This window comes from Hyperoodon ampullatus (assembly GCF_949752795.1).
Source record: "Hyperoodon ampullatus genome assembly, chromosome: 4".
NCBI classification, from domain to species: domain Eukaryota; kingdom Metazoa; phylum Chordata; class Mammalia; order Artiodactyla; family Ziphiidae; genus Hyperoodon; species Hyperoodon ampullatus.
This window is the reverse complement of record NC_136917.1, coordinates 8,146,103-8,290,281: the sequence shown is the minus strand read 5'-3', so window position 1 is coordinate 8,290,281 and position 144,179 is coordinate 8,146,103. Positions and strand designations below refer to the sequence as shown.

The 144,179-nt window shown below is 38.5% G+C and overlaps 4 protein-coding genes and 1 pseudogene across 7 annotated transcripts; 2 read left to right on the top strand and 3 right to left on the bottom strand.

The window, feature by feature from the left end:
* Nucleotides 1-31,546: 31,546 nt before the first annotated feature.
* On the top strand, nt 31,547-33,432 carry LOC307051937 (afadin- and alpha-actinin-binding protein-like; annotated as a pseudogene). The gene has a single exon. The product of its transcript is annotated as an afadin- and alpha-actinin-binding protein-like (transcript).
* An 8,755-nt stretch (nt 33,433-42,187) lies between these two features.
* On the bottom strand, nt 42,188-57,676 carry MAT2B (methionine adenosyltransferase 2 non-catalytic beta subunit; the record flags this gene model as incomplete). 2 transcript variants are annotated; one of them, XM_079702248.1, is made up of 7 exons in its annotated part: nt 42,188-43,291; nt 43,809-43,922; nt 45,135-45,328; nt 47,961-48,113; nt 48,305-48,419; nt 49,761-49,955; nt 57,647-57,676. In XM_079702248.1, 7 exons carry the CDS (start codon nt 57,674-57,676, stop codon nt 43,121-43,123), a joined length of 972 nt encoding a protein of 323 aa, XP_079558374.1. In that variant the 3' UTR covers nt 42,188-43,120. The 2 variants fall into 2 exon arrangements, with proteins under 2 accessions (XP_079558374.1, XP_079558373.1); XM_079702247.1 differs by lacking the exon at nt 57,647-57,676 and adding an exon at nt 55,280-55,342.
* A 6,189-nt stretch (nt 57,677-63,865) lies between these two features.
* Nucleotides 63,866-107,569, bottom strand: HMMR (hyaluronan mediated motility receptor; the record flags this gene model as incomplete). The annotated part of the gene is made up of 18 exons (XM_079702212.1): nt 63,866-63,951; nt 79,737-79,899; nt 82,353-82,529; nt 83,844-83,943; nt 84,030-84,182; nt 84,429-84,575; nt 89,302-89,418; nt 92,532-92,746; nt 94,228-94,376; nt 94,847-95,025; nt 95,160-95,234; nt 97,182-97,282; nt 97,373-97,459; nt 98,490-98,678; nt 101,684-101,731; nt 103,641-103,723; nt 104,163-104,261; nt 107,524-107,569. 18 exons carry the CDS (start codon nt 107,567-107,569, stop codon nt 63,866-63,868), a joined length of 2,214 nt encoding a protein of 737 aa, XP_079558338.1.
* A 634-nt stretch (nt 107,570-108,203) lies between these two features.
* NUDCD2 (NudC domain containing 2) lies at nt 108,204-114,074 on the top strand (the record flags this gene model as incomplete). Of its 2 annotated transcripts, none has more annotated exons than XM_079702607.1 (4): nt 108,204-108,431; nt 110,963-111,011; nt 111,222-111,373; nt 113,588-114,074. In XM_079702607.1, the coding sequence occupies 4 exons, from the start codon at nt 108,243-108,245 to the stop codon at nt 113,669-113,671; spliced, it is 474 nt and encodes a 157-aa protein (XP_079558733.1). In that variant the 3' UTR covers nt 113,672-114,074. The 2 variants fall into 2 exon arrangements, with proteins under 2 accessions (XP_079558733.1, XP_079558732.1); XM_079702606.1 differs by having other exon boundaries at nt 108,243-108,431; nt 111,297-111,373.
* A 5,185-nt stretch (nt 114,075-119,259) lies between these two features.
* CCNG1 (cyclin G1) lies at nt 119,260-123,662 on the bottom strand (the record flags this gene model as incomplete). Its single annotated transcript, XM_079703132.1, has 6 exons — nt 119,260-119,417; nt 120,257-120,451; nt 120,676-120,774; nt 120,855-120,933; nt 121,516-121,769; nt 123,399-123,662. 5 exons carry the CDS (start codon nt 123,660-123,662, stop codon nt 120,260-120,262), a joined length of 888 nt encoding a protein of 295 aa, XP_079559258.1. The 3' UTR covers nt 119,260-119,417; nt 120,257-120,259.
* Between the last annotated feature and the right edge of the window lie 20,517 nt (nt 123,663-144,179).

The following is a 144,179-nucleotide window of genomic DNA, read 5'->3' as shown; positions in this document are numbered from 1 at the left end:
TTGTTTTTGCTAAAAGTAAGACATGGTATTCTATGCAATCCCAGTTGCCTTTTCTGCAGAAGCTGACAAACTGATCCTAGAACTCATACGGAAATGCAAAGCACCGCAAATAGCCAAAACAATCTTGAAAAATAAGACCAATGTTTTTTCCTAATTTCAAAACTTACTACAAAGCTACAGCAATTAAGACAGTGTGGTACTAGCGTAAGGATAGGCATATCGATCAACAGAATAGAATTGAGAGTCCAGAAAAAAAATAGACATTTATGGTCTACTGATTTTTGGCAAGGGTGCTAAGATAATTCATTAGGGAAAAGAATAATCTTTTCAGCAAACGATGCTGGGACAACTGAGTATCCACATGTAAAAATTAGCTCAAAATAGATTAAAAACCTAAATCTAAGAGTTAAAACTATAAAAATCTTAAAAGAAAACATATGTAAATCTTTGTGACCTTGAATTAGGGAATGAATTCTGAGATATGACAACAAAAATATGAGTAACAATAAAAAACAGATTAGACTTCATCAAAATTGAAAACTTTTGCACAGCAAAGCACATTATCAAGAAAATAAAAAGACAACCTATACAATGGGAGAAAATATTTGCAAATCATATATCTGATAAGGGGTTAATATCCAAAATATATAAAGAACTCTTACAACTCAACAACAAAAAAACAATCCAATTAAAAATGGGTAGGACTTCCCTGGTGGTGCAGTGGTTAAGAATCCACCTGCCAATGCAGGCGACACAGGTTTGAGTCCTGGTCCAGGAAGATCTCACATGTCGTGGAGCAACTAAGCCCGGGCACCACAACTACTGAGCCTGCGCTCCACAGCCCACATGCCACAACTACTGAAGCGCCCGTGCTCCGCAACAAGAGAAGCCACCGCAACGAGAAGCCCGCGCACCGCAACGAAGAGTAGCCCCCGCTCACTGCAACTAGAGAAAGCCCATGCGCAGCAACAAAGACCCAACACAGCCAAAACTTAATTAATTAATTTTTTAAAAAAATCATTTACACTTCAAAAAAAATGGGCAAAGGACTTGAATAGACATTCTCTAAAGAATTTATACAAATTGTTAACAAGCACATGAAAAGATGCTAGGGTTATTAATAAAGTATAATTTCATTTTAGAGAAAAAATCACATGAGATATCATTTCACATCCATTAGGATGGCCTTGATCAGAAAGACAGACAATAACAAGTCTTGATACGATGTATAGAACTGAAACCTGCATACATTGCTGGTAGGAATGTAAAATGGTGCAGCTGCTATGGAAAACAGTTAAATAGTTCCTCAAAATGTTAAATACAGAGTTACCATATGACTCAGCAATTCTACTATTTAGTATATACCAAATAGAATTGAAAACATATAGCCACACAAAAACTTGTATACAAATGTTCATAGCAGCGATATTCATAATAGCCAAAAATGTAGCAACAATACAAATATCCATCCACTGATGAAGGATAAACAATATGTGGTATATCCATGTAATGGAGTATTAGTCAGCTGTAAGAAGCAGTGAAGTACTGATAACACACTACAACATGGATGAACCTTGAAAAGTTTGCTGAGTGAAAGAAGTAAAATAAAGAAGACCACAAATTACGTGATTCTGTTTATATGAAATGTTCAGAATAGGCAAATCCACAGAGACAGAAAGTAGATTAATGGTTGCCTAGGGCTGAGGAGAGGGATGGGGGTGTAGGGGATGGGAGGTGATAGCTAAAGGGTACAAGATTTCTTTTGAGCTGATGAACATAGTCTGGAATTAGATAGTGGTGATAATTGTACAACTTTATGAATATACTAAAAAATACTGAATTGTATACTTTAAAGGGGCACATGAAATATATCTCAATAAAAAAATAAGTAAGGCTTGGTCACCATAAGCCAATTCAAACAAAGCAGAAGAACATATAACGTGAGAGTAAGTGTCTGCATTCCCTTTTCCCCACATGACTGTCATTAAGCTCCTGTCTCTGGGCTCCAAGCCTACTTTTCCATAACCTGCTGTGTGATGCTTTGACTGGGACTCAGCATGTCACATTTCTCACAAGAGGGACATTGTCAGGCAGCAATGTCCCTTGACCCCAGGAGTGCAGTTTGTTCCGGTTCCAGTCTCCAGCTTCTTTCAGCCCTCCTAGCATCATCCCTGTGGCCCCCTTTGGAAGGGTACCAGCAAAAGCCAGGAAGTGCTCCCTTCTCGCAGGTCTGAGCCCTCCTCTGAGGTTCTAATAACACTCAGCCTCATCCTATTTCTCATTCTTAGTTGTGGTAGCTGCTTCCCACAGTTACTGTCTTTGTGATATCTCAATATTCCCTTCTTACTTTTTCAGCACTCCAACCTTGTATATATTTCTTTATACCAAATCCCTTTTGTTGAAATATTTTGTATGGTGTCTGTTTGCTTAATTGCATCTTGACTGACAAAGCCCATTATATATCTATACATTCCTCTAAGTTGCTTCTAATTCATATTGAAATATTACCTCCCATTGTTCTTTATATAATGGGATACTATATTATGCCATAAGTTGCTTTACATTGTTTCATCAATGTACTTCCACATCATTTTGTATACAGTTAATGTATCCTTTTTATGGTACTTGGATCCATTTCATCTTCTCCCATGATGTTCATTGTTCTAAATGTGTCTAAAGTATATTGTTCTTTTGAGAAACTTTGATTGCACTGAATTCTAATTATATTCACTGATTTATGAAGCACCTACTCTGTGAAAACATTATACTGAGTGTTTGAGAACATAAGGATAAATTAGACATGGTCTTGCACTGGAGGAGATATGAGATATAGCTGAGACTATAAAATTGAATTTTTCAAGACATTTCCAGTTTTAAGTAATCTGTCCTTTTCCTTCAATATACTAATTCTCATACCCAAATTTTTATTTTCAGTCAAACACAAATCTCCATTCAGTCACTACTACGCAACTCTTTATCCTGATGTTCATCTGCTCCATAAAAAGAGGGGTTCTGGGCTTCCCTGGTGGCGCAGTGGTTGAGAGTCCTCCTGCCGATGCAGGGGACACGGGTTTGTGTCCCGGTCTGGGAGGATCCCACATGCCGCAGAGCGGCTGCACCCGTGAGCCATGGCCACTGAACCTGCGCGTCCAGAGCCTGTGCTCTGCAACGGGAGAGGCCACAACAGTGAGAGGCCTGCATACCGCCAAAAAAAAAAAAAAAAAAAAAAACAGGAGGAATAAGAGAAAAGTTACATACCAAAACTTGAGACTCCCAGACTTCTTCCCCCACCTGAGCCTAGAATGTTGATACCTTAAATTATATCCTCTGGGCAGGATGTAAAAGACCTCACTATGGAATCTGACCAGCCAGAGAGGAAATACCTAACAATCCTGGTATTTGGGGTACCCTAATGAAATAGCCAGTGAAGTCACCTTACAGTGAAGCTCACAGTTGACAACCCCTATTCTCACTCCAGCTTTTTGTGCCCTATTCTTAAAAATGATCAGGACTTCCCTGGTGGTGCAGTGGTTAAGAATCCACCTGCCAATGCAGGGGACACGGGTTCGATCACTGGTCCTGGAAGATCCCACATGCTGCGGAGCAACTAAGCCCGTGCGCCACAACTACTTAGCCTGCGCTTTAGAGCCTGAGAGCCACAACTACTGAGCCCATGCACCACAACTACTGAAGCCCACGCGCCCTAGAGCCCACGTGCCGCAACTACTGAGCCCACATACTGCAACTACTGAAGCCCATACACCTAGAGCCCGTGCCCCACAACAAGAGAAGCCACTGCAATGAGAAGCCCCTGCACTGCAATGAAGAGTAGCCACCACTTGCAGCAACTAGAGAAAGCCCACATGCAGCAACGGAGACCCAACGCAGCCAAAAAAACAAATAAATAAATAAATTTTTTAAAAGATCAGACTTCTATGATTCCAACTATATGACATTCCGGAAAAGGCAAAAACCATGGAGAGAGTGAAAAAAATCAGTGGTTGCCCAGGGTTGGAGGGAGAAGGAATGAAAGGCAGAGCACAGAGGATTTTTAGAGCAGTGAAACTACTCTGTGTGGTACTGTAATGATGAATACATGTCATTATACATTTGTCCAAACCCATAGGATATAAAACACCAAGAGTGAACCCTAAATAAACTATGGTCTTTGGGTGATTATGTATGTTCATCAATTGTAACGAGTGCACCTCTCTGGAGGGAGACGTTGATAACAGAAGAAGCTGTAAATGTGTGGGTTCAGGGGGTATATGGGAACTCTCTGAACCCTCCCTTCAATTTTGCTGTGAACCTAAAACTTCTCAAAAAAATTTTTAAAGGAGCTCTTTATATTATTCTTACAAGTATTTTGAAAACTTATAATTTCATCAAAATAAAAAGTTACCCACCTCATGGCTCCCTCCCCCCAAAAAAAGATGTATATGAAATTGATGGAAGGGGTCAGGAGACAGAAGGTGTTGTGGAATAAAGGGACTGAGAATTCTGAGATGTGCTTTCAACTTTTTAGAGTTGTTTTAATGCCTCTTCCCTCTTTCTGGAAATAATCATATCAAAAGTCTGCTCGTTTATAACCCCACATAAGAGACAATTTTCAGATAGAAAAAAAAATTGCCCAATACCCATTGTAAATACCCAAGTCTCAGAAAATAGACATTTTGGTTCTAATTTGGTGGAACATACAAGTGTGCAGAAAGTAACATCAAAAAAGGGGGAGCAATAGTCTAAAAAGCCAACAGCAGGGAAGTGATTAAATACATGGTGTTACATTTGCAACCTGAAATAGTATGACATAGATATATTAAAAGATTGCTTATTGTCATGGTTAAATGTCTATGATAGCACATTGAGCAAAATAAGGTACAGAGAAACCCATACAGAGGAATCCATGCAAAGGGGTGTGTAGATGGGGGAGTAGCCCTCTTGTATTGCATGTGGCATAGTAGTTTCTAAGAACCTAGCATAATAAGATCTATCTCTTAATGAATGCAAAGTATTTGCATATGGCAAATACTCCATAAACACTGTTAAAACAAAAACCAGATGAAAACAAGTCAAAATGTTAGCAATGATGAATTCTGTGTGGTAAGATTGTGAGCTATCTTTCTTATAGGTGTGGTTTGCTTTTTTTTTTTTTCCTGTTTTTGATAATGAACATCCACGATCTTTTTTTTTTAATCAGGAAAAATATAAATTGTCTTCTCCTGGCCACACTACTTTCACCTGGAAGTTAAAGGACCCAAAACTGACCAGACATAATGTTCAATTGTAGGCATCCAGAGAGAGTCCTGCAATTGAAAAAACAGACCTGCGCTCACTGACAGCAAGAGCATTTATGTCCAAAGAAGGTACAATTGTTCCCTTACGAAGGCTGAGGCTTGACATATATAAGCTCTACTGTATACTATACCATACAGTATAGTACAGTATATAATACTAGACTATACTGTATGCTATGCTGTATACTATTATATACAGTAGAGTGAGACAGGTTAAAAAAAATTGTTTGCACTTGTCCAAGTTTCTCAGAAAGCATAAGACTGAACAAATCCTTGACAAAAGTGATCATTAGATAGGCATTAAATCCAGAGTTCCCAAGTATGTGTTTAGCTTGGTTGTTAATAAACATATTTCTTACTTAACCTGCTGAAGGACACTTTGGGAGGCTAAAGCATCACACTACCCTGTGGACATTCTCCAAGCTTGAATGTGGACACCCTCATGTATCTAGATTGAAAAGTATCAACAAGCTCCTAACAGGGACCCCGTGGATAGTCAGGTCTGAGGCTCTGTCACCAATTCTGAAAGGTCTCATTCCCCTCCCTACCCACTGCAACAACAGAACTTACAAGGGTTTTCACAGTTGAGAAGATCTCTTCCAGAAAGATCCCACACAAAGTTCCTCAGAATTGATCCATCTGTTATGAACTGAATTGTGTCCCCCCAAATTCATATGTTGAAGCCCTGACCCATGATATGACTATTTAAGAAGATAATTAAGGTTAAATGAGGTCATAGGGGTAGGGCCCTAATCTAAGAGAACTGGTGTCCTTCTAGGAAGAGGAAGAGATACCAGAGTACAATCTCTGTGCACACACAGAGAAAAGGTCATGTAAGCACACAGCAAGAAGGCACCCACTGTCTGCCAGCCAGGAAGAGATCTCACCAGAAACCCACCCTGACAGCACCTTGATGTGGAAAGCCCAGCCTCCAGAACTGTGAGAAAATCAATGCCTGTTTAAGCCACCCAGTTTGTGATAACTTATTATGGTGGCCTTAAGTCAACTAACTCAGCACCCTTTCTTTTTAACACAAAAATTTAACCATGCCACATTGAAGAATCTAAGGAAACATTTTACAATGGTCAGACTGACTGAGGTTTGAACTTCCACTTCCTAATTCCCTTTTCATAAAGATCAGGCTAAAGGGGAATTTCCCTCTAACATTCATAATGCTTGATGTTTCGCTTTATTCTGACTTGACTGTCTGAAGAACTGGATATATAAGAATCAAAATAACTTCCTCTGATTACCAAATAAATGCATAATGAAAATATGAAAAAGCCATCTGGGGCTACACAAGTCAATCCTAGATATCATGATTATTCCCTTTAAGCCTGCTTTGGTTTGAATTGTAGAAAACTGATGGGAAAATTCTTTGAGTTTTTCAGCTATGATGCTGAGAAACACAGAAGGGATCATGGAGATTTTATCTTTCACACTAACAGAAAAGAACTTCTATAGGAAAGCAAACTGCTTTTATGCTTCAATGCTCTCAAAAATGACCAGAAAGTCACTCTAAAATTTACTTCTGAAAAGGTGTCAGATTTGTATTGACCTCATGGGAGCCAGATTTTGGTTAATTAGAAGCTCATCTGTGAACAGACATCTGAAAGTTCAATGAAGAACCATTAACAACTTTTTGGACAGGTTTCTCTTCATCTGTTGTCTCACAGAGCAGTCAGTATTGGGATCTGTCCCTTTCTCTTAAGATATAAAAGTCCAGTTTTTGCCAAAACATACGTTCAGTGAGCTGGTGCCTTCTGGAGGGCAGGCTTTTGTTGGCCTCTTTTATTGATTTTCTTGACCCCAGAAATACGCAGTAAATAGAATTCTGTTCAACTTGAAAAGAGAAACTAGACTCCCAACACTGTCCATACCAATCTAAACCCTTCATTGATTAAAAAGGAAAAAAAAAAGGAAAGGCAACAACAAATGAAAAACCACAAAAACAACAGGCAGCAAGCCAAAGGCAAGACCATTATAAATAAAATGATCTGCTTTAGAAAAGAGGCCCAGTGTTCTCCATCTAATTTAAAAATTATAATGCATTGAGCTAAAAATCAGATAGTCTCTTTTTATGGTAGATAAAAGGGGGAACCAGAAAGACCATCAGGGACTGAGCAAGAATCGTGGTTATGCTGGGGGAAGGGGTCCATGATACCCCTCCTTGACCTACCATAACCTCATCCTGCTACCCTGACTTTGCTGATAATAGTGTTTGTAATATGACAGATGACCTTCCAATTAAGAGTAATAAATCCAGACCTATTTAAGTGATTCTTCTCACTACCTGGTATTAAATTATACATTTATTTTCCCTTATATATTGCCCTTGAGCACCACCAGAATCAAACCCATAAAGTCACCTCCACTTCCTCAATATTTGATGAATAAAGGAATTAATGAATGAAACATAGGGGTTGAGATTGTTGCATTTGCTTGCAGCAAGCCCCTGAAGATGAAATGAGAACTCAGCTGATCTGGAGGAAGGGAAATGGAACTACTGTATTCAGAACATTACCCCTTGATTGTTAGGCAAAAGCTAGGAAAAGTCATTTGATATAAAATAGAGAAATCTTGTTGGGAAGGATCAAAGGATACTACTATCATCAATGACTACATATATAAACCATAACATCAATACAATGGGAAGGTACACAGCCATTTAAAAAATCAGATCACAGAATATATTTCAAGGGGGAAAAACAGTGACTGCATGTATATTAGGTGGAAATGGCAGGTATCAAAAGCATAACGTAGTTCCATTTATTTAATAATCTGAACTCCCATACCACTAAATACTCAGTAATCATCATTAGATTAATTCAGTGTGATTAGATTTCTTTGCACTTATTGCTGCTTTTAGGAGGTGTCTGTATTGGATATGTATTCATTCATAATTAGAAACTGCTCCATGGAGTTCAAGAAGAAAGACTTTCCTTCAGCCTGACGCTCACAACTGGATCACAGGACTACATTTACTGCCCTCATAGTCATATCATCTACCCTTTGGAGACAGTAGGGGTGAACGAAGGCAATTCTCTTGTTAGAAATAGGACTCTCTAAGAAAACAAACAAAAATAAATCTACCTCTTAACCTAGTCTGTCAAGCTCCCTGGACCCAACCAACAGCAACATGGCTCTTCTGACTGTCCTCAGACCCTGATCCTTTTCTCTCCCTTTGGATACCTTTGGTTATGTATGGTTTAGAGTCTTGCCTCCCATTTGTCCATCACAGATCTCTGTGCTTCTTGCAGGTGCAAAGGGAAGGCTCCTATCCCAGGGAGGATCAAGAGCCTGCTAGGACGTTATATCCACCCAGAAACTGTCTCAAACTGAAACTCCTTACAGCTGCAAGTTTACTAATACCTGACACATAGAGTTGTTGCAAGGACAAGCGGTAATCCCAAAGTTAGACGCATGGGGTGGGGTGGGGGAGAAGTTCCTGGAGGGTGTCCTCTCAAAGTAAACAAACATCAGATTCACCTGAGGAGCTAGTTAAATGAGAAGTTTCCATGACCTCGCTCCCAAGATTCCTTTTCAGTAGGTCATTTTTAATGTGTACATTGAATAGCTTTCTAAGGCAATTCTGCTGCAGACAGCCCACAGATCACACTCAGAAACAGTGCTTCCAAACCTTATCTAATGACACAGGGTGGACAGTGAGGCCAACGGAAGTGCCTCAATATTTTATCCCAACTCTGGTTGAACTGAAGTCAAAAGGTTTGCCTCTAGCTAGCTGTAAAAAAAAAAAAAAAAAAAAAAAAAGCTGAAGTAATAAAGTAGAATTTCTGAGCATTTGACATTTACATCTCAATTTCTCCTTTTAGGAATGTGACAGCGTTCTCACCTGGGAACTTTAGGCAATGCTGTTTTGCATTTAGAGTTTATTTTGCTTGGTAATTATTCACAAAATGTTTTACAGGGTATATTTGGTCTCCCCAGCTTGACTCTAAACTCCTGGCGTAGTTGGAAGGCTTTAAAAACACTTTTTTAATGACATGGAAAGAGAGAAAATGTGCTTAGTTCAGCACTGTTGACAAAAGTGCACCCAAGGTCACTAGACGTATATTTTATGCTGCCTCATTCAGCTCTAAATCTGGAGTATGATTCCTTTTAAATTGGAGACCAGGAGTAGGAATATCAGGTGGAGAGTATTATCATTCTAAATTTAAAAAAGCTTTTACTTCATAATCAGGGCAAGTTTCGCTTTAACGCAATGGTCCTCAAAATGCGGTCTACAACCAGCCAAATTAAAGTGACCTTATGGAAAATGCACATTCTCAGGCTCCGCCCAGACCCAATGAATCAGAAACTCTGGCAGTGCACCCAGACATATGAGTTTTAACAAGTTCTCCAGGGATTGCTTCTGTCTTAGTCAGCTAAGGCTGCTATAACAAAATACCACAGACTGGTGCGGGTGGGATGGGGGGAATTAAACAAGAAACATTTATCGCTCACAGTTCTGGGGGCTGGGAAGTCCAAGATCAAGGTGCCGGCAGATTCAGTCCTTGGTGAGGGCTTTCTTCCTGGTTTGTAAATGGCCGCCTTCTTGATGTATACTCACGTGGCCTTTCCTAGATGCTCTCTCTCTCTCCCTCTTATAGGGGCATTAAATTCCACTGTGGGACTTCCTTGGTGGTCCAGTGGTTAAGACTCAGTGCTTCCACTGCAGGGGGTACGGGTTCCATCCCTGGTCGGGGAAATTCCGCATGCCGCGAGGTGCGGCAAAAAAAAAAAAAAAAAAAAAAAAATCCTGTTATGGAAGGCCCCACCCTCAAGGCATAGTTTAAATCTAATTACCTCCCAAAGGCCTTACCTCCAAACACCGTCACACTGGGGGTCAAGGTTTCAACATGTGAATCTGAGGACACATTCCCTCTGTAACATGTTCAAATGCACACTTAAATCTAAGACTGGGGTTGGAAGGGATGGAGGAAATCTGTCTTATTATGCATATTAAAAACAAATAAACAAAAAACACGAAGGCAATAAAATAGTAAAGCTAGCATGTAATCAAAGTGTACAATCTGCTTGCTAGAAAACACTATTCATAAAATAAATGTGCACGAAAAGAGATCCCCCCACATACATGTATACAATAAATGCACAGAAACAAATGAAAATATTTCTGTTGCATTTTACAAAGTGCCTTGTCTCACTTGATCTCAGTGGAGTCTCCTAACTTCCCTGAGTTGAAAATTAAGTCCTATTACTTTCCTGTTTTACAGGTAACAACACGAAGTTCAGAGATGACCTGGGGCAAGTCACATTGGTACCCAAGCTGCCTAAATTCTGTATTCACTTCCCTCCACCAAAAAGCATTTCCTTCTTTTATTATAACAAATGAATTCCCCTGTTCCTTCACCCTGTTTCACAAGGATTGGGGTAAATGTTATCTTCCACAGCTCCTAGCTAGTTTGTTTGTTGTCTGCAGACCTTTTCTTCGTTCACAAATTAACAGCTTGTCCTCATATTAACCAGATGGATGGCTGCACCTGGTTAATTGGAGTTGTAAGATGGATAAGTGGATTAAAGAGCACAGCAGCTGGAATGCTCACTGCTGGCCGGACATAATTAAGAAAGGAGGAGTGAGCAAGTTCTACTGGGGCTTCAGTGAGGGAAAGGCTCAGTGGACTGATTTCCTGGAACTGCTTCAATTACTAAATTATGAGAAGCGCTTGCTGCCGCATCGGGAGAATGTTGCAATTCTGCTGCTGAGAGAGCACAAATTTTGCTCTCTCCCTAAGATGTTCAGCATTGAAATCAATGTTTCACAGAGTGCGTCTATTGACCACCTGTCTCAGAATCATCTGGATGTTTATTAAAAATGCAGATTTCTGGACCTCATCCAAGACCCACTAATTTAGGGGGTGGGGGTTGATGGTGAGGACCAGGAATCTGTATTGTTAATAATCTCCCTCTAAAATTGTGAACCACTGACTTATTGCTATCCTCAAATATGTAGAATTTCTAGAATCACCTAAAAAAGACTGCACAATCCACACTTTGGGAACAGTAACTCTGGTAGAGCCCTTGGCTACCAAAACCTCCAGCAACTGAATCTCCAAAAGCCCAAAAGTCCTTGAGAAAGCAAAGAATCTATTGCCAGAATCCAAGTAGGTTTTGTCTCAGAAGCCTCCTGAGACACTTGTTAGAAATTCTCCACCTCAGCCCAGAAGTGGTGAATCAGAAACTCTGGGGATGGGGTACCCTCAGGATGAGTCTGAGGCATGCTGAAATTTGAGGACCACTGCTCTAGACCTGTTCTGCTCAACTCTCAGTGCACATATGAATTCCCTGGAGATCTTGTTAAAAATGCAAATTGTTTCAGTAGGTATGGGGACTAAAAATCTCCCAAGGGACGTTGATGCCGCTGGTTCATAGACCACACTTTGAGGAACAAAACTTTAGGTTATTTTTTATCTAATGGTATGAGATAAAATTCATATGTTAAAAAAAAAAAAAGCGGGTTCCTAGGCCTAGGCTGAAATGGTTATGTAATCAGCACACTCCAAGCACAGAAAGTGAGGCTGCTAAAATACCATCAGTTGGATTTGAGCTCTGAATATGAGGGATGAATTTGTACTGACTGGCCCACAGGCCATCCTCCAAAACCGTGATAACTAAGATCACAATTTTTTTTTTTTTTTTTTTTTTTTTTTGTATTTTGGCTATGCTGTGCAGCATGCAGGATGGTTCCCTGACCAGGGATCGAATGCAGGCCTCTGCAGTGAAAGCACCAAGTCCTAACCACTAGACCACCAAGGGAACTCCCCTAAGATCACAGATTTTTATGTGGCTAGAAAAGGAAGCCAAAACTGGCTTCGCAAGGATCAAACTCTGATGCAATTTACAAACACTGTCACCAGTCAGCTAATAGGCCCTGATAAATTATACTAACTCTCTCTAGAGCAGACTCTGCTGTATAGACAGCTCTGGTCAGAGACTTGGGGACTTCTAGTTCTGACTCATGTCCCTTCACTGGGCCTTGATTTCCTCACATATTGAGTGATAGGTTTAGGGCCTTTGCCTACCCTTAAAAGTCTGTAGTTCTCAGGGCTTCCCTGGTGGCGCAGTGGTTGAGAGTCCACCTGCTGATGCAGGGAACCACGGGTTCGTGCCCCGGTCCGGGAAGATCCCACATGCCGCGGAGTGGCTGGGCCCGTGAGCCATGGCCGCTGAGCCTGTGCGTCCGGAGCCTGTGCTCCACAACGGGAGAGGCCACAACAGTGAGAGGCCCGCGTACCGCAAAAAAAAAAAAAAAAAAGTCTGTAGTTCTATGACCCATTCAGTCCAATTGTTATACTTGCTATATTGCCTCTGGAGCTGAAGATTGCCACTGCCTACCCTTTGCACTTGAGTTCAGCGAAAGCACAGTTTTGTTCCTCTGAGTCAGCCTCTATTGCTGGTCCAGGGATCACAAACTTCTGCAACATGCGTATGATTTCAGACCCTATGTGCTTCTTGCGCTTGTACTTTTCACCTTTACCTTGGTATGTTTTCAATTATTCAGCCTTGATGTTCCATCACACTAAAACTCCTATTGGAATATTGTCACATAGAAGACTAGTTTGCCTGGCTGTCAAGGGTTTACTAAGTAGCCCATGTCTGTTGAGATGAGGTACGTACAAATTAGAGAGTGAGGATTTGCTTCTAATAGGGACCTACCAGAATAATTTGTGCAATAAAGACTTTGAATAGCTAGTAGGTTTATAGAATTTCTCTAGTGTAATTAGGAGAGGCATTGTTGTGTAATGAAGAAAATTAATTAGAACTAAGTGTTTAGGGAATGTCTGGTTAGGTAACCAAAGGCATATTCGCAGCCTAATTGTTTTTTGGCAGCTGGAGGCATGTTATACCCTTTCAGAGTGTTTAGTTAATGGATATTTTAACATGCCCCACTGTTTGCTTTTCCTTAAATTTAAACTACTTCCCCATAAAAAAAAAAAAAAACAGTTCATCAAAGGTTTGAACCAAGTATCTATCCCATTGGAAAAATGCCTCAGTTATCTGATTTATTTGATCATACTGTCTGCCAAATGTTCATTGTTTTCAGATGAAGTCCATACTGAGAATAATTTGCATGCCCTCCTGCACCAAGTGTAATTATAGAGTTCTACTGTATATGCTTATAAAGCACAAACACCAAAACATTTTCTAATGTTTTTCCAATATTTCTTCTAACCTGCACCCAAGTTGCAAGTATTCTGTTTCAAGTCTTCTCTGGGACAAGGTAGAGTTTTGAAAATACAGTATGTTTTAAAATAAGATGGGGGCTTCCCTGGTGGTGCAGTGGTTAAGAATCTGCCTGCCAATGCAGGGGACACGGGATCGAGCCCTGGTCCAGGAAGATCCCACATGCCGTGAAGCAACTAAGCCTGTGAGCCACAACTACTGAGCCTGTGCTCTGGAGCCTGCGAGCCACAGCTACAGAGTCTGCATGCTGCTGCTACTGAAGCCTGCACACTTAGAGCCTGTGCTCCGCAACATGAGAAGCCACCGCAATGAGAAGCCCGAGCACCACAACAAAGAGTATCCCCTGCTCACCGCAACTAGAGAAGGCCCGTGCGCAGCAATGAAGACCCAACGCAGCCAAAAATAAAAAATTTTTAAAAAAAGGATCAGTTATCCAGTTGGTTGATTATTTTTCTAATATGCATAAAAATTTGAAGTCAAATAGACATAGGTTCAAATCCTGGCTCTGTCACTTGCTATGAGATCTTTAGAAAATTATTTAAACTACCTAAGGCTTAGTTTCATGATCTGTAAATGAAGATAATAACTCTGGCATTATAGGGTTGAAGTGAAAATTAGACAAAATAGTATATTTTATTAAATTAGGACATTTTTGGTTTCAGATGAGAGAAACCTGACATAAAATAACTTAAAATAGTAAGAGGGAAATAAGGTTTATTTAGAATAATTTTATATTTCCAAAAGAATTACAAAAATATTAGTTTCCCTTGAGCCAGCTTCCCCAAATATAAACAAGGTCACTGCCATAAAATTATTAAAACCAGAAAATTAACATCGACAAAAATACCTTAATCCACAAACCTGATTCAGATTTTGGCAATCATCTCTTTTCTGGTTCAGGATCCCACATTGTACTTAGGCTTCATATCTCGTTGGTCTCCACCGCCTAGGAAAATTCCTCAACTTTCTTTATTTTCTTTACCTTGACAAGTTTGAAGAATATTAGCCAGTTATTTTATAGAAGTCTCTCAATTTGAGTTCGTCTGATATTGTCTCATGATTTGGATTGAAGTTATTCATTTTTAGTAAGAATACCACAGAAGTGATGTTGTACTCTTCTCAGTGCATCAAGAGTCAATACGTTCCATTGCTATGATGTTAACTTTGATCACCTGGTCCAGGTGGTGTCTGTAAGTTTTCTTCACTATAGGGTTACTAATTTTTCCTTTGTAAATAACTATTTTGTGAGATGATACCTTGTAACTGTACAAATATGCTTTTTCTCATCATAGTTTTGTCCACTCATAGTATCCATCAACGATTATTGCCTGCAACAATTATTACCACGGTGTTTGGCAAATGGTTTCTATTTCCACCATGCATTCTGCATTTATTAATTGGAATTTTACTGTAAGGAAGAGTTGTCCCATCTCCCTGACTCATTTATTCAATTATTTATTTACTGATGTATGGACTCACAAATATTTTATTCTATAGGATATAATCCATTACTACCTTTATTTTATTTTTATTTTATTTTATTGCTAAAATTGCCTTAGATTTGGTCATTGGGCGATCCTTCAAGTTGGGTTCCTGTGTCTTTTTTTTTTTTTTTGCGGTACACGGGCCTCTCACTGCTGTGGCCGCTCCCGTTGCGGAGCACAGGCTCCGGACGCGCAGGCTCAGCGGCCATGGCTCACGGGCCTAGCCGCTTTGCGGCATGCAGGATCTTCCCAGACTGGGGCACGAACCCGTGTCCCCTGCATCGGCAGGCGGACTCTCAACCACTGCACCACCAGGGAAGCCCCCTGTGTCTTTTTAACTTGCCTCTGTTATTCTTTGGGCCCTTCCTCACTTTCTGGCACCTATGCACATCTCATAATTCCAGCCCTGGAATGAGCCATTTCTCTAAGAAAACTTACATCATTGGGAAGTTCAAGGCAATGAAGCTGGCTTTAAGCACAGCTGAATCAAAGGGTTCAACTGATGTCACTAGGAATTCAAAGCTTTCTCTCAAACTTTTGGTTCTGCTTTTCTCAGTTTCATTCTTAGGTAAATGCTTACACATGGTGGATAAGATAGCTGCTGACGCTTACCCTCACAACTGTTCTTCCTAAGAAAAAAGAGAAAACTACTGACAGTCACAGTGAAAGTCCCATGGAGAGGTCATATTAGCACAACTTGGGTGATATGCCCATCTTGGATCCAATCTCTTTGGCCAGGGAAATGCGGTATTCTGCCCAGGTATGTATCATATGGCCACAGGCAGAGAGGAGGGGGGTTCAGTCCCATGAGACCACATGGAACAGCTTTTCCTCAAGAAAAGGGGGCTTCAATAAGATGTGGATGGGCTCCCACCATGCACAACATCTACAAGGCTCTTTGCTGAGTGAAGCACATAGTGAATATTACACAGTGACTTTTCCATCAACTCACTCTTCTGCCTCACTTCATCACTTCCGTCTGAAAGCAGGCACATCTGAGATGAGATAAAATTCACATGAATCAAGTTGGTTACTTGTTGGCACTGCTGGCCAAAGGTTTTTTTAAGTAAAAAGATGAGTATAATGTTACAATGTGGAGGTCTCAACCTCCTATCTACAACAAAAGGCTACCTGGAATGGCTGAGGACTACTATTCTGGTTAACATTGTGGATGGTGTGCACATATATGTTTGCACGTGTGTGTATAACATTCAGAGTCACAGTTTTCAAAGATTTAGAGGTAGTGTGGCAGAACAGAAATAATAGGGCTTTAGATAAAAGTAGATCTCAGTTCCAGTTCTGCCCCTTGCTGTGCCTTGGGTGAGTTACTTAGTCTCCCTGAGCTTGTTTCATCTGTAAAATAGAATAATTCGTACCTCACAGGATGTGAGGAATCAATGACATAATGCACGTAGAGCACCTAGCACAAGAGTAAGTGCACGAGAAAACTTTCAAATAAAATACAGGTAAAAATAAAGGAGATATATAGAAAAAATAAACTAGAACGGATGTCATCTTCCTTCAACAATAATACAGGCAGCTCAGCATGTCCAAAACATCATTATAAGCATCAGCTATTGTTGAATTAAAAATATGAATGTTACCAGTTAACAAAATCTGCAGTGTGTATTTCTCTTTTTATGTTGCCTGAAAACAAACAAGCAAACAATAACAACAGCAAAACCTAGAGTGTGGAAAAGTAAACAATAGAGCAAGAAGGCAACCTAACGAATGGTAGAAAATATTTGTAAACCACGTATCAGATAAGGAGTTAATTTCCAAAATATATAAGGAGCTCATAGAACTTATTATCAAAAGACTAATAACCCAACGTTAATATTGGCTAAAGACTTGAATAGACATTTCTCCAAAGAAGACATACAAATGGCTAACAGGTATATGAAAAGATGCTCAATGTCATTAATCATCAGGGAAATGTAAATCAAAACCACATGAGATCATCTCACACCTGTTAGGATGGTCATTATCAGAAAAACAAAAGATAAGTGTTGGCAAGGACGTGGAGAAATTAAAACACTGTTGGTGGGAATTTAGTAATGGTGCAGCCACTATGGAAAACTGTGTGGAGATTCCTCAATAAAACTATGTGCAATCCATCAATTCCACTTCCAAGTATTTATCCAAAATAACTGAAATGAGGATCTCAAAGAGATATCTGTACTCTCATGTTCACTTCAGCATTATTCACAACAGCCAAGATGCAGAAACAACCTAAATATTCATCAACAGGTAATGGATAAAGAAAATGTGGTATATCATACAATGGAATATTATTTGGTCTTTAAAAAGAAGGAAATCTTGCAATGTGACATAGGAGAATCTAAAGGATATTATGCTAAATCAAATAAGCCAGTCACAGAGGACAAATACCGCATGATTCCACTTAAATGAGGTACCTAAAATAGTCGAGCTCACAGAAGCAGAGAATAGAATAGTGCTTGCCAGGGGCTAAGAGGAGGGGGAAATGGGGAATTGCTACTCAATGGGCATAAAGTCTCAGTTATGCAAAATAAGTTCTAGAGATCTGCTGTACAACATTGTCCCCATGATTAACAATATTCTATTGTACAATTAAATATTTATTAAGAGGGTAAATCCCATGCTAAGTGTTCTTACCAAAAACAAAACAAACAAACAAAACCTAAGAGTGAAGAAGCCAAAGCCACAGGTCTAAATGTAGGTAGAGGGACTTCCCTGGTGGTCCAGTGGCTAAGACTCCACACTCCCAATGCAGGAGGCCCAGGTATGATCCCTGGTCAGGAAACTAGATCCCACATGCGACGAAAACCCCACATGCCACAACTAAGACCTGGTGCAGCCAAATAAATAAATATTTTTTTTTAAATGTGGGTAGAGCAATGGGGCAGGGGTTACATCTGTGTTGAGGGCTATGACACATGAGGGTTCCACTTTGTTAAATGTGGCTCCAACAGTCTCTCCATACTCAAAACCCCTTTAATACTTTCCTGGCATTTGTTTGTTAATGTTGATATGACGGTGGTTTAACGAGGCGGCTCTTTTAACATACAAGACGGAATATAAATCCAAATAAACGTCATCTCCTTCAAAATAGCTTCAGAGAAAAGATATATACTTGTTTCAGTGATGTTCCAAACTTCTGTGCCTAAAATTTTTCCCAAGACAAGATACTCAAAAATCAATTAAAATTTATTTAAATCCGAGACTAAATAGAGTGATCAAGTTTAATGTATCTGTTTGGCATTAAAACACTAAGGTAGGGCTTCAGGGGAAGATGGCGGAAGAGTAAGACGCGTAGGTCACCTTCCTCCCCACAGATACATCAGAAATACATCTACACGTGGAACAACTCCTACAGAACGCCTACTGAACGCTGGCAGAAGACCTCAGACCTCCCAAAAGGCAAGAAACTCCCCACGTACCTGGGTAGGACAAAAGAAACAAGAATAAACAGAGACAAAAGAATAGGGACAGGACCTGCACCCGTGGGAGGGAGCCGTGAAGGAGGAAAGGTTTCCACACACTAGGAAGCCCCTTCGCGGGCGGAGACTGTGGGTGGCGCAGGGGGGAAGCTTCGGAGTAGCGGAGGAGAGCGAAGCCACAGGGGTGCGGAGGGCAAAGCGGAGAGATTTCCACACAGAGGATCGGTGCCGACCAGCACTCACCGGCCTGAGAGGCTTGTCTGCTCACCCGCCGGGGCTGCCGGGGCTGGGAGCTGAGGCTCGGGCTTCGGTCGGAGCGTAGGGAGAGGACTGGCGGCGTGAACACAGCCTGAAGGGGTTAGTGCGCCACGGCTAGCCGGGAGGGAATCCGGGAAAAAGTCTAGACCTGCCGAAGAGGCAAGAGACTTTTTCTTCCCTCTTTCTTTCCGGAGACGGGCGCGAGCTGCGGCTAACAGCTCGGACACCAGAGACGGGCATGAGACGCTAAGGCTGCTGCTGCCGCCACCAAGAAGCCTGTGTGCGAGCACAGGTCACTCTCCACACCTCCCTTCAGTGGAGCCTGTGCAGCCCGCCACTGCCGGGGTCCCGGGATCCAGGGATCCAGGGACAACTTTCCCGGGAGAACGCACGGCTTGCCTCGGGCTGGTGCTACGTCACGCCGGCCTCTGCCGCCGCACGCTTGCCCCGCACTCCATGCCCCTCCCTCCCCACGGCCTGAGTGAGCCGGAGCCCCTGAATCAGCGGCTCCTTTAACCCTGTCCTGTCTGAGCGAAGAACAGACGCCCTCCGGCGACCTACACGCAGAGGCGGGGCCAAATTCAAAGCTGAACCCCAGGAGCTGTGTGAACAAAGAAGAGAAAGGGAAATCTCTCCCAGCAGCCTCAGGAGCAGCGGATTAAGTCTCCACAAACAACTTGATGTACCCTGCATCTGTGGAATACCTGAATAGACAACGAATCATCCCAAATTGAGGAGGTGGACTTTGAGAGCAAGATTTATTATTTTTTCCCCTTTTCCTCTTTTTGTGAGTGTGTATGTGTATACTTCTGTGTGAGATTTTGTCTGTATAGCTTTGCTTTCACCATTTGTCATAGGGTTCTATCCGTCCTTTTTTTTTTTTTTTTTTTTGGTTTGTTTTTTACTTAAAAATTTTTTTTTCTTAATAATTATTTTTTTATTTTAATAACTTTATTTTATTTTACCTTACTTTATTTTATTTTATTTTATCCTCTTTCTTTCTTTCTTTCTTTCTAATTTTTCTCTCTTTTATTCTGAGCCATGTGGATGAAAGGCTCTTGGTGCTGCAGCCAGGAGTCAGGGCTGTGCCTCTGAGGTGGGAGAGCCAACTTCAGGACACTGGTCCACAAGAGACCTCCCAGCTCCACGTAATATCAAACAGCGAAAATCTCCCAGAGATCTCCATCTCAACACCAACACCCAGGTTCACTCAACGACCAGCAAGCTACAGTGCTGGACACCCTATGCCAAACAACTACCAAGACAGGAACACAACCCGATCCATTAGCACAGAGGCTGCCTAAAATCATAATAAGGCACAGACACACCAAAACACACCACCAGACGTGGACCTGCCCACCAGAAAGACAAGATCCAGCCTCATCCACCAGAACACAGGCACTAGTCCCCTCCACCAGGAAGCCTACACAACCCACTGAACCAACTTTAGCCACTGGGGACAGACACCAAAAACATCAGGAACTACGAACCTGCAGCCTGCAAAAAGGAGATCCCAAACACAGTAAGATAAGCAAAATGAGAAGACAGAAAAACACACAGCAGGAGAAGGAGCAAGATAAAAACCCACCAGACCTAACAAATGAAGAGGAAATAGGCAGTCTACCTGAAAAAGAATTCAGAATAATGATAGTAAAGATGATCCAAAATCTTGGAAATAGAATAGAGAAAATGCAAGAAACATTTAACAAGGACCCAGAAGAACTAAAGATGAAACAAGTAACAATGAACAATACAATAAATGAAATTAAAAATACTCCAGAAGGGATCAATAGCAGAATAACTGAGGCAGAAGAACGGATAAGTGACCTGGAAGATAAAATAGTGGAAATAACTACTGGAGAGCAGAATAAAGAAAAAAGAATGAAAAGAACTGAGGACAGTATCAGAGACCTCTGGGACAACATTAAACTCACCAACATTCGAATTATAGGGGTCCCAGAAGAAGAAGAGAAAAAGAAAGGGACTGAGAAAATATTTGAAGAGATTATAGTTGAAAACATCCCTGATATGGGAAAGGAAATAGTTAATCAAGTTCAGGAGGCACAGAGAGTCCCATTCAGGATAAACTGAAGGAGACACATGCCAAGACACATATTAATCAAACTGCCAAAAATTAAATACAAACAAAATATATTAAAAGCAGCAAGGGAAAAACAACAAATAACATACAAGGGAATCCCCATAAGGTTAACAGCTGATCTTTCAGCAGAAACTCTGCAAGCCAGAAGGGACTGGCAGGACACATTTAAAGGGATAAAGGAGAAAAACCTACAACCAAGATTACTCTACCCAGCAAGGATCTCATTCAGATTTCATGGAGAAATTAAAACCTTTATAGACAAGCAAAAGCTGAGAGAGTTCAGCACCACAAAACCAGCTTTACAACAAATGCTAAAGGATCTTCTCTAGGCAAGAAACACAACAGAAGGAAAAGACCTACAATAACAAACCCAAACCAATTAAGAAAATGGGAATAGGAACATACATATCGATAATTACCTTAAATGTAAATGGATTAAATGCTCCCACCAAAAGACACAGACTGGCTGAATGAATATAAAAACAAGACCCATATATATGCTGTCTATAAGAGACCCACTTCAGACCTAGAGACACATACAGACTGAAAGTGAGGGTATGGAAAAAGATATTCCATGCAAATGGAAACCAAAAGAAAGCTGGAGTAGCAATTCTCATATCAGACAAAATAGACTTAAAATAAAGACTATTAGAAGAGACAGAGAAGGACACTACATAATGATCAAGGGATCGATCCAAGAAGAATATATAACAACTGTAAATATTTATGCACCCAACATAGGAGCACCTCAATACATAAGGTAAATACTAACAGCCATAAAAGGGGAAATCGACAGTAACACATTCATAGCAGGGAACTTTAACACCCCACTTTCACCAATGGACAGATCATCCAAAATGAAAATAAACAAGGAAACACAAGCTTTAAATGATACATTAAACAAGATGGACTTAATTGATATTTATAGGACATTCCATCCAAAAACAACAAAATACACATTCTTCTCAAGTGCTCATGGAACATTCTCCAGGACAGATCATATCTTGGGTTACAAATCAAGCCTTGGTAAATTTAAGAAAATTGAAATCATATCAAGTATCTTTTCTGACCACAACGCTATGAGACTAGCTATCAATTACAGGAAAAGATCTGTAAAAAATACAAACACATGGAGGCTAAACAATACACTACTTTATAACGAAGTGATCACTGAAGAAATCAAAGAGGAAATCAAAAAATACCTAGAAACAAATGACAATGGAGAAACGACAACCCAAAACTTATGGGATGCAGCAAAAGCAGTTCTAAGAGGGAAGTTTATAGAAATACAATCCTACCTTAAGAAACAGGAAGCATCTCGAACAAACAACCTAACCTTGCACCTAAAGCAATTAGAGAAAGAAGGACAAAAAAACCCCAAAGTTAGCAGAAGGAAAGAAATCATAAAGATCCGATCAGAAATAAATGAAAAAGAAATGAAGGAAACGATAGCAAAGATCAATAAAACTAAAAGCTGGTTCTTTGAGAAGATAAATAAAATTGACAAACCATTAGCCAGACTCATCAAGAAACAAAGGGAGAAGACTAAAATCAATAGAATTAGAAATGAAAAAGGAGAAGTCACAACTGACACTGCAGAAATACAAAAGATCATGAGAGATTACTACAAGCAACTCTACGCCAATAAAATGGACAACCTGGAAGAAATGGACAAATTCTTAGAAATGCACAACCTGCCAAGACTGAATCAGGAAGAAATAGAAAATATGAACAGACCAATCACAAACACTGAAATTGAAACTGTGATTAAAAATCTTCCAACAAACAAAAGCCCAGGACCAGGTGGCTTCACAGGCAAATTCTATCAAACATTTAGAGAAGAGCTAACACCTATCCTTCTCAAACTCTTCCAAAATATAGCAGAGGGAGGAACACTCCCAAACTCATTCTACGAGGCCAACATCACCCTGATACCAAAACCAGACAAGGATGTCACAAAGAAAGAAAACTACAGGCCAATATCACTGATGAACAGAGATGCAAAAATCCTCAACAAAATACTAGCAAACAGAATCCAACAGCACATTAAAAGGATCATACACCATGATCAAGTGGGGTTTATTCCAGGAATGCAAGGATTCTTCAATATATGCAAATCAATCAATGTGATACACCATGTTAACAAATTGAAGGAGAAAAACCATATGGTCATCTCAATAGATGCAGAGAAAGCTTTTGACAAAATTCAACACCCATTTATGATAAAACCCTCCAGAAAGTAGGCATAGAGGGAACTTTCCTCAACATAATAAAGGCCATATCTGACAAACCCACAGCCAACATTGTCCTCAATGGTGAAAAACTGAAACCATTTCCACTAAGATCAGGAACAAGACAAGGTTGTCCACTCTCACCAGTCTTATTCAACATAGTTTTGGAAGTTTTAGCCACAGCAATCAGAGAAGAAAAGGAAATAAAAGGAATCCAAATCGGAAAGGAAGAAGTAAAGCTGTCACTGTTTGCAGATGACATGATACTATACATAGAGAATCCTAAAGATGCTACCAGAAAACTACTAGAGCTAATCAATGAATTTGGTAAAGTAGCAGGATACAAAATTAATGCACAGAAATCTCTGGCATGCCTATACACTAATGATGAAAAATCTGAAAATGAAATCAAGAAAACACTCCCATTTACCACTGCAACAAAAGGAATAAAATATCTTGGAATAAACCTAGATATTTTAGACAGAAGACCTGTATGCAGAAAATTATAAGACACTGATGAAAGAAATTAAAGATGATACAAATAGATGGAGAGATATACCATGTTCTTGGATTGAAAGAATCAACATTGTGAAAATGACTCTACTACCCAAAGCAATCTACAGATTCAATGCAATCCCTATCAAACTACCACTGGCATTTTTCACAGAACTAGAACAAAAACTTTCACAATTTGTATGGAAACACAAAAGACCCCGAATAGCCAAAGCAATCTTGAGAACGAAAAACAGAGCTGGAGGAATCAGGCTCCCTGACTGAGACTATACTACAAAGCTACAATAATCAAGACAGTATGGTACTGGCACAAAAACAGAAATATAGATCAAAGGAACAGGATAGATAGCCCAGAGATAAACCGACGCACATATGGTCACCTTATCTTTGATAAAGGAGGCAGGAATGTACAGTGGAGAAAGGACAGCCTCTTCAATAAGTGGTGCTGGGAAAACTGGACAGGTACATGTAAAAGTATGAGATAAGATAACTCCTTAACACCATACACAAAAATAAGCTCAAAATGGATTAAAGACCTAAATGTAAGGCCAGAAACTATCAAACCCTTAGAGGAAAACATAGGCAGAACACTCTATGACATAAATCACAGCAAGATCCTTTTGGACCCACCTCCTAAAGAAATGGAAATAAAAACAAAGATAAACACATGGGACCTAATGAAACTTAAAATCTTTTGCACAGCAAAGGAAACCATAAACTAGACCAAAAGACAACCCTCAGAATGGGAGAAAATATTTGCAAATGAAGCAACTGACAAAGGATTAATCTCCAAAATTTGCAAGCAGCTCTTGCAGTTCAATAACAAAAAAACAAACAACCCAATCCAAAAATGGGCAGAAGACCTAAATAGACATTTCTCCAAAGAAGATATACAGGCTGCCAACAAACACATGAAAGGATGCTCAACATCACTAATCATTAGAGAAATGCAAATCAAAACTACAATGAGATATCTCACACCAGTCAGAATGGCCACCATCAAAAAATCTAGAAACAATAAATGCTGGAGAGGGTGTGGAGAAAAGGGAACACTCTTGCACTGCTGGTGGGAATGTGAATTGGTACAGCCACTATGGAGAACAGTATGGAGGTTCCTTAAAAAACTACAAATAGAACTACCATATGACCCATCAATCCCACTACTGGGCATATACCCTGAGAAAACCATAATTCAAAAAGAGTCATGTACCAAAATGTTCATTGCAGCTCTATTTACAATAGCCAGGAGATGGAAACAACCTAAGTGTCCATCATCAGATGAATGGATAAAGATGTGGCACATATATACAATGGACTATTACTCAGCCATAAAAAGAAATGAAATTGAGCTATTCGTAATGAGGTGGATGGACCTAGGGTCTGTCATACAGAGTTAAGTAAGTCAGAAAGAGAAAGACAAATACCGTATGCACATATATATGGAATTAAAGAAAATAAAATGTCATGAAGAACCTAGGGGTAAGACAGGAATAAAGACACAGACCTACTAGAGAATGGACTTGAGGATATGGAGAGGGGGAAGGGTAAGCTGTGACAAAGTGAGAGAGTGGCATGGACATATATTAACTACGAAACGTAAAATAGATAGCTAGTGGGAAGCAGCCGCATAGCACAGGGAGATGAGCTCGGTGCCTTGTGACCACCTAGAGCGGTGGGATAGGGAGGGTGGGAGGGAGGGAGACACAAGAGGGAAGAGATATGGGAACATATATATATGTATAACTGATTCACTTTGTTATAAAGCAGAAACTAACACACCATTGTAAAGCAATTATACTCCAATAAAGATGTAAAAAAAAACCCAATAAGGTAATAATAGAAAATAACTGGTTTCCATATAGTGGGAGCCTATGAAGTTATTAAAAATAATGGAGCAGATATATATGCACAGCTATGAAATGACTTATAAGACATATTATCCAGTGGAAAAGAACAAGGACCATAACAGTACATATGGTATGCTTTTTACTGTTACTTTTTAAAAAGAGTATGTGTATATATATATGCTCAATCTATACACAGGCTATCTCTGAGAGGATATGTAAATAATTGGTAGTTTGCAAGTAGCTGTTGTTCCAAAAATATTAATATGTTTATGTAGCATTTTTACATGTTTGATTCTTAGCTCTTATTAGATTTCAAGATCCCTCAGGACAGGGATCATGCTCTGTTCCTGTTTATATTCCCATGTGTACAGGAAATTACACTTAGTAGATACTCAATAAAAGGCTGTGGATTAACATGCTCAGAGTTACATATGGTAAAGCTAAGTAAAGATGGGGCATAGAGACAAAGATTCATCAAAATGAAGATGAAAGTAATGTGAGGGCTTATTTGAGGAGATATTCAAATACAATACAATGAACATTTCATATTCTTCTTATCTCATATAAATAAGTGTGACTAAAACTTGGCAAAGGCCTGTGCATTCTACTGGCTATTGTGATTAAGTGTAACAAAAAAGATAACTTTCCATTTCATCCTCAGAAAGTGTATAATTCGTCATGTTTATCCTGCAACCCAGTCTTGCACACAGACACCTGCAGTTATATTTACTGTCATAAAATTAATAGCCCGTGTGGTTCCCAGAACTTGGAAAGGGAACTTCCCACCACGTAGTGTGTAGTGTAACTACACAGTGTGTAGTTAGAAACAGCTGGTCCCATGGCCAGGGAATATGCTGACTTCTGCCAAAGCATTTTCCATGGGTCATTGCCATTTTTGGAGGACAAGACCAGCCCACCAGCTCTTCATGATATGATACAAACCCACAAGCAGGTGGTTGCCGCTCTACTTCATTTCCTGCTTCAAAACATTCCCTGAAGGGCTTCCCTGGTGGCGCAGTGGTTGAGAGTCCGCCTGCCAATGCAGGGGACACAGGTTCGTGCCCCGGTCTGGGAGGATCCCACATGCCGCGGAGCGGCTGAGCCCGTGAGCCATGGCCACTGAGCCTGCGCGTCCGGAGCCTGTGCTCCGCAACGGGAGAGGCCACAACGGTGAGAGGCCTGCGTATCGCAAAAAAAAAAAAAAAAATTTTCCCGAAGACATAGCAGTGAGCACATGGTACGTGAAATATAAAATTTCCAGATCGAGAACAAGTACATCTAAGACTATGTGACTTGGTGCAACTTCAGAGAAGATGTAGTCCTTGCCTAAATGAAGTGTTGAAAAGTCTGCCAATCTGAAAAGTCACAATGCTTGATGTTACCACAAGAGAGAGGCAACATGGTAAACCACTTTCCCCATCAACATCAGAAATCAGCTAATTTCATCTGCAAATTATATCATTAAGGAGAGAACATTAAGGAAAGGAAAGGGTTAGCTAACACTAAATTTTCTCAAGGACCTACTATAGCCATGAATGTTTATGGGGGTTATCTCTGTTTTCTTCACACAAATATCCCTATTTTACTGCTGAGGAAACTAAAGCTCAGAGAAGTTAGTTAACTTGCGCTAGATCAAACAGCCATTGAAATGTCAGAATCTACATTTAGGATCTAACCTAAAGCAACAATTAGTTCTCCCAGTTCTGACAGCCAATGAAAAGCAGAGGTGAAGAGCAGGGGCTCTGGGGCCAGATCACCTGGGCATGAATCCCGACTCCATCACTTGCCAGCTGTGAGACTTAAACAACATGCTTATCATTTTTCATCACTGTCTCCCTTACCTCCATTTGTAAAATGAGCACAAGACTAGTAACTACCCAAGAGGGTTATTTTGAGGATAATTACAAATAAAGCACTTAGAAATGTACTTAGTAAGCAATACTATTATTATGTTGGCTGCTGACTCTGGAGAGAATCAGGACAAACATACTTTGATGAGAAGTAGAAAGGAGTATGATAAAGCTGTAAATCAGAGGAAGGTAGATCAAGGCAAGAGAAATAATGCAGAGGTCTCAGTTTCGACCTGCGATGGTATTTGAGGATGGGAGCGGGAAACAGCTCACCAAGAGAGAACATGGACGAATGTCAATGGATAGAACATTAACGAAGACAAACTTAGAAATCAGAGTTGTTCTGTGGATAGCAATACCCTGCAGTTTGTTTTTCACTAGCTTTGCTGTTGTTATTGTTCCCTATTCTTTAAACAGAAAAGACATCACTTTGTTGAACCATCTTAAAAAGCAACTGTGTAAAAAGTAAAGTCTATACAATCTGAACTCCTATGAGAGGTTTAGTCTACTTTCCTCAGCTCAGACAAAGGCTTCTGGAAACAAAGCACCAACTTTGATTCCTAAATGAGCATCAGTCCCTGTGGTTCAGTTACTCAAAGCTTCCAGCAGCACAGAACCTAATAGTTCATGCTCCACAGCTGGGTTCTGAGCCTGGGGCTTCCAGTGACTTTTCAGAGAGCTTCATGATTGGTTTGCTTCCATGGGATTTGGATCAAGATGAAAAATGAGCCCAAGGTTATTTGGAAACAGTTCATATTTAAGAGACCTTCAAACACTTTCACAAATAAAAGCGGTCTATGAATATTGTATAATAACCCTCTAATAACTTCCCACTTGCTAATGTTTATCACGGGAGGAAAATTAGCAACGAGTGCACCCATACTTCAAAAGTTAGGAAATGGGAGATAAAATCCAAGTAGTTTGGAAGAGTTGAAATCACTTTACTCAGAAGGGAATAGCAGTTCATAAGGGAAGGAAATTGCTTTGAATTTCCTAGCACTGTGATAATAAAAGTATTCTAACTAGATACCTATTTCTGACAGAGTATCCCCAGGCTCCAGCACCTAACCCACCAATCCCTGTCCCCACCAACTCATTATGGGCCATCCATGGAGCCTGTATTGTTCTGGAGTCACAGGGATGGGGTTATGCAGATTGAAGATCACCTGTCTATCTTTAATGCATAAAGTAGAAACCAAACGCAATAATCTCATGGACACTCAACAAATCAATGTCTTTCCAATCACCATCCATCACCATCCTTTTGTGGCACTGGTGCTAACCCTCACCCTTCATTCTGGAACACAGCTGCCCTTTAGGACCATTAGTGAGTCAAATCGGCCATTTTTTCATTGCAGACCCCCTGGCTTAAAAATCAGCGTTTACAAAGAAGCCTGTGATGCCGTAAAGAGCCAGGACAGAAATGTAATAAACAATGTTTTGAATTACATTTTGGACATTTAAAAATGCTCTGGGCTCAATTTCATAAGGCATTTGCATTTGTAATGAGAAAAAAAAAAAAAAACATCTCTGAGCGTCCAGTCTCAGGTTAACAGCCTCTTTTATGCTGTAAATTTTTTGTAGGAGCAATTACAAATTGTACACAGATTCATTATTTCTCGAGTACTTTATCAGGACATTTCCCCATACATCTAATTTATCCTGTCTGAAATGTAACTTGACATAAGGGATTTTCTTAATTGCTTTTGAAGCCCTTCCAAGATAATCAACTGCTTTTGGGAGGATGATAAAAGACAGTAGACAATATTGCCAGTCTGTCTACAGATCACACGCTGAAGTTTATGGGTAAGAGACAGCAAAAAAAGGCAACATTTGCCTCTTAAACTATCTAGTATCTCTATTTTAATTTGGTTTCCACTTAAATGGCAGTGTCTTGCTATACGAATAGCAAGAAGAAAATCTCCCATTTTTATCTGCCCCATTGCAATGGCTGTCACTTTGCGCGGGGTGGGGAGGGGTAGATGCAGTCATTATTTACAAATGGACAAAAGTACAGTCTTTGTTATTCTGAAGAATCCTAACCAAAGATTAAATAAAGCTTAAAGCAAAAATAAAATAACCAAATTTGGGGAGGAGAAGAAATGCTGTCAAAAGCTGGTTGTGTTTCTCCAACCCACCATTTAACAATTTAAGCAAATGATGGAACACTTTTTTAGAACCTTTTTACCTTGAGTTTTCAAGCTGCCACTTCTAAATAATTCCATTTTTTAGTTACAGAACTGTTATCTAATGTACATGGTAGGCAGGATTATGGTTGCCCACAGATGTCCATACCTTGACACCCAGAACCTTACATGGCAAAATAGACTTTGTAGATATGATTAAGACTATTGACCTTAAGATGGGGAGATCATCCTGGATCATTGGGAGATACCCAATCTACTCAGGTGCGTCCTTAAAATTGGAGACCGTTTCCCGACTGTGGTCAGAGAGCAATGAAACGGAAGCATTGGAGAGATTCAACGTAAGGGCTCGACCCACTGCTGCTGGCTTTGAAAATGGAAGGAGGGGGCCACATGCCAAGGAATGTGGTGGCCTCTAGAAGTTGGGAACAGCCTTCAGTTTATAACTAGCAACAAAATGGGGACTTCATTCCCTCAGATGCAAGAAACTGAATTCTATCAACAATCCTAATGAGCAGGAAATTATTCTTCTCTAAAGCAATACTATGCTCTGCAAAGGAATGCGGCCTGGAGACACTTTGATTTTAGCCCATTGAAGCCTGTGTCAAACTTCTGACCTACAGGACTGTGAGATAATACATTTGAGTTGTTTAAGCCACTATGTTGGTGGTTATTTGTTAAAGGTACCCAGAAACCCAATATGCTGTCTAAAGGATAATATCCTATTTTGGTACCCAGATAATCTTCCTAATGCCCAAATACAAGAGATTTAATATGACTTGTATTATCATTTAGCATTTAGTTAGTACCACCCTGTGCAATGGAAATTCAAATACTGCTTGCTAAAATCAAATTAAATTATATCTCACAAATGGAAAATATAAAGACTCTAGTGTCCTTTCAGGAAGCTGACATTATTAACTTAAGAACACTGACTGGGACATTGGGTAAAGGAAGAAAATTATTAGCTTTGTTTTAGATCAACAATGTTAATATGCCATGCTGACCCTTAATCATCTCCTAAGAATTGCTCTTGGCAGGAATTGGAAAATTGATTGTTCTCAATTTTAAAGCTTAGCCTTGGCAGTCTGTAATAACAAGTCCACAGGAGTTCAAGGAATATATAGATCTTTTCAACTAAAAGATACTCCAAAATGATAGGAATCATAACTAATAACAGAATCACTTTTTCCAGGTAATGCAGGCAATATTAATAGCCAAAAATAAAATGGTTAGTTTAGTGCTTCACTTGTATTAAACCATGGATGACCTTATCCTAGATATCATGTTCCAGTTGTAGTTAATTAACTTTCCCAGACACAATAGCAAAGAATATCAATTCAAGTGAGGCAGGAGATCACAAAAACTGCTATGGAAGGCATCAAACTAAAGAAAACTGGGAGCATTCAGCTCATAAAGCAGGTCAGGAGGAGATCCATGATCTAACTTTATAAATCAATAAAAGTATGGTGTCCCATTTTAAGATGGTGGATGGAATACATGTATCAAATTTTGTTTCCTCCCAAAACCCCAGTGAAAAATACTTTTTTTTAAAAAAAAGACATAAAATAACAAGGACAGGAAGAACAGGAAAGGAGACAACAGTAACAAAATTTTGGAAGCTGGAAAGCAAAGGGAACTATGGTAAAGGATTTAACCAACCCCCAAAAGCTGAGTTTTAGCCAGTGGTTGTGAGAGCTGAGAACCAAAGTAGTTTACTCTGAAAATCCTTAAAAGACTCAGGACCAGATACCTCCAAATCTTGGGTGAAAGGGAAGGAAGAGCATAAAGAGAAATGAGTGAAATTAGATTCCCAGATCCTCTCCCCAACACCTCCAGATTTCTGAACATCTATCCTCTGGATAGTCTTTTAACACAGATGATTTCTGGAGTGGAGTACAGGAGGTGAGATGGGCAGGTTGAGGATGGAGGTACTACACTGAAGACAGGAGGAATAAGTGAATGTATGAAAGCTGAATGCTAACTTCAGGACTTTGAGCTGTGTGGGAGCACTAACATAATCTAGCAAGGAGTTCAATATCTTGGGTCAAGGTCTCTACTGGATGAATTGCACACCTTAAGAAAGCCTATTATGTAGGCTGCCTGTGCGGGCCCTCGGGGGCTGTGCGAGCAGGTCTAGGACAGCCGAGCGGTGCGTCTCCGCCGCACCCAGGGTCCATGATGCCTACATAGTAGAGTGACAGCAGCTGGGCTGAATGTTTCACCGCTGAACTGGTTCCTCAGGTATCCTGGCTCTGGCGGTTGCTATGGGAGATTGGATGACTGTTACAGATCGAGGTCTGTCTTCAGAAAGCAAAAATATCTCTCAATATACGTCAGAAACAAAGATGTCTCCATCAAGTTTATACTCACAGCAAGTGCTATGTTCTTCAATACCTTTATCAAAAAATGTGCACGGTTTTTTTAGTGCCTTCTGCACAGAAGAGAATATTGAACAAAGTATTTCATATCTTGATCAGGAATTGACTACTTTCGGTTTTCCTTCATTATATGAAGAATCCAAAGGTAAAGAGACAAAGAGAGAATTAAATATACTTGCTGTTTTAAATTGTATGAATGAGCTACTTGTACTCAGCGGAAGAACCTTCTAGCCCAGGAAAATGTGGAAACACAGAATCTCAAACTGGGAAGTGATATGGACCATCTGCAGAACTGCTATGCAAAACTTAAGGAACAACTGGAAACCTCCAGGACAGAAATGATTGGTCTTCAGGAGAGAGACAGACAGTTACAATGCAAGAATAGGAATTTGCATCAGCTACTGAAAAATGAGAAGGATGAGGTGCAGAAATTACAAAATATCATTGTAAGTCAAGCTACTCAATATAATCATGATATGAAGAGAAAAGACTGTGAATATAATAAACTAAAGGAACGTCTACATCAACTTGTTATGAACAAGAAGGATAAAAAACTAGCTATGGAAGTTTTAAATTACGTGGGGAGAGCTGATGGAAAAAGAGACTCCTGGAGGACGGGTAAAACTGAAGCCAGGAATGAAGATGAAATGTAAAAAATTCTCTTGAATATTGTCAGAAACAAATCTTAATGGAAAATGCTGAACTCTAGAAGGTTTTTCAGCAAATGAAAAAGGAAATAATTTCTCTTCTTTCTCCCCAAAAGCAGAAACCTAGAGAAAGAGCAGATGATAGTACAAGAACTGTTATCCTTGATATTGAAGATGCTGGGAAACTGAAAAGAGAGAGTACGTTTCACCTTTCCTGTGAAACTGTGACAGAGCAGCTTACCAACAGCATCAGAAAACAGTGGAGAATTTTGAAAAGTCACGTAGAAAAACTTGATAACCAAGTTTCAAAGGTACACCTAGAAGGTTTTAATGATGAAGATGTAATCTCATGACAAGACCATGAACAAGAAACTGAAAAAAACTTGAGTTAGAAATTCAACAGTGTAAAGAAGTGATTAAAACTCAGCAGCAACTTTTACAGCAGCAGCTCGCTACTGCATGTGATGATGACACCACTTCACTGCTACAAGACTGTTACTTGTTGGAAGAAAAGGAATGCCTCAAAGAAGAATGGTCCCTATTTAAAGAGCAAAAGAAGAATTTCGAGAAAGAAAGACTAAGCTATTCGCCTAGGATTGGAGAGAAAGGCATTTGAAGAAGAGCGAGCCAGTTGGTTAAACCAACAGTTTTTAAATATGACTACCTATGACCACCAGAACTCAAAAAATGTGAAACTTTCCAGTGCGTTCTCAGGAAGTTCTGATCGGGACAACCCTACAGTACACTGGAGTCCACGGCAAAAGAAACCTCACGGTGTGCCTACTGGGTCTCCAGTTTGCAAGTCTAAACTTATTAAATCTCTTCCTGCTTCTGCTTCTACTTCCAACCTTTGCCAGACACGTTCCTGTGTATCTGAACATAGTTCAATCAATGTACTAAATATAAGCCCTGAAGAATCTAAGCCAAATCAGGTTGGAAGAGAACGTACAGATCAGAAGTGGAGCGTGGTATCAAGGTCTGGATCACAGGAAGGTTGCTATAGTGGATCCTCCTCGACCTACACAAATTCTCACGTAGAGAAGGATGACTTACCTTAGACACGTGAACTGGGATTTTTTTGTTTTTCATTAGCATGTTCATCAAATTTCACATCTGAGTTGAAACAGGGTGTGTTATAAAGTCAATCATCTCTAATAATTTAAGATGGTCTGTGTTGTTTGGACTTCCCCGTTCCTCCCCCCAAGAGCTAAAATGTTAAATCTATTTAAAAGGGTATAAAAGCTTTGGATATGTATCTTTAGTAACAGAAGCACCTGGTTCTGTGAATAAAGGAATGTATAGACGTTTCGATGGAAACAAAGCACTAGAATGAGTTTCCTCTTAGAGGTATTAAAAATAGCACTTTTAGGAAACTGATTATTGTAAATATTTCATTTTGTCTCATATACAGTTGGCATTGGAAGTTTAGCCTTTCCTTGAAGGTATACTGCAGAGTTTTAACAAAGCAAGTTATATATTTATTATGTTTAGTGTGATTTGAAATACCCTCATTCATATGTTTTAAATAAAGTGAAATTTATGTTAAAAAAAAAGCCTATTATGTAAAAGATAAACTTGGCTCTCTAACAGTGGCCCTCTACATTACTAATTATGGAATCGCTAAACGGTATTAATCTCAGTAGGAAAAGGATGGTATGAGAGAGTCCCTGGAGGCTATGAGTACCGCCTGCGGGTCCCCCTTTTGGCCCTTCTATCTCCAGCATCTCAAGGGAGCTTAAAGGCAGTAATGTGCTGATGTACTTAGTGCTCTAATCCCTCTGGCAACACTTCTTTTGTGATAAAACTTTCTCTCTGATTCACTCTCCCTGAAACGGCTTAATAATACAGATCTCAGGCTTCTTCTCCAACCAGTCACCAGACCACTGGCAGTCAAACCTTTGCCCTCCAAGCAGGGGACTGGAAGACCCTTTTCTGAGGAATCTGACCTGCCCAGAAGGAAAAACCTGAAAATAATGACACTGGGAGCTCCCCCAGCTGCCGGGAAGCACTGACATTGTCCTAGAATAGTTGTTCTCCTTTGGGATGACTTTGCTCCCAGGGAATACCTGGCGATGTCTGGAAACATTTTTGATTGTCAAGACTGGAGGGGTGTGGCTGGTGTCTAGTAAGGAGAGGCCAAGGGTGCTGTTAATCATCCTACAATACACAGGACAATCTTCCTACACACAGATACTCAGCAGTTCCAATTAGCCTTTCAGTGTCTCGTTCTCAATCATGATCAGACAGCCAAGGATTACCAGACAGCTTAGCAAAGCCTCTAACAGAGAAGAAAACAGACTAAGCACAATCAGTCAAATAAAAGCAGTTTGGAGGAAACATACCTTGCAGCCCAAAAAAACTAAAACAAAACTATCATTAATAAAAAAGAGATAACACAGTCCATACATCCATGAAACATAACAATGATGCTTTTTTAAAAAGGAAACATTGAGAGAACACAGGTTCTTGGAAACTAAGATGATAACAAAAAGAATAATTTAGTAGAAGTGGGGAAAATTTTTTTTAAAGTTAACGTAATCTCCCAGAATGAGAATACTAAAAAGACAAAGAATTAAAAAATATAGATGAAAATCAGAGGATCAGTTATTGGTTTCCTATTGCTGCTGTAACATATTACCACAAACTTGGTGGCTTAAACAACATTCATTTATTATCTTTCAGTTCTGGAGGTCAGTAGTCTGAAATGAGTTTCACTAGGCCGAAACCAAGGTGTTGGCAGGGTCATGCTTCTTCCTGAGGTGCTAGAGGCAAATCTGTTTCCATACCTTTTTCTGGCTTCTGGAGGCTGCCTACGTTCCTTGGCCTGTGACCTCTTCCTTGCATCATTCCCATCTCTTGCTTCCATTATCACATCTACTACTTAATTTCCTGCTTCCTTCTTAAAAGGACCCTGTGATTACACTGAACCCACCAGGATAATTCAGGATAATCTCCTCATCTCATTATTCTTAATCACATTTGCAAAGTTTCTTTTGCCACATAAAGTAACATTCACAGATTCTGGGGATTAGGACATGGGCAAGTTGGGCAGGGGGCATTTTTTGGCCTACCACAATCGGATTATGAGGCGTGATATCCATAAAGTACAATGAAAAAGAAGATGGAGAGGAGGAGATAGTAATGAAATATTGAAGGCTTTAAGTTTAAAGACTGAATGGGCTAAGGGCTAAGCAAAATGAATGAAAATAGACCTACAACAAGGGGCACCACTGTAAAATTTCAGAATAGCAAAGATAAAAAGAAGATTCAATAAGCTTCTAGCGAGGGGGAAAAGAAACATATGAAGGACAAAAAATTACTGGCTCTGGACTTTCCAATACCAACATTGGAAGCACAAACAATGGAACAATGTCTCCAACATTCTGGGGGGAAATGTTTCCCCTGTTAACATTTTATACCCAGGTGGTCAAGTTTCAACATTTTTATCCCTTATAGACCCTTTCTCAGGAAGCCACTGAAGGATGTGCGACCACAGCTAGAAAGCACAATAAAGTGACAGAAATGAAATGCAGGAAACAGGAGACTCAACACAGGAGAGACAAAGGAAATTCCAGGACAATAGAGAAGGAAGATCAGAAAACACAGGGCAGTAAGTCCAGACGGGAGCAACGTGACTAAAGAGAGTAAGCTGAGAGCTATCTCCAAGATGGTGTTTGCAATCCTATCATCTTTGTTTTAAACCTGAGGCTGTCAGATGAGTCTGTCCCAGTTTGTTCTGTTTCTGCTCTGCCCTTTATGCTGTGAAGCCTGGAATTGGTGGGTATCTTCATCTTAACCCCAAAGAATAAGAGCTACCTACCTCTGGCAGCTAGACGGTAGGCCACAGCAAGCTTAGAAGCAGAAAACACAGAGCAAGCCAGTCCCTGTTACCACATTCTTACTGGTCTTCCAGACCTACACAACAGTCGTTGGTCCACTTTTCCCAAGACTCATTCGCGCCATTGCCCACTGTACACTTGCAGGAAAGCTGAAGCCAGAGACATTCAGTAAATCATCTCCTGGGAGCTGTCACTTTGCAGTAGCAATATTATCCTTTTCTTCCCTGGCTGTGTGCTTATTATCCGTTTTTCAGAACTAAATAATATACAGTTGGAGATGCATACATAAATTGTAAATAAAGACAATCAAGACAGTGACTAATTCAAGAGTCACGACACTACCGCACACCCATTAGGATCACTACTATCAGAAAAACAGAAAATATCAAGTGTTGGCAAGGCTGTGGAGAAACTGGAACCCTTGCCCTGTTGGTGGGAATGTAAAATGGTGCAGCCACTATGGAAAACAATACGGTGACTCCTCAAAAAATTGAAAAATTGAACTACTGTATGATTCAGCAATGCCACTTCTGAGGATGCACCTCAAAGAATTGAAAGCAGGGAGTTCAAGCGCTATTTGACACCCATAATCACTGCAGCATTACTCACAATAGCCAGGAAATGGAAGCAACCCAAGCATCCATGAATGGATGAACAGATAAACAAAATGTGTACATACAAACATGGAATATTATTCAGCCTTAAAAATGAAAGAAACTCTGACACATGTTTCAGCATGGATGAATCTTGAGAATATCACACTAAGTAAAATAAGCCAGTCACAAAAAGACAAATACTGTACGGTTACATTTATATTAGGTACCTAGAATAGTCCAATTCACAGAGAAAGTAGAATGGTGGCTGCCCAGGGCTGGAGGAGAAGGGGATGAGTTGTTGTTTAATGTGTATAGTTTGTTGTGCAAGATGAAAAGTTTTGGAAATTTCTTGATGAATGTACTTAATACTACTGAACTGTACACTTTAGAATGGTTAAGATGGTAACTTTTATGTGTATTTTATCACAATATAAAAAAATTTTTTTTAAGTGAAGATAATGGTTACCTCTGGAGGGAGAACCGGCACTGTGTATAATTTTGTAATTTTGTGTGTCAATTTGGCTAGGCCACAGGGTACCCAGATATTTGGGCAAACATTATTCTAGGTATTTCTGTGAGGCCGTTTGGATGAGATTAACATTTAAATCAGTGGACACTGAGTAAAGCCCTCCATAATGTGGGTGGGCCTTATTTAACCAGTTGAAGGCCCGAATAGAACAAAAAGACCAGCCTCCCCTGAGCAAGAGAGGGACTGCCTTCACACTTCATGTGCAACATCAGCTCTTCCTCATTCTACCACAGACCTCCTACGGACTCAAACTGCAACACCGGTTCTCCTGAGTCTCCGACCTGCAGGCCTACCATGCAGATTTTGAATTTGCCAGCCTTCACCATCACATAAGCCAATTCCTTACAAAAATCTCTCTTTACATATATATACATCATATTGGTTCTGTGTCCCTGGAGAGCCCTAATTAATACAGGCACAATAGGAGAAAGACATACAGAGAGCTTTTAAGATACCTGCAGGGCTTCCCTGGTGGTGCAGTGGTTAAGAGTCCACCTGCCGATGCAGGGGTCACAGGTTCGTGCCCTGGTCTGGGAAGATCCCACATGCCGTGGAGCGGCTGGGCCCATGAGCCATGGCCGCTGAGCCTGCGCGTCCGGAGCCTGTGCTCTGCAATGGGAGAGGCCGCAACAGTGAGAGGCCCGCGTACCGCAAAAAAAAAAAAGATACCTGCAGTGTTCAATTTCTTAACCTGGGTGGTAGTACGTAAGTGTTTATCCCTATTCTTTAAACTGTATATACATTTTATGCACCCTCTGCATGTAAGATTTTTTTCACCATTAAAAATACTTTTTAAAAAAAAATCTAAGATTGGGATGAAACCCAATCTATTCACCGAAGTTCACATCTAGATTTCTTAACCCTTCAAGATTTTAAATAAATAACCTGGGCCTGATAAACCTCTCTGTAGCTGAAAATGATTAAATTGGCTTGGCAGAGTTAAGTGGATCATGAATGATGGATCTGAAATTAGTCATTAAAAACTTAAGAATGTTTAGAGGTTGACATTATGAAAGATGACTATCCCTCAGGCTGCTGAGAGACATGTTATCAAACCAGAGAGAAACTGGTGCCATCTCATATGGTCTTAGCTCATATAGCACATATTTTTTTCCATCATCCATCCTCGTCCTTTAGTTTCAGTGTGAATTCTAACTACAGAAGAACATTGGTTCTGAATGCAAGAACCCTCATCCCTCTTTCAACTATCCAATGACTTATTATGTACCAAGCACATAAAGTCTGGCATGAGACAGTATAAGGAGAAAAAGAAACTATTCCCCACCCTTCAACATACCCAAGTGTTTGTCCTCTCCTGAATAAGTTTAGCATCTCATATTAAGATGTTTTGAAGCCTCTAAGTCAAGTTTACATTTTAAAGGTAACTTTTTTTTTTTTTTTTTAGGTAAGAAGTGGATTTATTTAGAGAGAAACACATTCCACAGACAGAGTGTAGGCCATCTCAGAAGGCAAGAACGGCCTCAAAGGTAACATTTTTTGAGTTCTATAACAAAGTACGGAAAAATTGGAATTGCCCGGTAACATGTACTATGTTTTTCAAAAATTAGATTGGAGATGGGGACCACGGAAAGCAAACAATCATGAGTGTGAGCTGAGCAATTTCACGGCCATCTTTTGATATAAATCATCTGCAAGTAAATATATGAATTTTAATTTATCCAATTTCCAGATATATAAGTACATGCATATAAATTCACATTATCGTGTCATCTGTGTGGCAAAATATAGAAATTTCAGAAGTTGTTAGGCTAAACAGGTTATAAAAATAATTTACATTATTTTCAATTTTCCAAAATTTTATTTCTAAATATAAAAGTATGTTCATTGTAGCAAAGTACTACTAATGATATGGTTTTCAAAGAGATAGGATTTAATTTAGACTCCAACAGTAATTTATTCCAAAGGTTTTGCAACATTGGCAAGTTGGATGCTTCCTTCCTTCCTTCTGAAAGTAGCTAAAATGATTATTTCGTATTAAAACCCATGCAAAATAAGCAAGTACTTTAAGGTAGGACAGTGTTAGTTTAAGCATGTAACATAAAAACAGTCTGATTAGGATGCATTCTTTTCCTCACACATTCAGGTCCATATCTCAAGGAGTATTCCTATTTTGGTAATGAATTTTTTCTGAATTCATTCCTACTTCACAGACTGATACACATTCAGGACCTGTAGCATATACTTGTCAGCTTACAGGTATAATCTGTCGACATTCAATAGAATAAAAAGTCCCACAAACTTGAAAGTTTTAGACAATGAGCTCACAAAAAGCATGCTCTAAAGATTCCACACAAATAACTGAGTCACTTCACTGTACAGCAAAGACTGGCACAACACTGCAAATCCAACTATACTTCAATTAAAAAAAAAAAAGGCACAAGACTAAAGATTCCATACATTCAAAAGCACATCAGTAAGGGGGCTTCCTTGGTGGCACAGTGGTTAAGAATCTGCCTGCCAATGCAGGAGACACAGGTTCGAGCCCTGCTCCAGGAAGATCCCACATGCCGCGGAGCAACTAAGCCCATGAGCCACAACTACTGAAGCCCGCGTGCCTAGAGCCCGTGCTCCACAAGAGAAGCCACTGCAATGGGAAGCCCACACACCACAACGAAGAGTAGCCCCCGCTCGCCGCAACTAGAGAAAGCCCACATGCAGCAACGAAGACCCTACGCAGCCAACAATGAATAAATAAAAATTTTGAAAAAGCACATCAGTAAGAAACTGATTAAAGAAACTGTGATTCATTCACTTGATACAAGGGAATAAATGCAGCCATTAAAGAATACCTAGCTGCTTCTCTTTGGTGCTCTCCTGGTACATGGTGGACTGCAGGGCTGCTGATGCAGTGCCTTGTGGGCTGGGAGAAGGTCCTCGACCAGGTGCAGTGGCCCACATGGTCACTGGCATCAGGGCCATGGCCCAGGGGTCAGGAATGCTGAACTGGCTCACAGAAGCCTGTGGGGTAAGGGGGGCAGCAGGGGGGACTTGGTGTGATCGGAAGAATGGCTCTTATAGATGACTTGAATGTTGAAAATAATGGGAGCTAGGTTTCTCATTGTCAGAGAAAAGGAACTACAAATACAAGAAGAGGGAAGCTAAAATAAACCCTGTGGAGCAACACTAGAATTGGAGGCATTGATGTGAATCCATGATGTCAAAAATGTCAAGTCATGAAAGAGAAAAAAAGACTAAGGAACTATTCTAGACTGAAGCCGAAGCAAGATGGTAACAAATGCCATGAGCAATCTTGGATTGGACAGACTTACAAAGGACATCACTAGGACAACTGATGAAATGTGAATAGGGTCTATGAATTAGAGGATGATATTGTATCAATGTTAACTTCTTGACTTTGATGGTTACATTATGGGATATGTGGACATGTATTCTTACTTTTAAAAAACATACCTTAAGTTTATATACTAAGTAGGTGATTAGGCATCATGACTCCAACTTACGCTTAAATGGTTCAGGGAGGAACTTCCCTGGTGGCGCAGTGGATAAGACTCCATGCTCCCGATGCAGGAGGCCCGGGTTTGATCCCTGGTCAGGGAACTAGATCCCACATGCACACCGCAACTAAGAGTTCACATGCCGCAACTAAGGAGCCAGCGAGCTGCAACTAAGGAGCCCACCTGCTGCAAATAAGACTCAGCACAACCGAATAAATAAATAAATTTTTTTAACATAAAATAAAATAAAATAAATGGTTCAGGGGAAAACACATGTATCCTGTGTGTATATGTAAAAAAGAGAAAGAGAAAATGATAGGAAAAATACAGCTAAATGCTGACAATTGCGCAAACCGGAAAAAGGGATTACAGGCATTCTGTATGGTATTATGACAACTTTTCTGAATGACTGAAATTTCAAAATGAATAGGAAAAAGAAGACATGCTTTGTAACTATATAACTTCTAAGACATAGTAAATGAAAAACAAAAAAAACCACTAAGTGCAGAAAAATATATTATGTTACGCTATGTAAATAAAGAAAGTATGGTGAGAGTATGAACACGAATACGTATGTCAGGAGACTATATTCTGATATAGGTAGAATGCCTCCGAAAACATGCCAGAATCTTATCTACACTGGTTTCTTCCACAGATGAAAGATAAGTGGCTAGAGAAGGATGAGAAAGAAGTATTTTTACTCTGAAAATTTGAATTCTGTACTATGTGAAATGAAGTAACTTAAAAAGACAAGCCAGAATGCTTCAGTGGTTGCCAAATACAGGTGCCAGGCTGGCTACCTTAGAAGAACCTGGGGAACATTTAAAACTACATTAGCAGGCATCAATTCCAGAAATTCTATTTCAGTGGGTCCAGGATAGGGCTCAGGTAGCGGTAAAACTTCCCTAGTTAATAATAAAACATAGCATGGTTTGGGAACTGCTGTTTTAATCAAATCACCCAGACTTGATGCTCTCTAAATCCCAAATTCTAAGTAAATTAGGAAATTAGAAACAAATACTTTTTGTCTAATGAGAAAATAAGATCATAATATCTAGGGAAAGAATACTCCACAAGTGAAATTGGAAAATCTGAAACCAGGATTTGCACTGAACTCCAAATAGAAGCCAAGTCTCACTAATTACTCTATCTTTCTGCTCCCTTATTAAGGACCAAAATTATTGTGGAGGCTAAGGTAACCTGAGTATCACTTGGTATAGAAAACACATTCAAATACTCTGCATGCTTCAAAAGGAACATTCTATGTAAATCTATTACAAGAGTATATATTTACTTTCCATTTAAAAAAAGTCAGTGGGCACAACAAGTAAACACAATATCTATAACATTCTAGATTTCAAGTGGTATGTTCATCAGGGTTCATTTTATTATTGTGTTTTACATCTTAATGTATATTAACTATATTCTCTTGTATGCATCAGATGTTACATGATAAGAAGGTAATTGTAAAAAATTAGAGCAACAAAACAACAGTTCAGATATCTGGTCCTTACATTTAAAAAAGAGAAGTAAATACAAGAAAACTAAGCATTACCATGCCAGCAGTACATATTTATTATTATTCATGAATGGTCAAAAGACTTACAAGGCCCATTACTATTAGTATAACCACACATATGAAATATCACTTAGTGACATGGAGTGAAAAGGACAGTTTCATATATATTAAAAAAATACATACACATACACACGTTCTCTCTCTCAAAGGCTCACCATTCACTGCTACAAAAGCAGGAGGCATCAAGCTGCAGGAGTTCCAATATACATAACAAGTTGAAACATCTCAAGCATAAAAACTACACTTAAGTTGCAAAAATAAAGTTTCTTTCTTCAAACGTTTTGATCTGAGCTCAAGCGAAGCAAATAATGAACACCACTGGTTTTTATACTATTTAACATACTTTAAAACATAAAAGGATCAACAGATGCAAAAGTCCTGAAAATGTAGAAGTTATTTATAGGAATGAACAATGCATTTCATCCAAAAAAAAGTCTACAGCAGATGTGTTTCATCCTGGCTCTCAAATATTTGAGAATCATAATTTACTATATTCAAACAGCAAGTTAAGCCAGAACAAAATGATAAACAGAAAACTCATTACTTCAAACAAGGCATTACTGCCCTTGGTTTCCTTAGACAGTTTCACTAGTGCAAGAGCATCGTTTACCTGAAAGGTCATGAGTCACAATTAAAGAGCACTCGTACAAAACTATTTCCTTTTTTCTTTAAAAAGTGCCATATACTTGACTTCTCCTTTAAAAAAAACAACAACAACACACATACACTAATGAAAGACCGTTTGTCTCCATCTCTTGTCAATGAGGAAAGGCCAGAGTGATTCTTTGATTCCAATTCGAAATGGTGTTCGCTGGCCAATGCCTAAGGTCTCCAATTTGGAGCAGTCAAGCTGAGCGTTTCTCGGACGTTGTGCTCCTAAGACAGGACTGTCAGTTATCTTTAAAACAAAAACAAATAATCAAAAATAAGAAGCCTCAGGCTGAAGTTTTATATTCTCTACTTCCCTCTGCCCTCTTGCCCTCGGTGCAAGAAATCAGATTTGATCCCTGGAAAAATAAATAAAATGTCTGCCACAATCAAGACAATACTTTTTCTATAAACTTCACCAATACTCATGGGCTTCTTTATACATGGTAATTGAGAGAAAATTAACAATAGAAACTGCCAAAATACAAGCAAAGTTCACTTTGATTAGTACCAGAAAATAAAGTTATCCAAAACTTCCAAACAACAAGAAAAATGTTATCCATAGTACACACTGTAGTGATAGACCTGGACTTCCAAACAGTAAGGTTAGCTTGGATTTTTTTTCTTGCCCACGCCTCAAGGCTTGCAGGATCTTAGTTCCCCTACCAAGGATTGAACCTGTGCCCCCTGCAGTGGAAGCGCCAAGTCCTAACCACTGGACAGCCAGGGAATTCCCAGTAAGAAGGTTTTAAATGCCATGTACTTACCGGTCTTAAGTGGCTGCTGGGGAGGTTGAAGGTGTCTGCAATTGCACACGCCATTTCATACTTAGTCATCTGTTCATTGCCAGACCAGTGAAAGGTTCCCTTAATTGATGGATCCTGACAAGGACACAAAAAATTCAAAATGGTTTCAAACTTTTTGAGTTGAGTGGGATGGCAACTTTGACAAGAAGACTAACTTAAGCAGGTTCAGGAAATAAAATGCGTCGCTCCTTTCTGGAATGCTACACACAAGGTATCTAAAATCAAATTCCTATAAATATCCCCAGCTAAACCAGAAAAGCAATTTCTAGAATTCAGCCTTAAGAATTTTTTTAAATAAAAATGTAAGTAGCTCCCATTTTATTTAGTGGGAATCCTAAAATGATTACAGATTTTTATGAAACGGAGGCCAATTTAACAAGTATTTCCAACTACCCTAAGAAGCTAAAACCAAAACTTAACAGAACCATTTTTCAAGATGAGCTAATTGGTCATAGCATCCTTAAAAATTGTCATGGTACATATTTTTTTAATATATATATAAATTTTGATGTATTAAAAAAAGTCATGCTACTATTAATATTCTAAAATAAATCAGTCTCTAATCTTTCTTCCTGTGGATATTCTATTTTTTCAAATGCTTAAAATGAACTACTATTCAAATATCCAAAAACAATGACAAATTATTCTTACACTGGCTGAAATGATAAATCCCTATGTAGGTTCTTCTTTGCCACTACCTAAATCTTAAATAGACATTATTTAAGACAGTCTTCTTAAAAGACATTAGGAGATTATTTTGTTACTCGAAGAAAAATACCAGTTTTCAGTTATCTTGCAATAAGAGAATGACAGATGGGGTCTACGGTATTTGAGAAATAAAATCAAACGTAAGAGCAGAATACTTTTATTATTCATAAATACAGCCTACTATCTGAACTACTTTTGTTTGGTGTCCTTGTTAAGTTTTTAAAAAGCACTTAGAGGGCTTCCCTGGTGGCTCAGTGGTTAGGAATCCACCTGCCAATACAGGGGACACGGGTTCAAGCCCTGGTCCGGGAAGATCCCACATGCTGCAGAGCAACTAAGCCCGTGAGCCACAACTACTGAGCCTGAGCTCTAGAGCCCACAAGCCACAACTACTGGAGCCCATGCACCTAGAGCCCATACTCTGCAATGAGAAGCCACTGCAATGAGAAGCCCACGCACCGCAACAAAGAGTAGCCCCTGCTCACCACAACTAGAGAAAGCCCGCACGCAGCAACGAAGACAAAACACAGCCAAAAATAAAAATAAATTTATTTTAAAAAAAAGCACTTAGATTCTCACCAGCATCCTCTTCTCTGCTAACTGACGACACACAGTGGCCACATCTTTGACGTGTGTGGGGAACCGCTGTTGCCAGTGGTCCATGTTCGCAGACTTGTTGCTGAACTGCACTTTATCAAACATAACAGTCACGGCGCTTTCCTCAAGCTTTTCAACTTCTCCATACAGAACAGGAATTCTCAAAACAGCAGCTCCTAGAGAGTTATAAAAGCAGGTAATACTTCAAAGCTGACTGGTTCTTAAGTCTTGCTATAAGATCAAAGTGTGCAGATTTAAACAACATCATCGTAGAAAACTTGCAATATACCAAAATGACACAGCTCACCTATTTAACAAATGTGATCCTGAATATTTTTAAGTGTCTCTGTCATGTGGGGTATTTTTTATAATTATATTAATTAAATAATTTCTTCAATATTGTGGCCATTAAAAATAAAACTGATCATGACAACTAAACGCAACAAGTGATCCTTGATTGTACCTAAAAAATAAATGCGATAAAGGACATTACTGGGACAAAATTCCTATACAGACTGTACTGTATTAATGTTAAATTTTCTAAGTGTGATAACTGCATTGTAATTATGTGAAGAACATCCTTGTTGAAGATACACAGTGAAGTATTTCAGGGTGAAACTCAACTAATTCTCTATGAGTTCAGGAAGAAAAGAGTGTACATATAAAACACATGGCAAAACATTAACAACTGGTGAATCTATATAAAGGGTATATGAGTGTTCACCACATAGTCCTTGAAAACACTGGCTAAGGAATTATGAAGTATTTCGATTTTATGTTGGTCAATACTGAGGGGTTACAACAGATTAAATAATTAACGCTTTAACTGAAATTTTAAAAAAACTATTTAAAATTAAATTAACTTATTGTGCAGATGCAGACGACCTTTGAACAACACAGATTTGAACTGTGTGCATCCATTTATATGTGGATTTTTTTCATGTAGCACATCATGTACAAGACTTGAAGTGGACAGCCTATCCTTACATAGGCATAAGGTGAGTGACCTTTAATATAAAATTAATAACGTGTTAGTTTTCTTATTGTTTTATAACTTTGTTTTCAAAGAGTTACATTACCATACAGCATGCCTCTCTTCTCTCTCATAATTGGAGAAACTCTGTATTAGTCTACCACACAGATAAGTGGTTTTAGCAAAAAATATACCAGCATTTCTAACACTGTATTATGAGTATGACTGTAACACTGTATGCCATTTAAATTTTACAAAGATTAATTCATTAGTGTATAGGCTAGGCTACCATGAAACAATCATATCGATTACACTAGGCTACCATAAAGCAATCATATTACTGCTTCTTCCTTATCAACGCCTGAATCATACCTGTAAATAAATACAAATTTCTTCTCACACTGTCTTTTCATTTTTGATGTGTAGTGTTAGTAATATGTGTAACATCTCTAGTGTTTTGTATCATATAAGACAAGAATGGGAGTTCCCTGGTGGCACAGTGGTTAAGATTCCGCCTACCAGTGCAGGGGACACAGGTTGGATCCCTGGTCCAGGAAGATCCCACATGCCACGGAGCAACTAAACCCATGCACCACAACTACTGAGCCTGCACTCCAGAGCCCGCAAGCCACAACTACTGAGCCCACGTGCCACAACTACTGAAGCCCACACGCCTAGAGCCTGTGCTCCGCAACAAGAGAAGCCACCGCAATAAGCCTGCGCACCGTAAAGAGTAGTAGCCCCCGCTCACCGCAACTAGAGACAGCCCGCGTGCAGCAACGAAGACCCAACACAGCCAAGAAAAAAAGAGAGAGAGAGAGAGAGAGAGAGAGAGAGAGAGAGGGAGAAGAAAGGAAAGGTTAAAGATGTGACTATCCTGGGAATTATATTTTTAAAAAATACATGTAACACACAAAATATGTGTAAATCGACTGTTTATGTTTTAGTAAGGCTTCAGTCAATAGTAGGCTGTGAGTAAGTCTTTGGGGAGTAAATGGACTTCCCACTATGCAGGGATTGGCAACCCTAATCCCTGCACTGTCCAAGGGTCAGCTATATATTGATAATATATTCAAGGATGATTTCCAAAGGATAATTTATAATACCAAAAAAAAAAACCCTAAATGTGTTAGTATGGTATATATATTAGGGGATGCTTCTCAGGGATGTAGTAAAGTCTGAGGCAGGAGTTTTAGTGCAGGGAATCATTAAGTCAAATATTATGCAGCTACTGATATGAAAAAGATATTCCAGAGATGGCTCCTTAAGAACTGAAATGCATGTATGTGGGGGGAGAAAAACCAGGTTACAAAACAACGTGCACACAGGTTTAAAAATTCAAAAAAATACTTCCATACATAAGCACAGTTGGTGCTTCTCTCTCTGAGGGAGTATTGAGAGAACTCTTTTTATAATCTTTTATAATCTTTATATAATCTTTATATACTTTTTATAATCAGCACATTTATGTGTGCGTATATATACACAAACACACACAGGAAAAAAGAAAAAACATACAAATAACAGAATACCGCAATCCAAGAAAAATGATATTGACCTGTTTTTTGAAAGATTACAAAAATTTGTACTGTATGATTTGTTTTAACAATATTCCTGTACCCACTGATACTGGAAAAAGTCTGGAAAGATTCATAAATTCTTCAGGATTTCAAAAATTCTTGTTTTTCTTTTTTATTAACTGCATTCCCTAGTTTTTCTCCAATGATTTATGTTCCTTGACTAATTTTTTTTTAATTAGAAACATATATATACATCATAAACAAAAAGGAATCCTCAAAAGCAGTCACGTACGGGGCTAAAGAGATGTGTCTTACCTAAATTGTTCTCCAGGACAGCCCTTTCTCCTTCTAATTTTGTTTTGCCATATAGATTTAGGGGACTTGGTATGTCTTCCTCTCTATAAGGTGGGTTTGTTCCATCAAAAACATAATCGGAGCTAATGTAGATTAGAAATGCTCCAACTGCAGCTACAAAAGAAAAAAGACAGAAAGAAAAGAATCTACTAAATTACTACATGACATTACTCTTTACTGGAATTTGTAACAGCTTATTCATCATATATATAACAAATCTTTTATAAACCGTCTACAAAAGTTTAATCTTTACAAACTCAGTGATCACTCAATATGTTATGAAGACTTTATAAAGACATCATTACCTGCTTCCTTTGCTAAGTTCCCAGAAGCATCCACATTAAGTTGAGAAGCAGCATCCGGCTGATTTTCGACAACATCTGGCCTTCTCTCTGCTGCACAATGTACTATGACATGGGGCTGGGAGTTCAGCATTGATGTGTTTTTAACCCAAAAAAGGAATAAAACAGAAGAACTGTAGCCTTCCAACAGTAAAGTAATTCATAGAAAATGTTTATTAAATCGACATTCCTTCAACTAAAGAATCATTGTAATTTTTAATGTAGTTTTGTCACACTTCCCTTTTTCAACGTTCAAACTTCCTGAAAGGGAAAGAGCAATTTAGCAATCCCGAGGCAACATCAGACACAACTCTTGTTGACAACCATGCTTTTAAATCAAAAGAAGCTTCATCCCCCTAACCTGGGTGGGAGAAAAGAGCGATCATTTATGTAATTAACATGACCTAAATACTTAATAAGTCTATGGTAAAGGGAGAGGAATATCAATTGCAAATTAAATTCATAAATTCCAATCTCTTAAACCAGTCATTTAAAGAAGATTAACCATCCATAAAAATTGTATTCCCAGTTGAGCATTTAAGTATGCCACCTATACGCTAAGCACCGTGTGAGAAGCAAGGATTTCACAATCTAATGCAAAAGACAGATATGTAAAGTGACTGTTTCAATATCCGTATGACCTACATCAGGACAGAGGAATGCAGAGGGTCCTTTGTAGAGAAGGGGCACCTACTTCCCAGAGGAGTTGAGTAAGAGCTAAGATTTGGGAAGATCAGTGACATGCAGGGCTCGTGTACCCACTCACCCAACTTCCTCCTTCTCAGCAATTGCTTGAGGAAGCATGATCTGAGAGCTGTTTTTAAACTTAAATGTGCATAAGCTGGGATGGTTCTTAAAATGTAGAGTCCTAGGCCCCACCACACACTTATTGAATGAAAATCTCTGAGAGTGAAACCTAAGAACAAGTTTCCCAAGTGATTCTGATGCAGGTTTTCCTTCCATCATATTTTTAGAAAGAACCTGAACTTCTGATTTGATCAGAGGTGTAACAGAATCTAAATTTTTCTGTAAGTCTTCTGTGACCATCGCCAACAAATGGTTTAACCACTCTTGCCTTTGTGATCTCTAAAATGCAAATGAGAATATTTTGCAGTGTTGTAAGGTTTACAGATAATATTAAGAAAGGATTTGCATAGAAAGTAGTACTTAGAAGAATACTTCACAAACATAAGCATTTTACAAAATGCTTCATTTTCTGCCTTTTGTCAACCTATGTCTCAACCTAATCTTTTTAAGGATGACATATTCTTATCCATACCAAAAAAAAAAGTGCACTATATATTATTGTTGCTTAATATGTTAGAGCTTTAAGTACAGTAACTTCCTTGAGAACAAGAGCATTTTTCAAGTCATCCAGACAATTATTAATAGTTAACTTATGTGTTAAAATAAACCATACCTGAAAATCATAAATGATGTGATGAACTGCATTAGAATCCAAGAGATTAACCTGCTCAAATTTTGGTCTTGCTCTTCTAAAACCACAGCCAACGGCATGCCAATTATTCTGTTGAAATTCTTTGTAAACAGCTCTGCCAAGAAGCCCAGTGGCACCAGTAATCAGAACCCGCCTGTTGGGGATGTTAACTTCCTCCTAAACGTGAAGGGGGCAGAAAAGGATTGTTTAATTTGAAAATAGTCTCTCAACGAAATCAGCCACCATCTTAATTCACTAAATACTTCAAGTCTTAATTGTATGCTTCCTTTCCCATATCTATAAGCCAATTCTTAAGTTAGAACAAAGATTAACCAAATGCATGGGTAAGTGTGTCACTTAAGAAAAAGTTTTGCCAGGGAGTAACTAAGCTCGTGTGCCACAACTACTGAAGCCTGTGCACCTAGAGCCTGTGCTCCGCAACAAGAGAAGCCACTGCAATGAGAAGCCCGCGCACTGCAATGGAGAGCAGCCCCCGCTCACCACAGCTAGAGAAAGCCCGCTCGCAGCAACGAAGACCCAATGCAGCCAAAAATAAAAAATAAAATAAATTTATTTTTAAAAAGTTTTAATAATCTTACGCAAGAAAAAGAACCTAAGATGATACTGTAAGGAATCACCTAGTCAACTAGATTTAGATTTCCTGTGGTAATAATGGAAAAGCTTATTTTTACGATCAATGATGTCCAAATTAGTAAAAAACAGCAACTACATTCTTACGTTTATAAAAATGCAGTTAGTTCTAAGCTTATTTACTTTATGGCCTGATTAAATACTGGGGCTATGTTCTGCTGATATGTTTCCAAATTGACATTTTTGGTCTTCAGTTTTTAATCTTAAGTTTTTTTTCAAATCTCATTGACTTTATCATACTGTGATAGGTCCAAATTCGAGAATTCACATTTCACAGGAATTTATGTAGAAGAAAAATAAATTTGGTCCTTATAGCACTAACATTCTTTCTAAGTTTAACCAAACTGGTAAATATTCCTGCATTAACTCTTTTTTTTTGTAAATACTTTCATTTGTATCATTTTTTTAGGTTCCACATCATATAACATTCTTTTTTAAAATTTTATTTATTTTTTATACAGCATGTTCTTATGAGTTATACATGTTATACATGTATACATTTTATACATGTTAGTGTATATATGTCAATCCCAATCTCCCAATTCATGTCACCACCACCATCCATATTCCTGCATTAACTCTTAATTTACCTATTTAGACCAGTTAAAACAAATAAACAAAGATAGAGGATAAGAAAATAATAAATATTTTAAACTGGTCTGTGCTGCTATTGTGAAAGGAAAAATTCCTCACACACTGAAATTAAAAAGGAACTACTATTTAAGAAACAATTTAAGTTCTATGTTTACAAAGAACTTTCTCTTCTTCCGAAGATAGGTAACACCGAATTTCCTCAGACTCTTGAATTAAGTCAACATTTACTATCAAAAAACAAAAAAAAGTTTTATTAAATTTTATCAACTTGAGGCCTTTTAAATTTCAAATGTTGTTATAGTCACCTAATTCTGAGCTGTCAAAAATCTTAAATATGCACACAATAACCTTTTTTGTACACACAAAAAGACTTTTTTTCCCTAGCCCTCAATTCAGCTAACTTAGAAGACTATACAGTTTTTTAAAAAAGGCCACCCAAATCAAGTATTTCTATCATACGAAAAACCTGAAATGAAAGGGCTGACAGAGATAGTACAAAGGTAAGTTCTTAAAGATATTTTTTCCTTAGTTCAACCAATTTCAAGGCATTTTAGAAGTTAGAGAAAAATTCATCTATGCTCTCTGTTGCAAAACTTGGCTCTAAGCCAAATGATCTATAAAAACAAGGATTTCAGCCAGCAAAATATTTTCTTTGAATTTCTGGCAAGAAAACAACTCTACAAAGATTCTAATTGTAAAGAGGTTAAAACATGCCAAGTCTAGTAGAAATACAATCAGAAAACAATTTACACAGGATAAATACCATAAAGATCCCTGGGAAAATACTATTAACAGAGCTATGATCTGGTTTCTTCTGAGTTTCTCACTTCACTCTGAAGAAGGAAAGGAATAGACAAGAGTTCTTAGATCAGTGGTTCACAGGCTTTACTCGCTGAGGATAGGAATCGACTGGAAGGCTTTCAGATCAAATAGATTTGGAATGAGGCCTGATAATTCGCCTTTGTAACAAGTTTCCAGGTGCTGATGCTGGTGATTTGGAAACTGAACTTTGAGAACTCCAGGAAAGTCCAAGACCTTCTTAAAGATAGCTCGTAATCAAAGAAGTCAAAAAACTGCCATCTACCTTTCTAGCAGCGACAACATCTTTCCCATTTTCCCCCTTAAAAAGGAAAACTAGAAGAAGTAGTTAAAGAACAAGCATCATGCTTGCAGTAACCACAAAATTCTTAAAACAGTAAAATAAGATCTCTAGGTACTTCACTGATTCTGTGAAGCACATGTTTTCCTCATTTATCATCTCTGTTAAATGAATGAAATAAAGATGGTTTGGCAGTGTTTTTTGCTTTTTAGTGCATCTTAAAATAAGAGCCCAGATAATCTTATAATCGAGAGCCTCTTAGATTTGATGAAATACAGTATTAAGTTACAAGCACAGCAAGGCTCTTTAGGGAATATAATACCACTTAACTTTAGAAAAGGATGGGAGTTGCATGGAAAAAATACAACCTTACATCCTTATACCCTGGGATAATATGTAAGGTCCCTGGAAGAAAATATGAAACAGTCCGTGTTACCTAGTGGTCAGATGTCAACGCTCAAGAATTTTCCACATTAAAAGAGCAGGGATCTAAAGTACAAGCATTTTCTGAAACAAATGATTCTGCACAATCATATTTGAAAACCATCATGTGTTATATAAACCTACATCATACCTTTTGACCACAGGAGAAGTCCTATTAGACAGGCAGGGCAGATATCACTTCTGAAGTGAGGAACCTTGTCTACAGATGTTAAAGGTTTTGCCCACAGTAAAAGGGAAAAGGTTGGAAACAGATCTTGGGCCCTTTTGCTTCTATCATCCAGCCAAATACATACTGAGTTCTGTCTCAATCCTTTGAACTTATACTCGGTTTCATGATGATTAACCACACTCTGTAGCATTGAGAAGTGACTCCATCTCTATTGATCTAACTCCTCACTGGTGAAATGAGGCATTTGGACAAGATGCCTAAGGCTCTTCCAGCTTTACAGTCCTACAATTCCATATTATCCTTACCACAGAGGGATCTGAATAGAGTGAAAGAACGTTCATTTACTTAAAGTAACTTATCCTCTTTTCATACAGTTCTCTCTAGAGACTCAATGAGCACCTTTTGTCACCAGTATACGAACCCAACAAGATGTTTTCATTTGGACTGCAAGTTTATTGGTGGTTAGCAAATAAAATATGCATCACTCTGAAATTAAAAGAGGCCAAACAAAACTATCTCTTCTATATTTGACTTTGTATAAACAAAACTCTACCTGAAGCTTCTTAAAGCACACTATTTTGATTTTTTTCTTTTTAAAAGTGGAGAAATAGCCCTCTAAAAATTATTTTGGACCATGACTCTGTAAATTACTTTAGTTCTGCAAAACACAGGAATGCCCAAACACTTCAAGGAACTCTGAATAGAGGAACAAAAAGCTGTCTAGTTAACCCAAAGAATAATTAAGAGTTGAAGATACTTTGTCTGCCTGAAAAGTCTATTTCGCAATTTTTATTCTTATAGGTCAGGAATATTAAACACGACTTTAAGTTGCCCTGAACATATGTGCCTCTTATCCTATAAACTCTTAGATGTACAGAATTCAGTAACTTCAGGTGACCAGATTTACAGACACCCCACCCCCCCAAAAAAAAACTTGAAAAAGTAAATGCATATAAATAAACGAAGAGCTATAGCTCTTATTATGCCATCCAATCAAATAATACCAAACTGTACAGGTAATGGAAGATAAATGGCTCTTTCAAAATGGTCTACTCAGTACTCTGGAAAAGAGGTTTCTACTTTAGCACACTTGGATTAACTTCTACTAAAAAATGTCCTAGAAAAAGTCAAGAGTGAAACAAAACAAATATCTAAAAAGAGATCTTCTTAAATGTTAGTGGTAAATGTAATTATACTTTGCTATTTTTAGAACCTCCTCAATTTGGCAAAGCTTCACACTGATTTATATGATTCCTACAACATTCCCCTTGAGGCAGATGTTTGAGGAGATACTCCTGGACTTTAAAAAACTTTAGATACCTAGGTGACACTTGTCTAACTCCTACTGGCACCCTATTGTACCCCACAGTCAGTATTATTAACAGGAACCACTACAGTCTATTTCTCAGACATAAACTATAAGACACGAGCAAGTTTTAATTCCGGTTTTGAGAGCAGCAAACATGTGCCAAGCTTTTGGTTGTGCAATTTTACTGAAGGAAAATCCATTTTTATTAGTCTACTGAACTCCTACTGTGAAAACTGATTAAGCTGTATATACATACATGTGCGCATATACACTGACATAAACAATATGTAACATTACAGCACTCAGCATTGTTTGGGGTACACAGGAACAAAAGAGAGGTTTAAATTGCCCATTATTCTAAACTTACCCCCCAAATACCAAAACGATTTGAAAACACTAAATATGCTATATTTTGAAGGCGTAAAAATCCTGCATAATCAAAAATAGCCATCACCTATGTCCTCTCTTATATCCTTAAGATATGTTGGCCTGGACATTAAAATTCTTCTTATCCCCAGTGCTACATATATTCTGTGGACTGATGAATGCTGGGGGGCCTGGAATGAAACAGGAGAGAATGGAGGCTCTCCAAACACAGTAGTAGCTTTCGTTTATGCAACCTCCGTAGTGGTTCAAATAGATCTGTATTTGAATCCCGCCTGTAACCTTACTGTATGAACTTGGGCCAAGGACTCGCCCTCTAAGCCTCAATTTTCTTATCTGTAAAATGGAACAAAACCAGTATCTTATAAATATGAGAACTAAAGTAAATAATTCATGTAAAGTGCATAACACAGTGACGAGTTCAGTAACTTTTCAACTCCAATCCTGTTATTATTTCTGAAAAGCCACCTGGCCCCTTCTTTCTTAGGGATACGAACTGTTAAGACCGAAGGATACGAACAAAGGATGAAAAAGAAATTTAGAAATAATCAAAACTGAAACAGCTCTGAAAACCCCTCTTCGTTCCCGGGAGGGGAGACAGGAGGCTCGAAACTGAAACCCCACCTACTCTTTTCCCGTCACAGCGGCTGAAAAAGAAAACACAGAAGGGTGTGCACCGAAGTAAACAAACTCGGCGGCGCCGCCCTCGCCGCCCGGGGCCTCCGACTCCGGCAGGAGGCGTCTGGAAAACCACTCGAGCGCCCGCTGCAAGACTCGTCCCCCTCAGTACACTCAGTTCCTACGAGACGCACCTCCCCTCCCCGCCCCAAGACCCGGGCCGACTCCCTCACCTCCACCAAACGGCAGTTCCCGGGAACAAAGTGGATAGAGAGCTCCTTCTCCCGCCCCACCATGCCCGCCGTCTTGGCGCCGCCGCCACCGCAGCAGCAGCCGCCACTTCCCCTAGCCCAGGATCGCCGCGGTCCGCAGCTCTAACGCCCTCGGCCCGCCTCCCCTAGGTCCGGGCCAGCCCCCGCTCACCGCTTCCGGCTTCCGCCGCCAAGACCGCGCCCCTTGATTGGCCACGCTCCGCCGACGCCCCAGAAAGGGGACTGGCGCGCTCGGGACGCTCCCAGCCCACGCGCCAACTCTTAAAGGGAAACAAAGGCGCTGGTCTTAAGCAAGGAATGCGAGTTTTGTTTTGGGGCCGGGGGCGCGGGGGAAGGAGGAGTTGTTTATTTTGTGTGTTTTTCCTTCTCGACTAGGTAAGGATTGAATTGGATCGCCTAGACTTGCGCAGTGCATAAGAATCTACTGCATAAGAATCTACTGGGCACGTAATACATAAAGTGGGATAAAATAGTTTAAAGTCATGGTGGGAGGGGGGAGGCGGGGGGTGAGGGGGAAGGGAGGAAGCACAATGGACCTGTGTCTCTAGAGCATTAAGAGTGTTTTTTGAGAGATTTAGAAAGACACTGGAATAAAAATAAAAGTGTTGGTATCTGAGTCATTAACACCTCAAGAACCCATTTGTCTTTCCGGGATGCTAAAAAGTAGTACGTGTGAAATTCCAAAGATGTCGAACTAATTTTGACTAGTTAAAAATAAAAAGATGTGGGAGGCTGGGGGATGAATTATTTGGGTGCCTCTTCAAAACGCAGATTCTCGGACTTTACCAGTAATTGCAGAATGAGCTGTGGTAGTAGAGCCTGGGACTTCTGGTGGATTTAACGGGAGTCCAGATCACTTGAGAAGCACCGCCTTCAGGCTGCAGCGTCGGGCTACACGAGCCGAAACTCCGCTACCAAGGAAAATTAAAGGAACCAGGGGAATATAGTAATACTGAACCTTCTACCACCTGGATCGCGCTTTTTTAAAGTGACAAAGACAGCTCTAAGCGTTGAGGCTGACCTAGCACTTAATTACAACTGATTTCTCTTCCAGTTCAAATCCGAAAAGCCACCGGCCAGCCGAGATGCTTATGAAATTTACTCGGGGGGGCGGGGACCAGAGCATGGACCGCATAGGTTTCGCCAACTTTCCACCTTACAGTCTTGAGTGTTCTTGTCCAGACATACAGGATACCAAGACCTTAAAAGTCGCCCGCAAACGTGATTACTGTTTGGATCTTTCTAAAACATTATTTTCGTAAACCTTGTTTTGGTTTAATCTTAGAGCTCAACGCTAAGCAGCCTTTAAAATTTTTTTTCCACATCTGAGTCCCGTGACTTTCCTTCCTACCCAAACCCCAACAAGAACTCATTTCCTTATTTGCATAAGCATAAAGTTTCTTTGGAACAGTAACAGAAGACAGCCTGAGACACCCCCCCCCATGTTTTAATCCAGAATGTTAATCTATTTAGCATTATTTAGAGTCCTTGAGAAGAATGCCCCAACACTAAACCATGCATAATCTGCAAACAACAAAGAAAATGTGTGGGTGGATTTTGGGAGAGCGGATTCAAGATCCTCTTGATCCTCCTCTCTTTAAGGAGCGGGATTTTTTGTGAAGTTTCTAGTTGCAACGTGTGATGCAGTCTGATCTTTCCAGGAAAAAAAAAAATGTGTTCAACGCGAAGACGGTTTAAGGTCATGCATATGCAATTAGCATTTTGAGTCTCAGAGCAGCCCTATCTAGAGTGAGGAACAAATAGAGTTTACTTGCCTGCGTTTGAGGATCTGGTTTCATGTTTGCCAGATAAAACGTGGGTATGGTTCCAGGGGCACATGTTCGTGTATGGGTTTTAATCATTCTTTTTAAAAATGAAAGTTTCTTTGTGAATAAAAACGCCACTGTTACACAGACAATATCCAAGTTCCTGTGGTGGCTAAGTCTATAAATTTAACGACAGCAATCTGGAGATAAAAGTTAGGTTAGCAGATTCATTTCATGCCAAGACAAAGAAAAGCTGGAGCACACAACTATAGATAAAAATCGTTATTTATATAGGACCTTCACCTACATCACTGCATTTAAACTGCTGTTCTGTTTTGGATTTTATTTTTGTCAATTGAGACTTAGCTGAGCTCTCCATACAGCGTCAATAATTAAAGTTGCTTTATTATTCTAAGTCCCAAAGTTACACGTTTTAAAGAAATGAATGACACTTATTTGTTTTTTTACACACCCTTTCGGCTTTTACCAGACCTTCATTGGGATTCTTTTAAAGAAACTCTTAACTCCAGAATGCTTATTTTCTTGAATAGCTAACTCTTACCTGTTCCATGTTCTCCGGCATTTCAGGCATGATTCCAAAATTATCTCAGGAAAAAGATTTAAGATGGGTCTCTGCCTCTGCCTCCTCGGGCTGGGTCTTTGTTCTGCCTGCAGAGAGCGCAGGCACGCGAAAACGTGAGCCACAGCTTCACTCGACCTTTGAAATTAGCATTTTGAGTCCAATCCCAGAATCTCGTGCAGTTTTCCACATTGCAGTAAACTGGCAGCTGATTCCCCGTGGCAATCTTGAAAATACCCAATGAGAAGTTTCATGTTTTATTGCCAGCCAAATGAAGGTCCATTATCAAAACCATTAGGAAAACCAACTTTTTTTTTAAGAAATAAAGATGTAACAACAAAAACTTCCTGTGAAAACTTGTTGCAGTTTTCTCTTGCAAAAGAAAAGCAAGAGCCAGCAGTTGGAAAGCACACAGACTATGCAATTGATTTCTGTTCTGAAATATTTTATTGAGTTATGCCTTATTACAACAGAATCCGTTTGGTAAAGTTCGCCAGTGCTTTCCCAACCAGTGCTTTCTAATTAACTATTTCAAAGGACGGTAAAAGGCACTGGTGGTAACAATACGAGGAAATTAAAACGCAACAGGTTATTTCCATGAACAGTGTCCTGCCCTCTGTTTGAGGAAGTGGTAGGTGGAGTAGCCTTAAGTTTGGCCGAGCTTTAAGGACTACTAGATCAGTGATTCCCAGACCTGCCAACATCGGAGAACTCATGAAACACGATCAAGTGGAGCCCAGCAATCCTATTTTTAACAATTTCAAGGGTGATGAATATGCTCAGTTAAATTTTGAACCACTGTTCTGGATTAAGGCTCTGTAACAATTTAAGAACAACCAAAAAAAATTGCCATTCAGATAGAGCTTTAAAAAAAGTCACTTAACTCTTTATATTCTACTCAGAGTACACAGCATGTGGTAAACTGTATGAGGCATGTAGAGGGTCTGTAAGTGATGAAGAATATACAATTTTTTAATTGATAAATTAAAATTCATCAAAATTTAAAACTTCTGTTCATCAAAAGACAATATTAAGAAAAATAAAACAGACTGGGAAAAATAATCTTGATACATATATCTGAAAAGGATATATTCAGAATACTTAAAAAACTCCTACAACTCAATAGTTTTCTAAAAATCATTTCTAAAATGGACATAAGTTTTGAACAGACACTTTACAAAGTAAAGACATCATGGCCAATAATCGCATAAAAAGATGCTCAAAATCAGAGAAATGAACATTAAAATCACACTGAGATACATACCTAACAGAATGGCTAAAATAAAGACTGATAACATTATATGCTAACAAGCATTTTAAGCAATTAGAATGCCATTCATTGTTAGTGGGATTCATTGTTAGTTAGTTTCACTTTAGAAAACTGTTTGGCAGTTTATTATAAAGTCAAATATACACCTACCCCATGACCCAAAATTCCACTTCTAGGTGCTTACCCAAGAGAAATGAAAGCATATATTCACAAAGTCTTGCACAAGAATATTCACAGCAGATTAATTCAAAATAACTTAGGGAATTCCCTGGCTGTCCTGTGGTTAGGACTACGCCCTTCCCCTGCAGGGGTCACAGGTTCAGTCCCTGGTTGGGGAACTAAGATACTGCATGTGGCCAAAATAAAACAAAACAAAAAAAACAAAATAACCTAAAACTGGAAACAACCCAAACATCCATCAATAGATGAATGGATAGATAAACTGTGGTAGAACCATACCTTGGAATATTACTCAACTATGCGAAGTAATGAACTATATGAATGTAATGAAATAAAATTTTATATTTTAAGGCAAGGCAAGGAAAATTAAACATAAAATTCTCTCTGTGTGTCCACTTTGGCCTCCTCCCTCCCTCCCTAATATGCACTGTGCATCTGTATTACACATTAACCAGAGCTCATCAAAGATGGGAGTGCTTGCTCGACTGTAAAGATCAATACTTTTTTCCTTTCTTCTGATGCTAGCAATGTGACTTTTTAAAAGAATAAAGTTCCCTCCCAGCTCTGTAAGAGGTCTAGTGACTTACTGCTCGCTTTGTATGTGCTTACGTGGACTACGTACCTTTGGTGAACTTTATGTAAACATTAGTATGTCATTTGATGTATGAGCCTTTGTCTCAAAAATGTATATGACTGTGCTTTCAACTTGTAACTGGAGGAACAGTTCTCAGAGCTTTATGAGAATCTGTTTCCCAGGTTATAACCCTCAGTTTGGCTCAAATGAAGTTCCCTTTTATTGCTTAAGTTGACTGTTAAATGAATTTTTGTTGACAAAGGAATCTCAAAATCATTATACTATGTGGGAAACCAGACACAAAACAGTATAATTTGATTTATGTGAAACTCTAAAACAGGTGAAACTAACCTATGGTCAAAGAAATTATCTTGCCTTAGGGAAAGGTAGGGATTGACTGTTGCAGCCATAAATGAACTTTCTGAGGTTATGGAGATGATTTATATCCTGATAGGGGTGTGGGTAACATGAGTATACATGTTTATCAGAACTCATCGAACTATATCAATTAAGATCTGTTTATCTCACTGTCTGTATTGCTGTTTGTAGTTTATACATCAATTTAAAAACAATAATACAGTCATATTTTGGATCATTTGGGTCACAGCCTTAGACATAGGCAACAACTTCCAGGGTACTAGTTTGAGGTAGTGTTAACCATTGCATTGGTACCAAGTGATGAAATAAATGGACAGTTTTTAAATTTCTAAACTCATTAGGATTTTAAAAATCAAAAAAATTTTCCTTGACATGGTACGCATACATATTTCAAGTTTGAGAAATCCATCTCTAAGTTATCGTGATACCAAAGGACAAGAACAAAGAGTTCTCTGTTTCTTCCTTTTTACAGCCTCCTGTGTCCCTGTGTAAATTACCCTCTGCTTCCCCCATCCCAGCTGTTCCCATTTCTGTGACTCTGACGCCCACACATATGGCTTTGACCAGTACTCTCTCCCAAACCATAGTTTCCACATTCTAGTTGCCTAAAAGGCATTTATACCTGATATTCCACTGACATATCAAACTCACAGATACAAGAAACTGAAAGTAAATTTAATATTAATTCCTCATCTTGCCCCCCAACCTGCTCTTTCTCTTAACCTCCCAGGTTTATGTGAAAGATACTATTACACTAATTAATTCAGCTAGACTCAAATATGCATACGGGAATTTATTAGGGGATAAAGATAAATTAAAAATGAATCATTAAAAACAATAAGGCTGGGGGACTTCCCAGGTGGCGCAGTGGATAGGACTCTGAGCTCCCAATGCAGGGGGACCAGGTTTGATCCCTGGTCCGGGAGCTAGATACTACATGCATGCCGCAACTAAGAGTTTGTATGGCGCAACTAAGACCCAACGCAACCAAATAAATAAATAAATAAATATTAATTAAAAAAAAATAAGGCTGGATTCCTACTTCACTTATACTAAAGTAAGTTCTTGACAGATTAAAAAAGTTTAACCAAAATATGGAACAAAAGTACTAGAGGAAAATGTGTAGAATAATCTTAGAGTGAGGAAGTCTTTTATAAGCATATCATGAAATTCAGAGACCAAAAGTGAAAATATCAAGAAAATAGACTACATAGATTTTTGTAAATATCTGCATAACAACAACAATAATGATAATTAACATAATCAGAAGAGAGACTGGGAGAAAATATACGTGATGCATGAGAGACAAAGAGTTAATTGCCATGCTACATAAGGAACTTTTGAAAATCAATAGGGAAAAAGCCAATAAACAGAAATTGAATATTGGACTTCCCTGGTGGCACAGTGGTTAAGAACCTGCCTGCCAATGCAGGGGACATGGGTTTGAGCCGTGGTCTGGGAAGATCCCACATGCCGCAAAACAGCTAAGCCCATGTGCCACAACTACTGAGCCTGAGCTCTAGAGCCCATGAGCCAGAAATACTTGAAGCCCGCGTGCCTAGAGCCCCTGCTCCGCAACAAGAGAAGCCACCGCAATGAGAAGCCCGCACACTGCAATGAAGAGTAGCCCCCGCTCGCCACAACTAAAGAAAGCCCGCGCGCAGCAACGAAAACCCAATGCAGCCATAAATAAATAAATAAGAAATTGAATATTGATATTAAAAAGCAATTCAGTTGGGAGTTTGGGGTTAGTAGATGCAAACTATTGTATATAGAATAGGTAAACAACAAGGTCCTGCTGTATAGCACAGGGAACTATTTTCACTATCCTGTGATAAACCATAATGGAAAAGAATATGAGAAAGAATGTATATATGTTTAACTGAATCACTTTGCTGTAGAGCAGAAGTTAACAGAACATTGTAAATCAATTATACTTGAATATATGTTTTTTAAAAAAGCAATTCAAGATGACAAAATGTGAATGGCCAAAACACGTGACAAAATACTCAACCTCACCATTAGTCAACAAAATGAAATTGACACTATTTTAAGTTCTCTAACAGATTGAAAAATCTTTAAAGATTTTTTTTAATTAATAATTTTTGTCTGTTATGTTAACTGTTGTATTTACTAGTCAAGATAGGCTAGTTTACACTAAGTTAACACATTAAATCCAAGATCTCAGTGGCTTCACTTTAAGAAGTTTTACTTCCCTCTCCTACAGGTCAACCAGCCAGGGCTCTGCTTTACAGTTACCCCAGAAAGCCAGGTAAAAGAGGTTCCTCCATTCTGTAACTCCAAGAATATCTAATAAAAGAACATTCCAGGCAGAGGAAACACCAAGTGCACAGAACACATGCCTAGGCAGCCTGATGGGCTCAAGCATCTGCAAGAAGTCTAGTGTGCCTGAAAAGAATAAAATAGGGAAGTGGGAGGTAGGAGGTGAAGCCAGAGAGGGGAGGGGTGGGCATGTGGGGATGGAGATCTGTTAGGGCCATTTAGGCCACTGTGATAACTTTGGTTTTTATTCTTGGCATCTCTGCACATTGCACTACACCACCACCCACTGAATAACCTTTTTAAGACATAGATCAGATTGTTTTCCTACTTTCTTACAACCTGTCACTAACTTCCGGTCTACATGACCATACATGATCTTTGTCCCACCTTTGACTCCACTCACATTGTCAGCCTCTCTCCTCAAATAGACATACAGACAGACACACGTAGACACACAGACACACACACACAATCTTAATTAGGCCTCCATGTTTTCCTTTCTCACAGCATTTTATACCTTTATTTTTTTAGCGTTTTTTATGTGTGATTACCATCATTTACTTCAAGTCTGTCTCCTTCCACTCAACTATAAACTTGTTTTTCACCTCTTTGTATCAGCTCCAGACACAGCACCTGGCACAGAATGGATATTTTGTAAATATTTTTTGAATATATGAATCAATGAGTAAATGAATGGATTAAAATCAATATCAAAAGCAGAATTTGGGCTTCCCTGGTGGCGCAGTGGTTGGGAGTCCGCCTTGCCGATGCAGGGAACGCGGGTTCGTGCCCTGGTTCAGGAAGATCCCACATGCTGCAGAGCAGCTGGGCCCGTGAGCCGTGGCCGCTGAGCCTGCGCGTCCGGAGCCTGTGCTCCGCAACGGGAGAGGCCACAACAGTGAGAGGCCCGTGTACCGCAAAGAAAAAAAAAAAAGCAGAATTTATTGGTGAACTTATTTCATTCTTACTAAATTCTCCGTTGTGTAAGTACATGAATATTTTTTGATTGTTTTTTCCCCCAAAATAGACTTTATTCTAAACAACCCAAATTAATAAGGTATGTGTTTGTCATTATTCTGTTGCTAAAGATAACTGGTTTGCTCTTCTAAGCACCAGTGATTGAAGAGACAGCACATCTTAACTGTGAAAAGAAATCACTACAGGAAAAGGCAGAATAGTAGAAAAAGTGTAGAGAGAGTCTATTTCTGTTGATGATTGCTAATAGTGAAATTGAAGTATGTATATTTAAAGAACAAATATTCAAAATATTTATTGTTGAAGATGAAAACACCGACCAAAACTAGCCTTTGTTTGTGTCAGACTATTTTTATGTTGTACAGGCAAGAAAATTTGCATTCTAGGAGGTAACATATTTCTAAGCAACTTAAGATGGCACTCTGTTTAAGGATTTTTAAAAAAATAGCTTTATTTATATATAATTCACATACCATAAAACTCAGCCTTCTAAATTGTACAATTTAATGGTTTTCAGTAGATTCACAGAGCTGTGCAGCCATCACCACCATTCAGTGACCATTGCCAAATTCTCTGAAGTGACCATTGGAATTGTCAGGTTGGTGGAGTGAGGGTACAGAAGTTCAACTGAAGGGTGAGGAGAGAGAATGGAAAATAAAGACATGGATGCCAATACTGTAGAAAATTCTTCCAAGTACTTTTCCTGTGAAGGGGTTAAGTAAAGGCATGGAAGCTGGAGAGTGATAGAAGATCCCAGGAGAATTGTAAGTTTGGGTTTTAGGTTTTGTTTTGTTTTAGCAGGTCCAATATTAGATCATGTTTATATGATAGTGGGCATGATCCATTAACCAGTGGGAGGTGCTATGGGTTGATATGTTGAAGTCCTAAGCTGCAACACCTCAGAATGTGATCTTTTTTGGAAGCAGGGCCATTGACCAACTCACATTTACCAGGGCAGGGATGTATAATTCTCCTAAAGGGAGGTACACTGCGAGTTTCATGGCCCAGCCTAACATCAATGGAGGTGAGAAGCATAATCCTCCCCTTGGAATTACTGTATTTGAAGAATAATACAAGGTGCTGCACCTTGTAAGGAGTAAAGGCAGGGGATATGAGTATGTACGTATTTATGTTGGAAAATTTAATAGAGGAAGGATGAGGAAGTCCCTGTCTGACTGCTTCAATTTTCAGTGAAGTATGTGGTAATGCCATCAGCTGAGGGTGATAAGGAACGAGGGATACATGAGTCAGGACTTTGAGGAGAGGCCTGAGCTAAAATTGTATGTTATCACTTCTTAGCTAATGTGGGGAAATTTTTTAAACTTTTTAAAAAAAATATTAATTTATTTATTTTTGGCTGCATTGGGTCTTTGCTGTGGCACACAGGCTCTTCTCTAGTTGTGGCACGCAGGTCTCTCTCTAGTTATGGCACACAGGCTTAGTTGCCCCGTGGCATGTGGGATCTTAGTTCCCTGACCAAGGATCAAACCTGCATCCCCTGCATTGGAAGGCGGATTCTTTACCACTGGACCACCAGGGAAGTCCCCTTTAAAACTTTTTATTTTAAAAATTTTCAAACTTACAGAAAAGTTTAGAGAATAGCTTAATGGATACCATTATACTTTCTACCCAAATTTTGTTTGGTTATTATGTCTTATTAGTTTTATTTTCATCTAAATCAACACTTCTACTTTTTTAAAAGAATTAAACCTTTATTTTTTTTTTTAAGAGCAGTTTTAGGTTCATAGCAAAACTGAGGGGAAGTTACAGAGGTTTCCCAAATACTCACTGCCCTCACACATGCACAGCATCCCCATTATCAACATCCCCCATCAGAGTGGTACATTTGTCACAACTGATGGATCTACACTGACAAATCATAATCACCCAAATCCCATAGTTTACATTATGGATCACTTGTGCTGTTGTACAGTCTATGGGTTTAGACAAATGTATAATGACATGTATCTATCACTGTGGTATCATACAGAGTATTTTCACTGTCCTAAAAATCTTGTGCTCTGCCTATTTATTCCACCCCACCCTTCATCCCCTGGCAACCACTGATCGTTTTACTGCCTCCATAGTTTTTCCCTTTCCAGAATGTTATATATTTGGAATCATACAGTGCGTAGTCTTTGCAGATTGGCTTCTTTCACTTAGAAATATGCATCTAAGATTCCTCCTGTAGGACTTCTCCGGTGGCGCAGTGGTTAAGAATCTGCCTGCCAATGCAGGGGACACGGGTTTGAGCCCTGGTCCGGGAAGATCCCACATGCTGCGGAGCAACTAAGCCCATGCGCCACAACTACTGAGCCCTCATGCCACAACTACTGAAGCCCGCGTGCCTAGAGCCTGTGCTCCGCAACAAAGAGAAGCCACTACAATGAGAAGCCCATGCACTGCAACCAAGAGTAGCCCCCGCTTGCCGCAACTCGAGAAAGCCTGTGTGTAGCAAGACCCAAGTCAGCCAAAAAATAATTAATTAATTAATTTAAAAAAAAAAAGATTCCTGCTTTATGTCTCCTCATGGTTTGACAGCTAGTAATTTTTAGTGCTGAATGAGTTTCCATTGTCTGGAGGTCTGGATGTACCACAGTTTATTTATCCATTCACCTACAGAAGGATATCTTGGTTGCTTCCATGTTTGGACAATTATGAATAAAGCTGCTATAAACATATGTGTGCAGGTTTTTGTGCAGACATTCCTACTTTTTTTTCCGTCGCTTTGGCTTTTTGAAGATACCAATGATGATACCAATTATCTGATTATTTTCTTCAGGGAGTCATTTAATATTCCACTAAGCTTTGTGTTTTCTGTAAAGTGAATTTTTTTTGAGACTTGATTAGATTGACGATGCTGTGTATTCCATATTGTATCACATTAGATGACAAAAGGTCATCTCAATATTAGTGATTTTATGTTTTCCCATTTGTTAGAGTGGTACATTTTTTTACCCTTTGCAATAGTAAGTAATCTTTGGGGTCCTACTTTGGAATCTGTAAAATCCTGAAACCTAACAACTTTTACCTAATTGTCTCCATTGATGTTCCTCATCTAAATCAATTATCACATCGGATGCGGCAAAGTGGTAAAGATGGTGTTTGAATTCATGAAATTCAGTGAGCTCATGTAGGAAGAGAGTGTAGATAAAGAAGAAACGGTTAATCCCTTACTCACTCCAACAGTTACAAGTCTAGTGCAGGATGGTCCAGCAAAGGAGTGAGGAAAGAAACAGGTGAAAGGAAAACCAAGGAAATGGCCTCAGCGGTCTAGAGATGAGAGCTTTCAAGAAAGAGGAAGTTGTGGATTAGAGTAAGGTGGAACTAGAGATTTGGCAAGATAGAATTCACTGGAGAAATTAGCAGGAGACTTCACAGAGGACTGGGGACAGAAACCAAACTACAGTGGGTTAGAGTAAATGAGAACTAACAAAGGAGAAAGAGCCATACTATGTACCTTTTTCAGAGGTGGCTTTAAGTATCTCTAGCTTAGGCATGTCAATAAACATTTACTGGCTTTCACAAATTTTACGTTTATTTCTCTTCCTTTGGTCATTTCTCTCATCGTGAGCTTTTTTTTTTTTTTTTAATGTCCTAATGTCAGTGGATTATTTTTTTTAATTTATTTAATTAATTTATTTTATTATTTTTGGCTACGTTGGGTCCCCATTGCTGCACAAGGGCTTTCTCCAGTTGCCTCGAGCGGGGGGCTACTCTTCGTTGCGGTGTGTGGGCTTTTCATTGCAGTGGTCTCCCCTGTTTCAGAGCATGGCCTCCAGGCGTGCGTATCCCAGCAGTTGCGGCTCGTGGGGTCCAGAGTGCAGGCTCAGCAGCTGTGGCGCACAGGCCCAGTTGCTCCACAGCATGTGGGATCTTCCCGGACCAGGGCCTGAACCCATGTCCCCTGCATTGGCAGGCAGATTCTTAACAACTGCGCCACCAGGGAAGCCCCTCAACGTGAGCTTTGAAGTGTAGCATGGTGGGATAAGATCTTGAAATACTAACCTTCATGGTTTTTACATTTCTTAACTGCACTTCCTTAATTTTTCCTACCCAGATGGCAAGCATCCGTAGAGCCAGGAGGAGAATTAGGATGATTCAAGTGAAAGTACACAGAAACAGCAAATATTTTTTCGGCTGTTGTTATTCTCTTGAATCTAGAGCTAACAGGGATTGTGAAGTGAATGGGGGAGGGAGAGAATCAATCAATTCCGGCTCAGGGAGAATGGATGAACGTTACTGTGACTGAGCTGGAGATAGAAGGTATTAAAGCCACCCTCTCTGTTGGAACAGTCTCCAGAAAATCTAGTCGACAAAATTTGATTTGTGATTGAGGTTCAGATGACTTCTAAGTTCAAGGACTATTGAATGAGCTAGACTTGGAGTCCTAACTAAAACCTTTGTAATGAGAGTAGATGTCTCAATGTCTTTAGACTCTGGGACCTTATCTTTTACACAGCCTCCACCCTCCTGGGCCCCACCTTGTATAATGTGGTGTTCATGTAGAAGTCATGAATAGCAGCAAGAAGAGAGGATGTGGTAGAAGGGTTCCAGGATAGTGGGGAAGGTGGCAGGGCATCCCAAACTGCAGACAATCCCCTCTTGTCAGTAGTGTGGAGCATGGATGGGTATTCACGGTTAAGGGCTATTATGGAGAGATAGGGCCTGAGTGGAACTAGACATGGCCCAAGCTTCTCATCACTTGGATTTTTACCTGTCAGTCCAACACACACAGGCCAGGCCCTGCATGTTCCTTGGCAGGCAACATGGCAAAAACCTTAAGGCAAAAGTTTGGAGGCTTCATAAACAGACCGAGGTTTAGCTCATTCCTCCCAAAGAGACCTCACCCGCACCTTCAATACACTCTAGCCTGGCACTCCCTCAGGAATGCAGTCCACTCATACCAGAGCTGAATTCTGAAAGATCTAAAATCTCCCCTTAGATAGCATCTTCTTTTGCAGAAAGCCAGGACTATTACTACTACTACTGCTGCTGCTACTACTACTACTATTATTAGGAACTTTATGGAAAGCTAACCTCATTGGCCACTCACTCATGTAGTTGGTGTAAACCCTTGCTGGTCATTTATTAGCATCTGTACCCTTATCCCCATAACACTATTAAAGCTGCGCTCCTTTTTCTTCAGAGTAGTTAAATGAGTTTGTAATGTTACATTTATAAGGATGACTGATTGTCTTTCTCGCTATACTGTAAACTCTGAAGATAGGAATTGTCTTGGTTCTTTCTATCGCCTCTAGCACAGTGGTTATTTAAAAAATCTTGATAGTTGCTAAATGACTCTAACATTCTGGCAGATCTCACTGATCCTAAAGATCAATTACCATCTGCACACTCATCATTTCCAGATGTGTGTCTCTAGCTCAGATCCTTTTCCTGAGGACGTATGTATGCAAGATTCTACCTGACATCTCCACTTCCTCAAATTCAGTGTGTATCAAACCGAAAGTGTCAATTTGCCTCTGCAAATGTGCTTTTTTTACCCAAGTTCTTTATCTCAAGGAATAGTATGGTCTTTCCTCCAACTGCCCAAGCCAGAAAGCCTTGAATTCTTCCTCAGGCCAGGGGCCATATTTTACCCTTACATGGAGTGTGGTCTTTTTTTTTTTTAAGCAACTAGACAGTGTCTAACTATATGCGAGGTATTCATAAATAGTATTGGATGAATAGTCTGACTTCAGGTTTATTCCCATTCAATGAATTTCCTACTCAGCAGTCAGAGTGATGTTCTGAAACACATACCTGTTGCTGCTCTAATACCCTTTAATGGCTCACCATTTTCCACAGGTTAAAGATCAAACTCTTATTGCATGTTTTGCTCTTTATGATTCACACAATCAGATCTACTTACCCTTGCAGTTTAACTCCTCACCACTTTTCTGCTGGTGATACTGAAAGTTCAGTTTCTCAAATATGCCAAACTCTCCTACCTTCCCATGTCATGTAATTTACATTTGCACTGAATCCTCATATCCCCAGCCCCCTTCATCTGACTCACTCCTACTAATTCTTGAGGTTCTACCTTAGCACTCACCTCCTGACCTGACCTGGACGAGGTTAGAGACTCCTGGCTAGATCACTAACACTTAGCTAATCAAGCACGTACTTAATCAGGCACTTAGTTAATCAAGGACTTCATTGTCTTTTGCTACCAAACAGTTTTGTAGAGAATATTCTTATACTGGATTCTATCCATATTTGTATGGATATCTGAAAGATTAAGTCCTAGAAGAGGAATTTTTGGATCAAAGAGCACATGATTTTTGACTTTAACAGATACTGTCAAGATGATTTTTATGGGAACTTCCTTGGTGGCACAGTGGTTAAGAATCCACCTGCCAATGCAGGGGTTATGGGTTCGAGCCCTGGTCCGGGAAGATCCCACGTGCCATGAAGCAACTAAGCCTGTGCACCACAACTACTGAGCCTGCACTCTAGAGCCTGTGAGCCACAACTACTGAGCCCATGTGCCACAACTACTGAAGCCCTCGAGCCTAGAGCCCATGCTCCACAACAAGAGAAGACACTGCAATGAGAAGTCCGCGCACCGCAACGAGGAGTAGCCCCCACTCACCACAACTAGAGAAAGCCCACACGAAGCGACAAAGACCCAACACAGCCAAAAATAAATGAATAAATTAGTTAATTTTAAAAAATGATGATTTTTATGATTAAGTTGTATGATATGCCATTTCCTCCTACCTTCACCTTAGTGTATCATCAAAGTTTTGATCATTGTTAATCTGATATGGAAAGATTAACATTTCATCTTACTTTGCATAACTTGGATGATGAGTAAGATTATCTTCTCAAAAATAAAGAACATTTGCATTTCTTCTTTTAAGTTATATCTGTATGGATCTGGTTTACTTATTGATTTAAAAAAGCCTCTAATCAGAGGAAATTTGCATTGCATGACTTTGTCATTTTATTATGGAATTTTTCTACATCCAGATTCTTTTACTTTTTAAGAAATCACAGCTATCTTTTCTGGCTTCATAATCTTCTTTAGAAAGCCTCTCCATTTTGAAATTATAAAGACATTCTCCCACATTATCTTGTAATTTTTTTTTTTTTTTTTTTTGCGGTACGCGGGCCTCTCACTGTTATGGCCTCTCCCGTTGTGGAGCACAGGCTCCGGACGCGCAGGCTCAGCAGCCATGGCTCACGGGCCCAGCCGCTCTGCGGCATGTGGGATCTTCCTGGAGCGGGGCACGAGCCCGTGTCCCCTGCATCGGCAGGAGGACTCTCAACCACTGCTCCACCAGGGAAGCCCCTATCTTGTAATATTTTTCTTTTTTAATTAAAAAAATTTTTTATTAGAGTATAGTTGACTTACAATGTTTTCTTAGCTTCTGCTGTACAACGAAACAGAAATAGAGTCACAGATGTAGAAAAACAAACTTATGGTTGCCAGAGGGTGGGGTGGGGGTGGGAGTGGGGGTGGGGAAGCATAGCATGGTGAGGAGGGATAAATTGGGAGACTGGGATTGACAAATACACACTACTATATATCAAATAGATAACTAACAAGGACCTACTATATAGCACAGGGAACTCTTTTCAATACACTGTGATGACCTATATGGGAAAAGAATCTAAAAGAGAGGAGATATTTGTATATAGTTGTTTTTTTTTTTAATTTAAATCTGGAGTTTATTTTTGGTTCGAGAGTGAGGTAAAAGATGAAACTTCTTTCCAACATGTGGAAAGCCAGTTATCTCAAAATCATTTGTTGAATAACCTACATTTTTAGGAAATTCCACCATTGTTATTTTAATTTTCTTTGTGAAGTAGAAGTTGCTATCATCAGCTGAGGGGAGGTGGTAAAGTCTGAGGTTTGAGAAAAATTAAAAATGGGAAAGAAAAAGAAACAATGTTAGATGACATTAAGAGCCTAGTTAAGGTGGAAAGCAGGACCTTGCCATGGCCACCAACTCTGAAATTAGACGATTTTCTTTAGTAGTGCTTGACGGCCTGGGTACAAAAGTGTAAGATACAGACATTTGAATTTGTGAAGTGTTGAATTTAATAGGAAAGTGAGAGGAAAAAGAATGGAAAGATAGAGGGTAGAGTGATGGAACATTGAGTCTAAGATAAGCAGTAAAGGGAATTAAATAGAAGGTAGTCTGGTAACAACTCACTCTAAAACCTTGTGGCTTAAATGGCAACATCTATTTTGTCCACAAATCTGTAATTTGGGTAGGGTTCAGCCCAGGCCATTCATTGCTGCTTCACACCTGGGGCAGCTAACTCCAAGGATGGGAATCAACTGAAGGTGAATGGCTTCCAAGAATGAGTATCCGAGAACACCAGGGAGACACTGTATCATCTTTGATGAATATGGTAGACAAGCTAATGACTCCACCACATATGTCCACATCCTAATCTCTGGAACCTGTTAATAGGGTACTTTACATGGCAAAAGGGACTTTGCAGATGTTACTAAATTAAAGACTTTGAGATTGGGGGATTATACTTGATTATCTATGTGGGTCCAGGGTAATCAAAAGAGTCCCTATAAGAAGGAAGAAGGAGGGTCAGAATCAGAAAAGATGTGACAGTGGAAGCAGAGATTTGAGTGATATGCTTTGAAGAGGGAGGAAGGGGCTATGGACCAAGGAATGCAGGTGACCACCAGAATCTGCGAAAGACAAGGAAACTGATTTGTCCCGGGAGCCTCCAGAAAGAATGCAGCCCTGCCAACACCTTGATTTCAGCCCCATAAGATGCATTTTAGACTTCTCACCTCCAGAATTTTTAGATAATAAATTTGTGATGTTTTAAACCACTAATTTTGGGGTCAATTTGTTACAGCAGCAATATGAAACTAATATAGATGACTTAGCTACTGAAGTTACATAGTGCCACTTCCACTATAGTTAATGGGCCTTCCCAATTCACGGGGTGGGGAGGAAACAGACCACTGTCTCCCAGTGGAAGAGAATGTCACTTCAAATAAGAGCATGTTGGTTAGGAGATATTATTGTGGCCATCTCCGGAAAATATTATCTGCAGTAGGAGGAAAATTGAGATCAACCTGATTAGTTAAGACCTATATGTTCAGAAGCCCAGTCTTCAGGAGCTGAGTACTTGTAAATCTTTATTAGGGCTTAACCATGAACACTTTCCAATATGTGGCTTTTCAAGATTGGGTGCTTCTCAGAAATTATAGGCACTCTGGAGTGGTGTTAGCAAAAATATGGGAATATATTTTGAAGCTGTTCCAAATATCTATTAAAACTGCTAATAAATGGAATTTAGTACTTTATATAATGAGATAAGGGGGTTGTTTATCATTTCATACTCGAAGGATTGTATAATGCTGGGGATGAGAGGGGTTAGGTGGGGACAAGAAAATAAGTTTTGGGATTTGACATTCTCAATCTGAAACCACCATACATGTGGTACCAAAAATTCTTCCTAACAACTGTCCCATTTTCCTCATAATCTCAAAAGGGAAGAAATCATTAGCATCTACAAAAAAGGGCATATTTTTTTCCCTTAAGGGATTTTCTTCTGTTAATAATTAAAAAACAAACACATTCTGAAACCCTCCCCCCAAAACAAAGCTCAAAATTTTCTAAGAATGAAAACTATTTTCCTTTGAACAAATCTTAACTAAAAATAATGCATGTAAAAATGAACAGGTCTTACTAGTCTGTCATACAGAGTGAAGTAAGTCAGAAAGAGAAAAACAAATACCTTATGCTAACACATATATATGGAATCTAAAAAAAAAAAAAGTTCTGATGAACCTAGGGGAGGACAGGAATAAAGATGCAGATGTAGAGAATGGACTTGAGGGCTGGGACAAAGAGAGTAGCACTGACATATATACACTACCAAATGTAAAATAGATAGCTAGTGGGAAGCAGCCGCATAGCAGAGGGAGATCAGCTCAGTGCTTTGTGACTACCTAGAGTGGTGGGATAGGGAGGGTGGGAGGGAGACGCAAGAGGAAGGGGATATGGGGATATATGTATACACTGTGCTGATTCACTTTGTTATTCAGCAGAAACTAACACAACATTGTAAAGCAATTATACTCTAATAAAGATGTTAAAAAAAAAAAGAATTACACACACACACACACACACACACACACACACACACACAAATGAACAGGTCTTAGGTCAATAAAAAATAAATCTAAAAAAAAAATCCCCAAAGACCCCAAAAAGTTCTTCAGAAATAAAGCCATTTAAAACCAGTAGCCCAAGAGACAAGAATAGTTGCAATATTAAAACTTTAGTTTCAGAATGAACTACTTTTTAAGAGCTTTACTGAAGTATAACTGACATAATAAACTGTATGAATTTAAAGTGTACAATTTGAACAATTTGGTATGTTTGATATACATACCCATAAAATTGTCACCATAATCAAGATAGTGAATATATCCATCACACACAAAAGTAATAATGTCACCTTTCTTATTCCTGATATTGCTAGTTTATGTATTTTTATATTCTCTATCAGTCTAGCTAGAGGTTTATCAATTTTATTGGCTTTTCTCAATGAATTATTTTCATTGATTTTTCTCTATTGTTTTTCCATTTTCTAGTTTACTGATTTCTGCTCTGACCTTTATTATTCCTTTTCCTCTACTTACTTTGGATTTAAATTGCTCTTTTCTTTCTTATTTCTAAGGTAAAAGCTTAGGTCATTGATTTGAAACCTTTCTTTTTTTGAAATATAGGCCATCAGTGAAGTAATTTTGTGCTAAATCTGCTTTAGCAGCATTCCACGTGTTTTGATATGTTGCGTCTTCACTTTCATTCTGTTCAAAATAGTTTCTAATTTCTCTTTTGATTTATTCTTTGACCAGTGGCTCACTTAAAAGTGTGATAATTGACTTCCAACCATTTATGGGTTTTCCAGAGATTTTTGTTATTGATTTCTAATTCAATTCTATTGTGGACAGAGAACATACTTGGTTTGACTGGAATCCATTTAAATTTATTGAGACAGTTTTCATGGCCCAGTGTATAACCAATCTTGGTAAATTTTGTGTGCTCACTTAAAAAGTATTCTGCTGGTGTTAGGTGATGTCTATAAATGTCAATTTGATCAAGTTGGTTCAGAGTATTTTTTAAATCTTCTCTGTTCTTTCTCATTTTCTATTTATTTGTTCTACAATTTAATGAGGAAGGCTATTGATATCTCTGACTATAATTACAGATTTTTCTATTTCTCCTTGTAAATCTATCAATTAAAAAATATTTATTTATTTTTGGCTGCGTTGGGTCTTTGTTGCTGCGTGAGGGCTTTCTCTAGTTGCGGCGAGCAGGGGCTGCTCTTCCCTGCCGTGCGCGGGCTGCTCATTGTGGTGGCTTCTCTTGTTGCGGAGCATGGGATCTAGGCGCGCGGGCTCAGTAGTTGTGGCACACGGGTTTAGTTGCTCCGTGGCATGTGGGATCTTCGCGGACCAGAGCTCAAACCCGTGTCCCCTGCATTGGCAGGCAGATTCTTAACCACTGTGCCACCAGGGAAGCCCAAATCTATCAATTTTTGATTCACGTATTTTGAGACCATGACTGGGTACATAAATGTTTAGATTTTGGCCTCCTGATGAACTGACTCATTTATCATTATGAAATGAACTTCTTTATATTCCCGGTAATATTCTTTGCTCTGAAATCTATTTTGTCTGATATTAATACAGCTACTCTAGTTTTTGTTTTCAACTGGTCAACATTATCATGGCATATCCTTTTTTTTTTTTTTTTTGTGGTAAGAATATTTAACAGATCTGCCCTCTAAGAAAATTTTAAGTGTAAAATACAGTATTTTAGTTATAGGCATGATGTTGTACAGCAGATCTCTAGAACTTACCTTGCATAACTGAAATTTTATGCCTGTTGATTAGCAACTCCCCATTTCCCCCGCCACACAGGTCCTGGCAACCACCACTGTACTCTCTGCTTCTATGATTCTATTTTAGATACCTCATATAAGTGGAATAATGCAGTTTTTGTCCTTTGGTGATTAATTTAGTTTACTTGGCATAATGTCCTCAAGATTCATCCATTTCTTGCATATGGCAGGATTTCCTTCTTTTTAAAGGATGAATATTCCATTGCAGGTATGTATCACATTCTCCTCATCCATTCCCACATCTTGGCTATTGTGAATACCAATGCAATGAACGTGGAAGTGTAAATATCTCTTTCAGATCCCGATTTCAATTATTTAGGATAAATATCCATAAGTGGGATTGCTGGATCATACGGTAGTTCTATTTTTAATTTTTTGAGGAAGCTCCATCCTATTTTCCATATCGTCACACCATATTAAATTTCCACCAACAGTGTGTAAGAGTTCTAATTTTTCTACATCCTTGCCAACACTTACTTTGCTTCTTTTGTCATGCAGAAAGTTTTTAGTTGCATTTGGTTCCACTTGTCCATTTTTGCTTTGCTTGACTGAACTTCTGGTATCATAACCAAGAAATTGTTGCCAAGACCAATGTCATTAAGTCTTTTCCATGTTTTGTTACAGTAGTTTTAGTTTAAGGTCTTACGTTTAAGCCTTTAATCCTTTTTGAGTTGCCTTTTGTGTAGTGTAAGATAAGGTTCCAATTTCCTTCTTTCCCATTTGGATATCCAATTTTCCCAACACTATTTGTTGGAGAGACTATTCTTTCCCCATTTCCAAAGGGAATTTGTCTCTGTATTGCTGTTAAGTCAGTGTGTTTGTGGGAGGAAGGAGGGACCAGGTCTTCCTATCCCTTCAGCATGGTGTATCTTGTAACACCCTTGTACTTTTCACCTGTTTTTGTCGTTATATTTGAAGTGTATTTTTGTTGGCAACATATAGTCGTCTTGCTTTTTAATCTAATTTGATCATTTCTGCATTTTAATTGAGGCATACAGACCATTTACATTTAATGTGACTATTGATATGGTTAAGTTTAAATTCATCATACTGCTATTTGATTTCTTTTTGACTCCTCTGTTGTTTTCCCTTTCCTCTTTTTCTGCCTTTTTTTGAATTAATTGAATATTTTTTTATGATTCCGTTTTATCTTCTTTGTTGGTTTATTGGCTACAAGTGTTTTATTTTAGTGATTGTGTTAGGGTTTACAGTACACATTGTTAACTTACCAGTCTGTCTTCAAGTAACATTATACCATTTTACATATAGTATAAGGAACTTACAATCATATACTTGCATTTCTCCCCTCCTGGGCTTTGAGCTATTGCTGTCATACTCTAATTTTAAATATGTATAAACTACAGACCACATTGCTATTCTTTTTGTTTAAACAATTATATTTTAAAGACACTAATAAGAAAAAAGTTTTTTATGTCTGAAAGTAAGTTTTCATCTTTGCTTCTGAGAACTATTTTTGTTGAGACAGCTTTAGGTTGAGTTTTTCTTTATCATTGCTTTTCAGCAATTTGTGATGTTTCATATTTACTGTTCCTAGAGTTCTAGTTTTCATCATATTTGGAAATGTTTCCACCAGTATTTCTTCAAATGATTTTTCTGTCCCCTCCTTCTATCTTCAGGGAACTCTGATTACATATATATTAGGCTGCTTGAAGTTGTCCCAGAGCACCTTGGTGTCCTGTTCATTTTTAGAATCTTGTTTTGATTAGATTTTACTTTAAAATTTACTTTTTTGGGTGCTTGATATTTTTATAAGCCTATAAATTTTCTTGAGCTTTGTTCTGGGATGTAATAATTAAGTTTCTTAGAAAGAGTCTGATCCTTCTGGGTCTTCCTTTTAAGATTTGTTAGGTGAGACTAGAGCAGTGCTCATTAGTACTAATTATTCCCCAGTACCAAACACTGCTGTATACCCTACTCAATGCCCTATTAATCATGAGGTTTTCCAGTTTGGCTTGTGGGAACAGGCAGTATTTTCTAGCCTGTGTGAACTTTGAGCACTGTTACTTTTAATTTTGGAGGGTGGCTCTTCCCTAGGCTTCAGGTAGTTTCCTTATATATACGACTAGTCAGTATTCAGGTGATTACTTGAGGGACCCTTTGTGTATCTCCAGAATTCTCTCTCCTTGCAGTGTTCTCCTTTCCAGTACTCTGTCCTGCAATCTCTAGCCTCTTTCATCTCCCCAGGTCTCAGTTCTGTCTTTTCAACTCAGTTAGTTCGGTGGGCTCTGCCTGGGTTCCCCTTCCCTGCATCATAGTTTGGAAACTCTCTCAAGGCTGTAAACAGCGAGCAACTGTAGGGTTCACCTTGATTTTCCTAAACTCTAAGGGATTGTTGTGTTTCTTATCTCATGTCTAGCATCTTTAAAATCATTCTTTTGTATATTTTGTCATTTTGGATAGTTTTAGGGGTGTGTGTGTGTGTCTGTGTGTGCGCGCGCGCGTGTGTGTGGAGGGTAGGAGGAGGAGTAATAAATCTGATCGCTGTTACTCCATCTTGGCTAAAAGCAGAAGTCTTGAACTATTTCATTTTATTAGACAATTTTTCTAATTTCTACATTTCCTCTGAACTTAATTATGCATTAATATCTAATAAAATAATTTATTATGAAAAGTTATTCTTACTGTAATAGTCTCTGTTGGTCCATCAATGGGGAAACATTACAAAAAAGATGGCCTATAATATCATACCAACTGTGTTAATCAGATATTTTAGATAGAGAATGACCACTTTCTAAGTAGTATATTACCATTAGTGATTCTGGAGACAAGTTGGGGAGGGGAGGGCAGAGACCATAAACACACCTTAAATAGAAGGATTAATGTAACTTCATATAATACAAGTTGTATAATTGGGTCAATGACTTAATGTGTGATTTTATTTCATATTACATAAATACAAATCAAACACCCAGGAATCAGGCAGATGCCAAGCAGCATAAGACAAATTCTCTAAAGAGGTTATGAGCAGAGTTTCTAAGAATTAATCGCAGTTTGTTAAAAATGCAGATTTTCAGACCAAATCCCAGATTTTAATTTAGGAGGACTGGGATGGGGTCTAGGAATCCATAAATTATTAACCAACTCAGTGACTTTGGTAAGAGATAAAGAGGTTGCTACAGAATTAAGCATACCTTTATTTCTTACTTGAACTGGATAAATGGATGATGGGTAGGACAGAATGAACATTATTAGGAGAATCAAAATAGAGGCAAGCCCAAGCCAAGGTATTTTAGCCCTTAAGGTTCAGATTAGAAAAGGCCTCCAATATCAAACTAAAAAACCTGGGGATTAGAGGCTTGAAACCACCTAAGGTTTCAGAATACAGAAATAATAGTATGAGAGTCAGCATTTTTAAAAGAATATTGACTTGATGGGATGAGCTGCAAAGCTGGAAAGCCTGTCAGAAGGTTTAGAATGAGGTAATAAGGGTGAGCATCAAGGAGGAAGTACTGGTAATAGAAACTAAAATGTCAGAAACATTTAGTAAATGTAAAAATTCTGAACTTCCTTTCACATATGTAAGGACAGGAAGTTAATATTAAATACGAGATTTAAAAATATTCATTACAAACAATAATAACAACAAAAGTAGCAACAATAACAATAAAAATAATAAGAATGAAATAATCTTCAACAGGCTTTTCAGATGTTTACTTGCGTGATTCTTAAAACTCCAGTAAGAGCTCAGGAGCAGTTCGTATTGCCTGAAAGGAGTATTAAACAGCAGTGTCAGTTTTCTAAATTAAAATGAATTCATCAGTCATTATGAAGTAAAAACAGGCAGCTTCTATCTTCTCTAAGGCAGATGAAGCAATGCGTGTGTTCTTTAGCATAATTTCATTTATATTTCTTCATTCACTATTTCAGCCAATTTCAGTTTATTGTCAAAGATACAGAGATTTGTAGTCAAGAAAGAGGGAAAATCTACTTCTTCAAAATTACAAATTGGACATTTAGGTTAAAAATGCCAAGGGTATGATAGAGGGATTAACTTTGGTAGGGGGTGGGTAGGAGCAAAAAAGTCAGACAAGGTTTCAAGGAAGATATAACTTGAGCTGGGCTTGAAGGACAGATGGGATCTGAACAAATGGAGAATAGAGAGTATGGAAGCAGGAAAGAAAAGGCATTTTTTTTTTTTTTTTTTTTGTGGTATGCGGGCCTCTCATTGTTGTGGCCTCTCCCATTGCGGAGCACAGGCTCTGGACGTGCAGGCCCAGCGGCCATGGCTCACGGGCCCAGCTGCTCCGCGGCATGTGGGATCTTCCTGGACCGAGGCACGAACCTGTGTCCCCTGCATCGGCAGGCGGACTCTCAACCACTGCACCACCAGGGAAGCCCAAGAAAAGGCATTTTATACAAAAATTCTCAGTAAGAATTTCTTTTATATCAGAAACTGTTAACAAATTTTCACAAAGATGGATAACTTGCTCAATGCTGTGAAAGGAAATCCAAAGGAAGGTGAGACTTATGGACATTTATTCATTTCTTACCTTCTTTTAGCGGGGTTTTGAGAACAACATTTTCTTTCCTTTCATGAAGAAAAGCCTTTGAAGGATCAAAGTGTTTGATACCCAGAACTTTATTCAATTCCTCCTGAAGTTTTGTTTCATGTTGTTTTCTTTTAGCAAGTTGAGTGCGGAGTTTTGACACCTCCTATATAAGAAAAAATACAGTCAATAAATAATTATTGAAGATCATGTTGGTGAAATGCATTACCAATGCTACCGACAATCCCAAAGATGTTCATTTTTCGAAACTTAATGGCAAAAGCCTACTAGATATAGGCTTTCAGACTATAAATTACAAAATGACTTTGAACAGCTGTGACAAAGAAGACAAGTCATTTAAATCTTCTTGTCCCTCTACAGGTACAAAGCTATGTTTCTGATAAAAGTTCAACACCAAATTAAATGCTGAGATCCACTACAAGCATGATAGCATGAGAAGCTCTGCTGACCTGTTCCCTAGTGATATAAAAAATTATAAAAAGGCAACCACTTAAAGCCTCTGAAAATGGTCTTAAGGTAAAACAGCAAGTGAAGAAATATTTATTCAAGCAGATCCACAAAAAGGTGGTTAAAAAAGTCAGCGGCCTATTGTGTTTGAACCAGTCCTGTTCCATTTCTCTCCAATCTCTGCTTAGCGAAGCAAAGACTTTACATCAGACCCTTGCAGCCAAGTGCACAGGGCTCCCTCTTTCCCTAGCTCCCAGTCAGAGGCTTTTCCTGCCAGGGAGAGCAGGACATCAGCATCTCTCATCTTGCCCCCCAGCTACCTGTTGCTCTGAACCACAGCAAATGTTGTTGAGAGGTGGGGAGGTCTTTTCTTCCAAGGAATGGAGGCCTTATCTCAGGTGCAGAGTGCTGAAAATACGGAGACCCTGATCACCCTTTCCCTGGCTCATGAGACATGGTTTCAAACCAAGAGAGGCAAGGTGAGAGAACCTCAGGGTGCTTCCCATCTCTCTCTCCCCCAAGTCTACTGAGCATCCAGCTACTGGGACAGAGGTGTCATTCAGAGAAAAGCTTGCCATTGTCCGCAAATCCAGCTCTGAAGCTTGGGCTCAGAAATTTTGCCTGGTAGGAGAAGCAGGCTGTAAAACAAAGAGCTCCTAATTTATTCCCAAAGGAACTGACTTCACTTGCAACAGAGCTTAGAGAAGTTCAAGCTGAAGGGTGCTCTCAAGAACAGTAGAGGGACTTCCCTGGTGGCGCAGTGGTTAAGAATCCACCTGCCAATGCAGGGACAGGGGTTTGAGCCCTGGCCCAGGAAGATCCCACGTGCTGCAGAGCAACTAAGCCCGTGTGCCACAACTACTGAGCCTGTGCTCTAGAGCCCGTGAGCCACAACTACTGAAGCCCATGCGTCTAGAGCCCATGCCCTGCAACAAGAGAAGCCACCACAATAAGAAGCCCATGAACTGCAATGAAGAGTAGCCCCTGCTCGCCGCAACTAGAGAAAGCCTGTGTGCAGCAATGAAGACCCAATGCAGCCAAAAAAAAAAAAAAAAAAAAAAAAAGAATAGTAGAGTTTGTGGTACAAGGGAATTGGAAAGTGATTCAAAATGTAGGGTAAACTGTAGGCTGTCTGCTTTGTAGAGGAGAACTACTGAATGAGACGAGAGGGAGGAGCCCTACTGGAGTACTGACCTAAGACACAATTCCAACAAAGGAGCCAGAATTAGATTGGATTAGTCTGTAGAGCAACTTATTATGCCCCAGGGCACTGTTGAAAATAACAGAGGGATAAGCCAGCAGCTACTGAGTGTTTGGGGAGAGAGGAAGACAGCCTTACCAAAATTAAAGTCATCTCAGGGTGACTGTGGGCACACCCAAAACTGAACTTTCCTCAGTAGCAACATCAGAGGCACAAACTACTGGGGCTGGGGAGGAGGATAGACTTCATTAAACAAGAAATAACAACATACCTGGAAAGGGATAGCAGTACCCAGAGGTGCTACAAAATCTTATCTAAAACATCCATTTTCCAACAAAAAATTACAAAGTATGCAAACAGGAAGGCATGACCTATATACTGGGAGAAAGCAGGCAACAAAAACAGTCCAAGAGAGTAATCAGATATTGAATTTATCCAAAAAAGATTTTAAAGGCATTATAAACATGTTTGCAGAAGTAAAGGAACTAAAAGAAGGGAGTATACTTAAATTACTAGAATCAGAAATGAAAGAGGGGACATTACTACTGATATTACTAAAATAAAAAGGATTGTAAGGGAATATTATGAACAATTGTATACCAACAAATCCAATAACTAAAATGAAATGAACAAATTCCAAGAAATCCAGAAACTCCTGAAACTGTCTCCAAAAGAAATAGTCAATCTGATAGACCTCTAATAAGCAAATAGATTAAACTAGCAATCAAAAACCACCCACAAAGAAAAGCCCAGGTCCAGATGACTTTACCACTGAATTCTACTACACATTCAATAAAGAATTAATACCAGTTATTCACAAACTATTCCAAAGAAACGGAAAGGATGAAACACTTGCCAGCTCATTTTATGAGGTCAGCACTACCCTAATAAAATAAACCCCACCCCACCCCAATATCAATATCAACAGAACTAAATGTGATTTTACAAACCGATTTGAGTTGGCTATTTTCATCTTTCAATTTCACAACATGCTTGATTTTTTGCTTTAGATTCTGATGACCCAATAATTTAGCATACGAATCTCTTAGTTTATTTAGCTGTTCCTGAGCTGCACCATGTTCATTCAACAAAGCCTGTTTCTCTGCTTCAAATGCATCCAGTTGTAGCTGAAAAATATATTTTTTTATAAAGTTAAGATTTAAAACTGTTAAATCTTACTTGACTCATATAAACTATAAGTACAACTAAAGTGAAAGAAAATAAAAAGGCAAAAGACAAAAAAAAGATTATGCTGACTTACTTAGGGTTCTCCATAAATTGACTCTTTTTAAAAAAAGTTGTTTTTCATTTCAAAGATCATTATTAAAACAGAGGGAAAGAAATGAGGAAAGAAGCCCTGCTAGCCAGCCTAATCACCCACATCAGCCACATCACCCCATTATAACTAATACTGTCTTCTGACTCTATTTAACTACCAAGATTAGCATTTATCCTTTTACGATCAGCGTACTAGAGAAACACTGAGAAAAATCATAAAGTAAGTGTCACAAATTTACATAGCTTAATTATCAAAAGTTCACATCAGGAGAGCCTTCTAAGCCATTAACTTTAAGAAGCTTATTAAAAGGTAATTTTTTAATTTTAATTTTTAGTTTTGGCTGCCTTGGGTCTTCGTTGCTACACACGGGCTTTCTCTAGTTGTGGCGAGCGGGGGCTACTCTTCGTTGAGGTGGTTTCTCTTGTTGAGGAGCATGGGCTCTAGGTGCGTGGGCTCAGTAGTTGTGGCACACGGGCTTAGTTGCTCCATGGCATGTGGCATCTTCCCGGACCAGGGCTCGAACCCGTGTCCCCTGCGTTGGCAGGCAGATTCTTAACCACTACACCACCAGGGAAGTCCCTATGCATACATTTTTTAATGTAATCTTTATAGGCTTAAAAATTACCTTTTAGGGACTTCCCTGGTGGCGCAGTGGTTAAGAATCCGCCTGCCAACGCAGGGGACACGGGTTCGAGCCCTGGTCCGGGAAGATCCCACATGCCGTGGAGCAACTAAGCCCGTGCGCCACAACTACTGAGCCCACATGCCACAACTACTGAAGTCTGCGCGCTCTAGGGCCTGCATGCCGCAACTACAGAGCTTGCATGCTGCAACTACTGAAGCCCACTCACCTAGAGCCTGTGGTCCGCAACAAGAGAAGCCACCACAATGAGAAGCATGCATACTGCAATGAAGAGTAGCCCCCGCTCACCACAACTAGAGAAAGCCCACATGCAGCAACGAAGACCCAAGGCAGCCAAAAAAAAAAAAAAAGTATGCATAATAATGCAATAAAATTTATAGGCTTTTTAAAATAGGAAGTTAAATTGGTACTGTAAATGCACAGCAAAATGATCTTTCAGAAGAACCATGTCACTGTCATGACTGACAGGGAACAACATGAATTCTTAAATACAAGTAAGCTAAGTCCTAATTGACAGACCTGAAAAGGTTTTGTTTTATTATATAATTCTTCATAGAGGAGACGCCACTTATTCATTTCCTCAGTTAATTCTACCGTTGATTTTTCTTTTCCAGCTTTTCTGTAAGGGAAAATTAAATTTTAAACTATAGTATACTAGAAAAAATAACTGAGACACATGGCATTTCAGTTCTAAACTTAAATTACCTTGCTTCTCCTTTTTCCAGTTGTTTCTTAAAGTCTTCGCCTTGTTGCTTGAGTTGGTTCTGCAAATCAGTTATTTTTTTAAGAGAAGAAACTGTGATTTCTTTAACTTCTGCTTCTTTAAGTGCTGATTTGGTCTGCAGATCTAGAAGCATCCTTGGGTTTGAGAGAGAAGAGTCCACTAAACAATTTACAGCCATTTTAGTTTTTTTAACTCAAGCAACTATCAAGAATTGTACTTTTTTAACTGTGTAAATTCTTAATTTGCAATTGAAGATCACCCAAAGCAAGCCATGGGACTACAGTTTTCTGCATCACTTAGTAGCTGGCTTTCAACAACATTAAATTGTCTTAATGGTTCTCAGGTCACAGGTGTCGGCAGGTTTTATTTTTCCCCAATACCTTGCGTATTCTTGATTTGCATTTTCAGTTGCCAATATCTCATGCTGAACATCCTCTGCACTTTTCTCAGCCTTGGCTACTTTTTCGTGAAGTGACATGTTCTCCACCTTAAGATCTTCTATCTCACTTGCTGCTGATGCTTTATAGCTTATAAAAAAGAAAAAAAAAGGTTAAAGGATTTTTCTAACTGCTGTATGCATGACAAACCTATAGCTGATTAGCTTATATTTTATGCACTTTTAGGCAGGGGTCCCCAACCCCTGGCCCGTGGACCGGTAGCAGTCTGCAGCCTGTTAGGAACAGGGCCGCACAGCAGGAGGTGAGCTGCGGGCGAGCGAGTGAAGCTTCATCTGCTGCTCCCCATCGCTGGCATTACTGCCTGAACCACAGCCCCACCCCTCCCAGCCCCAACCCCATGGAAAAACTGTCTTCCATGAAACCGGTCCCTGGTGCCCAAAAGGTTGGGGACTGCTGGTTTTAGGTAAAACAAATAAAATCTTATCTATTTTTGCATTTGCATAGGTAAGAATTCAGTGTTTTGAAGTCAGTACTTATATGAACTTATATGACATATGCTGTTCATTTAAAGAGTCAAGTGCCTACTATGTGCGGAAACTAGGCCTAGAGATGAAAAGAGATCAACTACCAAACATCAAAATTATCCCAAAACAAAACGCCCACACATCCTTCCACCTATTGTCACAGACTTTATCATCCTGTGGGTAAGAGAGGGAAAAAAATGCCTCCACAGGTCTTCGCAAAAAAAAAAAAAAAAAAAAAAAATTGTAGTAAGTGTTTTGAAGGAAAACTACAGAACACCTTAGCTGATTAGCTGATAGAAATGGAAAAGGCCTTTCTGAGGAATTTACAGTTAAGCTGAGACATGATGGATAGGAAGGATTTAGCTAGCCAGTTGGGGACAAGTATTTCAGAGGGAAAAGATGCATATGTGCTCAGAGACAGGTAGAACACAGTCAATAAAGAGCTGGGACTGGAGTCTAATGAACAAGAGAGGCAGGAGCAGAAGCAAGAGGCAGGAGGCCAGTCGTCACTGGTGCAGCCCAGTGAGTGGGTTTATCTGAGGGATAGAGGAGAGGCTTCAAAGGTCTCTAAGTAAGTGTGTAGATTATTCTAGAGATACGTGGAGAACTGACGGGGGAAGGGGCAGGAATGCTACACTGGAGGATTAACTAGAAGACAATTATTTTTCAGCCCAGGTGAGCGGTAAAAGAATCTTGAACCAAGGAGTTGGCAATGGTAAGATATGAGCTCTTTTGGAGGCAGAATTGAAAAATTCAAGAAATAGATTGGATGTTGGGAGAAGGGGAGAGAAAATGATCAAGAGGACTCTAAGATTTATGGAACGAGAAGCTCAGAAGATGGAGATATCACTGACTGAGATCAACAAGAATGAGAAACTAGAGGGAGAAAGAGGTAGGAAGGAGATCAAGAGCTGTTTTGGTCAGGTTGATGTTAGACAATAGTGAGATATCTGCTTGCAGAAGTCAAGTAGGCAGCTGGATATATGGGTAGGAAGCTGAAAGGACAGGTCTGGTTTGAAGAAATAAATTTTAATGCTATTAGCATACTGATGGTGAGTGACATCATAGAATGGTTGAAAACTTCTTAAGGCAGTACTTTTTAAAATAGCAAGAAGGGAAATTGCTTTTCAGGGTTGAGAACAGCACTAAAAATTATATATATATATATATATATATATATATATATATATATATATAATTTATACAATTTATATTCATGTTGACATGCATAAATTATAATTAAAATATATATACTCACATACGTTATGTATGTGTGTGTTTGTATATATATATGTATGTCATAATATATCAGATGTAGGAACAGACCACTGGGGAAAGAAGGTACTAGTCAATGAATGGGTACTAGGCAATTGATTATCCATATGGGAAAACAAAAGTAAATTTTATCCCTTTATCACTACACATACAGAAATCAGTTCTAGGTGGAAAAATGAAAAGTGAAACTTTGGAACTTTTAGAAAAAAATTGGTGAATATCTTTATGTTCTTGGGATAGAAAGAAGTTTTGGATGTGAAAGTGTTCACATAAAAATTTGTAAACTTAAGCACATTAAAATCAAGAATTTCTATTCATCAGAAGAAACCATAGGCACTTCCCTGATGGTCCAGTGGTAAAGAATCTGCCTTCCAATGCAGGGGCCTCGGGTTCGATCCCTGGTCAGGGAACTAAGATCCCACATGCTGTGGGGCAACTAAGCCCGAGTGCCACAACTGTTGAGCTCGCATGCCTCAACAAGAGAGCCCGTGTGCCCCAAACTATAGAGCCCACGCAGTCTGCAGCCTGCGCGCCACAACTATAGAGCCCACCCACTCTGCAGCCCGGGCGCCACAACTAGAGAGAGAAAACCTGCACACCAAACTAGAGAGAAGCCCGAGCGCTGCAACAAAGAGACCGCATGCTGCAATGAAAGATCCCACATGCCCCAGTGAAGATCCTGCGTGCTGCACCTAAGACCCGATGCAGCCAAAAAAATAAAGAAAAAAAATAGATAATCAGCAAGGACCTATGTATACCGAGGAGGTCTATCAATACTCTGTAATAACCTATGTGGGAAGAGAATCCAAAGATGAATAGATATATGTATATGTATAACAGAAAAAGATACTGTACACCTACAGCATACACAATATTGTATATAAATGTTACCCCCCCAAAAATAAAAATTAATAAAAAAAGAGGTAGTGAGACACAAGCTTTAAAAAAAAAAGAAGAAACCATAAAGAAAATGAAAAGACAAGCCACACTTTGCGAGAAGATATTTGCAACCCATATCACTGATAAAAACTACAAATCAACGAAGAAAAGAAATGAAATGAGAGAGAAATGAAAAAAAGTCACATACAAGCCTGTTACAGAAAAGGAAAGATAAATCATCCATAAGAAAAAGCTCTTTTACACTTATTACACTGGCAAAATTTATGAAGTCTGACAAGTTTTGGAGGGGAGATAGATCATTGAGAACTCACACAACACTAGTGGGAATGTAGATTTTCACACCCACTTTGTAAAGTGATTGGGCATTAAATTTTAAGGTTGAACATTCACTTAAATATTACTTTAGATAAATTCTTACACGTGTATACTAGGAGACCACAAGAATATTCATAGAGTACTATTAATAAAATGAAAGAAATGGGAAACAACCCAAAAGCCCAAACTGAGAATGGATAAATAGTGGTAGATTGATAAAATCAAATATTCTATAACAGTGACCATGAACGAACACTGGCAACACTGTGATTCAATCCTAGAAACATACATAACGCAGAGTGAAAAGGCAAGTCCTAGGATATGGCATACGCTACATGACATTTTTGGTGAAATTCAGGAAAAAACAAAATTAGATAATATATTATTCATATGGATATATATGCTATAAAATTATACACAGGAAAAAAAGCAAGGAAATAATCAATGTAGACTCTGAGATGGTGTTATCTGTTGGAGGAAAGCATGAAGGCATGAAGATGGGATAGTGGAAGAACTCATATATATACCAAGCAGTTGAAAATCTTTTAGCCTGTAGGTTGTCTTCTATGAGCTCATGCACATTAATTTTACCTTTATGCTTTATAATTTATGTATACATTGTATATCTTTTCTATTTATTGAACATACTAAAATAGATAAAAGAAGAGCCCTTCCCCCCAAATTATATAAAGTATATACAATAAGTAAAAATGTTAACATTAATATACTCTTGGTGTGAGACTGTGTGATGTATTGGTATTTGTTGTATTATCCTTTGCAATTTGTAGTCCCCTCCAAAATAAACTTTAAAAAAAGGGAAAATAACAAGTGAGAAAAATAGGAAGTGAAGAAGTGGATACTGTATATAATCTTCTATCAAGAAGATGGGCTATGAGATGCAAACTATTATATATAGGATGGATCAACAACAAGGTCCTACTGTATAGCACAGGGAACTATATTCAATATCCTGTGATAAGCCATAATGGAAAAGAATATGAAAAGGAATGTATATATAACGAAATCACTTTGTAATACAGCAGAAATTAACACAACACTGTAAATCAACTATATTTCAATAAAATAAATTAAAAGAAAAAAAAAGAAGATGGGGGGAATTAGCTGGTGGTCCAGTGGTTGGTTGGGACTCCACGCTTCCATTGTAGGGGGCATGGGTTCGATCCCTGGTCGGGGGAGCTAAGGTCTCACAAACTGTGCGGCCAAAAAAAAAAAAAAAAGGCTATGAAGAGGAGTAGAATTTTGGGGTAAGAAGGGTGCTGGGAGTGACAGGTGTTATTGAATAACTGCAGAAGGAAGTGGGGGGTAAACAGAGACTTTTTAAAAATGTATTTTAAAGAGGAAGGCATATTAACATGTTTTAATATTGACTGGAAAAGTTCTAGAAGAAAGGCTGAAAGTTATGAGACAAGGGATAAATGATAGCATGAGGTCACTGAAGGTTAAAGGAATTAGATACTTCATCTGTAATAAGTGGGAGGAAGACGGGATGAGCATAGATGCAGGTGCATTTACAGGTTTGATGAAGAGGAAATAAAAGCGTTTGGATTCTTCATGTGGGAAATGATGACATGAGGAGAGTCAGACAGAAGTGCCAAAGGTCTGAGAATGCATGAAGTTTGAAGTGGGTAGTGGGAAAGGGAAATTACTATATATTCTAAGATATGAGGTAACATTAAATGCCCATTTATGATTGGACACTATGGAATTTAAAATGATACTAATTGTTTTATTTTTGTGATTGTTTTGTTGACAGATGTTCCTATGTAAACACCCCTCCTTGCTCATGTATGTTCGAGAGTGCAGTCTCCCCATACAAATACCTTTCAAACTGAGCAGTAACATCTCTCAGGCTCTGCACTGTACTGTTATACCTTTCCTGCAAAAGCAGTGTGGCCTGAGCGTGAGCAGTGTTACTTTTCTCCAGTTCAGCTTCTTTCCTAAGAAAAAGGAACAGTTAAAAGATAAAATGCTAACTGCAAATCATTAGTCTCAGAAAGAGACTAGGATATATCTTTGACACTGTGAATCATATATCCCATATCTTCATGTTTATATCAGATACTGGCAGCTTAGATCTAAATTTATGACCTACATCTAATAGCCTGTTCATTTACATGCAGCTTCATTTTATCTTTCCTGCTTTTATTTTACTTCTGTTTTCATCCTAATTTACTTACTTATCGTTTCATATCATACGTACTTAGGTAGGTAGTTTAAGCACTTTTTTGGAAGAAAGTAGATTAAAAAGACTCTGAAACAGAATCTTGATAGCAGCTAAAACTAAAGAATGTGAAGGATTACCAGTTTAAAAGCACTAGGGATGAATAAAATTTAATTCTCTGCATTTAGACATTTAAGGAACACTAGGTACAGTTAAGTTATATCTTCATTTTAAGAGTTCTTTTGAAAAAAGAGTTACAGAACTATGTAGATTTATTTTGATTATACCAATTACCCACATAATAAATTGTTAATTATCCAGATTCAACAACTTATTTAGTAGACTATTTTGCATAGACAGAATAGCTTTTAAGACATCTTTATAAATATATACTGCAAATCTATAGAGATTTTAAAAAATATTAATATTACATATTACCACAATAGTGATACAACTTTTTTGATAGGCATATGAGCTTATAAGAGATCTTTTAAAGAACTAATAAGAACTGTAGGTAAGAAGCATTATTCACTTACAGACTAAGTTGGACACTGAGACAAGATAGCTGATCAAATTCATTCTGTAATGAGTATAGGGTTTAAAAAATATATACCACAGCTAAAAGCAATCAACTAGTACTAAAGGGTTTATAATAAAAATATTCTCTTTCCTGCCCCCTAGAGGAATCATTGTCAACTTCTAAGTTTTTCTCTTAAGCTTGAAATTTCCAGGCTGGAAAGAACCTTAGAAATGATCTCGTAAAACTCCTTTATTTTATATCTAATGAAAGAGAAAATAAAAGAAATTAAGATTGTCTTGCTCAGAATCACACAACTAGTTAACAGATCTAGGAATAAAATCCTTATCTCCTGACCTCTGGACTGAGTTCTTTGAGTTAGAATAAATGATTACCTCATCTTTCTTTCCTAAACTGACATCATCCACTCAAGTTTCTTAAAGTACCTGTTCCCTGAGGCTGGTTGCAGTATAGAACAATCCCCCTAAGTACACTTTGGTAGTATTCCCCAAAATGCAAGCATAGATAAAACTTTGGTGTTTTTTTAATCAGTGACAACTAAAAGAAAACAGAAAAGGGATTAATAACAAAAGTACCTAATAAGAGATAGATACACACTTGTGAAATAAGTGGCAGCTCTGTAGCTTTATGTCTAGTCCATGGTTCCTTGCTAGAAAATGTTTTACTGCTGAAATCGCAAGGATTCAAATATTTATTCACAAATTAAACTCAAGAATCAACCCAGATATTGTTTTATTTTGTTTTTATACCTTCTGTATTTATTAGCTGACTCTCTTTTTTTTTTTTAACAACTTAAACTTTTTATTTTATTTATTTATTTTGGTCGTGCCGGGTCTTAGTTGCGGCAGGTGGGCTCCTTTGTTGCAGGTTGTTAGTTGTGGCATGCAGATCCTTATTTGTGGCATGTGAATTCTTAGTTGCAGCATGCATGTGGGATCTAATACCCTGACCAGGGATCGAACCCCTGTCCCCTGCATTGGAAGGTGGGTTCTTAACCACTGTGCCACCAGGAAGTCCCTCAACCCATTTAAATAAATGTAGTGGAGAAGGACCTATAATGTGATGAAAATAATATGGAATAAGAGTTTAAAAAAAAAAAAAAGCATGAGATCTTAGGCTTTCTACTTTTTTTTTTTTTTTTTTTTTTTTAAACCCACAAGCTTTGTCTACCTGAAATTGTCCTCCTCCTCTTTCTGGCTTTGGAGACTGAGGTTATTTATTTACTTATTTTTAAATAAATTTATTTATTTTATTTTTGGCTGTATTGGGTCTTCGTTACTACGCATGGGCTTTCTCTGGTTGTGGCAAGCGGGGGCTGCTCTTTGCTGAGGTGCACAGGCTTCTCACTGTGGTGGCTTCTCTTGTTGCAGAGCACAGGCTCTAGGTGCCCGGGCTTCAGTAGTTGTGGCACGTGGGCTCAGTAATTGTGGCTCACGGGCTCTAGAGCGCAGGCTCAGTAGTTGTGGCGCACGGGCTTAGTTGCTCTGTGGCATGTGGGATCTTCCCGGACCACGGCTCGAACCCGTGTCCCCTGCACTGGCAGGTGGATTCCTAACCACTGCGCCACCAGGGAAGCCCCAGGCTTTCTACTTTTAATGAAAAATTTTTTATTTTTGAATGTTTCCCAGTTCTGGCTGTTTTTTTCCCATTGTGCTTTTTTTTTTTTTTTTTTTTTGCGGTACGCGGGCCTCTCACTGTTGTGGCCTCTCCTATTGCGGAGCACAGGCTCTGGAGGCGCAGGCTTAGCGGCCATGGCTCACGGGCCCAGCCGCTCCGCGGCATGTGGGATCTTCCCAGACCGGGGCACGAACCCGCGTCCCCTGCATCGGCAGGCGGACTCTCAACCACTGCGCCACCAGGGAAGCCCCCATTGTGCTTTTTGATTGTTACTTCTGAAGTGTTTGTGCTCCCTCAAAAGAGGTAATTAAAAGTATAACTTACACTATGATGCACACATGGACAAAAAATGGAAATGTTTCTTATTAAAGGGTGGGAATCTTACTATTTTGGGTGTTTTTCTAAATCTGTTATCATTGTAATGCTAATGTCCAATCATTTTTAGAAAATATAAGAGCAGTACAGGAATACAAAATTTTGGTTATTAAAACTCTCTTTAGTTAAACCTTGGGCCTTAAATAAAGAAAGGGCATGGCTTCTGACTTTGGCTGTCATACTTGTTTATATGCACATCCTGTGCATGTACTTTACCTGTCCGTGTTTATCCCTTATTTGTAAAATAATTCCAACCTCACCACTCACATGACTGGTGTGAGAATCCTGAGAGAATGTACTAGAAAACACTTGTTAACATCTGAAGTCATATATAAAAATGAAGTCCTATTAATACAAACCCTTTCAGCCTTTCTTCTACGAGTTTTAGTTCTTCACCTCTAGATTCTGATTCTTCTTCCAGTTGCTTGATCAGGCTTTCAACTTGTTCCTCCTTTTGCTGTAATTTATCTAGCTCATCCAGTGCTTGCTTTAATTCTCCCTCAAAGAGACCCCTCTCTTTAACCACTTCCTCTTGAAAAGAACATAGCTTCTGTTGAAGACTAGAAGATAATTCCTGCATCCAAACAGAAAACCATCAAAATAATTTGAAAGCTTTTGAAAATTTAATAAATAAATTAAATTTAATGATTTGTGAGGTTTTACTAAGGGCAAAAAAGAAGTACAGATGATGAAGTATGGACACTAAATTCAAGAGCCTCCAGGAAACTTGAAAAATAGAGAGATATCATATTCATTTTATCATGGATTATATCCTACACCTTGTTAACATTATGGTAAATGTTATTTCAGCCTTTTTTCCTACGCAACACACACACACACACACACACACACACACTTAGAAAACTAAAATCATATTCTACAACTGACTTTTATCCTTTTTCTCATACGATTTATATAAAAAGAGTACTATGATTTCAATGTTATATAAAATATTTTAATGTTATGTAAGATGAGTAAATATGAATAAATAAATACAAGTAAATCACTTGTGAAAAAATTCTAACATTACAAATAAAATGAAAATTGCCTACTCGTATTCTAACCTTAGTTTTCCCATTCCAGAGATAACCACTAGTTTGGTATTCTATGCCTTATGGTCTTTTTCTATATATTTATATACTTAAAGTGTAAATGATATATACTGTGTATGTAAAGGTCATTTAAAAATCATAAAAATAGTAGTTGAGATCTTTTCAAGTCAATATATACAGATCTACTTAATTCCTTTGTTGTTGCAGATTGCCCAATGATATAATATTTCATGTGCATGTGAATGCCTGCTTGCCCAACTCTCACCAATGTGTCATATGAGTAAATGTTTTAATATGTGCCAATCTTGTAAGTGACAAAAACAAATTATTTCAATTTCTTGGATTACTACTAAGGTAGAGCATCTTCTCATGTTTACAGACTACCTGAATTTCTTTTTCTTTTCTTTTTTTTTTTTTAATTTTTTGGCTGCACCATGCAGCTTGTGGGATCCTAGTTCCCCGACCAGGGATCGAACCTGGGCCCCCTGCAGTGGAAGCATGTAGTCCTAATCACTGGACCGTCAGGGAATTCCCAAAGCTATCTGAATTTCTACTTCTAAGAATGATCTATTTCCATCCTATGCCTATTTTTTTTTTTTTTTTAGCGAATTGTCTTTTTTTCCTCATTGATATGTAAAGTGTTCTTTATGTAATTTGCATTTTAAAAAACTGTCAGTTTCCTTTCTTGTCTAATTAGACACTCTTTAACCATAGAACTGTAAATGCCTATGTAGTAATCTAACACAAGAATGTGCTGAAAAAATTTTTAAAACAATTTCCTTATTTTGCTTCAATTGTTGTTTGAATTTTTTCACATTATGAATAACCCTGTGGTGAACAGCAGTTAAATAAGCGACATAGGCACGATTATTTCCTCAGGATAAGATTCTAGAAGTAGAACTGCTGGATCAAAGGACATATACAATTTAAAGCCTTTCTGATACACAGGGAAATGTATTCCCTAAAAGAAGCACTAGAGTTTTAAAATATTGTAGTAAACTACCTTCTCTTGTTGCAGAAGTGAATCAATTTGCAATACTTTTTGTTGTAGCTCTTCATGTTCTTGTTGTTCAAGAACAGACCTCTCTTTTAAGTTTTGTATCTCAGAGTTTAGATTTTCATCCTGTTCTCTGTCCCTATTGATGAGGTCTTCTAGAAAAGGGAGAACATTAACAATGCTGTAATTAGATACTAATATTAACTTTGAGAAACCCAGATTCCCATAATATTCCACTATACTGCTTTATAGCATGTTACAGAGATCAAGTATTTCCAAAGGGGGGAAAAATAACTCTGAAGTTGGTATGATTACTATATATAAAATAGTATGTATATTATATAATAAAACCCCCAAACCTAGTTCTATGTATCTACCAATTTTAAATGGCCACCCAATGGGGAAGTCAAGAACTGCACAACCACATATATTTCAATCAAGATAAGAAATATATCGAAATAAACAGATAACAAATATCATAAAAGACAAAAATTCCCAAACATAGAACAAAATTTTTGTTGTTTATATAATTATTTTAGAAAGTTGTTATAACATAGCAGTACTTTAAAAAAATATCATCGGTAGTACTTATCTAAAGAAAGTAGTACTATAAACAGTGGAATACCTTTTTCTTTTTCAAGCAGCTGGCATTTAGCATTCATGTCTTCTACTTGTTTAGACAATATAGCAACATTTTCCTCCAGAGACTGCTTAAGGCTTAAAACTTCATGATTCTTCTCTTCCAGATTTTCTTCTAACTGGGCAATATCTAGCTTGTATTTTTCCACTTGATCTGATGCACAACTGCATTAAAACAAATTATGTTGAAGAGCACATCTATTTAAGCATAGGGAACATTAAATGAAAAGAGATGAAAATGATGTATTCATCACAGTTCAACAAAATAAAGTCCAATTTAAAACTACTCTTCATATTACCTTATTTCTTCAATGTACTCTAAAAGTTTTTCTGTTTCAGATTTTTCATCAATCTTTTCTTTCTCTATTGAAATACTAAAAAAAATTGCACATATTAATATACACAATAATCACGCATAATGCTTACTCTGTACCAGATACTGTTATCTCAGGTAGGCTGACTCCAGAGTCCAAACTCCTAACCATTCACTTATGTGACCTCTCAAGTTGACAATTTAATATATGCAAATAGGAGGCTCAAGTTTTTGTTTTTTTTTAAGTAAGAAAGCTTTCCAAATATATTCTGACAAAAGGGTTATGATGATGAGAGTCATCATCTGCAACACTCCAAGTGTAACAGAAATCATCTTTTCTGTAGCTTTCCTAGCTTCCCCACCCCCCACACATATAAAATAGCATTTTGTGTGCCACAAAGCCTTTGTTCCAGGATGCCTTATATTCAATTACTTATGTGTTTACCTCCTCCAAACACCACAATTTAAGAAATGGGCAAGTGACTTAAACAGACACCTTACAAAAGGATATATATGAATGGTCAATAAGCACATCAAAAGATGCTCCACATTAATAACAACAAATTAAAATCACAAATAAGGGACTTCCCTGGTGGTGCAGTGGTTAAGAATCCGCCTGCCAATGCAGGGGACATGGGTTCGAGCTCTGGTCCAGGAAGATCCCACATACCACGGAGCAACTAAGCCCGTGCGCCACAACTACTGAGCTCACGCGCCACAACTACTGAAGCCCGTGCGCCTAGAGCCTGTGCTCTGCAACAAGAGAAGCCACCACGATGAGAAGCCCGTGCACCGCTATGAAGAGTAGCCCCCGCTCACCGCAACTAGAGAAAAGCCTACATGCAGCAACGAAGACCCAATGCAGCTAAGAATAAATAAAATAAATAAATTAAAATAAATAAATAAAATCACAAATGAGATACTACTTCACATCCACTAGAAAGGCCGAAATCAAATAGATGACAACATCAAATGTTGATGAAGGTAAAGAACAGATGAAACTATCACACATTGTTAGGTGGGAGTGTAAAACAGCAAAACCACTTGGAGTGTTTTAAAAAACGTTATATGTATACAACCCTATGACACAGAAATTCCACTCCTAGATATTTACTCAGAGAAATAAAAGCCTGTGTCTACAAAAAGGCATATATAGGAGACTTACTGATAATAGTCAAAAACTGGAAACCCAAGTATTGATCAGTAGGAGAATAATAAACAAATGGAGGTATATTCATATAATGGAATACTACTCAGAAATGAAAGGAGCAAATTATAATACACACAACAGTATGGCTGAATCTCAAAAAATTATCTTAAACAAAAGAAGCCACATATACACACATATGCATGCATGTGGTAATAAATGTCCCCCAAAAGGCCAAACTAATTTATGATGATAGAAGTCAGAAAGTGGTTGCAGGGGTACAGGGGCAGCCATGGGGGAGGAAAGGGGAGCAGGAAGGAGCACGAAGGCACTTTCTGAGGGGACGGCCACACTCTCTGCCTTATCTGGGTGGTGGTTATACAGGCGTGTACAATTGTCAAAAGTCACAAAACTGAATACTTATGATCTGTGCATTGTACTGTATATGAATTACAGCTGAGTAATAAAAAGAAGGCTAGGATTGTGCATTCCTCACAGCTTCCTATACCAATACTTCTCAGTTTTGGTCTCACTACAACCTCCGTAAGATTATGTTGTTAGAAAGACTATGAGTCTTTCCTCATCATTGATATAGAAGATGTACAAAAGTAATACATTCATACATCTTTCGGCATCAAGTGTTTGGGAATGATTAGGGCTCAACTGTCCCTTAGGAAGAGAAATAGGGCAAGTAGAGGCAGGCAATGAGGTAAGTATGAAGGGAAGGTTAAAGTCTCAGTAAACAATAACTAGCCGAGAAAGGTAAATCAAAAATTGGTTACACACACACACACACACACACACACACACACACACACAAATTGGTTATACAAAGGAATCTCTTTCCTTTTAGTCACTCACAGTTTCCCCTCAAGTTGTGCTATTTTCTCCTGAGACTCTTCGAGATTCTTCTGGGTAACCTGCAGCTTCACCTCCATGCCTTCTTGTTTAGCCATCATGCTCTACACAACAGAAATATCTGTTTTAGGAAATGAGAACTTGTTCAGATCCCCCGCTCCAGACACAGCAAACTTACCAAAGGTATCACTCACCCTCATCTTTATTTCTCTTTTGTTTCTAAGTTTCATCAACTCAAGGCTTAGAATTCTCAAATTCTTCTGGTTACTATCATCAGAAAACTAAGTACAACGAACATAAAAAATCGAGAAATATTTTCTATTAAGTCCTGCAAAAAAAATCACTTAAATATTGATTATCTATTATTGGGACTATTATTTGCCTACAACATACTCTGGTAGAGAAGAGCCAGGATTACTGGTTTTACACTACTACTGTTCTTGTCTCTCCTTTTCCTTCATGTGACTTTCTGGTCTACTTTTGAAATCAGCTTCAGTGGTCATTTATCTGTATATGCTAGAAAGTCCACTGTGTGGCTCTAAAACAAGCTTCTTGGAGAGAATTTTGTAAAGTGCGTTTGCTTAACAAAATGCATCCGCATTGTTTGGTCTACTTTGAAATACGCAGACTACAGGGTACATCGCAGGCCTAATAAATCAGAATCTCCCTGAGTGGGGACCAGGAATCTGCTCCCTTCCCCGTGCTTAATTCTTATGCATCCTTACTCCCTTTGTAAGCAAAGAGCCCAGCACATTACAGGCCCTGAATAAATGACTCTTATTAAGCTGAACAGTGATTTACAGCTTCCTTCTACTTCTGTAAAAAAGCAAGACGACCATGTTAAGTCCTTTAAGATCATTAGTATGTTAATATTGATAAATACAATTTATCTATTGAACACATTTAGTCCACACAATTATTCATTTCCCACTATATTTCCAAAAGGATTTGAGATGGAAGCTTGCTATTATGCTATCATTTATTTCAGAGAAAGATCTTTAAAGATACTTCTAGATATAAATTCTGCAACATTTATTAGTGGCCTTATTTATTGGGGGTGACTTTGAAGAAGGTGAGAAAATGTCAGACATTAAAACAAAAGGTAAACTTTTTTGTTTATAACCTCTTATGTGCCAGGCACCAAAATAAAAAAGATGCAATAATAATTCCTACTGGAAGCAGCTTAATACTTAAAGTACACTTAGTGAAGGAAAATGACTAAACTAGGCCTAAAATTCCCAAATAGCTATATGAGAAAAAAAAATGTTTATTATTTATTCAATTGTAAATATTATCATGAGGTTCAAATACCTTAGATTTTAGTAGCTCATTAGTCCTGGTTAATTCAATAAGCTGTTTTTCCAGTGAAGCATTACTTGCAGAGAGAGATGTTTTTTCCCTGATGGCAGCATTTAGCTTTGCTTCCATCTTCTCCAACTCAGCTTCCAGATCCTGGATCCGCTTGTCTTGAGCACCACGTTCCTGCACAAGAACACGAATCTGTACAGAAACAAGGTGATGAATGAATAATTCACTGACTACTGCCAACATAATCACTAAATGCTACTGATAATCAAAATATTAAAGTTCTAGACAAACTTCTCATTGTGACATGATGCTCTTAGATATTCTTAGCTGTTTTAAGCAATCATATTTATTTTATGACACATCTTGTAAAACTGTAAGCATTTTAAGAACAGAGGATTTGAACTGTCATAAACTTCTAGGTGTAATTAAACTGTTTATTCACTTTTAAGGTATTTCTACCTATAAAAAGTCTTCTTTACTCTAGTTCTAATTATAGGAAGTCAAATTATAGCTTGAAAGACGAAATATCTTTTTCATTTCTGGGAAAGCAGCACTGGGCTTCTGAGTAGGATATGGTAGGCATCAGCAAGCCATCATTCCTGCTGCAATTACTAGGGAAAAACCAAAACCTAAATCAAAAACACACACTTGTCAACAGAAAATGTGGAAGCCAGAAGACAATGAAATGTTTAAGAATGTATGCAGAAAATCTGCCAATCAAAAATTCTATTCCTAACGAAAATATCCTTTAAAAATACGAAGGTGACATACAGATGTTTTCAGAGGGGAAAAAAAAAAGGCTGAGAGTATCTGTCAACAGTAGAACTGCATAAGGAATTCCTAAAGGAAGTTCTTCAGGCTGAAGGAAAGTGATCCCACGTGTTTGTAAGATATGCACTTTAAGGACATAGATTGACAATAAAGGGATTGGAAAAGATTTACCATGTAAACATTAAACAAAAGAAAGCTGGTATGGCTATGTTAATATCATACAAAGTAGACTTTAAGGCAAAAAATATTACTAGGAATAAAGAATTTTATGGGTAAAAGATTATTTCAAGAGGAAGACATAACCTTAAATTTGTTGTGCACAACAAAGTAATATCATAACTTCAAAATATACAAAGCAAAAACTGACAGAATTAAAAAGATAAATAGACTAATCCCCAGAGCTACAAATTTAAAAATACCTTTCTCAGTAACTGATAGGATAAGCAGACAAAAATATCAGTAGAGATAAAGACCTGAAGAAAACTGTTAAACAACTTGAACTAATTGTCATATATAGACCACTATAACCAACAAGTGCATGTACATTCTTTTCTAGTGCACATAAAACATTTACCCAAATAGACTATTAGCTGGGTATAAAAGTATCAAGAAAGCACAGCTGCATTAAATCACATGCAAAGTATTTTCTACCCTTATTCATACTAATCTCAGTATTCTAAGCCAATTGCTTTAACTAAAAATATATCAAGCACCACTTATATATACAGCTGTGAACTAGATGCTAGGGACTGAACAAGCTTTAAGATTCCCTACCATAAGATTCTTTATGCCTACATTATTGGTTTAAAACCAATGTTGATAGCACATGATAAAGTAGAAAAAAGGACGCTGAGATTATCTACATCACACATTTTTCAGTTAAAGAAACTTAAGCTCCAAAAAAGGACTGTAAACTCAAATGCCTACATGACCAAGCAGATAATATAAATAAGAGAGCCAGGCAAGGACTGACTGAGCAAATGTGGGGTCTAAAGAAGGCAACGGATGCAGAAACTGTGCTATCAGATCTTCTAATTTTGCAAGAGAAGTCAGAAATCTGAATTTGTTTTGCATGATATTTTACTTTAAATATTGATAATTAATTCAAATTAATCAAACAAACAACAAATACTGTGGGGCTTAAATAAAATAGAGCTGTATTTGTCAAAAATTTCTATTCTAAAAGATTAAGTAACTGATACAAATTACCAGTTCTAATCCTGGCACTGCCACTCACTCACCAGCTATCTCATAGAGACTCGGAGACACTCAGTTGTTATATATCTAAGTATTAACTCCTACATCATAGGCATGTATCCTCAATAAAATGATAGCCAATATTACTAAAATAAATACAAAAAGGATCAGAGCAACAAGGGCAGAGATTTGCAAAGTTATTTTGACATATTCTTGATCTTAAGCCAACATTTAACTGTAATCAATAGTAAATTTTAATACGTCCATCAAAAGAATATGTCTAGGGGACTTCCCTGGTGGTCCAGTGGTTAAGACTCCACGCTTCCAATGCAGTGGGCACAGGTTTGATTCCTGGTTGGGGAACTAAGATCCCACATGCTGTGTGGTGTGGCCAAAAATATAAATAAATAAATAAATAGAAAATTCTTTAAAAAAAAAAGAATATGTCTACTAGAAAGAGTTGCTCAGTAATGGAAACACAGAAAAAAGACTGCCAGAAAAGCAAAGCTGGCAGTGATCAGCCTCACCCTGCTTAGGGAAGTAGGCAGGTTTTTTTAGGTCAGCTTTGCTCAATAGAGATTTCTGCTACGATGGAAATGCACTGTGCAGTATGGTAGCCACTTACCACAAGTGCCTAATGAGCAGGTGAAATGTGACTAGTGGAACTGAAGAACTGAATTCTTAATTTTATTTAAATAGAGACATACGGTGAATGGCTACTATATTGGATAGTACAGGCAGTAGGTCACTTTATCCTTGAGGAAGGCATATACCTATAGTGCAGAGATGCAGTAAGTTAGCACAACTCCATCACAATTCAAATAACCTGCTAGGATTTCATGCTCACCAAGTTTTCTAGCTAGTTACTGTCTTAACACACAGATAACTATATAGGAAGAGTGTATGCTATGAGTAAAGGTCAATATTTGATACACGTATAGTTGTAATAAACTAACATATTGAGTTTTAGTTATCAGTTTTTCATGAAGTAGATTATCTTGAATACGTCCCTTGGTATGCTAACAAATTGCATACCACATTGACAACCAAGCTCTAAAATATGATATCCAAGCCAAGGATTGGTTACCCTGTAGGTACTGGCCTGGATGGTACATATGCCTCCCTATATGACTCCTCAAATAGCAACAGAATCCTTGTCTCTTAACTATGTGTAACTCTTTTTCCATTATATTGCACTTACTTTTCAGTAAGTTGAATGTACTGCTTACCTCTTTTTCCAACATCTTCAAATCTTTTTCATTCTTTTGAGATTCTTTCTATTTGAAAATCAAAGAACAGAGACAATCAAATTTAAGTGCCACAAATACCATAGCCAAATTTGATTTTTAGTTATCAGAAAAGATTGAGGGTTCCAAACATTTCACTGACTCTATAAAATACTTTGTAGGTGATTTACCTAGCAAATGAAGGAAAAGGTTCTTCAAACCTTAAAATATTTTAGGCCTGAACATTTTTACCCCAATAGATGAGGCTTTTGCTAACAAGTCCACTGAAAAGAACAGGTCCTCTTTTCTAATGTTAAACAGCAATACATTTTAAATACTTAAGTATGCTATCTCAGAAAAAAAAAGACTCTTAAAAAGAGAAATCAACTTAAACTTAGATCCCAAATATGAAAAAAAACTACAAGTGCAAAAACATAAAGAAAAACTGAAATAATACAAACTGATTCTAATCTACTCATTGCCTTTATTCTCAATGAGATGTATTTTTACATATCTTTTTATATCCAATAGCCTTTCTGAGATAATGGCCCAAAACAGAATATCTATCTTTTCCATCTAAAGATGGAAGAAAAGTCATAAACACCTTGAATAAAATGTGTTTCATATATTTCTAAGTTGGGGAAGGGCCACCAGTCTCATGTTTATTAATTTCACGCCTGATAGCATTTTCTATCAAGGAAGGCCTATTACATAGGAGTTTTACACAAACTTGTTTGTAATTTAGTTTTAAATTTTGGAACTGTTTCTCCAAGAAATTTGAGTCAAGAAATTTACATCAATTTCCAAGAAAAGGTATCTGTATCAGTGCTGCCCATAAAAATATAATGCAAGGTATGTACATATTTTCAAATTTTCTAGTAGCCATATTTAAAAGGTAAAATTTTTAATAATACATTTTACTTTACCCAAGATATCAAAAACATTATTTCAACATGTCATTAGTATAAAATTATTAACAAGATATTTTATAGTTTTGGTACTAGGTCTTCAAAATTTGCTGTATATTTTACACTTACAGCACGTCTCAATTCAGATGCTAAATTTTCATTAGAAATATCTATCTATATTTAGATTTCACAAAATATACAGATGAAAAAGTAGATTCACATACCCAAGTTATTCCAAAAACATTTAAGTTTTATAACAACAGAATCGAGTATAAGTTTTTAACTACCCATTAATTAAAATTAAATAATACTAAAAATTCAATTCTTCACTTTCAAGTGCTCAGTAGCCACATGTGGCTGATCACTTCCATATTGGACAACAGCTCTTTTTTTATAGAACAAGAGACTTAGGTAATCGCCAAATTAATGAACAAGAATAAGCTTAACTTATAGCTTTGATTTCCCAACTCTGAATCTTTTCACATTAAAATACCAAGTTGTGCAACTCCTTAAGGAAGTACAACTTGCTTTATGAACTAATGGAAACCGTAATAGTAGGCTCTTGCACAAGCTATAACATGAAGTTATTAAGAATTTAATCTCCTACCACTCCTTGGCAGTTTCTGAGTAGCAAACCTCTTTTAGGCATTAGAAAGTTTTTTCCTTTTTCTTCACCAATATTTACTCTTCTGCCAAAACAAATAAAACAAAACCAGAACAACTCAAATTATGGTAACTAACAAATCAAAGCATTGCATAATTTTTAAAGGCTTACTAAGTATTATAAAATTTACCCAGCTATAGAAATGACTGAGAAGTGGAGACCATTTTGTAATTCTGAACTAAGGGCACATTTAAACACAATATATTTAGTAATGACACAGGCAGGTATGTAAAGTTTGCTAGAGTTCCAATGATAATGTTTTACTAATTTACACATTTACCAATAACCTTAATTTCTACACTTAACCCATTCTAGTCAAATACAGTACCTTTCAGAAATATTTTCATATTACAGTTTATAAACCAGCTAGAATATAAGAGCTCCTTACGTTTAATCCCGAAGTCTTAACTCTTCTTGCTGAAGCAGGCAAGGTAGTATCTTTGTCAACATTAAGATTTTGTTGAGATTCTGCTATAAAACAAGTTGTACAGGTCATGGTTTGTGCTTACATATTTGAACCACAGACAAAACACAATTCCCAAATTCCTTATAGCAATATAAAGTTATTCTTTTCTTGATTGTACATTTTCAAATAATTAGTTGCACAATATTTTTTACACATCTTTTTCCTGATTTTCCTAATATTCTTTCTAATATTCTCCAACAGAGAGTTAAAGTAACCAAAAAGGAAAACTACATATCTATGGCATCTTGCTTAATTTTCCTGGTTATACAACAGTGTAATGATGAAAGTTGACCCTTCTGTAAATCTATCAATTAAGAAAAATTAAATATAGGTGTAGCTTCACATTTTTAGAAATACTACAGCATCTTTAAATTTAAATACTGTTTTCTTAACTTCAAAATTTATCAGATCATATAACCATTATTTTATTTTGGGATCAATTACCTTTTTGTTTTTTAAACCTTTGTGACTTCTGAAAGGATACTGGTCCTTTTAATACTTCTGAAGTTTTAACATCATAAGCACCTGGAGATGGTGCACATCCTAGAGGAAACATAAAATATTAAAATCTCATCTAATGTGACTTATGATCTTAAGTTAAAAACATGTCTTACAAATATTATATGATATTTATATGTGGAATCTAAAAATTAATACAAATGAATCTATATGCAAAGCAGACACAGACTCACAGACATGGGAAACAAAAACTTATGTATACCAAAGGGGAGCAAGTGGGGAGGGCAAATTAAGTGTATGGGATTAACACATACAAACTACTACACATAAAACAGATAAGCAACAAGGATCTCCTGTGTAGCACAGGGAATTATATTCAATGTCTTATAATAACCTATAATAGAAAATAATCTGAAAAAAATATAATTGAATCACTTTGCTGTACACCTGAAACTAACACAATATTTTAAATCAGTTATACTTCAGTTAAAAAAAAGTCATAGTAAAGTGAGTAATATAAATGTAAAAATACTATTAATAAATTGCTTCTTTTTCTAATTTAAAAAAATGATATAAGTGAACTTATTTACAAAACAGACTCACAGATTTCAAAAACAAAGTTCTGGTTACCAAAAGGGAAACATGGGGAGGAGGGATAAATTAGGAGCTTGGGATTAACATATACACACATACATATCTATATAAAAATAGATAACCAACAAGACCTACTGTATACCACATGGAACTCTGCTCAATATTCTGTAATAACCTATATGGGAAAAGAATCTAAAAAAGAATGAATATATGTGTATGTATAACTGAATCACTATGCTGTACACCTGAAACTAACACAACACTGTAAATCAACTATACTCCAATAAAATTTAAAAAAATTGCTTCCTTTATTTTCAAATGTAAAAATAGCACCCATTTGATACTAGGCTTCTCTGTGAAGAATAATATCATTATCTTCCCAAATGACCTTTACTTCAATTGGGTCAAAGGAACACAGACAACCAAGCAAAACAACAAAGACAGTTCTGGGATGAAAATTGTGTCAGAACAAGCAATACAGCTTTGTTATTAAGGATTGAATATAAGAAATAAAATATTTGGAATCAACTCTACTCAAGAGAGATTCACTGAGGTAACTATCAGCAGATTTTAGAAATGAAGCAACTAAAATTGTCTAGCCCTCAAGATTTAGCTTGGAATAAAGTGACGATCCATCTCTGTCTAATATCAATACACCAGAAAATTTATAAAGCCATGTTATGCAAAGTACAAACTACTACATTAGACTATATTTCTATGTTCCAGCAATTTATACTGTATAACCTCATGTAACTGGAGTCCCAAATCGAAGGCATTTCAGAGTGCTTATGCAAAGCTGACTTGAGATCCGGCTCTTACTTACTTTAGATCTCAGCCTGGAGGTCGCCTCTTCGTTTTCTCCAAATCCCCAAATCAAGCTAGAAACCTCCATTCCACAGCAGCCTACGCATATTGTTACTATACAGAATTTCTTGCAGTTTTGTAATGGGTTATAATAACATACTTATCTATCTCCCATCTTAGACAAAAAGGCTTGAAGTTAGGGACAGCCTCAATCATGTCCCTTTCCTCAGTATTTAGCTCAGGGTTGAGTTTGGCAGTATATCAAAGAAAACAGAAAGTTACTTGTGATGTGGGATTGGGAATAGAGTTTTGTATAGTAATCAGCTAGATCGATGTTCAAACCCAGCTTTGCCTGCCAATCAATAGATAATACTATATGCCAGGTACTTTGCAGTCATAGGGAGAAGATGATGAATAAGAACATTATACTCTCTCCTTTTCCAGTCTAGCTTTAAGACCCCTGGAAAGTTATTTCTATTTGAGACTGATTCTTCATTCATGAAACAGGAATAAAAAACAGTATCTACCTCATACTTTGGTTGTTAGGATTTCTGGAGTAATACGAGAAATCACTACAGTGCCACACACACACACACACACACACACACACACACACACACACACACACACACACACACACACACACACACACACACACACCATCAAATAAATGGTAACTTATTACTTTTGAAACTGTGAGCCTGAAATTTTGTGTAACTGGCAAAAGCAGTTTAATCTATTATAAAGCAAGCAAACAAACAAATCTCCTAAAAGACACACTGCTGACAGAACTTAGAGTAGGTTCTTTGAATGTCTGGAAAATTATATGGTTCTTGAGTCTTCTAATTAAAAAATATGCTTGTGCTGATCCATTTGCTCCCTTGACCTTCCTTTGTGAGCAGAGGTCTTTTCCATTTGCATTTTAGCTAATAGAGATTGAGGTGTAATGAGTGACTGTTAAAAGTGTACATTATAAAGGAAAAATCATGAGCTTTGATATTAAGCTCTGTCACTTACAGGCTGCTCAGTACAGTTACAAAACCCCTTAGTGTCCTCAGCAGTAAAACGAGGACAATATCAGTACCTGCCTCACCTGGCTGTTGGCAAGAATAAACCAGATCTAATAGGGAAGACCTTAGCATAGTCCCTGCATACAGTTAGTAGCCACTAAATGATGAATGCCTTACCAACCACATGGAAGCCTTCATGGTTATTGTGCTTTTGCACAGCAGTGGTTAGGAGCACAGGATGGGTTCGTGGAGGCCTGGTTTCAAGCCCCAGTTCTGACAGTTTGGATTGTGTAACATTTAGCAAATAGTCTCCATCTCTTTATCAATAAAATAATGAATAATAGGGATTTGGGGGAATTAAAATAGAATAATCTATGTAAAGACTTAGTGTGGTGCCTGGGGTACTGTCAAAATTAGCTCCCATTACTTCATCTATAGTGTTTTCACTAAGTGCTACTGCCATAATTTTACACCCATAAACTGCCTTTACTAATCTTCCTTCTTTTACGCCTGAATGGGATATCCAAAAGAAATCCACAAGTTCAAATCAAAAGCAATAGTAAAAAAAAAATATATATATATATTTTTAACAGTGAGGCCTTCGGACTTGACCAACAAATCTATCAATGCTTCCTAATTCCTATTCCCTTCCCTCTGCTTTAGTTTCTCCACAGCACTGTTTATTGGCTGCATTCTCCAATTGAATGTAAGCTTCATGGAGCAGGGATTTTGCTTCGCTCGCTGTTGTAACCTTATCATTCTGAATAGTGCTTGGCATGTAGTAAAACCTTAGCATGTGTTTCAGGAAAATGAATCAATTAAGTGAGCCCCATCCCAGCCCTAAAAACCGCCTTCTATTTGCCTCTAATGAAGGGAACCAAGAGGGGCAAAGGGCGTGAGAGCATCTTCTGTCCCCCAGATCCTTTCCCCGTACGCACCAGAAGGGTCATTGAATCGTTTCAGGGGCGCCTTAGAAAAGGACATGCTGACGACCAGATGCACAAAACCGAAGGTTTCTAGGGTGCTCCTCGGCAACTTCCTGCGGCTTGCTAGGCCCTATTCGCTTCAAATTCAAAACTCCCCGCTTATTCCCCACCCACCCAACTTTAACCAATCGGAAAGCCAAAGTCTTGGGCACACCAATCCAGGACGGGAACATCCATAGAGCATGCGTACTCGGTTCTAGCAGCGTCCAATTAGGTGATCTGTTTAGGTTACCATCCAGTAGGAGACTATTACTGTCGCCTCTCGCCCCTCCCCCTCCCCCTCCCCACGGGCCCAACCCCTACTGGCGTTACTCAATTTTAATGACGCACCAGCAGCATTTGCGCAAGCGCAGTCCACATCAAAGAATTTTCAGTCGCTTTTGACGTCATATTGGTGGCAATGTAATGAATTCTGACTTTACTGGTTCCAGCTCTCTCCCATCGTTCCTTGGATGTAAACTTTTCCGGATTTCAGTTCGTTAAACCTGGGTCCTGCCAGCGTCCTAAATGGCCCCTGAAAGGGAAAAACGAACACGAGCGGAGACTTCAGGTTACATTCCTGCGCATGTGCAGTGACCCGAGCGGAGAAGCCGGGGCGTGACTCGAACGCGGAGATTCCGTGAGTGCGCTCAGTTCGCTCGGTGCAACCGGGGCCGGGAGGCGACTGGAGTATGTCAGCCCCGTTTGAGGAGCGCAGTGGGGTGGTTCCGTGCGCAACACCGTGGGGCCAGTGGTACCAGACCTTGGAGGAGGTGTTCATTGAAGTTCAGGTGCCGCCAGGCACTCGCGCCCAGGATATTCAGTGCGGCCTGCAGAGCCGGCATGTGGCGCTGGCCGTGGGGGGCCGCGAGATACTCAAGGTAGCGGCAGGTTGGGGCTTGTGCTCAGCTTCTTCCCGGCCCCCTCAAATCTCTGAGTGCTAGAGTTGATAGTTTCCTTGGAAAGACTGGTCTGCGGAGGCCCCACCCTCAGGGCCAGTCCTGAGTTGAGGTGGGAATTTGAGTACGCCACTTTCCCTTGTTTCTAAGCCAAATGAAGCTGTTTCTTTTGTTCCTCTGCGGGTCTTCAGCCGAGAACTGCTTAACTAGATCGTTGAAGGAACAAATACTTATGGTACCTATACTTCTAGGCACTGATCTCGGTGCTAGTAGGACAGCGGATATACCTATATCCCCCTCGTTCGAGCCAGATAATGTTCCCGCACTCAAGAGAGGTTATGCTCTTGTAGGGAGTCATAATTAAACTAATAAATATTTAGGCAGTTATATGAAAATAAAGGATAAAGATGTCAGGATGAGGATTCGAAGGTGATGTCAGGTGATTTATTTTCTCATCTGAAATTAAAAAATTCTCGTTTGTGGAGTGGTTAAGCAGTGTCAAGAAGTTGTGAAGAAAATAAATATCCCTTTTATTCTCATCAGTACCCTTTGGATCTGGTACCCATTTTTTCCTTGTTAAAATGTATAGTTAAATTCAGTTAAGTTGAGGTTAGATTTCTTTCTCAGATTAGATGCCCAAGGTATTTGATGGCAGTGTTGTGTAATGGTGAAGGGATACTACTTGGTAAGATACCTGGCTTTGTCATTTTTCCAGTTTTGTAACCTTGGGCAAGAGATCATTCATTGTTTAAGCCTTCATCCACAAAGTGGGGTAATTATAGTAACTTTCTCAGGATTGTTTTGTGCATAGCATGGTGAGCGAAGAGCTTGGAGTAAGTAGTGACTGGTATGTAATAAGCTCACACTACGTGTTAGTTATTATTATTTTATATGAAAGCGTTTTGAGTGCCTCAGAGAAAAGGAAGATTCATGTGAAAGACGTTGATTTATGTCAGCTTGGATCTTGATGACCTTTCTGAATAACTGTGCAATTTTGTGCGGTTTACTGAACGGTGATTTAATATTACACTTCAAATTTACTTTAGTAAATTTAGTTAATTTGCAGTAGCTTAGGGAATTTAGCAATAACTCTAACTCTAGGATTTTAGACAAGTAGGATTTTTTCCACTGGTATTGACATGAAAATAATGTGTTTTCTTTTTTTAATGTGACGTTTTAATTTCATTTCCTACAACAAATCAAAATGGATTTTAGCAGATGCATTCTCTTTTAAACTTATATTTTGCTTCTTTCTTAAAACGAGTTTCTGAAAAATCAGTGACAACTCATCTGACCTCAGATGTACAGTATGTGCTTTAAATTTTTTTTAATGCTAAATTGCCCTACAAAGAGATTGAACCAGTTTTATTTATTTATTTATTTTATTTTTCTTAACATCTTTATGGCGTATAATTGCTTTACAATGGTGTGTTAGCTTCTGCTTTATAACAAAGTGAATCAGCTACACATATACCTATATCCCCATATCTCCTCCCTCTTGCGGCTCCGTCCCACCTTCCTTATCCCACCTCTCTAGGTGGTCACAAAGCACTGCGCTGATCTCCCTGTGCTGTGCGGCTGCTTCCCACTAGCTAGCTATTTTACATTTGGTAGTGTATATATGTCCATGCCACTCTCTCACTTCGTCCCAGCTTACCCTTCCCCCTCCCCCTGTCCTCAAGTCCATTCTCTATGTCTGTGTCTTTATTCCTGTCCTGCCCCTAGGTTCCTGAGAACCATTTTTTTTTTAAGATTCCATATATATGTGTTAGCATACAGTATTTGTTTTTCTCTTTCTGCCTTACTTCACTCTGTGTGACAGACTCTAGATCCATCCATTTCACTACAAGTAACTCAATTTTGTTTCTTTTTATGGCTGAGTAATATTCCATTGTATATATGTGCCACATCTTCTTTATCCATTCGTCGATGGGCACTTAGGTTGCTTCCATGTCCTGGCTATTGTAAATAGAGTTGCAGTGAACACTGTGGTACATGACTCTTTTTGAATTACAGTTTTCTCCGGGTATATGCCCAGTAGTGGGACTGCTGGGTTGTATGGTAGTTCTGTTTTTAGTTTTTTAAAAGTTTATTTTAAAAGACATCATTTCTTCTTAATATCCACAAGAGAGCTCTTCTTTTAGTTTATTATAGTTGGTAAAGTTAAAGCATTTCAGATATTAACTTCACATTTGGCCAATCAGTGATCAGTAGTATTTCTTCATCTTCTAAAAATTAAGGAGCCCTGATCTTTCTGTAGAGAGCCCTGTGTTCTTTGTCGTAGTATATATTCTGTAGTGTAAACTAGGTTCTGTTTCACTTGTTAGGAGGGAACTTAGGGTTGAGCACCTATCAGTGTGTTGAAATGGTATAAAATTTGATCTCCCTACTCTAAACAAATTAAGTAATTATATGTGGATTAGATGGGAAGTAAGGTAAGTCTTAAATCATGAAAACTTTATGAAAATTAATGGAATTTCTTTATTTTTAGTACTCATATGTTTATTTTTCAGGGCAAACTCTTTGATTCTACAATAGCTGATGAGGGAACGTGGACTCTGGGTAAGGGTAATCTATTATATTTCTTAGAATCTTTTTAAAAATTAATTTTGTCTTGGAAATTAGTATGTTTCTCCCTGCTGTAGATTTGCAGCTTTGCAAGATATAGTAATGTGTTGAAAACAATTGTATGTCAAGATTCCCTAATGATTTTTGAAAATACAAATTAATGATTAACTCTGATTTCTTTGTGATTTTTGTTTGTTTGTTTAGAGGATAGAAAAATGGTCCGTATTGTTCTTACAAAGACAAAGAGAGATGCGGCAAATTGTTGGACTTCTCTTCTAGAATCTGGATATGCAGCTGATCCTTGGGTGCAAGACCAAATGCAGAGAAAACTTACATTAGAGAGATTCCAGAAAGAAGTAAGTCAGATGAATGTATGAATATGTATAGTTAAACATCTTAAACTCATAGAATAATTATTATTTGAAATTAAAACTCAAATGTGGTTTTAAAAAATTACTAAAATTCTTCAAAGAAATTTTTTAAGTTAAATGGTTAGAAAAATGACTGGCCTTTCTATATATGGATTTGCACGCCTCAACTAAGACGTCCTCATGCTACAACTAAGAGCCTGCATGCCGCAACTAAACATGCCGCAACAAAGACGCTGAGTGCTGCAACTAAGACCCAGTGCAGCCAAAAAAAAAAAAAAAAATGTCTTTGGTCTCTTTCCCTACTAGTACATACAGATAAAATTCATTACTTTTAACTGCTTTAGAGTGTTCCCTAGTTTGAGTGTATCGTTATTATTTAGCTGTTTCCTCTTTGATGAGATTTAGATTTTTCTGTTTGTGTCTATTTCAAACAGTTTGTACTTTCATCTCTGAAAATATTCAAATTCTCCTTTAAGATAGATATATGGGAGAATTATTACTGGATCAAACCACTGTTAAAGTTTTGATGGATAATTTCCATCTATATGATGGTGATTCCCAAACGTACGTCTCTGGCCTGGACTTTTCTCCTGAATGTTGGACTTGCATATCCAGCTGCCTATTTAACATCTTCACTTTTCTGTCTAATAGACATGTCAAACTCAACATGTCCAATGTGAACTCCCTAATTTCCCTCCCACATTTGTCCTACCTATGGCCTTCTCATCTCACGTGATGGAAACTGGTTGTTCAGATCAAAAAAATCTGGGGAATCATCCTCCATTCCTCTCTGTCTCACACCCTATCCAATTGTCAGGAAACCTTACTGGCATGGCCTTCTAGATGTATTCAGGATTTGACCACTCATCACCACCAACTCTACTACCACTCTCACCTGGACCACCTCTAACGTCTTGCCTGGGTTACTCTAATGACCTTTTAATTGTTCTCTTTACCTCTACCCTTGCCAAGCTACCGTCTTCTGAAAATAGCAGGTAGAGCAGTCCTTTTAAAATGCATGTCAGATTATATCACTTCTCAGAACTCTTTCACTCAAGTAGAAGACAAAGTCTTTTATAAGGCCCTGGTCCTTGATCTGGTCCTCCATGGTGTCTCTGACCCTCCTCTCCTATTACTGCCCCTCTCATTCATTCTGCTCTAGCCATGCTGGCCTTTTTGCTGTTCATTAAACATGCCTGGCCTTTTGACTGCAATGGTCTTCTCCCAAAGCTTAGCTAATTTCTTTACTGTTTTCAAGTCATTTCTCAATGAAGCATACTTTGATCATTCTATTTAAATACTCTAATCTCCTCATTTTCCTTACTTGCCCTACTTTTCTTCTTTTTTTTTTCCCTATACTATAGCACTTAGGAACTTCTAACACACTGGATCATGGGGTTGGCAAACTATGGCCACTGGTCAAATCCAGCCCACTGCCTGTTTTTGAAGGAAAGTTTTACTGGAACACAGCTATGCTTATTTGTTTGTGTATTGTCTTTCATATAGCCACAGCAGAATTAAGTAGTTATGACAGAGACTACATGACCTTCAAAACCTAAAGTGTTTACTACCTGGCTCTTTATAGAAAAGCTTGCTGACCCCTGCTCTAGGTAATTTAGGGTTTATTTTTTGTCTCCTCCTCTTAGAATGTAATCTCCACCAGAACATGGATCTTTGTCTATTTTTTTCATTCTTAAATTCCACGTGCCTCTCATGGTGTCTTCTAAACAGTAGGAACTCAATAGATGTTTGTTGAATAAATGAAATGCCTCTAAAAATACTGACGCCTGAGGTAGTACTTACTTACTCCATAAGATTGTTGTGAGGACTGAGTATTTTAAAATATATATAGCTCTTAGAACCCTGCCTGGCATGTAATAAGCTCTCAAAAAATGCTAGTTATTAAAAATCTGTTTATACACTGATGGTAAAGTATATGTTTGCCCATACACTTGTCAATATTGTAATATGCATATTGATCTTCTAAATATTTGTAAATATGAAAGTTTAAAAAGTACCTCATAGTTTTAGGTTCCACTTTGGTGATTACAGTGAGGTTTGATATCTTTTCACATGTTTATTGTCCATTTAGATTTCCTTTTTTGTCAATTGCTGGTTTATATCTTTTTACCATTTTCCTTTTGGGTTACTTATATTTTTCCTTATAAGTTTTATAATGTTTTTTTCCATGCTTTTCAGAATCCTGGTTTTGACTTCAGTGGAGCAGAAATCTCAGGAAACTACACTAAAGGTGGACCAGATTTCTCAAGTCTTGAGAAATAACTGCCATCTTGCTGCATTTTGTGGATCCTAGCAGATGTTGCCAACTTAATGAAAGGAACAGATTGTGTGGTGGAAGAAAAATGTGAATGTCTGCAGTTAACAGATTGCAAAATATATTTAAATATGGTTCTAAAAATTGCATTCAAATATGAGTTACATAGGAAACATCTTAAATACTGTACGAACTATTCTGTTGATATACGGTAACTTTTTTTTGGACTTGTTTTTGCTCAGCATGAAGTTTTATATGCTGCATTTTACTAATTTCATATTTAACCTGTATTTTTAATACAAAAGTCTGTAGGGTATAGACCATGTGAAATGACAGGGTGCCATCAGGGAAAATTAAGTTTTTCTTTCAATAAGTGTGATGCAGGAATAATGTTCAATAAACTTTTCTAAATAGGAATTGTGTACCCCTTTGTCTAAGTGTACCAGTTCATACAAGGAAATTGTATTACTGGAAAAAATTTTCAGAAAGGAAAAAACAATCCACAGATATATTCTAAGTTAACTTTAAGAGTTACTGAAAATTTCTGAATTAGTATATTATTTCTTGAGAGATGCCTTTAAATCAAGAAATTGAAAAATAATTAAAAACCTATCAATAAGAATAGATTAGTGCAAAAGAGAATTGGTGAAGTGAATATGGTTATTGGGTGAATCCTTTGTTAGTGACAAAAACAAATTATAGTCAATGGTTATAAGTCAGTGACATCATTTTGATCTCCAGTGATCCAGACATATAGGTAAGAATTATCTTGAAGTTTTACTTCATCCTTTTTATGTCCTTTCTAATTTTAAATATTTTAAAAAGTCTTAAATGTATTGAAAAGTTACAAGTACCCAGAATTTTGTTTTCTTCCTGACTCTTCAGGTGTGTGTGTAAGTTGATAACTTGATTCCCCATCACCTCTGAGTACCTTAGTGTGTATTTCCTTTGAAGGACATGCTGCTACATAGCTACAACACAATCATTAAAATCAGGAAAGTAGCATTGACACATTATGACCACCTAATCCTTGGACCTTCATTCCATTCAAGTTTACTTATTGTCCCAATAACGTTCTTTCTAGCAAAAGGGTCCAGTCAGAATCATGCCTTGCCTTTATTTTATTTTTTTTGCTGTGCCACATGGCTTGTGGGATCTTAGTTCCCTGACCAGGGATTGAACTTGGGCCGCCGTCAGTGAAAATGTGCTAGGTCCTAACCACTGGACCGCTAGGGAATTCCCCATGCCTCGCCTTTAATATCAGGGTCTTTAGTCTGCTTCAAACTGGAACAAGTCTTCATTTTAACCTTGACTTTTACAGCCTTGGCTATTTTGAAGATTACAGGCTAGTTTTGTACACCTCTGTCATTGTGAATTTTGTTTGATATCTCTTCATGATTAGAATCAGGTTATGAATCTTTGACAGGACTGTTGCAGGAGTGATGCTGTGTTCTTTCTGTATCCTAAGTTACTAATTTCAATTTGTCCTTTTTCTGATAGTGTTTACTGTTGGCCTGCCATATGTGTGGGTTTCAAATTCTCAGATTCAACCAGCCAAGGATAGAAAATAGTAAAAAAAAAAAAAAAAAAATCCAGAAACTTCCAAAAATGCAAAACTTGAATTTGCCTTGCAACAGGCAACTAGTTACATGGCATTTATGTTGTTTACAACTATTTACATAGCATTTACATTGTATTAGGTATTATAAGTAATCTAGAGATGATTTAAAGTATTGTGGGATGGATGTGGGTAAGTTATATGCAAATACTATGTCATATTATTGAGCATCTGGATTTTGGTGTCCGAGGGGGATGCTGGAACCAATACCCTGTGGATACTGAGGGACGACTGTACTTAGATCACTGATGAAGTGGTGTCTGTCAGTCTTCTCCACTATAAAGCTATTCTTTTCATGTTTATGGTTAAGTATTTTGTGTGATGTAGTTTCAAAGTACCACCTTGTTTCTCATCAAACTTTAAATTTATCTATATATACTCATGATTTCCACTTTATTCATTGGGTTAAAATCTATTATTCCCATTACTTTGATCCTCAAAATCTTTTCTGGATTCGGCCAGTGGAAGGTCATTGTAGGTGGCTTCTATGCCCTTTTGACATGTCCCCATCATTATTTAAGCAATTTCTTATTCTCTGGCATAAGATATACCAGACTTATTATTGCTTTCCCTACCCTAGCACAGGAATCAGCCATTTTCCCCAGGAGCCCTGGTTCTCTAGTGAAGAATGGTGTTTAGAAGCCAGGTTCTATGTGTTAGTGAGTAGTTGCTGTTGGTGTGTGTTTATTATGCATATATTTACATCTATATATTTATGTATATATTGAAAACCATGAGTTCACACTTACTTTCATTTCTGATCCCATGGGGTTCATTTTTGCTCTCTCCCTTTGTATAAAGCTCCTTTCGACAGTGAGATACTTGATCCCTATTATCCTTAATATATTTGGTTCACTATTCTAGGTCATCTTCCCATGCGAATACCTTTCTTACTCTGCTCAGGCTCCAAAACCCTATGCCAAGCAGAGCTAACCCGCCTCACCTACTTGGATCCTAATGCCCCACTCTGGGCCACTGCAGCCCAACCACACCCTTCGGCAAGATACCTATGATGTTCATTTTACCCAATAACTTTAGGAATGAGTTGTTGGAGAAGAGGCTTTTTTCTTTGAATTGGCTTATCTATGTGACATTAAAATTTTTTAATATTTTGAATAAACATACAGTAAAATCAACTTTTTTTGTTTGTAGTTTTGTGAATTTTAACTTATGTAAAGATATGTGTAAACACCTCCAAAATCAGGAAATTGACCGGTTCAGTCAGCCCAAAAACTCCTTCATGCTTTCTCTTTATAGTCACACCCTACTCCTAGCCTCAAACCCTGGAGTCCACTGATTTAGTCTCTGCCTCAGTATTTATTTTTCAAGATCTTCATTTAAATAGAATCATATATAATCTTTTTAAAAACATAGCTTTGAGATAATTCACATACCATATATTTTACTCATTTAAAGTGTATAATTCAGTGGTTTTTAGGATAGTCACATTAAGTTCAACCATCACCATCGTCAACTTTAATTTTCATCACCTCAGAAAAAAACCCCCACCAAATCCCTACTTTTTAACTATCACCCCACCCAGCCACCCACACCCAGCCCCCTGAAGCAGCCAATAATTTACTTTCCATTGAGTAGATTTCTCTGTTCTGGATATTTCATGTACCTGGAATCATAGTGTGGTCTTTTGTTTCTGGTTTCTTTGACTTAGCATAATGTTTTAGAAGTTCATCCATAGTATGTGTCAGTGCTTCTTCATTCTTCCTGGCTGGCTAAATAATACTCCATTTATGACTACCACATATTTATCCATTTGCCAGTTGATGGACATCTGGGAAGTTTCCACCTTTTGGCTACTGTGAATAATTCTGCTATAAACATTCAAGTACAAATTTTTGTGTGCATCTGTATTTTCATTTCTTACCTAGGAGTGGAATTTCAAGTTTTATGGAAACTGTTTAATCATTTGAGGAACCGCTAGATTGTTTTGCAAAGTGGCTACACCATTTTACATTCCCACCAGCAGTATATGAGAGTTCCAGTTTCTCCACATCTTTGCTAACATGTGTTATGTGACTTTTTGATCCTAGCTATCCTAGTGAATATGGAATTGTATCACATTGTGGGTTTTTTGTTTTTTTTGTTTTTTGGGTTTTTTTTGTGGTATGCGGGCCTCTCATTGTTGTGGCCTCTCCCGTTGCGGAGCACAGGCTCCGGACAAGCAGGCTCAGTGGCCATGGCTCATGGGCCCAGCTGCTCCGCAGCATGTGGGATCCTCCCGGACTGGGGCACGAACCCGTGTCCCTTGCATCGGCAGGCGGACTCTCAACCACTGCGCCACCAGGGAAGCCCAGGAACCTTCTTTTATAAAAGTTTTTCTTTCACCAGTAATTCTGTACAGTGTCTACTTTATATTTTGTTAGTTTAAACGTCAACAGTTCAAAGTCATATATTGTTTCAGTTCCAATAATAATTAACAAGTGATCTAAGCAGATTAACAACCACCTGCTGGAATACTGTTTAATTAGATAATAGGGTTGCACAGAACAACAGGTGGGCTGAATCTGAGGGTGAATTTGTATTATGGATAGCCATAGTAGTGATGAATCTAAATAATAAAAGCGACCAACAGTGTATAAACACCGACTTTTGAATGCATATTAAGCATATTTAATTGTCATCATCCTGTGTCTATCTTTAAAAAACCATTAGAAAGGAAAGTGTCAATTAGGTAATAGCCAAAATCTTATAAGATATTTTGTTTCTCCTGCCATGCATCTTACTTTTGTGATAAATTTAAATACAGTGAGTGAAGACAGCTTTTTATTGTGGTTCTATTATCACAGTGCCAAAATAGTTAATTAAATTAGAAGAGAAACAAATAGATAACCACCCAGCAAAGGAATGCATTTCAGTAACTTTATTGAAAGGTATATCCCTTAGTACCAAAACATAACAGTAGTTGGTTAGGTTACCTCTGCCAACTCAAAATTAACACTGATGTATTCAAAATATTGAAATTTATCAGTCTTTTGGGAAAACTGGAAAGTTATCCATAAAACATGGTTTACAAAAGTATAAGATACACTGTGGTTCTTTGGTTTATTTTCCAATGCATATCTCCCCATAACATGATGTCAAATTTGGGTAGAGCCATCCTGGATGGATTCAGGCTACACATTATACTAACTGTTTATAACACTTTAACACAGTAGATCTCCTTAGGTTCATGAAATCCTGAACACTACCTCAGCAACCTTATAATTATGAAGTTACCTACTTACCTTTCTTAGTACTTTCTTTTGGCACAGTAGGGGCAATTAATGAAAGTATATTCTCTCCCTTTCAGTAAAATTCTAAATTAGAAGCAATGACAGTTTCATGAAAACAGTGCTTAGTAAAAACTTCTGGAGTGTTAAATCAGAAAGTTTTCAGAGTGGCGTTAATTTGAGTTACTACTACAATAAAAACTAATTTTCTAATTTTCTTGATGGGACTAGACTGAGGCAGTAAATTTTGTATAAAACTTTTTAAATCATGGATATAAACATCACCTGTTTTCTAGAAAAATATTAAAGGTAACTTAATATGCTGAAATTAATAGGTCTGTAGTTTTGCTTTATATAAAATGCCCTCAAATTTAAATGTGATTCCCATGTAGCAATAAAGTCCACATCTCTGGATTATATATTACTTGCATTATGGGTGCCAAGAAACCATTTTCACTGCGTAGAATACTGACCCTTATTATGCCTTAAAAGTGCATTTGTGAAGTGGTGGTTTTGATGTAAACCTCATATTTAAATTTAAAGTTTAAATTTAAATTAAGTAGGTTACCATTTTTAACACCACCTAAATACAATATATTGACCCAATACAGAAAGTTGGATCAATGTTAGAAATGAAGATTCACAGTTTACCTTACCAGGCTTGTCATTAGCATTTCACATTTATGCTGTTAGCTTTGATTTGTATGCTTCACAGGTGAATTCAAATGTGAGTAATTCCACCATAGGGTAATGTTAATTAGGCAGTTTTCCCAAATCTGAGAACACCAATGTTAATCTACTTGTGATGTTTTGAGGCTTCACAGCTTAAATCCGTTATAACATTATGGAATCCACAGCTCAGGATTGTGGAGAAAGGCTTCAGAAGAGTTTTTTGTTGCTGTAAGAATCCTATTTAATAAACAACAAAAAAATCAAGTTATCAGAAGTCTGCCAAACACAAATATTACTTACTACCTTTAAAATATCTAAGATTCATCATCACGTCTTACATAGATGTGTTCTATGTTAATATTTAGTTCTGAGTAGGAAGAAATCACCAACATGAATTAAACTTAGATGGCAAGAATGTGTATCATATATTTGTGAGGAGGCTTTACATCTTCTTATGCATGTAAATACTCTCCAGTGCTCAACTACTAGAGCAATGATACACATACAGTTGAGATGTATTATGATAAACTATACAGTTGAGACATCCTGGCAGTTTCTAGACACTCAATGTAGAGACCACCTGTCACAACTTACTTTTTAAGTACAATACCCAAGTTCATACTGATTTTGCGGATAAGCTAACAGTCTCAAATTAGTTCAATGTATGGTTCAAACTTGTGGTCCTGCCCCCTTACTCAGGCTTGTGTAAATTTAAATGAGCCAAAGCCTAAGTCTACATATAGCAAAATGATGTGAAATTGAAAAAAAAATAGTTTTAGTGCTACTTTTAAAGTTCAGGTTACTAAGGATGCTGCTTTTTAAGCTGAAAATTTAATGAAAGGGCTAACATATATATCAAAGGTTAAGAAAAGTCCTGACTCTTAGGGTGTAGTACCTTGAATGTAGTAAATGCCCTCAAATACTAGCTGACTAGATCAGTGAAGTCATTTTCCCCTCTGCTAGTCCAACTCCATTTTTTTGGAAAATAATGCAGATTTAAATTCTTGAATTGCAGAAGAAAATTATAGCATTAGAAAAGTCTCTCTACATGGAGAAAAACTATGAACCAAATTTACCAATTAAGGAACCATTTCAGGAATTGTTGGAAGGTGGGTTATCCTGTAGTAACTATGCTTCAGTTGCCGTGCAGTACGCCCAGAAACAATCCATTTCAACTTCTGAACATTTGGTTTGGAACACTTGTTTGATGAATATTCAGTTAAACACTTGGATACGAGCTCTTGCCAGAAAGTCAAATCTCTGCCATTGATCTGTGCATAAATTAAAAAAATATATTCCTTAAAATAAAATTCCTACAGTATTTAATTATAGTAATAATTGCAATCTTATTAACGTGTGTTTCCTCGTCAAAAGAATTTGAGGATAAGCTACTTAAGTTTCAAATAAACACAGGACATCTCATTGTACTTTAGGAACAAGTGGTTTAGTTTCTTTTACAGCTGTCAACAGGATTTAGGCTATGACCTGGACATACCTTGGAATGTTTCTGAAGACATTCTACTCCTTCTGTTAACTCTATACACCTCTGTGCCTGGATCTCCAAGGCAATGATAGACAATGCCAACACAGATGGCTAAAAGAGATAAATTTTAAAGTAAATATTGAATATAAAAGTAGGTATATAAATAGGTTTAATCTTTATAAAATATTTACCTTTGCTTTAGAAAATATGATCCTGCAGTAGCATGCCTTAAGTTGAGCTTCTAGTCTTTCAAAATTAAGGCTATTCCTCCTTTAAAAAGAAAATGAAATTAATTTTATATAGATAATTTTACATCAAGTCAAAAGAAATTTTTAGAAAAATAAGTCAATTTTAAAGTGAAGTTTATGCACACTTATAGAAAGTGAATTATTTGAAGTAAAGAATTTCCCTTCCTTCAGAAACATTAACTTCTTAAGGATACCATATATGAATTTTAACTGATCTGGGCCAAAAAAAAAGTATCATGCTACAACTCCCAAGCTTTCTTTTCATTTTAATAAATCTATTTTTGAATCTGAAGTTCCTTTTTCCTCCATACATCTGTGTTAGATGCTTACCTACTAGGTTCTATAAGTTAACTAGTCTATAAATGGAAAACGTAATTAAAAAAAAAAGTTGAAATGTCCATCTTAAGAATTCACAGACTTCAAGAAGCTACTTTTGACTGAAAGTCTTCTCACTTCTGCTGGAGAGTGAAGTGAAACTCAAGGAGCTTAGCTGTCATTTTACTTATTTTGATTGGAATTCTCCCAGGATATTGATTTTATGTAACATCCGGACAACATCATTCTCATTTCCAAATCTGCTTTGTTAAAAACAAAGATCACATACCTTTCATATGGCAAGTTCTCTTGAAGGAGTGAATAATAGAGTTGTAGAAACTGAAAGGCAGTAGTAGCTTTGACTTTCCAACACACCTTCTCCAACACAATCTTTTCCATTCTCATCAAGTCTGAAACCGTGAACCTATACTGGCTTATTCGGATCAAGTCAGTTGCCAATGGGACATTCCTTTCCTCTTCTATTGATTTTACAGCCAAATAGAAGCAGCTCAGTCCAACACACCCAAGGTGCTTGGGCTGTACCTAAAAAGACAGTAAGTCCATGTCTTTACCTTATTTCAGTTAAAAAAACATAAAGGATAATCTAGAACTCAACCTATCACTTCGAAAATGTGTCTTTGAGGTATATTTCTCAGCTGTGAAGGCCTTAACAAGATCCACTGATACCTCAACTGTAGCCTCTTAACCATATGTACCCACTTGGAACCAATTTTTGAGTAAACAGACTAAGTTTCAGTGTAATGTGTGGCTTCAGCACATAACAATTCTTACTTCTTTTGGTTTGTTTAAATCAGTGCAGAATGATAAGCAATAAGCTACTAGGTCAAAGGCTTATATGAGGACTGAAATACCTTACAGCTTACGCACAAAATTTCTTTCCAGAATGTTGTGTTTTTCCAGGCTGTTTTCTTTGTAGTAACACATGTAAAATGTTTTAAAATACTATAGCACATACTGTTTACTCTGCCTGTAAAGCTCTATTCACTACCAATATTTTAAATTTATTCATCATTTTCTGAATGTCTACAAAATTTGTCACAGTCAAAATTCTGTCCACTTTAAGTTCCACTCAATGGAAACTTTATGAAGCCTTTACCAGTATTTGTGCTCTCCTCTTCTTAGAACCCCTTCAGCAATACATTTATGCCTCTTTTGAGGTATAATGTAATCATTTTTCTTATTATTCCTTGTACTATATAATAGTTATCAGTGCAAACATTACTGCCACTAAGATTATAATACACTTAAGGGATATATGTATGTCATCCATCTATGTAACATTTATAGTCAAAGTTAGTGCCTGCACATGGTGTCTGAAGAGTTGTTTAATTAGGCTATTGAAAAAGTTTCTTGAACCATTCAATACACATTGTGTTCCTCCCATACGATGCATTCTGTTAGGTACTGAGGACTAAAAGATGAGCTGCATTTTAACTGTCACGTTACTTCATTATCTACCAATGACCACTGGCACACAGAGAAGTCAGATGTATTTTTAACAATTAAGCTCTGAAAGCTACACAGATGTCCTGCTTATCCAATACAGGGAAATAACTATATATAAATGCTCCTTCAGAAGATACTCTCTCTCTATTATATGCAAACTTAGGCTGGAAATGACAAGCATAAGCACGACTTGGGTAAATTTAAGGCTAAAACAATTAGAACTTTATTCTATATGAATAGAGATCAAGAAATATACTCTATGACCAGATGGTTGACAGCATCAACAGAAAGGAAAAAAAAAAAAAGAAATATAGTCTAATTCTTAACCCACAATCTAGCATTCTGCCTCTAACACATTTCTTAAAATTTAGAAACAACAGCAAATAAATGAAAACACCCAACCTATCAAAAAAGACTTTTAAAAACAACAGCCAACTCTCCTACTGGGAGACTCTGCAATTGATTATTTGATATTAGACTATTTTTCAATGTCAGAAGGTAAGTTGAATAAATGATGCATCACTCTTAATTAAAAGGAAGGATTTCATCAGTGCTGTAGTACACAGAATTACCATAATGTTTTGGCTACTTGCTGAAAACAAAAAAGGTCAAGTTATGAATACCAGCCCAAAGCTAGCAATACCACCTCCAAAACACATTGGACAAAACCACGAAATATTCAGGGTAATGTAGCTTTAGACGTACCTTCATTTTAGACAGGAATCTGTCCAGTAAATTCACAGCTAGAGAAAATGTCTCCGTGTCAAAGCCAAAGAACTGAGTTAGACTAAGGAGATCTTTTACTTCAAAGTCCCTCAGTCTTGCAGTCATTCTAAGGCCATTATCGTGTGCAGATTCAATTAGTCTCAAGCCGCAGACCTTTGGCTGACATCTCAACTCCTGTTCCAACAGGGCATTCAGCTGGTGTAGCAGTTTCTGAGAGTCAGTTGTTGTCAGTACCTCTATCATCTATATATAGAACAAAGCCCAGAAAGGAGTGAAAGAACAGCCCTTCCTGCCTTGTGTTGTGCCAGGTGCATTATAACACAAGTCTCCCCTCTCTCAATGCTATTAGTGAATCTAAGACACTGAAAAATGCCATCTGTTATTCTCCCCCTCCGCAACCAGTTGGTCACATCCTAAATTGTTGAGTTCCTAGAGGGCAGTAGCCATGCCTTTTTAAAGAAAAAAAATGCAAATCTTCATGCCCAAACTTTGAAATTAGATGGTAGCATGTATCCTGCCATTTATTAACAATGTGAACTGTTCAATTAGTAAATTTTTCTTAGTCCTCAATTCCTAATCTGTAAAGTGGGTATAAGATTATTACCTATTTCATAGACACTTGTGTGGAATGAATGAGATCATCTAGGTACACAGGTACTTAGCACATACAGTAGGTGCCTAATAAACACTGGGCAAAATTAATGAGCTTACTTCTAGTCTGTAAAATGAGGCAATATCTGCCTCTTTGAATGGCTGTGAAGATTAACCAAGATGATTCAACTAAAGAGTTTAGCATAGTGCTTGGCACTCACTGCTCAGTAACTGTTAACTTTTATTGATGTTAGGAAAGGAAGCTTAAAGGGAGTTATGGGCGCACGCAGTCAGGGCGGGAGGTTAATCCAGCCTGCAAGAGGAATCTGGGAGTTTCATTAATTTAAGACAATACTGAACATCTACTATATGCCTGCTCCGGGCACGGGCTAAGCCCTGGACACACGGACGGTCCCTCCTCGCAACAACCGAAAGACAGGGAGGCAGAAAGAATCCTTAGGGTTGCGCGACGGAAAGGTGGGCAGATGGAGAACCGCAAACTTCAAGGGTCCAACTCTTTGGCCCCTGGGCTGGGACCGGGCCCATAAGACACTAAGACATCTAAGGAGGTCGCATCTGGCCCCGCCCCTCCATGCTCGTACTAGCCTGAACTTGTTGGTCGGGGAGAGTTAACCGAGGAAAAGGGCTAGAGACCTACCCCTCACCCCGCGCCCACCAACCCTGCTCCCTACCCGCACTCCGAGGTCAACCCCGAAATCCGAGCTCACCTTGATCGCGACTGCAGCTCCTCAGCGGTAATCACCCTCCCCGGGCCTGCTCTCACCTCACCCCAAGATATTAGAACCGAGAGGCCTACGAGGCGAGAGGGCTCGCGGGCAAGACGGGAGAGGCCCGGGGAGGGGGAGCCGTCTTGGGTGGAGGTCTCTGCAGCGCCGCCGAGACGACACTGCCCTCCTCGGGGTCTGCTCGGAGCCGAAGGGGCCGCGCCTGGCCTCCTGAGTAATATATTGGAGGGCGGGGTTTTCTCGCTGCGGTGGGAGGGGCACATGGGAGGCATTTTCGCCGCTGATTGGTGTAAGTCTTATGATGGATGGCTCCTGCTGTCCAAAGAGGGCTGGTCCGTAGAGGGAAGAAGTCCGGCCAATCAGCACACGCTTTTCACTATCCCGGAGTTGAATTCTCCGCCCCTTGAGACCACGCCCCCTGCCTCTAGTTGTCTCTCATTGGAGGATTTCCCCAAGGGTCTTCAATGAAGAGGAGGGGGAGTTGAACGCTGCGCACACCAACCCAGGCCCGGTAAGGCCTCTGCTGGCGGGCGGATTGGCCAGAATATCGTTCCAGAATGTACTGGTAGTTTTCGTGCCGTTCGGTTTAGTAGAGTGCTTCTGCTCTCTCTAAAAATACAGTGTCTGATTCCACACACACACACACAAAAAGGCCTGAGTTTTCACTGCAGTTGGAGAGGTGGTGGATTTTCTATGGTGTGGTTTATTAAATTTCCAGAAGTTTCTCCGTGTGAGCTTTGGAAATCACTTGTTCCTTGCCTTGTTTTGCTTTTTTGTATAATTTATCAAAGGGTGGAGTTGGGCTACGTACACTCTTGGTCTCCTATCACTTTCCTGAATTTGATTTTTGAACAAATCAGAAATAGAAAAGTTGGTAGTTCTTCATCGGCTTAAAATAAAAGGTGTGGTTGACTCAAGAGGAATAAGTAGACAGAAATAATTGTAGTGCTTATGAATCTGAGTTCACAGATACGTGTGTGAAGCAACATTAGTCTTTTTACTTGCTGTCCGTGAACTTAATCTCTGATTGTGAACCTTTGCCTGGTAAGTGGAAAAATAGTTAGCTTGAAGCCTTCCTGGACTCACTTCTTCCTTCTTTCTTTCCCTATTGTCACAAATGGGAAGGGTCTACATTAAAAGGGCCTGAGGATTGGTGAACAAGGAATTGGTCATCAGTTCTGGTGGACTGTACTTTGATGTCTCTGTTCTCATGGTCTCTTCCTGGTTAGTGGCTACCTGGGCTTTGAAAAAATTAAAATCTGAAAGATTTGCCGGCATGTTTGCTGTTTGCCCTGCCGGGTGCTTCCCTGAGGCAATGACACAGAACCAAGCCCTGAAATGGGGGAAGAGCTGTGGAGAGAAAGGGGAAGGGAAAACCTGAGAGAGAAAGTTAATGCCCTAAAATATTACGTTAGCTACACCACTAGGTCAGTTTGTGAAACCTCTGTGTTTCAAATGGGGAAGAGGCCTTGGTCATCCTTGAAAAAGAACTCACGTAATGAATATAAATGGGCAATTAAAAACATTTAAAAAGTTCTTTTTACAATAATGTGTGAGTTTACAAATGTACGTGTTTCTCCTTTAGTAACAAAGGGACAAAATTAGTAGCAAAATTAGGAATATAGGTATGTACACATGCACTCTTTCACTATTTGTTGAACATGTATTATGTGCCAGTGGAGGACAGGATATACTGGTTCCTGTCCTTGTGGGTCGTGTAGTTTTGTGGACAATGTAAACTGATTTATTTTCAAGTCACAGGCTACTAACTAGGTACATGACTTTTAGCAAGTTTTTAATCGCATTGAGTTTCCATTTTCTTTTATTAAAAAATAGGAAGTAAAAATACCTATTCACAGGGTTATTGAGAGGATTAAATAATGCAAAGTACCTAAAGAGGTAGGCATTGTGCCCAGAGCACAGTAAGTACTTGATAAACGGTAGCCTTTATTATTAAATTACTAACATTTCTTTTGAAATGTCTTGCTTAACATACATTTAATTCTGTTTTATCTATTGTCAGAGTTAGTCTTCTAGAATGGGAGTATTGGAGTTGTTAACACTAATGAAAGTATCTAAATTGTGTGTATTAATTTTTTTTTAAGATTTATTTATTTATTTTTGACTGCGTTGGGTCTTAGTTGCGGCATGTGGGATCTTCGTTGGGGCATGCGGGATTTTTCATTGCGGTGCATGGGCTTTTAGTTGTGGCGCCCAGGCTTCTCTCTAGTTGTGGTGTGTGGGTTTTCTCTCTCTAGTTGAGGCGTGCGAGCTCAGTAGTTGTGGCACGCAGGCTTAGTTGCCCCATGGCATGTGGGATCTTAGTTCCCTGACCAGGGATCGAACCCACGTCACCTGCATTGTAAGGTGGATTCTTTACCACTGGACCACCAGGGAAGTCCCATGTGTATTAATTTCTATGCCTTTTTTATACTTAAAATGTTCACATGCAGCTTTAGGTAATATATCATTGTTTATGTAATAAAAATGTTTTCTCTTACGTTAGGATCTTACTACTTTTTATTAAAATCTGAAATTACCTGCATGAAAAAAATTGTTTCTATAGCACTGAAGAAACATTGATTCAATACAAATCAGATCAAATGGACATTTTTTACCTCTTCTCCTTCCCCTCACCTCCACTGTCATTTTTATTCCATAATATTAGCATACAGACTATCATTTAAATAATTTTAAAGTCCTAATTAGCAAAATGTGCAAATGTAAGACTCAATTATGTACTATTGTAAAAGAAAAAAAAATGAGCCTTTTGTTAATTGTGATTTATTTTTAAAGGCTTACAGATTTAGTAATGAGCCTATCAGGAATCTTTCAAAGGACTGACTTCCAGGGTATTTTCTAGGCTCAGTGATATATTCAGCTGCCATCTTCAGACTTTCTTCTTAATCAGCAGTTAAGTGCAGCAAGTACTGAAGCTCAGAATAATGGCCTCAAGGCTGGGCAAGAATCCAAGGCAGTTAACAGGAGGATTTAATCATATTCTCTACACTGCAGATTATAGAAGTGCCTTGAGCAGCAAAAATTATAACAAGCAGGTATAACAGTGGTGGCTTGTCAAATGCTGCCCTGACCAGGGAAATTCCTCATTGGTTCTGTTTCCATCCTAGAGACTGGAGGAGTCTTTGCACCTCACCCTCTGTTGAGGCTCCCTGACAAATGTCCAGAACTTTTTAATGTGGGCTTGTCCAACTGTGATGAGGGCTGAAAAAGTGAGGATCCAAAAGATCTCAGCTGTCTCTTCCGCTCTACTTCCTGACCCTTCCTGGAACTAATTATGCCCCCCTCCACCTCTCCAACTATTCTCTAGTGCATCTGCTCTGTTTTAGAAGAGAACATGCTTGGCTGTGGCTTTTTGGAGTCTTCATTAGCCCCTGGGATTGCAGAGAAATTGTGTATAGTTTGGGTGGTGATGGGGAGTCAGGGAAAAGGATACATAGAAAACAGATTAGTAATGTCAGGTATATCTTGCCCTTCAGAGATTCTAGCTATTTCTGATAAAGTAACCCTTTCCAATTAATTGAGGGGTTATTATATTCAGTGGAAAAATAAACTTTGTCAAGTAACCACTGCTATATAAAGGCACTGGGAGACATTAGACGCAGATCTCCCACTTGCTAGCATTTAGTCTAATGATCATAGGCTCTGTTGAGTACAGGGCTCAAAGCCAAGATCAGCCAATAACGAAAAGAGTTTGCATTTGTTATGTATTTCCCAAGTGCCAGGCTGTGTGCTGAACTTAAACACACATGATCTAATGTAGTCCTCTAACAACTCTGATATTATTATTATCTTCAGAAATGAGGAATATCTTGTATATCTCCTGTTTAGCAAATACTTTTTACTGTTTACTAAATATTCTTAACACATAGCTTGAATTTGGATCTTACAGCGTTTAAAAACAAGTTTTTATTTTGGAACCTTTTAAACTCATTACCCAACTTCAATAATCATCAACATTTTGCCCATGTTGCCTATTTACTTTCTGTTTGTCTCATCATTCAACGAATATTTATTGAGAACTTTCTAGGTGCCAAACCATTGTGTTCTGTAGTCCCAGATTGAAAATGTTACAATTTTGGGCCATAGGGTGTGTTGGCTGTTGTGTTTTGTGAAGATAGGGGTTGGAAGGATCATGCTCCTGGGTCATTCTCTAGGTGCATCTCTTTCTAGTCTGAAGCCCACGCTGAAGGTGTCTCTGAGGTCTGCTGCTTTGGTAGGAGAAGTAGGGAATGGAGAGGGATAATAGTTCCCTTCCTTATTTAGGTCTCTGCGTGTACTGCTAACCTTCCTCACAAAAGTGCATGCAGACACCCCGCCCCACCCCCCATACCCTTTTACAAAAGATTTTGACAGAGTTGAGTTTTGGGAAATGAAGTACTTTCTAATCTAGCTTTTTTGTCCCTTAGGGATCTCATAGGTCTGAACTTTTGTTCTCTAGGTCAGCCTTCCTTGCTTGAGGTCACCACTTTTCTCATTTCTTTAGCCTTTTAACTCGTGATCTGAGTTTTGATGCAGCCAAGTGAAGAGGTTGGTGCAAAGGGCATTGCAGACAAAAGCAACAGTATGTGCAAAGGTATGGAGGAAAGAGAGACTAAGTTGATTTCTGTAAATGAAATATAGATGACTCTGGCTAAAGCATGGAGGGTGTTGGAGGTGGGGGAGTCTAGCAGTGAGGTGGGGAAAGAAGCAGTTGCTTATCCTGAAGGACCAGGTATACCATATATACCATTATTGGAATTTTGGACTTTATAGGCTTTGGGGAACCAACCTTGGAATTTAAAGGGAATGTCACAACTGGATTTGTGATTTAGAATGACCATTTGGGGGCTTCCCTGGTGGCGCAGTGGTTGAGAGTCCGCCTGCTGATGCAGGGGACACGGGTTCGTGCCCCGGTCCGGGAAGATCCCACATGCCGCAGAGTGGCTGGGCCCGTGAGCCATGGATGCTGAGCCTGCGCGTCCGGAGCCTGTGCTCCGCAACGGGAGAGGCCACAACAGTGAGAGGCCCGCGTACCGCAAAAAAAAAAAAAAAAAAAAAAAAGAATGACCATTTGGCATCAGTGCGAAGAGAGGAAAGAGGGGACCAAGAGTGGAGTCAGAAGAGCAGTTTAAGAGGCCACTGCCTGAACCTAGGAAAAAATGAGAAGATTGAACTGAGGGAGTGAGAGTGGGAATGGGAAGGAGATGGATTCAAGGGACCTTAGGAGGTTGAGCTGATGGATTATGGTGATTGACTAGATTTGATTGGTTAGGGGATCAGATTGAAAGGCAGAGTCAAGAATACTGTTCAAATTTCTGGTTCAGGCAAAAAGTTGAATGGAGAGTCTATTTATGTGCTAAGTTCAGGGAATACAGGAAAAAGACCAAGTTTGTAGGGGAAGACGTTGACCTAGAGATGCCTGAGGGAACTCCAGGTGGAGATGTCCAAAGGCATCCAGAGAAACATTTGGTGCTACTGATAACTTTGGGACTCATCAGAATATGGGAGGTGATTGAGTCATGGAAAGAGATCAGTCAGGGACAATTGAAGGTGGTAAGAGAAGCCTGAGGAGAGAGTGTAGGGAACAGGAGTCTCTGAAGGGATCTAGAAGGAGAAGGCATGTTACAGGAGTCAAGAGAAAGTGTTTCAAGGAGAGAGTGAGCACCAGTGTCTGGAGGATATAACGAAGTATGGACAACAGAGAAAGAAAATGAAATCAATGAATGTGTGACCCAGTCTTGCAAGGGGCGGGACTGTGAGGGATAGAGACCCTGGACAGAGAGTGGACATGGCGTTGAGAGAGAGATTTTGCTTTTCAAAGATGAGCTAGACTTGTGCATGTTTAAGTAGTGACCAGAAAGAGCCAGCAGAGAAAAAGAAAGATCTGACTGCTAGAACAATCTAAGTTCTCAGATGACACTAGTCAATTTGCATTCCGTCAGCTGTATTGTTATAGAAGCTTCTATATAGTCAAATACTCACAGACTACAATGGAGGTGAACAACACAAAGGGGCAGAAATTATATGTGTTTAGCATGCCTAAAATTCTCTAAATAGATGTTAAGAAATAGCACTACATGCTTTATAAATGTTTATGTTTTCTATAGCTATTTTATATTCAGCATTTCCAGTTTCAGATTATCCGAAGCCCTCCTCTTGAGTTAAAATATTCTGGCTTGCCAGGTTTAGGAGCTTTATATCAGTGTTGAAGTAAGAGTAATAAATAAAAACATGCATTTTATGTACCCATATGTAGTTAAAATATGATAGAACAAGGCATCCATCCAAGCCTTAAATATCTAGCTTTTGTTGGAAGTCAGCCATACATAGATTGAGCTCAAATAGAATAAAAACTTTAGGCACATTATGGAGGTTTCTATTTTTAATGGAAATATACATATATTTACATCATACAACCATAAATGTGTGTGAGCATGGAAATATGTGGATGTGATAAGTAATACTGCCAAATAGCATTGATGTAGATTTTTCTATAACACATTTCCTGTCAATCCTGGCCTTGTAGAAGAATTTTTAATAACTAAAAGCAGTGGTTTGGTTGAGACATGAAAGGACAGACTACAGTCTGGGTCTCATTTTCCCCAGTTACTATCTCCCACCCTCAATATTTTCATATTTTAATTGGGAAAATAATAACAGTACTACATCAGAGGTTTAATTAATTGAACTAATACTCAGAAATAGCATATGTAAGGACTTAAGAAATGTTAGATATTATTATCTGCAGAAATAAGTAACCTTCTGTGAGATAAATAAATTGCAACCCATGATACTGCTGACATCAATTACTAAGTATATTTAAACAAAGCAATGTTATCAAGGTCTTTGCTCTTTTTTACTTACAATAATAAGTTAGTCCTCCAGTTGTTTTCACTTTAAAGTGGGAATTCATCTCCTACTATGCCAGATATAAGACCTCATAAACTGGGAGGAGTTGCTAGTACAAATCAACTAACAAACATAAACCAATGTTTTAGGTTTTCCTTAATCTTTCTTCTGTGAAGCATTTTCCTTAAGCGGACTCTCCTTTACGTATGAAAGTGTATGATGATTCCCATCCAGATAAAAATCTTCTATTTTTAGTAAACTTCATAGTTTACCAAGGATTTTCACATATATTTTCTCAAACTCCCTAAAATCCTTGCCAGATTTTCAGGGCAGAGATTGTGTGTTAGTTTGCTAGGGCTGCCATCACAAAATACCACAGACTGGCTGCCTTAAACAACAGAAATTTGTTTTCTCACAGTCTGGAGTCTGAAGTCCAGGATCGATGAGATGGTAGGTGAGGGTTCTCCTAAGACCTTGCCTTGGCTTGCATGTGGCCACCTCCTCGCTGCGTCCTCACGTGGACTTTTCTGTGTATCTGCATCTTCCTGGTGTCTCTTCCTCTTCTTATAAGGACAATAGTCATATCGGCTTAGGGACCCACCTTTGTGGCTTCATTTAACTTTAATTATCCCTTTACAGGCCCTATTTCCAAATATAGTCGTACATGAATTTGGGGGGACACAATTCAGTCCTTAACAGATTGTGATCCATATTTTCTTGGGGAGAACAGAAAGCCCAGAGAGGCTAAATGATTTTATTCAGGGTCACTTGGCAGGACTTTTCATCCTCCTATTTTTCCCCATTGAACATCCCACATTCCCTTCTGGAATTACTTCTTCAGAAATGCTTTTTTTTTGATGGCATATGTTTATGAAAATGATTTTAAGTTCATGGACTAAAGAATGCTATTTTATCCTGAATATCACAGTTTCATTGCTTGATTGTACTTTCCTCTATTCAACTAAACTCTGTCTTAGACTTCACTATTGTTAATTTTTAGATGGTCATTTCACAATAACTTTTGGACTATCTTGAGAAATTAAGGGCTAGCTTATTCAAATACTCCCTAATGCACAAACCCCTTAACAATAAGAACCTGAAAAAGGAAAGAGCCTATTATGAAATTGCTTGTGAGGAATGTGATGTTAAGAACCTCTCTTGGGCTGTGAATTAATTATTATTGTGGTTCCAAGTTTTCATTTTTTTAAAACAGGGGAATGAATAGGGACATCTTGTCAGTACTGATACAAATGAAATGTCCTCTGTGGAACACAGAGTCTCAGTTCTTCTGGCCTCTCCCACCCACAGTCCATCATCCCACAAGGCTCAAAAAATTTGTATAATGTTGAGTAACAGAATTTGGTAATATTTGAGGACTCAAAACATCTTTCTAATCAGACATTTTATTACACTTACACATTTACTCTTGATTCATTATATATTGAAAAAAGAAAAGATATTTCATACAGACTTATCTCTGATTCATTGCACATTTCAAGCAAAAGGTGTTTTCATAGCCAATATGACTATAATCCCCTTTCTTCCAAGGAGAGGTCATCATACCAATACTCTACAGAAAGATATCCACACAAAAGGCACACCTGCTACCCTTTTCCTACCTCCAATTTGAGATCATTACTAAAAGGAATTTAATGAATCTATGGACATAAGTGTTTGTTTTTGAATATATAATTCCTTCTCACATGTATGTACCTTCCATAAGTGACCATATGTATCATTTCTTCCCTCAAAGTGATTTTTAAAACTTTTTGAATATTTTTATCAAGATTTTAATTCACATACAATACATTTCACCCAAAGTGTACAATTCAATGGGTTTTATTATATTCATAGAGTTGTGCAAACATCACCACAATCTAAGTTTAGAACATTTCACCCCCAAAGAAACACCATATTCATTAGCAGTCATTCTTCATTCTCTTCTCTCAATTCCCCAGGTCTAGGCCATCAATAATTTACTTTCTGTCTCTATATATTTGCCTATTCTGGACATTTCATATAAATGGAATCTTAGAATATGTGGTCCTTTGCAATTGGCTTCTTTCGCTTAGCATAATGTTTTCTAGGTTCTTCCATGTTGTGGCATGTATCAACATTTCATTCCTTTTAAATAATATTCCATTGTATGAATATACCAAATTTTGTATATCTTTTCTACAGTTTATGGGCGTTTGGATTTGTCTTAGTCAGCTCAGGCTGCTATAACAAAATACCATAGACTGGATGGCTTAAACAATGGATATTTATTTCTCATAGTTCTGGAGCCTGAGAAATCCGAGATTAAGGTGCTGGCAGACTTGGTTCCTGGTGAGGACCCTCTTCCTGGTGTGCATATAGCTACCTTCTGGCTGTATCCTCAATGGTGGGGTGGCAGGGGAAGGAGAGAGAGAACTCTCTAATCCCATTAAGTGGGCCCCACTCTCATGGCATCATGCAAACCTGATTACCTCCCAGAGACTCCCACCTCCAAATCCCATCACATTGAGCGTTAGGGCTTCAGCATACGAATTTTAAGGGGACACATAACAGGGTTGTTTCTATTTTTTGGCAATTATGAATAATGCTGCATTCATGCATATGTTTTTGTATGGACATATACTTTCATTTCTGTTGGGTATTTACCTAGCAGTGGAATTGATGGTCATATGGTAGCTCTATATTTAACATTCTGAGTAACTGCCAAACTATTTTCTAAAGTAGCTGCACCACTGTACATTCCCACCAGCAATAGGTAAGCGTTCCAATTTCTCCATATCCTTGTCAACATTATCTGTTGTTTTGTTGATTGCCATCCTAGTAAGTATTTCATAGTTTTGGTTTGCTTTTACCTATTAACTAACAATGTTGAGCATCTTTTCATTTGCTTATTGGTCATTTTAATGTCTTCTTTGGAAAAATGTTCAAAGCCTTTGCCCAATTTTTTTTATTGTGGTAGTATATACGTAAGATAAAATTTACATTTTAACCATTTTTAAATGTACAGTTCAGTGGCATTAAGTACATTTACATTGTTGTGCAACCATCACCACTATCCAGCTCCAGAACTTTTTCATCTTCCCAAACTGAAACTCTGTACCCAGCAATAACTCCCCGTACCCTCTTCCCCAGCTCCTGGCAACCGCTATACTACTTTTTGGCTATGAATATGACTATTCTAAGTGTTTCATGTAAATGGAACCATACAGTGTTTGTCTTTTTGTGACTGGCTTCTTTAGCTTAGCATAATGTCCTCAAGGATCATTTATGTTGTAGCATGTGTCAGAATTTCTTTCCTTTGGGATTCCCTGATGGCGCAGTGGTTGAGAGTCCACCTGCCGATGCAGGGGACATGGGTTCGTGCCCCGGTCCGGGAAGATCCCACATGCCGGGGAGCGGCTGGGCCCGTGAGCCATGGCTGCTGAGCTTGCGTGTCCGGAGCCTGTGCTCTGCAATGGGAGAGGCCACAACAGTGAGAGGCCCGCATACCACAAAAAAAAAAAAAAAAAAAAAAAAAGAATTTCTTTCCTTTATAAGAGTAAGTAGTAGTCCTTTGTATGTATATACCATATTTCTTTATCCATTTATATGTCAGTAGATATTTGGGTTGTTTCCATCTTTTGGCTTTTATGAATAGTGCTGCTATGAACGTTGGTGTATAAATATTTCTTTGAGACTCTGCTTTCAAGTCTTTTTGTGTTATATTGAAGTGGGATTGTTGGTAATTCGACTTTTAATTTTTTGAAGAATTGCCATACTGTTTTGTGTAATGGTTGCACTATTTTACGTTCTTACCAATAGCACACAATAGTTCTAATTTCTCCACATCCTTGCCAATACTTGCTATTTTCTTTTCTTTTGTCTTTTTTTTCTTTTAATAAGAGCCATTCTAATGGGTAAGAAGTGGTATTTCTGTGGTCTTGACTTGCATTTCCCTAATGATTAGTGATGTTAAGCATCTTCTCATGTTCTTTTTATTCTTTTTTTAATTCAACTGTTGTTTATTAGGTGTCTTCCAAGACCTAGGTCTGGGCATACAGAAACAAAGTACATCCATAATCCTGGACCTCAAGAAGCTCTTCTTAGTAGAGTATAATCTAGTGCTTAAGACCTCTTTGGATTTATGATAGCTCTAGCTGTGTGACCTTGGGAACATTATTAACTTGTCTGAGAATCTATTCCATCTTCTGTGTAAAAGCACTAACACCCATTTCACAGGGATGTTGTGCCTTTTCATGTTGTTATTGACCATTTATATATCTTCTTTGGAGAAATGTCAAGTCCTTTGTCCATTTTTTAATCAGGTTTTTTTTTGTTGTCGTTGAGTTGTAGGTGTTTTTAATATATTATGGATATTAACCCCTTATCATATATATGATTTGCAAATATTTTCTCCCTTTCTGTGGGTTGCCTTTTCACTCTGATGATAGTGAGCTTTGATGCACAATAGTTTCTCATTTTGATGCAGTCCAATTTTTTATTTTGTTGCCCACGCTTTTGGTTTCATATCCAAGAAGTTATTGCTAAATATAATGTCATGAAACTTTCCCCTTGTATTTTCTTTTAGGAGTTTTATAGTTTTAGCCTACTCGACATAAGCAGTAAAAAAAAATCTTGCCTTAGATGCAGTATCTCTCTTCTTCCTTTTTCTCTTCATGTTGTAATCCCGCATGGTTTTTATAAATTTATTTATTTATTTACTTATGGCTGCGTTGGGTCCTCACTGCTGCGCGTGGGCTCTCTCCAGCTGTGGCAAGTGGGAGCCACTCTTCCCTGTGGTGTGCGGGCCCCTCACTGCGGTGGCCTCTCTTGCTGCGGAGCAGGGGTTCTAGGCGTGCGGGCTTCAGCAGTTGTGGCACGCGGGCTCACTAGTTGTGGCTCGTGGGCTCTAGAGTGCAGGCTCAGTAGTTGTGGCGCACGGGCCCAGTTACTCCACAGCATGTGGGATCCTCCCAGACCAGGGATCTAACCCGTGTCCCCTGCATTGGCAGGCGGACTCCCAACCACCGTACCACCAGGGAAGTCCCCCTCACGGTTTTTATATCTACTACAAAATGGCTAGCTACTCTGAAAAGTTAACCTGTACCTATATTAATGTGTTACTCCTGTTGGTTATCTATGGGTACATAAAAACCTCTCAAAGCTAAGTGATGTAAAATAATAATGTCATTTACTTACTAACAAATCTACACTCAGCTAGCATTGGCTAGAGTGGGTTGGAGTCTGGTGGCTGGAATTCTCTGAAGGGTCACTCACTCACTCACTCAGACGTGTGTCCTTAATGCTCTCTGAGACTTCAGCTTTGGCTGTGGTCAGAATGCTTACATGTGACCTTTTCATGTGGCCGCTGGGCTTCCTCATAGCACGGAGACAGGGTTCCAAGGCTGATCACTTAGAGACAGAGACAGAGAGAGACAAGAGCAGGCAGAAAGCATATTGTCTTGTCTGAGCTAGTTTTAGAAGTCGTGCTTCTTTCCTTCCGCTCTTCTATATTGGTCAGGTAGCCTAGCCCAATTCAAGGACAGGGAAAATAGGTTCCACTTCTTGTTGGAGAGCTGCCAGGTTCCGGAAGAGCATGTAAAACTGGAAATATGGCTGTGGCTATTTTTGAAAAATATAATCTCTGCACCTCTCAATGGTAATACACAAATTTAAAAAAGGCAAGATCAAAATCTAAAGAAATGATTGTCAAAATGGGAATTTCAGGCAATAAAGCGCACCTCTGGCAGAGATATTTAGGCAGCTCTTTCAATAACATTAGGTAGGCAATCACATATTCTTCAGTTCTGAAAGGGAACCATGAACTTTTCTAAGGCTTAAATGAGCCAAGCTTTCCATGCAAAGTCTTGCAAAGTAGAATTTATTTTTGCAAACTCACTAATCTCAGGATTTGAAGGAAATGTTCTAATAAGTTTTTTTAATCATTCTACTTAAACTTGTACAGAAATATGTTGCCATCCGAAATGGTCAGGGTGTTATCAGTGTGGGTTCTTTTTTAAAACTCCGAAACCACCTAATTATAAAATTAGTAAAGTTTAGGCAGTATGAAAGATGAATGTTGAACAAAGTAATATGTCAGGGAAGGTCAAAAAAAGACATTGGATTTGAAGGCCATTTAGAATTCTATGGAGAAAGAGTCACTGTGTTGCTAGAATATGGTCAGTGCCTTTATTCATGCGGATTTTGAACTTAAAGTCTAAGTGATTTACATTTGTGTAACCAGGTCTGATTATTTCCATGGTCAGTATGCGCCTGTTGAGAAAGTTATTCATGACTGGGGTGGGGGAGAACTACTCCAAATTTTATTGTTTGTCACTTTGCTAAACAGACAGTTCTACAGATAGATATATTTGATATTTTTATGCGAACTTCAGTCTACTTACTGGTACCAAATTTTGACACTCACAGGAATTAAGCATTAAGTGAATATTGAATTGCTACAGTTAGTATTATTCTGATTTGAGAAGAAAGACACCGTTGCTTCATTCTCTTGGTCACATGCTGTAACTGGTGGTGTTGTCCCTCCCTATTTACTCCCTTGAATTGTGGTTTAATGGTTAAGGAAACCCGAATGCTATCAGTTAACCAGAATATTTGAGTAACTCTCCTTTATCATTCCCTGGACAACAGAGCCTTTATTTCATATGTAAGCTCAAGATTATTGTGGTAGGTACAGGGAGTTCTTGTTAAACAAGTGCTTATGAAAGTTACCCCACAGTTGCAGTAGTGGATGATAATATGAACATACTCACTAATGAACTAAACACTTATGAAATTAGTCTCATCTCAAAGATTCTTTCACTCATTAGCACTTGTGTCCAGCCCACCCATCAGGTCAACGTCTTTGTCAAACAGAATATATAAAGTAAATAGGACACAAATGGATTACAAAATGAAATTGCAAACCTTGTAAAAAGGATGATGACAGGATAGATGATTCAGAAGGGAATGATTTGAATATCAAACGATAAGGAGAGGCCCTTGGGAAAATTGATGAAGCTCTGGAACATTTTGCAAAAAATCTGAAAATTGAATATGAAAGACTGACTTATTACTCTCAGAAAAGTTTATCAAAAGAATCATGCCAAAAATAAAACAAAGTCTACCCTTAATACATTTTTTGTTTGTTGTGTTAGAACTTAATTGTAATTATAATCTAATTTTTAAATGTGTGATAAAATTATTTCATAATCTTTGGTTTCTCTTCTCATTATGAATATCCTTATAAAATTTTTCTCATTATTTGCTATGAAATGATATTCTCTTTTTAAGTCGATGTAATTTTCTTGTTATTATTTACCCTCAGATAATGAGGACATCCTAAATCAATACTCTTCCTCTTGGTAGTTTCCTAAAAACCTGGATATTAACACATTAATCCTCCCTACAAGACTAGCACCCCACAGACACCTCCTAATCCCAGACACTGGGTTGACATCCCCCTCTTAAAATATTTGAGGATTACAGCAATGGCTGGAATATTAGAGTCTGACATAGCATGCACTGCATCTCACAGTGCAGCCCTCTGCCTCTAGCTGAAGAAACTGAACTCTTTCCCTTGTTTCCCTACAACTACTCCAGTAACATTGATTCTGTTCTCCCTGGCTTTTGTATTCTATCTCACCTAAACATAAATTCCTCTGCCTGCAATGTCTCCCACCTTCTTAGCTCCTCCCTTCTCAGTTGTTATGGCCCTTTCAGATCATTTTCAAACACAGCTTCTTCAATGAAGATATTCCCAGTTCTCAAAAGAAAAATAGCTTTTTCTCTTTTAAGTTTTTTACATCATTTGTCTTCTGCATTTGGCAATTATCACCTCATGTCTTCTTAGCACTCATAGTAACAGCTGTTTTCGTATCTATCAATGCTACTCAAATCTCTGCCCCAACTTCTTCCCATCCCTCACTTCTGTTCATTAGAGATAAAAGCCCCGAACATTTTAACTACTTTTTCTTGCATTTACAACCACACTTTTAAAATGGAGAGCAGAGGTTCTCATCTGGGCGTGATTTTGCCCTCTAGGGGACATTTGCCTACATCTGGAGATGTTTGTGATTGTTACCACTGGGCAAGATCTATGCCTTTTACTGGCTAGAGTCCAGGGGTGCTGCTAAAACATCCTCTAAAGTACAGGACAGATCCCACAACAAAGAATTATAGGGTCCAAAATGTCCATTCTGTCTAGGTGATTGGGTATAATGACCTCTGCTATATTAGTGATAAGACAACTGGGAGATATATTCACAAAATTATTTCAAAAATGATTGTCTATAGAGCTTCTTGGGGAGCATTCATTTTCTCCACCAAGGGATCCTCTAATAGTTTGTCTGCAGAATTAAAAGAAAATAAGTTCAGCTGACAGTGTTTGGGGAGTGAGGTAGGGAAGTCCACTTGTTGCCAGCAAGGTGCGCCAGCCCCTCTCCTCAGTGCCTTGTGTTCCAGAGCCCAAGATCTCTCTGCCTCAGTGTCTTTAGAGAATGAGCCCAGCAGTGTCCATGGTGGTCTGGGAGAAGCAATTACCTGGCTGTGACGTGGGGATGGGGAACTGGGTGGTTTACCGCTCCTTTTACAGAGTTTCAAATGATCACCAATATTTCACTCTGTCTTCTGAGATACCTGGAGCCTTTAATTCCTGTGGTGCTTCTCTCTCTCCGCCCCCCTCCCCTCCACTTTCCCTTCTTGTCTTTCTTTTTTTGACTGAGTAGGTTTTCTTTTTTTGGCGGCAGGAACGGTGGGAGGGGGAAGCTCTTTCCTGCAGTCCTGGTTTATGCTTTCTCAGCTCTGGTACATCCGTTACCATTATGCTAACTACTTCTCATCTTTCAAAAACATGTTAACTTCTTCTTCATTGTCTCCACTCCCATTCTCTTTGTATTTTGGAATTACACTGTTTCTATTTCTTTTACTGTTTTTTCAGTGGGTGTCAGAAAGGAGTGGCAGTTAACACATGTATCCACACTGTCAATTTAAACGAAGCCCCAAATGGTGTCAATCCTTTTGCATGGCTTTGAAGTATCATAATAAAAAACCGACAGGAAAGAATGAAGTGATTTTCACTCTAGAGATTCATCATCTTGTCTTCTGGCATAGGGTGTGTGATGGCCAAACAAAGGCAAATAACCAGAGAGCACACACATCAGACCTGAGACTGCAATATCCACTGGAGAAAGTTCACAGAGACAGAAGTAGCAGGCAGGTGGGTACTTTTGCCCATTCCTTCTAGGGCAGCACAGAGATCCAGCAAAGTCAGACATCAGGTTGCATGAGAGGGATTTTAGCTGCATGATTAAGGAAGCACTTGCCCCACTTCCAGAGGGTAAGAGGCCAGGATACAACAGCAGTATGATGTGATGGAACCTTGGCTGCAGCCCTAGCCCCCATCTAGAGAGTGGCAAAACCTCAGAAGGAACTGCCCCTGGTGGGCCCAGGAAGCTGAATTCTGGGGCTACTGGCTAAGGGAAGTCCCTTGTGCTCTATCGACATGGTGGCAGTGGTACCACCCACTTCAAGGGGTCCTGCAAAATCAGACATGAGGATAATGGCAGGAATCACAGTGGACCGAAGAGTAGATGAATTTTGTTGATTTCTTAAGTACAATACTTCTAAGATCCCCAGATTTCCATGTAACTCTAGAGAAGGAAATAATGATGGAATTGGGTTAAAGAAAAATAAATGTGAGATTTCTTACACACTCGAGTTGGTGAATTAGGTATCACATATACTATATATGTTTGAGATATTGTCCCACTGACTCACTATGGCCTGACATAAATCAATATGAAACTAGGATGTTTTCAAAGGCTTGTTGGGGGCCTAAAACAGTTGACCTTTTTTTACTGCAAAGACTATGAAGACTATTTATTGCTATGAAAATTTCAATATGTTGGCCCCTAGACGTTTCGAACTTCAGGGGGACATTATAGTGATGAGGAAGTAGAAATGAAAGAAATTTAAACAGTACAATTGGGAGAGGAGTAAGAGCAAGATGAATCTAGATGATACAGGCCAGTATGGGGCAACCACATGCTCTCTCCCTGTATTGGACCAGCGACCAGGCTATTGTAAAAAAAACAAACTCAGAGGGGCTTCCCTGGTGGCGCAGCGGTTGAGAGTCCGCCTGCCGATGCAGGGGACACGGGTTCGTGCCCCGGTCTGGGAGGATCCCACATGCCGCGGAGCGGCTGGGCCCGTGAGCCATGGCCGCTGAGCCTGCGCGTCCGAAGCCTGTGCTCCACAACGGGAGTGGCCACAGCAGTGAGAGGCCCGCGTACTGCAACAAACAAACAAACAAACAAAAAACAAACTCAGAGTCCTGGATAAAACAAAGCAGGAAGATGAATTTATTGTAAGGATTTCAACCTGAAGCTGGGAAACTCAAGGCTTACGTGAGCAATGAGTTCTGAGTTGCTCACAGACTAAGGGATTTTTATGGGATAAATGTGGCACTAGTTATTTGGCTTTTCCAGCTGACTGGTTACCTAGTGGCCTTCTTCCTTATTTGGATCAGGGTAGCTGGGTCACGGGAACGAGGAAGTCCAGAAATAGTGCGAACAGACTTGACATTTGGGGATTAGGTGGCGTCCTCTGCTGATCTCTGAGAAGAGTTGTAAGTTTCCGCTAGGTGAGGTTGTTTTTTTTTCCCTTTCTGTGCTTGCATTGACCGTCTCCATTTTGTCCCTGACATAAGTGACTCCATTTTAGTTTGGTTCTACATTATAATTTTAGGAACTGGCCCAGAGAGGACCCACTTCTCTTGCCTCTGAGGTCTTGTGCTGCTCAAGTGCTTCTGTGTTCTGCTGGCTGGTCTCACAGATGAAGGAGGCTCAGGGGTGTCTGAATACCACACAGCTTGGTCTGGGAAATGGATCAAATCCAGACTGGTAAGCTCTGGGACCTTGGGTGTAGTGTGAGTGGAATTTCTGAGGGTAGGATGATGGGGGCATGTGGCCTGGAGGCTAAGAACATCGTCAAAGTAAAATTAACCTCGGCTGAGGCAAATCATGCGTTTCAAAGTAAGTAGACTGAAGAGGTCTTCTGTGGCTGAAAAATATAGTTGTCTATCTTGTTTTCATTTGAAATAGCTTAGTTTGCACAGTTACCTATGAAGAGATGCTATGAGCAAACAACATCTCACAGTTAACTAGTTTACAGGATCTGTCAAAGGAGACAGAGAGTATCTTACTAACAGCTGAACATGTTCAAAGCCTAGAATTCAACTGTATAGATACCACAGTACATGCTAATTATGAAGTGACTGTGATGTTAGGTAAAGAGAAAAAAAGTTCCTTCAATGAATAGGAAATAATAAAGAATTTTATTAATGCAAATTGCATTTGCTTTATAAATATGTATATATGTGTATGTATGTATATGTACATGTACACACACACACACACACACACACACACACACACACATATATATATTTTTTTCTGTACTGTGGCACGTGGGATCTTAGTTCCCTGATCAGGGATCAGACCTGTGCCCCGTGCATTGGAAGCATGGAGTCTTAACCATTGGACCGCCAGGGAAGTCCCTGTATATATGTATTTTTTTTTTTTTAATTAATTTATTTATTTATTTTTGGCTGTGTTGGGTCTTTGTTTCTGTGCAAGGGCTTTCTCTAGTTGTGGCAAGTGGGGGCCACTCCTCATCGCACTGCACGGGCCTCTCACTATTGCGGCCTCTCTTGTTTCAGAGCACAGGCTCCAGACACGCAGGCTCAGTAATTGTGGCTCACGGGGCCAGCTGCTCCGCGGCATGTGGGATCTTCCCAGACCAGGGCTCGAACCCGTGTCCCCTGCATTGGCAGGCAGATTCTCAACCACTGCGCCACCAGGGAAGCCCCTATATGTATTTTTATAAATGTAAAATTTACAACAGGCAACCTGTGTGGAGTTTGAGAAGGGAAGTGACATGTGGGGGAGTGGGTGTGGTCATTCTCACACGTCCTCTCTCTTCTACTTTGAAGCTGGTCCCAGAACACTGGCTCAGGGTGCCTCAGTGCCAGGCACCGAGGGGTAAACATGGTCTTTCTGGGACTCACTGGCTTCATTTCCAGTGATGCTGCAGAGTGCAGGCTTGGTTTTGTTGAAGTAATTAAATGAGAAGACCATTAGACTGGGGTGGCTTTAATGCATCGGCAGCTTAAGGAAGCAAAGCAAACCGAACCCTAAGTCAAAGTCAATGCACTTGAATCCAAGAAGTTGGAACTTATGAACAACCAATCACAAACAGCAACTAGGCTTTCCCAAATAAGGCAGTCACTTCAGTTACAGCCAAGGTAATGATTTCCTTGTTTTGCTTCTATGGCTTCTCTGTAAAAACCTCACCCCCTGCTCCTGTCAGGTGCTCCTAACAATTTCTGGTTTGCTGCTGCCTGATTTGAATGGACGTGTGCTCAAGTAAATTCTTTTTTTTTTTTTTTTTTGCGGTACGCGGGCCTCTCACTGTTGTGGCCTCTCCTGTTGCAGAGCACAGGCTCCGGACGCACAGGCTCGGCGGCCATGGCTCACGGGCCCAGCCGCTCCGCGGCATGTGGGATCTTCCCAGACCAGGGCACGAACCCGTGTCCCCT